General features: G+C 49.2%; 5 protein-coding genes and 2 non-coding genes across 12 annotated transcripts; 2 read left to right on the top strand and 5 right to left on the bottom strand.

Annotated features, from left to right (window-relative positions):
- Positions 1-685: 685 nt before the first annotated feature.
- Rps15 (ribosomal protein S15) lies at positions 686-3,709 on the bottom strand. The gene is made up of 4 exons (XM_045135071.1): positions 3,697-3,709; positions 3,293-3,378; positions 919-1,153; positions 686-830 (listed from the first exon to the last, which is right to left on the bottom strand). The coding sequence occupies exons 1-4, from the start codon at positions 3,697-3,699 to the stop codon at positions 717-719; spliced, it is 438 nt and encodes a 145-aa protein (XP_044991006.1). The 5' UTR covers positions 3,700-3,709; the 3' UTR covers positions 686-716.
- An 8,220-nt stretch (positions 3,710-11,929) lies between these two features.
- On the bottom strand, positions 11,930-35,035 carry Dazap1 (DAZ associated protein 1). Of its 3 annotated transcripts, none has more exons than XM_004654883.2 (12): positions 34,915-35,035; positions 25,174-25,214; positions 24,684-24,850; positions 24,438-24,503; positions 22,491-22,601; positions 21,751-21,799; positions 18,924-19,006; positions 16,921-17,074; positions 14,772-14,801; positions 14,497-14,637; positions 13,672-13,848; positions 11,930-12,793 (listed from the first exon to the last, which is right to left on the bottom strand). In XM_004654883.2, the coding sequence occupies exons 1-12, from the start codon at positions 34,941-34,943 to the stop codon at positions 12,621-12,623; spliced, it is 1,221 nt and encodes a 406-aa protein (XP_004654940.1). In that variant the 5' UTR covers positions 34,944-35,035; the 3' UTR covers positions 11,930-12,620. The 3 variants fall into 3 exon arrangements, with proteins under 3 accessions (XP_004654940.1, XP_004654942.1, XP_044990951.1); XM_004654885.2 differs by having other exon boundaries at positions 22,491-22,598; XM_045135016.1 differs by lacking the exons at positions 18,924-19,006; positions 24,684-24,850; positions 25,174-25,214; positions 34,915-35,035 and having other exon boundaries at positions 22,491-22,598; positions 24,438-24,470.
- Positions 35,036-53,646: 18,611 nt separating this feature from the next.
- Positions 53,647-56,683, top strand: Gamt (guanidinoacetate N-methyltransferase). Its single transcript, XM_004654882.2, has 6 exons — positions 53,647-53,977; positions 54,657-54,802; positions 54,903-54,966; positions 55,683-55,750; positions 55,867-55,977; positions 56,450-56,683. Exons 1-6 carry the CDS (start codon positions 53,797-53,799, stop codon positions 56,588-56,590), a joined length of 711 nt encoding a protein of 236 aa, XP_004654939.1. The 5' UTR covers positions 53,647-53,796; the 3' UTR covers positions 56,591-56,683.
- An 889-nt stretch (positions 56,684-57,572) lies between these two features.
- Positions 57,573-64,454, bottom strand: Ndufs7 (NADH:ubiquinone oxidoreductase core subunit S7). The gene is made up of 8 exons (XM_045135186.1): positions 64,125-64,454; positions 62,730-62,766; positions 62,108-62,176; positions 61,519-61,636; positions 59,697-59,876; positions 59,564-59,610; positions 58,332-58,420; positions 57,573-57,725 (listed from the first exon to the last, which is right to left on the bottom strand). Exons 1-8 carry the CDS (start codon positions 64,138-64,140, stop codon positions 57,628-57,630), a joined length of 654 nt encoding a protein of 217 aa, XP_044991121.1. The 5' UTR covers positions 64,141-64,454; the 3' UTR covers positions 57,573-57,627.
- Trnan-guu lies at positions 64,370-64,443 on the bottom strand. Its single transcript has one exon. It is a non-coding gene; the product is annotated as a tRNA-Asn (tRNA).
- A 110-nt stretch (positions 64,455-64,564) lies between the features above and the next one.
- Trnaf-gaa lies at positions 64,565-64,637 on the top strand. The gene has a single exon. It is a non-coding gene; the product is annotated as a tRNA-Phe (tRNA).
- Positions 64,638-69,281: 4,644 nt separating this feature from the next.
- Pwwp3a (PWWP domain containing 3A, DNA repair factor) lies at positions 69,282-103,766 on the bottom strand. Of its 4 annotated transcripts, none has more exons than XM_045135230.1 (14): positions 103,728-103,766; positions 101,686-101,812; positions 100,703-100,788; positions 99,427-99,497; positions 94,742-95,536; positions 93,653-93,748; positions 89,621-89,691; positions 87,311-87,387; positions 86,790-86,850; positions 83,359-83,434; positions 83,017-83,067; positions 81,823-82,259; positions 73,110-73,198; positions 69,282-69,759 (listed from the first exon to the last, which is right to left on the bottom strand). In XM_045135230.1, exons 2-14 carry the CDS (start codon positions 101,740-101,742, stop codon positions 69,702-69,704), a joined length of 2,025 nt encoding a protein of 674 aa, XP_044991165.1. In that variant the 5' UTR covers positions 101,743-101,812; positions 103,728-103,766; the 3' UTR covers positions 69,282-69,701. The 4 variants fall into 4 exon arrangements, with proteins under 4 accessions (XP_044991165.1, XP_044991167.1, XP_044991168.1 ...); XM_045135232.1 differs by lacking the exon at positions 103,728-103,766 and adding an exon at positions 103,641-103,661; XM_045135233.1 differs by lacking the exon at positions 103,728-103,766 and adding an exon at positions 103,520-103,540.
- Between the last annotated feature and the right edge of the window lie 4,294 nt (positions 103,767-108,060).

The raw sequence follows: 108,060 nt of genomic DNA, 5'->3' as shown, positions 1-108,060 counted from the left end.
AGTGGCATGGTGCAGGGCAGGGTTCCTAGTTTGGACACCACCTTTAGGCTGTCAGTACTCGGGGTCTACTTGCGGTTGCACTCTCAGCTTCCTGCCCCCCCCCCCCAATGTGCTCCTGAACACTAGCAGAAATGTTCCAGGCCAGAACAGGTGCCCCACATCAGAGTGGGTCCTGGGTCTCCTTAGAGCCCTGACTCCACAGGGGACCTGTGACTTCTGCAGTTCAGCTGTGTTAACACTGGTTACTCAGACAGTCCAGGCTGGCCTACGGGAACTCCGGGGCTCTAGCCATGTAGAGCCCAGACATGCCCATGAACCCTGCTACAGAGCCACCCACCCCCTCACACTTGCAGCTGAGGGGTATACTGTTTCATGTCAGAGATATTCCCTGCCTGGAAGTCGACAAAAACGAGACCCAACAATACACTTCCATCTCCTCCCCCAAAATCAAGACTGCTCCATTAATGCAGTGGGCCCTCCATGTGTCTCAGATCACCTGGTTCGGGTGGACAGCAAGGTCATTTCCTTTGACTGTCCCACTTGCACCTCATGAGGTCAGAGATCCCCTGCTCATCCACGGACCCACCCTCACTCCTTGGAGGCTGCGACCACAGACTGGCTTCTCTGAGGAGTTGGTGGCCCCTCCTTATAACCCCAGATGCCTAGAAGGATGGACACTCATGCCTTCAAACTAGAATTTAGGTTTATTGCCACAGCTACTTGAGGGGGATGAAACGGGAGGAGTGGGTGGCACCGATGCCCGGCCGGCCATGCTTCACTGGCTTGTAGGTGATGGAGAACTCGCCCAGGTAGTGGCCAATCATCTCGGGCTGTAGAGAGGGGGCAAAGAGTCAGGAGCTGGGGTCACATTCACTGGGGCTGGCTCCCCAGACCCCCATGCCCAGGCCTTTTACACACCTTGATCTCCACCTGGTTGAAGGTCTTGCCGTTGTACACACCCACCATGCTGCCCACCATCTCAGGCAGAATGATCATGTCACGCAGGTGTGTCTTCACCACTTCGGGCTTCTCCATGGGCGGTGCCTCCTTTTTGGCCTTGCGCAGGCGCTTGAGCAGAGAGTGCTGCTTCCTCCGCAGGCCGCGATTCAGCCGCCGCCGCTGCCTGGCGCTGTACAGCTGCATCAGCTGCTCACTAGGGAACAGGGGGTGGCCTGAGCCCTGGGAACCTGGCAGCATCTCCATGGGGCAGGCCTGTTTCCCACAGCTTTCCACAGGGCAAGGACTGACCTCTCAATTCAACAGTCACCATCCAGGGCTAGAGCTTGCCTGTGAAGCCTAAGGACCCAGAATTGAATCTCCCAGAACCCACAAGCCAGATGCCCATGGTGGGGGGCATGCATCTGGAGTTCATCTGAAGGGGAAGGCTGTGGTGCACACAGTCTCTCTCTCATAAGTAAAAAAAGGGCACTAGGGAGGCAGGGGTAGGAGGATCATCGTGAGTTCAAGGCCATCCTGAGACTATAGTGAATTCCAGGTCAGCCAGGGTTAGACACCCTACTTTGAAAAACAACAAGAGATTAAAAAAAAAGTACCACCCATGCTGGAGGGCCAATCCCCAGGGCTCACAGGCTGCCTAGCATGACTCACACCTTCAACCCCAGCAGAGCTAAGGCCAGTACCACAATAACCTCTGGACTCCACGGGCACACATTATCACATACATACACAAAAAGAACTAAGAATCATTGAAAGGGGAAGAGGGCTGAAAAGATGACTCAGTGGTTAAGGGCAACTGCCGACCCCTTAGTTGGATTCCTCAGTATACATGTAAAAACCAGATGCAAGATTGGAGAGATGGCTTAGTGGTTAAGCGCTTGCCTGTGAAGCCTAAGGACCCCAGTTCGAGGCTCGATTCCCCAGGACCCACGTTAGCCAGATGCACAAGGGGGCGCACGCATCTGGAGCTCGTTTGCAATGGCTGGAAACCCTGGCGCGCCCATTCTCTCTCTCTCTGCCTCCTTCTCCCTGCTGTTTTCAAAGAAATAAAACTAAAAAAATAAAATAAACCAAAAAAACCAGATGCACCAAATGGCGCACTTGTCTGGAGTATGTTTACAGTGGCTGGAGGCCCGGGCTTGCCCATTATCTATCTGTATCTTTCTTGGTCTGTCTCCCAGGCCTCTAACTCACAGCAACCCACCTACCTCTGCCTCCTGAGTGCTGGGAATGATAATAATAATAAACTTGGCTGGAGGGATGGCTTAGTGGTTAAGCCGTTTGCCTGCAATGCCAAAGGACCCACGTTAGTCAGATGTGTACGTGGGTGCAAACATCTCGAGTTCACTTGTAGTGGCTGGAGGCCCTGGGGCGTCCATTCTCCCCCCCCCCACCCGTCTTTCTCTGCCAAATAATAAATAAAAATATTTTTAGCCAGGCGTGGTGGAGCACGCCTTTAATCCCAGCACTCGGGAGGCAGAAGGATCTCCATGAGTTCGAGGCCACCCTGAGACTACATAGTGAATTGCAGGTCAGTCTGGACTAGAATGCAACCGTACTTTCAAAACACACACACACACACACACACACACACACACACATTTTATAATTAAAGCAACACTGGGAGCCAGGCGTGGCAGCGCACGTCTTTAATCCCAGCACTCCAGAGGCAGAGGTAGGAGGATCACCCTGAGTTCTGAGATTCCATAATGAATTCCAGGTCAGCCCAGGCTAGAATGCAATCCTACTTTGAAAAAGAAGACCAAAAAAAACACTGGGTTTGGGAGATGGCTCAGCAGTTAAAGGGACTCGTTGGCATAGACTCATTGGCAAAGCCTGCCGACCAGGGATCGATTCCACATTACCCACGTATAGCCAGGCCCAAAGCACAAGGCACTGGCAAGCAGAAAACAAATTCTCCCTAGAATGCACAGGGCTGAGTCCCACCAGATACCACACTGGTGCTAACTAGCAAGTATTCTCTACCGCCTACTCCCAACCCAGTGCATCAGCCAAGCAGCAGGCACCCAATCGTGCTCACTTGGAGGCCTAGGGCACGCCAGCCGTTCCACTATTTGGGAGACTGAGACATGAAGATTGAGAGTTCAAGGCCAGCCAGGGCCTGGCACACGCCTTTAATCCCAGAACTTCGGAGGCGAAGAAAAAAAAGAGGAAGGGGATGGGGCCCAGTGTGGCTTGCCCGAAATTCGAGGCCAGCCTGGTCTATGTCAGTGAGCAAATATGGTGCTGGTGGTCTGTGTACGCAAGTCTTGCCTACTAAACAGGATGCTGTGGGTTCGATGCCCAGCACTGGACGAATATCAAAGGCTCTTACTAGGACATGTCGAGGAGCTGGTCCAGGTCTACCCCACGGTAGGTGAACTTGCGAAAGGTCCTCTTCTTCTTCTGCTCCACTTCCGCCTGCAGAACGTGGACCGGGGTCACGGGAGCCGCCGCGCCTCCCGAGACCCGGCTCCCCAACTCGCGGGGAGGAATGTCCACTCCGGCCTGTCTCGGTGACGCGCGCGAGGGGCTCCGGCAAGTCGGGCGGAACACGGCGGGCCCGCGACCAACCGTGCCCCGCCACCCCAACTCCCACCAAGGCGTGCCATTTCCAGCCCCAGGAGAGCAGCGAGGGTCCCTTCACACGTGGTGACGTGGCCCAGTCCCGGGAGAATAGACGGAGAGCGGATGGAGACTGATAGAACTGCTGGAGGAGCGCAGAAACGGGATACTCACCATTTTGCCGGATCTTCGGAAAAGAAAGTACGTTCCGCGCCTGCGCAGTTATCCCAGAGCTCCTTCCGGCCACGCCCCTGGGGCCGCCCTCGTGCATCCGCCTTCTAGAGATGAGCGTGCGCCCCCTGCTGTACGGAGGACTGAGAGCAACCCGGGAGTGTCAAAAGAACAGGGTTCTCTTTTTTTTGGCGGGGGGGGCGGGTGTTGGTCCAGGTAGGGTTTCACTTTGGCCCAGGCTGACCTGGAATTCACTATGTAGTCTCAGGGTGGCCTCGAACTCACGGCGATCCTCCTACCTCTGCCTCCCGAGTGCTGGGATTAAAGACGTGCGCCACCTCGCCGGGCTTGTTTTGTTTTTAAAGCTCAGAAGCTATAACCTAAATTTATTTTAAGATTTAGTATATCTTAACGACAGCATTTCAAACAGGAAATAAAGAATGGATGACTTCTCTTCAGCTGAAATAGTTGCCTACACAACAGGAGAAAAAAGAGTCCTGCCACTAGAGTTAGGTAGGTTAAAGAATTAAATGTTAAACCGGGCGTGGTGGTGCACCCCTTTAATCCCAGTTTTCGGGAGGCAGAGGTTAGGAGGATCGCTGTGAGTGAGTTCGAGGCCACCCTGAGACTACATAGTGAATTCCAGATCAGCCTGGGCCAGAGTGAGACCCTACCTCGAAAAACCAAAAAAAAAAAAAAAAGAATTAAATGTTTAGCCTTTAATCCCAGCACTAGGGAGGCAGAAGTAGGAGGATCACCGTGAGTTCAAGGCCACCCTGAGAATACAGAGTGAATTCCAGGTCAGCCTGGGCTAGAGTGAGACCCTGCCTTGCAAAAACAAACAAAAAAAGAATTAAATGTTTAGCCTTTAATCCCAGCACTAGGGAGGCAGAAGTAGGAGGATCACCGTGAGTTCAAGGCCACCCTGAGAATACAGAGTGAATTCCAGGTCAGCCTGGGCTAGAGTGAGACCCTGCCTTGCAAAAACAAACAAAAAAAGAATTAAATGTTTAAACCAGGCATGGTGGTGCATACCTTTAATCCCAGCACTTGAGAGGCAGAGGTGGGGGTTGCAGAGAGTTAGAGGCCACCCTGAGACTACATAGGAAATTCCAGGTCAGCCTGAGCTAGAGTGAGCCCCTATCTCGGAAAACCAAAAAAAAAAAATAAATAAAATAAATAAATAAATATGAAATGCCGGGAATGATGGCACACACCCTTAACCCTAGCACTTGGGAGTCTGAGGTCGTTGGATAGCTGTAAGGTTGAGGCCACCCTGGGACTACATAGTGAATTCCAGGTCAGCCAGAGCTAGAGCAGACCCTACCTCAAAAAAAAAAAAAAAAAAAAAAAACTTTATGCCAGATTTGGTGGCACACACCTTTAATCCCAGCACTTGGGAGGCAGAGGCAGGAGGATCACTGTGAGTTCAAGGCTGGCTGAGACTACATAGTAAATTCCAGGACAGCCTGGGCTAAGCAAAACCCTACCACGAAAAAAAAACAAACAACTTTTTAAGTTGTGCCTTTCCCTTTGCTTTTTAAAAAATGTATTATTTAATTATAAATACATACACACACACACACACACACACACGAAAAAGAGGCAGAGAGAGAGAGAAAGAGGGAGGGAAAGATGGGCGTGCCAGGGCCTCCAGCCACTACAAACGAACAAACTCCAGATGGCATCTGTCTTACGTGGGACCTGGAGAATTGAACCTGGGTCCTTAGGCTTTGCAGGCAAACACCTTAACCGCTAAATCATTTCTGCAGCCCAGGTTCAGTCTCTCTAAAGAGAATTCTGTGGTGTCACTGCCTCCTCTGATGCCTGCAACCTGCTAGAGCTAAAGATTCCAACTGGCGACTCAGGTACCACCTGGAATTCAGAAATGAACTCTCTAACCTTGGACATTGTGGCTGTGAACTTAAATAAAGAAAAGTGAGCTTTGTTGGATCCTTCCCAGAAGAAACTCTGCAGAGATGTCATGAAAGAAGTCTTCAGCAACTTGGCCTGTATAGATTTCTCTGTGTCTGTATTTAAAAAAACAAGTATAGAGATCAAAGCATTGAAGATCAGAATGAAAGTCTAGAAGAAATCTAAGATGCATTGTGTCTCACTTTGGACATCAACCACATATCAATGAGGAATACAGACAGACAACACAGAAAGCCCTTGGCTTCCCTCACAAGTGTTCAAACAGAAATGGAACACACTAGAAAAAGACCCCCAAAGTACATGACACATTAAAAAGCCTTCAGCCATAAAAGTAAATAAATTTAATTTTTAAAAAGGGGGCTGGAGAGATGGCTTAACAATTGAGGCATTTGCCTGCAAAGCCAAAGGACCCCAGTTCGATTCCCCAGGACCCATTTAAGTCAGATGCACAAGGGGGCACATGTGTCTGGAGTTCGTTTGCAATGGTTAGAGGCTCTGATGTGCCCAATCTCTCTTTCTCTCTCTCTCTAATAAATAAAAATAAAATCTTCCCTGCAGCCACTGAAAACAACTCCAGATATATGTGCCACCTTGTGTATCTGGCTTACACAGGTACTGGGGAATTTAGCCTTGAACTGGTGTCTTTAAGCTTCACAGGCAAGTGCCTAACTGCTAAGCCATCTCTCCAGCCCAAATAAAATCTTTTTTTAAAAAGTCTTCAGCTTTCATTAGTTAATTAATTAGTGGGTTTTTTTGTTGTTCTTTTTTCGAAGTAGGGTCTCACTCTGGCCCAGGCTGACCTGTAATTCACTATGTAATCTCAGGGTGGCCTCAAACTCATGGTGATCCTCCTACCTCTGCCTACTGAGTGCTGGGATTAAGGGCATGCGCCACCATGTCCGGTTTATTAGTGGGGTTTTTTGTTTGTTTGTCTGTCTGTTTGTTTTTTCGATGTAGGGTCTCACTATAGCCCAGGCTGACCTTGAATTCACTATGTAGTCTCAGGGTGGCCTCAAGCTCTCGCTGATCCTCCTACCCCTGCCACCCTAGTGCTGGGATTACAGGCATGCACCACCACACCCAACTAATTAATTAATTTGTAAGCAGAGAAAAATAGAAGAGAGCCAGAGAAATAGAATGAGCATGCCAGGGCTTCCAGCCACTGCAAATGAACTCCAAATGCATGTACCACCTTGTACATCTGGCTTATGTGGGTACTGGAGGATGGAATTTGGGTCATTAGACTTTGCAACCAAGTGCCTTAGCTGCTGAGCCATCTCTCCAGCCCCCTTCAGCCTTTCCAGTTCCAGTAGAAGCCATAAAGAGGCTCATGGTTGCCGGGCGTGGTGGTGCACGCCTTTAATCCCAGCACTGGGGAGGCAAAGGAAGGAGGATCACCATGAGTTCATACTGGGAAAAAGCCCTATGAATGTAAGCAATGCACTAAGACCTTTCTTTGGAAAGATTTCAAAACCATGTGATAATTACAAATACTGGAAGTGGAAATTTCTTTAAGTGTAAGGTATGTGAGGAAGCATTACTATATCCCAGCTTGCTTAGAGTACATCAAATAAACCATACTGGAGAGAAGACCTATAAATGTGAGTAGTGTGATAAAAGCTTTCTCTGCTCCTTAGTCCTTTAAAAGACATGAAGCAATTCATCCTGGGAAAAAAAGCCCTATGAATGTGAACAATGTGGCAAAACCTTTTCTTCCATCAATGTTAAGAGTTCACCAGAAGAATGTGCATTCTGAAAGTGGACATTTGAAATGTAGAGTATGTGGGAAAACATTTCATTTCCTCTGTATGTTTAGGAGACATGAAAGGTCTCACACTGGAGAGGAGCCCCACAAGTGTCAGCAGTGTGGCAAGACCTTCAGTTTCCAGTTCCTTTCATAGACATGAACCAGGTCATAGTGAGAAAAAGCTCTATCATGTAAACAGTATGATAAAAATTTTAAATGGGGCTGGAGAGATGGCTTAGCGGTTAAGTGCTTGCTTGTGAAGCCTAAGGACCCTGCTTCAAGGCTTGATTCTCCAGGACCCACATAAGCCAAATGCACAAGGTGGCGCATGCATCTGGAGTTTATTTGCAGTGGCTGGAGACCCTGGCATGCCCTTTCTCCCTGTCTATCTCTCTATCTCTTTCTCTCTCTGTCTGTCGCTGTCAAATAAGTAAATTAATTAAATAAACAAAAAAATTTTAAAGGAACTCAGGATCATATATATATATTTCAAATGTCAAGGGCTGGAGAGATGGCTTAGTGGATAAGGCACTTGCCTATCAAGCCTAAGGATTCCCCAGCACATACGTAAACCAGATGCACAAGGTGGCACATGCGTCTGGAGTTCATTTGCAGTGGCTAGAGGCCCTGGTGTGCCCATTCTCTCTCTATCTCTGAATAGATAGATAGATAGATAGATAGATAGATAGATAGATAGATTTTTAAAAAAAGATTCCAATGTCCATGTTCCCTTCAAGATCATGGAAGAACTTATACAGGAGAGAGGCTGTACAAATGCAAACATTGCAGTAAAGCCTTCAATTATGTCAGACCAAGACACGAAAGAACTCGTACTAGAGAGAAGCTCTATGCATGTGAGCAGTTTGGAAAGGACTCCGTTGTTCCACTTCCCTTCAATACCATGGAAGATTTCATGCTAGAGAGAAGCCCTATGAATGTAAATACTGTGGTAAAGTCTTCTCTACCACTTATATTAAAAACATGAGCCGGGCATGGTGGCACATGCCTTTAATCCCAGCACAGAGCAGAGGTGGGAGAATTATCATGAGTTCATGGCCACCCTGAGTCTACAAAGTAAATTCCAGGTCAACCTGGGCTAGAGCAAGACCCTACTTTGAAAAAGAAAGAACGAACGAACTCACATGAAAGAATCACCACATCACTACACAATTAAAAAAAAAAAAATGTAGCCAGGTGTGGTGGCACACACCTTTAATCCCAGCACTCGGGAGGCAAAGGTAGAATTGCGAGTTCAAGGCCACCCTGAGACTCCATAGTGAATTCCATGTCAGCCTGGACTAGAGTGAGACCCTACCTTGAAAAACCAAAATAAATAAATAAATATAAATAAATAAAGGGCTGGAGTGATGGTTCAACAGTTAAGGTACTTGCCTATAAAGCCTAAACAACCCAATTTTGATTCCCTGGTCCCATGTAAAGCCAGATGCACAAGGTGGCACATGCATCTGTAGCTTGTTTACAATGGTTGGAGGCTCTGGCATGCCCATTCTATAGGTCTGTCTTCTATGTCTCTCTGCTTGCAAATACAGTACCTTTTCTAAATATAAAAGAACTTACACTGTAGTAAGACCCTATGGATACAAAAAGAAATGAAAACCCTGCACTACAAACACAAACAAACAAACAAAAAAAACCCACAAAGTCTTCTACAGTAAAAACAAAAAACATTTTTGTTTGGTTTTGTTTTGTTTTGAGACAGACATAGCCTAGCCTGAAACTCACTATTTAGCTGGGGATGAGAGCTTGAACTCAGACCTTCCTAACGTTACCTCCCAAATACTGGGTTGAGAGGCATTCATTCCCACACCTGGCTCCCAAAGAGGCCTTTTTAAATGTTTTTTTTTTTTTTTTAAATTTCTAGGTAGGGTCTTGCTTTAGCCTAGGTTGACCTGGAATTCTATATGTAGTCTCAAACTGGCCTCAAACTCATGATAATCATGGGATTAAAGGTGTGTGCCACCACACTCCACTAAATATTATTTACTTGCAAGCAGAAAGTCAGAGAAATACAGAGATGTACACACCAGCACCTCCAGCAGTTGCAACCTCCAGACGTATGTGCCACTGTGTAGCTGGCTTTATGTGGATACTGGGGAATTGAACCCGGGTCATCAGGCTTTGCAGGCAAGTGTCATAACAGCTAAGCAATCTCTCCAGTCACAAACTATTTTTACCTTTTGGAGACTGGATCTCCTTCTGTAGCCCAGGCTGGCCTCAAACTCACAATCCTCCTGCCTCAGGGTTGTATCATAACCACCAGCATGTGGCTATCTCAGGCATATGCTTTATAATCACATTAACAGCCAAGTACTTACGGAGGACCTACTGTGTGCAAGCAGGTGTGGGTTTGGGGATTTGAAGCCCACTGAGATTGGAAGACAAGAACAAGGGGTGTGGGCACTGTAGATGTCAGAGCTTAGATCAGGCAGGAATCAGGGTCATCGCTCTGCTGAAAAGAACCAGTCAGGCTTTAGGTACACAAAGCTCAATATAGTCACTAAGCAAGCACGTTGCTGGGTTCATGACACACATAAGTAATATGTGTTAGAATACTATAACTAGTCAGGCACGTTGCTGGGTTCATGACACACACAAGTAATATGTGTTAGAATACTATAACTAGTCAGGCGTGTCATGTCCCACCAACTGTGGAGACTGACACAGGACCACTGGAGTCCAGGAATTTGAAGCCAGCCTAGGCAACAGTGAGAAAGTACTCTTCCCTAAAGTGTGTGTGTATAGAGCAGGCTGGGTTGTGGCTCAGCAGGTAAAGAAGTTACCTAGCATGATGAAGGCCTGGCACCCCAGCACCCAATAAAGCTGGTGTGGTAGTACATGCTTGTCATCCTAGCACTAGTGAAGGTGGAGGCAAGAGGATGAGTTCAATGCTACTTTCAGCCTCAAAATTAGTTGAAGGCCAGCCTGAGCTACACAAGACCCTAAAACATTATATGCATGAGGCACTGAGTTCAATGTCAACCCTCCATGTGAAGGCAGACACCTGACCCTAGCACTTCAGCAACTGAGCCAGGACTTCAGTGTATGAAGTGTAGGCTACAGGAAATTCCTGGTCTGTGCCATGGATATGTGTTTGTGTATGTACACACATATGTACTTTTGTTCTTTTTATTATTTTACTTATGAATGAGAGAGAGAATGGGTGCACCAGGGCAAATGAACTCCAGATGCATGTACCACCATGTGCATGTGGCTTACATGGGTTTTGGAGATTTGAACCTGAGGCTTTATAGGCAAGCACCTTAACTGCTAAGCCATCTCTCCACCCTACACATTTTTTATTTTTTTCCACATAGGGTCACACTCTAGCCTAGGCTGAAGTGGTACTCACTGTGTAGTTCTGGGCGGGCCTCAATACTCCTACCTCATTTTCAGACTATATTAAAACACACAAATAATTACTTAAGCAAGGTGTGGTGTGTGCTACACACCTTTAATCCCAGCACTTGAGAAGCTGAAACAGGAGGATCACTAGAGTTTCAGGCCAGCCTGGGCTACAGTGACACCCTATCTGCCTCCACAATGATTAAAGAAGCTATAGGGACTGGAGAGATTGGCTTAGCAGTTAAGGTACTTGCCTGTGAAACCCAAGGAGCCAGGTTTGATTCTCCACGTCTCATGTAAGCCAGATGCACAAGGTGGCACATGCATCCGGAGTTCAGTTAGTGGCTAAAGGCCGTGACATGCCCATTCTCTCTCTCTCTAGCAAATAAATAAAAAAATAAGGCTATAAGTGGTACAGAGAACATGTCAATTTCAGGTGTCATTGTAGGCATCTGGGTGATAATGTTAGAGTCAGGGTGTCCCCCGAGGAGGAACCCAGGGCTGCACCAGGAGCAGTGCAAAGGCCCTGAGGTAGGAATAACCTGGGTGCTGCTCACATGAAAAAGCCAGTACCCTCAGTTCTGCCCCCACAGTGCCTCAGTTTCCCTGCTTGTAAGTCTGAGCTAAGGGTCCTCAGTACTCCTAGGACCTGGTTGTAGAAGTCAGCATACATGCACAAGAAAAACAAGAGATTCATTGGGATAAGCTGTGGGGTGCGCCACAGAACTGACCCAAGCTCTGATGTTCCCAGAGCCTATAGGCTGAGCCCTCTGCCCCACCTGGTCTGGAGGGAACCAGAGGGGACTATGCCCTCCCCAGCAGGTATGAAATCCCACAGGAGGGCTGATTAGACTGGAGAGAGCTGGCTCCCCCATATTCCTCAGTGGCATCAGGGCCCCAGGTGAGTCTACTTCCTTGGCTCACTCCAGGCCCATGAGCTGGGCTGGAGTTTCTGATACACCACTGGATTTTAGACCTGGCTTGGTGGTGTTTGTTAATTCTTGTGACACTTCTAAGCGCTGGCCCCAAATGCATCCTCATGCTAGTCCCAGAACCTATGGCTGTCATTTCAAAGCCTGATCATCTCCTGGAGTTTGAGGGCTCAGATTGTCCTACCCCACCCCATCCCCAGCGCCACCCTTACAGTCAAGGGAGCTAGAGAGCCGCAGACACACAGCAGACACCAAGTGGTCTAGTCCAAACGCACTTTATTCAAACCAGAGTCAAACTGGTCACCAGGACACGCCCCATGCCGCGTCCAAGGGGCTCCAGCAAGGCCACCCACCTGCCACCCATGATGTGAGCGCTGCCAGCACCCCGCGGCCATCAGGCAGGCTGGCCAAAGCAAGGAGTGAACACAAGAAAGCAAGCATTCAGGAGACTTCCGCGCGGGCTTGGGGCGTTCAGCCCACCCCACCCCAACAGAATGGAGCAGCTGCAGCCACACCACACCACGGAACCCTGCTTTAAATTAAAAAATAAGCCAGTATACATCGTAGAAAATTTCTCTTAAAAATCTCACAATTTGTAAATGTATATTTTTTCTTTAACATAAAAGTTTACAACATACGGTAAAACAAAAGGCTCAGGAAAATAATTTCAAAAAAAAAAAAAAAAGAAAAAGAAAAAAAGAAAAAGAAACCTGAAATTCTGAATTAAAGCTGAAGACATTTTTGTCAACCCTGTTGCTGAACCAGTGACTTGTTTTTTATTGTGCCGATGGGTTGGGTCAGAGAAAGAAATCTATTTGAAACCTCAGTCCAGCCGCCCCAGCCACGCCAGCCTACCCACCCCCCCCGCCCCCAAGGTCGAGTCGCTAGTTTCTGCCAGGTGTGTGATTGTCAGAGTTCCCGAGTCTCATCCTGTGCATGTCAGCAGGTGGCTAGCGGCGGTAGGGGTGGAAGCCCTGCACGTTGTGGTTCTGGCCGCGTCCAAAGCCGCTGCCACCGGCGGGAGGCCCCCCCGAGCCAGGCACTGAGGGCCCGCCGTACGATGGGGGCTGCTGGCTGGGGTCCGAGAAGCCCTGTCCAAAGCCACTCAAGTCCTGCCCGTAACCTGCCGGGAGAGAGTCCGCTCAACTATGCACACCAAGGTGGTTTCATGGCTCTGTAGGCCACAGGGCCACCAGACTTGGTGGGCACCTTGGTGTGACAGAAGGAAAAGCAGGCAGAGAGAGGCCTTGGCTGCAGCATACTACCCAGAAGAGAGCCAGCCTAGCAGGCAGTGGCCAGGGCTCAGGACAGCTGGGGTCAGGCAGTCTTGGAGCTGAGCAGCCTGAGGAAGAGTCTCAGCCCAACAGGTCCTCTGTCCCTACAGACCATACCACCTCGGGGCCTTGGAACTTTGGGAAAGGGGATGCCCTGACCAAACCCTCCACAGTCCCAAAGGTCATGTGCAGGAACTCTGTTCATGTATGAACATGTCAGAGAAGCCCAGTGTGGTGGCACATGCCTCTTACAGCTGACCTTCAGAGACTGCAGGAGCACTGAAGGAGCAGGCCAGGCAGCCTACAGTGACTCTGTCTAGCATGTACGAGGGTCTGGGCTGCAGCATGGGGAGAACTGTACTTCAGGGTGCACCTCAAAGCAACTGTCATCCTGGGGCCTTTCCTGAGGCCAGTGTCAGAGCTATTCCTAGGTTCCTGTGTCCCAGGCCACCTGGGTATTGTGACTCCCTCAGAGTCCCCTGGTCCTTCCAGACTTGCTAAAGCAGGTTAGCCACATCCCTGAGCCCACCTTGATGCTCTACTTAAGCCAGGGCCAGCCAGGCTCAAGCCTTCTCCAGGCCCGCAGGTGCAGAGGGGCTGCAGCAGGCAGGACCTACCCTGAGTGCGGCCTCATGACTAGACTCTGAAAAGACTGCTATGTGGGGAGCAGCAGTCCCAGCTGGGGCCCACAGAGCAGTGGGCAGCACTGAGGAGGACAGACACTTACCATACTGCCCATAGGGGAAGTCGGGCTGCGCCGTGGGGGGTTTGCTCATGTCAGGGGCGGCCTGAGATGGAGGTGGTGGGAAGGCCAGTGGTGCTGCCCCAGGAGTAGCTGGTGGAGGAGGAACCCCTGGAGGGGCAAACTGATCAGGCGGAGGGGGCGGAGGCCCATAGCCAAAACCTGTAGACAGGAGAGCAGGGCACGAGGCAGGGCTGGCACCAGCTACAGACTACAATCCAGCCTACAGTGCAGCCAAGGATTCCACCCACACCAGAGGAGAGGAGGGCTGTGGCTCAAAGCCTGGGGCCACCACCTGGCAGAGACCGCAGTAGCTGCTCACAACATAACCATAGAGTGCCAGATAGTAATTTAAGCACTGAGGAATTCCAGGGCAAAACATTAGAGGTGACAGGAAGACACCAGCATGGCTGGATGCACCTCAGAGTGAATGCTCGCTAGTACCCATCTCTCCAGCAGTACCAACTGTGAGGTGGGCAGCTCTAGGAAGGTCAGTCACTTGAGTAGGTGGCCTGGCCAGGCTGGTGAACCAGACCTAGGCTATCTGCTCTGGCATGGCCACAGGCTGTCTTGGGTTGCTGAGGCTGGATGGTGTAGCTTGCAACCCACCACGTGCTGAGCCAGCTAGGTCTCAAAGGGCCTACCGTGAAGACAAGACACCCATGCTGGTCTGGTGACAATGAGGGGACATGTCTTTCTCTTCAATTTCCAATGGAGCAGTAGAAAACCCTCAGCCACCCTGGGGACAACAGGACACAGCTTTACTCCCTAAGGAAGGCCAAATGACCACAGGTGTACCTGGAGACTTACTGAACTGTGGTGGGGCTCCATAGCCCTGTGGGAAGCCCTGAGGAGGGGGAAAGCCACCAGGTGGTGTGGACACAATATAAGAGGTGAAAGGTGGGGGTGGGGGCGGAGCTCCTCTGCCCGCAGGGGGTGGTCCATAGCCACCTGTAACAGAACATAGAGGGAGGGTAAGAGCAGGAGACACCCAGGTAGCCTTGCACATGAGGCACCCCTCCCCCACAGTTCGACGCTCTCTGCAGCCCTAGGGCTTGGACCTCATGCCCTTTCTCCACACTCACCAATTGCCTGTCCTGCGGGGACCCACATTCCTAGACGACAAAGGGAGAGAAGAGTGCTGGTTAACCCTCACTGTCAAAAGTATGGGGGCTGGAGTTACCCAGCAGACATGTACACACACCTCTGTACATGTCTATGGGGAGTTTCCAGACTGGAGTCACTAGGAGAAAAGACCCACTCTAACTGTAGGCAGCATCATTCCATGTCCTGGGACCCCACACTGAATGAAAATAAAAAGTAAAAAAGGGCTGGGAGTGATGGCGCATGCCTTTAATCCCAGCACTCTGGAGGCAGAGGTAGAAGAATTGTCATGAGTTTGAGGCTACCCTGAGACTAAATAGTGAATTCCAGGCCAACCTGGGCTAGAGTGAGACCCTACATTGAAAAAACAAAATAAACAAACAAATTTAATTTAATTTAATTTAAAAGGAGTGAGCTGAGGAGATGGCCCAGCACTTAGAGGCGCTTGTGAAACTGGGCCCAGGTCCAGTACTCACCCAAGCTGCCCATAAAACTGGTGCAAGTGCCACATTCACTTGAGTCTGCAAGAGAGCCCGACACAGCTACTCCCCATTTCTTAAAAACCTATCAATAGCCAGGCGTGGTGGGGAACGCCTTTTATCCCAGCTCTCAGGAAGCAGAGGTAGCAGGATTACCGTGAATTCAAGGCTATGTAGAGAATACGTAGGTCAGCCTGAGCTAGAGTGAGACCCTACCTCGAAAAACCAAAATAAATAAATAAATATAAATAAATAAATCTATCAGTAAAAGGAGACACTGGGGCAGGGGAGATGGCTTACTGGTTAAGACAGTGGCCTGCAAAGCCAAAGGATCCAGGTTCTATTACCCAAGACCCACATAAGCCAGATGCACAAGGTGGCACAGATGCCTGGAATTTGTTTGCAGCAGCTGAAGGTCCTGATGTGCCCATACACTCTCTCTCCCTATCTGCCTCTTTCTCTCTCAAATAAATACATAAAGTAAAAAAAATTATAAAAAGTCGGGCATGGTGGTGCACGCGTTTAATCCCAGCACTCGGGAGGCAGAGGTAGGAGGATCGCCGTGAGTTCGAGGCCACCCTGAGACTATGTAGTTAATTCCAGGTCAGCCTGAGCCAGAGCCAAACCCTACCCTGAAAAACCAAAAAATAAAAATAAAAATAAAAATAAAAAGGAGAAACTAAGTTGAGCACCAGCATTCATGTTTCCTGACTGGACTGGACTGAATGTGACCATCTGAACACCACTATGAAGGATGGCACCCTCATGAACTCTGAACTCAAATAAGCTCCTGCAGCTGGTTTTGCCAAGCAACAAACTTTGATATTAATAAGTTGTTCCCTCCCAGATTCTCTCGAGGCTCAGTGCCCAGGGACATAAGAGGCTGGACCTCAAGGAGGAAGTACCAGCAGCTTCCAGCAGGTACTGTGTGCCACATAGGCACAGGGAAGCAGTACAGGGCCAGCTGCAAAGAACAGTAGAACTGGCACCACTATGCTTGTTCAAGGGAGATGGTTTCCCTGGGAACAGTGGTGCAGACCTGCCACCCTCAGTACCCAGGAGGCTTAGGTAGAAGGCTCAAAAGTTCAAGGCCAGGCAGGGCTGAATAGCAAGACTGTCTTCAAAGGAAACTTACAAAACCAAGTGAGCAGTCTGCTTGGGGTGCTGCTTAGTGGTAAGCGCTGGTCCAGCATGTGCGAGGCCCTGAACTCAACCCCAAAACTAAGGGGGAAGCTTGCAGATTCCATCTAGCTTAACACAAGAATGCTGCAGAAAAATAGAGGAGCCACCTGCATACATACAAGATGGAGCCCTGACACTGTGAACCAGGCCCACATGGTCCCCAGACAGCCACTGCCTTGTCACGTGTTCAGTGTCATCCCCAGGGCCTAGGTAAGGGGCATGCACATAGTCCTATCATGCAGAGAAGGCTCTCAGCCAAATGTGCAACCAACATGGCCACACAGTGGGTGGCTGTGAGAAACTCCCACAGCTGATGGCTCAGCAGAACCACCATCTGCCCCTCCTGTGCCTCAGACAGACTCCTGGAACTTCCTTAGGGGTGGTAGGCCACAAGCCACAAGCATCTCTGAGACCTGGGCAATCTGGTCAAGTAACAAAGTAGTCAGTGAGTCCCCAGTCTGAGTCTTACCTTGAGGGCCGTACCCTTGTTGCCACGTGGGTGGGGGTTGGCCTGCCCAGCCATTGGCGGCGCTGGGGGTGACACGGCTGCCCCACTGGCTGGCTCCTGGCTGTCCAGATGCTTGGTTTTTGCTGTCCCGAGGCTCAGCCCGTTTAACCTCCACCTAGACAAACCGAGTGTGCTTTAGGAAGCAGCCACAGCCCATGCCCCTGCCCTTCAGACACACCCTTGGTGACTTACGACTACACTTAGCACCTTATGACTTAGAATAAGTACTTAACTATAAACCTTATTTAGGCCAGTAGGATTTTCTTAAAGAAATATTTTGCTCTGTAATCGTTTTGTATAAAAAATGTTTCTCAGGTACAACAGAAACAACAGACACCCTATGCCCCCCACTGCGAACAGCAGGGAAGCCAAGAATTCTCAGGAGACACAGCCATGAGGACACACTTAAGTGCACCCCAGTTAAGGTGGCAGCAGCCTCCTTCTATTCAGGGAGGGCCCAGCCCCGCAGCCCACCCACCCTTCGCATACCTGAGAAACACGCTGGCTTTATTTATTTAAAATGTCTAGTGGAAGATAAAGACTTACCTTCCCCAGGCTAAGGCTTAAAGAATGTCAATTAACTCAAAGGAATGTCAGAGGGAATGATGTGAAAATCTTACATTACATCTAACAGAAGGAACAGACATGCAGTAATAAAATGGACACTGGAATCAGTAAGCAATCTTCATACTGTGTTCAGAGCAAGCCACCTGGCCCGGACGCCCCGCAGAGGTACAGCCTTTGTGCTGGGAACACCAGGAACCAACTGGCGGTCAGCGGAGCTGGCAGGTCTGACCTACTTAGAGGCAGCCTGGCTCTGCATGCTTTCAACTGTGGGCAGACCAACAGCAAGGTGGCCCAGCCCTGGGCTCCAAGGTACTGACACAACAGAGGGTGGCCCACGCCGGGTGGCTGGGACGATATACTTTGCATTCGCAGCCCTGGGCTGGTTTTCCACTCAGAGAGCAGACAGGAAGGCCTGCCAGGAGGCCTAATGCCCCACCTGCCACCTGGTGGGGACAGAATCCCACTGGCTCAGGGCTCTGGGATAGTGGGAATGAGCAGCAGGTTTAAACACTGAATGAATGAGCCTGAGTGGCCCCTGGGGGCCAGACACAGTCCTGTTTACAAAGCAGCCTTGCGACTTCAGGACCCCTTCTTCCAGTGACCAGTGAAGGTCGGCAACAGGCAGACTAGCCTACTCCACTCCATGTCACCTCAGCCAGGTCACACAACTAGGGGCACCCAGGGGAAGCGTGTGGGGTGGGGGGGGGAAGGGTCACAGGACCTGGGCTTTGGCTGGCAGCCCCTGGCTGCATGCTGCTGCCAGCCCTGCAACCAGCTGTTAGTTTACACCAAGGCTGCAGAGAGGGAGCCCCAGACTCAGAACAGGGCTACTCCTGCCTGGAATGACCAGAGCATCCTGCTGGCATATGGGTTGCTACAGTTCTGCACTAGGGTGGGCTGTGAATGGAGACCCCGGCATAGGCAGCCACAGGAGTGGTGATGGGGCCTCAGAGGCAGCAACACAGTATGAAGACAGAACACCAGAGGTCACTTGACTGCGTGTGGTTAAGGTGCTACTGAGAGCATGTGGCTGGTCCCGGAGATTCACAGTAAGTGACCCGATTGAGAACCAATCCTTCATGATGTTTCAGTTCACTCAGTTCAAGGGAACCTCGCCTCTTGGAGGCCCCTGCTCAGCAGGCTCATTACAGGTCACCATTACACAAGGGGCTGGGCCACATCTGAAGGAGTGGTCGCTGAAACCAAGCCTGAAGCAAGCCGGGATCTCACTGGAGGCCATGCCCGCCCAGGCCACCTCCTCCCAGGGTCCCCCACCTGTCCCCGGCCGCCCACTGGGCCCGCAGGGGACTGCTGTGTTGGGTTCTGCTTTCCAGTGAAGCCCTGGTTGCCTAAGGCTTGGTTCGGTCTTAAGGTAAGATAAAACTACCACTACACACTTTTTTGCCCATGATGTCGTGAAAATGCATGTTGACAGCCTGGTCCACTGATTGCTCGTCCTCGAAAGTAATAAATCCAAAACCTAGCCAACGACGAAGAGTGAATCAAGGTAGCAGGGTGTGTGACACAAAACAGGGAGATGAACAGTATTAGGGCGGCCGCAGGATCGAGCTGGGTTTCAGGAAGGCCTGTGTGCGGGGCTCAGGACAGGAGACAGGGCCGCTCTCCCCAGGGAGCGGGTATGGGTGGTAAGCACAGTTCCCAAGAGCACCTGCAGTGGGTGGCTGTGGCCCAGGGAGGCCGTGGGTCCGCATGTGGGTGTGGGTCGGTGGCATGTGGGTGCAGGGGCTTTACTGAAACCCAGCTTCTCACCGGCAGCTTGCAGTTTGCTTTCGCAGCTAGTGCTGACAGCAGCCATCACTGTTCTAAGCGTTAACAATACAGTCATATGGTGGTGAGCGCCTCGCCAAGCTTACCCAACGCCGTTGGCTAAGCCCAAGGAGTCCTAGCAGGTCTACCAAACCTACGCTTACGCATATGCTACAGGTAAATATGGCTAACACAGAGATACAGGCCACAACGGGTCCAGCAGGTCAAATTCTGCTGTCAGCAGCAACAGCAAGAGGCACCGTGGCATCAAAAAAGAAAATTTTAAAGGAAAAAAAAAATTTAGCATTTCCCAAACACAAGAAAGTGGCAGTATAAACGAAGTTTGGTTGGTCTGGGGTGAGCACGGCCACCCGGCTAACAGGTCGTCCTGTCCTCTTCTATGGGCAGGAGTGACAGGGCCTATGGCCTCCCGCAGGCCCCGGCGCATGGGCCCAAAGAAGACCTCAGAAAGCAGAGGGTAAGGGAAGGAAAAGCTTGGGAGGTTAAGAAGGGACAGTGTGATGTGGGCTCCACCTCACACAGGACAGAGCACCTGGGAAAGGAGCAGCCAGGATGGCCCTGACAAGCTGATGAGACAGGATGCAGGGCTGCAGTCAGCAAGGGGCCAGGTAGGAAACCCCTCGTAGAGCCAGGGAGGGAAAGGATGAAGGCAGGAAGGAAAGGTGGCTGAGGAATGAGGGGAAGACAGAGGAGGAGGGATGGCCCAGGAGCCTGGCACCTCCTATTGGGAAGGGATAGCACAGGTGAGGACAGGAGAGGAGGGAGTGGAGCTATGAAGTGTGGAGAAGCCAGATGCTGAAGGGTGAGACCAGAGGGTAAAGAGTAGGGAAGGCATGGGTGGGGCAGGGTACAAAGGGACTGGGTGTCTGTGGCGGGGACAAGGAGGACAGAAAGGACTTGGATGGGAGGGCCCACTGTCTGAAGTCCCTGGGAGCAGGAAGAAGGAGAAGGGAGACAGAAACCAACAGATCCTGTAAGATTCAGAAAAGCTAAGAAGACAGAAGAGCACTGTCTGGGACCCACTGACCCACCCACTGCTGTCTTCAACCCACTGGGACACTTTCCAAGCCCCTGGGTGACACAGGCCCACATGCCAGCCCAATGCTCTCTGCCCAGCTCTGGCCACCCCTCCAGGGTGGGCACAGCAGGAGGGAGGCAGCGGCAGCTGTGCCAGCCACAAACGGGAGCCCTAGGAGCACCCTGAGTCCCTGAGAGCCACGCGAGGATCGCAAGGTCAAGGTCAAGATCAGAGGCGGTATTGGAACACAACATAGTGATGAACAACGTGTAAGAAAGTTGACATTCTCTCAAGCGGCGGGAGTGTCTGAAGCCACCGGCTGGCTGGGTCCAGGCACAGTGCAAGAGGCCGTGGGTCGTGGGGGAAGAGCCGGGGCGGGCTGTCTACACGCTCTGCTCTGTCTGTCAGAGGCGGCTGCGGGACAAACACACTGAAACTTCGTTTACACCCCACTGGAGCGAAGCCGCTCCCTCGTCTGACTGCGGGCGGGGCGGGCCTGTACCTGTGTGACTTAACTTAGCACCTGGAGAGAGATCTGAGAGACATCGTTAATCACACATCACAGAGGAAACAGCTTACTTAACGTTACTTACTCTACCACCAACACTAAGTACATCACTAAGCGTGTGCGGCTACGGTAAAGTTAACACTAAGACTTAACGGCTTAACCACACCGAGTGAGCAGTACGTCCTTGACCACGAGTGGAGGAGGGCAGAGCTCAAATGGCAAACTATGCTCCCACGTGGCGGGCACCGGCCACACCACGGGTGCTGCAGGGGACCTGGGGCCAACAGTGTGAGGGAGGGTCTGTGGTGGTGGGGCCTGTGGCAATGGAGACACTGCAGACCTTAGGCTGCCAGGGCTGCTAACACGTCCACTCCAAAGTGGCTGATAACAAATATGTGGGCAATGACAGCAGCAGCCACAAAAAGAGAAAAAAAGGTGGTGGGGGACAGAAATATGTGGGTGCTGTCACCCTGCTGCTAGACAGCACAGGCAGGAGAAATAGGAATGGTGCCAAGCCAAGCCAAGCCTGAGGCAGCAGCTCAGCCTGCCCCTGACCTCTAACTTAAAGAGAAATGAGAAAAAGTGTGAACGGGGCAACACAGGCCAGACCCAAGCAGGTATAATGGACAGCCATGGTCATGGAGGGGACTGGGTGACGGGCGAGAAGCCCAGGCTGAGGAACCCCACACTTGGGGAAGACACTGTAAAAGAGAAACCTTGTTGAGATTCACGTCAGGTGCAAAACAGTGTGGGACGTGTGAAGTGGAGCGTGTGGGAGAGGCTTGTGCTATAGGGTCTGTTTGCAGTCGCCCTTATGGCTGGTACTCCAGCCCCCTAGCCTATCTGGGGGCGAGATAGTTTGCCATCTGAGGGGAGGGCATGGGTCAGGACAAACAAGGTTAGCCCTTACCTCGAGGCCTCTGCTTCTCTGCATCATAGATCATGACCACTTCGGTGACCTGCAGGACAGGGTAGCATGAGGGCAGACCATAGACACAGGTGCCCAGGGCACCCATCACTCCAGACTCCTAACCCTTCCAAGAGGACAAAGGCATCATGGATCATTTGGTCTTAAAGTTTCAAGAGGTCTAAGACACCAGCCATGGACTATTGCTGCCAATGAGGGCAGATAATGCGGTGAGTGACCCTGGCCACCAAGTTAACAGATGATGAAGTCTGGGAGACCCCAAGGCAACAGAGGAGGAAGCCAGACTCAGACATGCCACACGACCTGTGTGGCTCCAAGGGAAGACCCCAGGATACCTAACAGACACGCACACCCCTGAGAAAGCACGATGCCAACATGCCTGATCACAACCCCCAGCCAATGTGTCAGAAGGATTCTGGCCCATTCCAGAAAAAAAGCCACCCTCCAAATGCAGGAGTCCAGCTAAGTGAGGACCTTCACAGTGGGCTGGGGAAGAAGGGTATGAACCCACACCCAGGCAGGCGGGGCTCCCAGGACCTGTCCAGGATGGGCATCTGAAATAAGGGCCAGGGAACCTCCTAACCTGCCAGACACAGCAAGCCTGGCTGGCTCCTCACTGCCCACACACCACAGGCTTACAGGTCCCCACACACAATAGGGTCTCAGTGGCCACAAGAAGGTGAGCTGTAGCTTTGGGAGTAGGCAGGCAGTCAGGAACTCACCACTCCAAATTTCTTGAAATATTCCCTGAGCTCTGTCTCGCCACAGTTGTGGGGAATTCCACCTACGAAGATCTTGTTTGATTTACTGCTGTCACTCCTGGGTCCTTTCTGCTGCCAAGGAAGAGAAAGGGTTAGTCACCCCATGATGGACCAACTAATTTGCAGGCACATACTTGCTTACAAAGCCTGCTGGCCTAGGTTCAATTCTCCAGGACCCACATAAACCCAGGAGCACAAAGTGGCAATGCACCTGGAGACCCTGGTGTACCCATTCTCTCCCCTTTCTCAAAAAGAAGAAGAAAAAGAAAAAAGACATTTTCTTGCTTTGTAGCTCAGGCTGGTCTCAAACTTGTGCCTCAGCCTCTTGAGTGCTGGGATGACAGGTGTGTGGCACCATACTCGCCCAGCTTCACTCTATGCATTGCTTTTATGAGTCGGTTCATGAGGGCTGACTACCCCAGGAACCCAGAAATCCCAGATACAAGCTGTGGTTCCAAAGTCTGTGAGCAGTGCAGTGCACTATGCCTTCCTCAGCTACTCTCAGATATGACATCCAGTCAAAGACAAGTTCTGCAAGCTTGCAGTAGGAAGACTGCCACAAGGTCAAGGTCAGTCTGAGTGAGATACAGTTTAGTGTTAGACCCTGTCTCAAAAAGGTAAAAATCAAACAAGGGCTGGGGTTGGTGGGTAGCACCTGTTTAGTATGCATAAGGCCCTCCTGCACAGCACCACATAAACCAGGTGTGGTATTACACATTTCTTACCCCATACTAGGGAGGTGGAGGCAGGAAGATCAGGAGTTCAAGGTCATCATCCTATGCTACATAGTGAGTTTGAGACCAACCTGGACTATATGAAACCCTGTTTCCAAACCTCCACACCATAAAGCAGAAAAGATTTAGGGAAGGTCATGGAAACAGCCAAACCAAACAAGGGCAGCTGGCCAAGAAGATGCAGAGCAGGGAATTTGGAGCCTGCGGGACCTTGGCCAACACCTGCCATTCAAGCCCAGTGGTACACAAGCCCATCCTGCCCTATGACACTGCGCACCTGCTCAACACTGCTTTGGCTTTCTTCTCAAGAGTCCACATTTCACACGGTCCCAGCCCTTGGGTTAAGAGATTAAACTTTTGAGCTGGGCATGACAGTGCACGCCTGTCACCATAGCACACTGAGGCAGGAGTAAGTTTCCAGGCAAGCCTGAGACTAGAATTTGTAGGTAATGTCTGTCACTGTGACAATGGCCTCCCAGTGTGTAGCTTGCTAAAGCCTCTGTACTGCTAAAAAGACAGACCCCACGGCAAACAGTCTCCAGTCTGAGCAGAGCCCTGATGCTTGGGTGGAACTACCCAGAGATCTGGGAGCCAGCCAGCAAGGGTCGGCAGGGAGGGAGATGTGAGCAGGGGGACACACAGGAAAGCTCAGGGATGAAGGCTCACTGCCCTCTTCCTTCACTGTTTCTCACCTTGGAAAATTTCCTAATAAAGTTGAAAAACAGCTAGGCAAGGGACTCATGCTAAATTCCAAGAACTGCCATGAATTTGAGGCCAGACTGAGCTCATCTCAAAGGAACCAACAAGCAAAGAGTTACCAAGTCCGCAGGCTCTGTCCACCAAAGTGCTATTGGCTCAGCCAGCTAGAGAGGATCCTCCTAAGGCCAGAGCCATCTCCTCTGCAGAGCTTGGGATATGGGGTATGGCATATGTGCCACCAGGAACCAGGGAGGAAATGCCAGCTCCTGGTCCTGCTTGCCCATGAAGACAGCTGGCCAGGTGACAGGGAAGCAGAGGACAGCAAGGACAACCCAAAACCTCCCACCCAGTAAGTGGCACAGATTACCTGCTTTTCCCAATGTGGACTTAGGACTTTGCTGGGCCTGGGCTGATGCCACACTGAACCCCCCCAGCCTCCCCTCACCCCGTGACCAAATACCCAGGCCAGCCTTACCCATCCTTCTTTGGGGCGTGTCCTCTCCGGTTGCATCCCACGAGGTGTGCATGGCTTCGGGTCAATCTGTGCAAGTTCAACAGCACTGTCAGTAGGAGATGCTCTCTCTAGAAAAACCCACTGCCCACCCAATGGCTCCCATTCACCCAGCAGGCACCCAAGGTTCAGGCCTTTAAAGCCCTCCACTTCAAACAGGCCCTCCTTTACCAGCCAGCTTCTGAGACATAGGCAAAAGACCAAACTTACATTCCGGCCGTCCAGGTTGTGGGGTCTGCTGGCCAGCACTGTCCCCACACAGTTTGGGTCTTTGAACTTGACAAACCCAAAACCGCGAGATTGGTTGGTGGTTTTGTCTTTCATGATGACACAGTCCACGACTTCTCCATACTGAGAAAAGTAGCTGCGCAGCGTCTCTGCTCAGACAGGACAGGAGCACACAAGAGAGCTCAGTGTGGCCTCAGCATGCATGCACACACACACATGCATGTGTATGTGTGCACACTAGCCTCACCTGAGCATCTCTGCACTGCATGGGATGCGTGAGGACAGGAGGGGGAAGTCTACATGACAGGCTGTCCTGTCCTTGTGAGCAAGAAGGGGCAGTGATTACCACAATGGCAGCAGTGACCAAGAAAAACAGGAGGGCAGGGCTGGAGGGGGTGCAGGCCACCCACTTGGGTCCAGAGCCTGCCTGCTCCTCTACCCCAGCTCCCAGCCCAAGGCAGGTGTCACATACCTTGGGTGGTACTCCAGTCCAGGCCACCCACAAAGAGCTTTCTGCAAGGAGAAGAGAGGTTCTTAGTCAAGCTGGCCCATCAGGGGAACCATACCCACCAAGCCAGACCCCAGGAGCAGGAACAGGTGTGGTGACAAGTTAATTCAGCCTCCCATTCCATGGTGTGACTCCACCTTGGCTAGTAGGAGAAATGACATCAGGGCCACACTACCCCATGACTGACAGGGGCCACACAGCCCAGCGGGTCTTTGCAAACACTAAGAGCCAGGAAAAGGAATGGGAAGCTGGGCCCTGAGGGACTGCCAGCAGAACTGGACACAGTCCCACTCAGCTCAAGGCAAACAGTCCTCACCACACCCAGCTGTCCTGCCCTGCATGGCTGGCTCAGGGCTGAGCCCCTAACCTACCCTCCACAGCAAGGGATGGGCAGGAGGCCAGGAGAGATGGCTCCATGCAGCCCTAAGTAGAAAAGCTGGAAACAGTATCTGAAGGAGGATAAATGGGTCCAATGCCCTCAGGCTAAGGAGCTATCTATCAGAGACCAAAGAGATCTGCCCACCTTCAGTCCCCTACATCACTCACTCGCAGCCAGGCATAGCACTCCAGCCTATAAGACCAAAGCATGCAGCCATGGCTGCTCACCAAACCTGAGTTAGTTACTTTGCTCCTCCCATGACCAGGTCTGTGCAGAAGTGCTGGCTTGACTTGCCTGCTCTGAAGTAGGGAAACTTGAATTTGGGTCACATCACACAATCTATCCATCAGGACAGGCTCCAGGTATGTGAGGGGCTGAGATCAGGCTGTTGGGCAGGACTTGTGTTTCCTGCATACCTTTACCCTCTGCTCCAGGCCAGGAAGCACTAAGGGCAGGCTGTAGCTTGGGACGGGCATGGTGACACCCAGTGAAACCCAAACAGTGCTAGCCCAGCTCCCTGAGAAGGCTAACCTGTGCCAGCAGAGCTTTGCAACCAAACAGAAGGTGGGTGTCCCTCTCTAAGAAGCTCAAACCGCAGGAACCGGTCAGACTAGTCCAAGGCTCACTGAAATTTCACAAACCAGACATTAAGAGGGAAAGTGCAGACACAGTGGCAACCACTGGGAAGATGGAGTCAGGAGGCTCCAGAATTAAGGCAGCCTCTGCTACATAGAGTTCCAGCCCAGCCTGGACTATATGAGACCTTGTCTCAAATACCCAAACCATCCATCTGTTCTAAGGACTACTTGGGGCTAGATGTGGTAGTGCACCTGCCACTCAAAGCATCCAGGAGTGTGAGTTCAAGGCCAGCCTAGGATACATAGAAGGACTGTCTCAAAAAGAAAAAAAAAGGGGGACTGGAGGGATGGCTTAGTAGTTAAGGTGCTTGCCTAAAATGCCTAAGGACCCAGGTTCGATTCCCCAGTACCCATGTAAGCCAGATGCACAAAGTGGCCCATGCATCTGGAATCCATCTGCAGTGGCTAGAGGCCCTGGAATGCCCCTTCTCTCTTTTTCCCCCTCCCCCATAAATAAATAACATAAAGGGCCTACAGAGATGGTTCAGTGGTTAAAAGCGCTTTCCTGCAAAGCCTGATGGTCCTGGTTCCCACATACAGATGTACAAAGTGGTGCATGTCTGGAGTTTGTTTGCACTGACAAGAGGTCCCTCTCTGCATGCAAATAAATAAAAATAGTGGAGATGGCTTAGTGCTTAAGGCACTTGCTGGCAAAGTCAAAGGACCCAGGTTCGATTCCCCAGTACCCACGTAAAGCCAGATGCACACAGTGGGACTATTTTGCTGGACAAGCACTGTGTAAATGTGTGCACAGGGCTGAAGCATGTGCTGGTGGGTTGCATAATGGAAAGGTGTGAGACCATGTACCACAAAGGAATGGCAGGTTAAGTTTGTTTTGACAGGCCTGTCACCTATGGAACCTAACAGAAGGTTCTCAAGGCTTCCACATCATTTGCTATGAGAGAAGCAAACCCCTTTATGGGGTTTATCCCCACTCCTTCCATGTAAGGTTCCAGGAACATTTTGACTTCCTTTGTGGTTGGGTCCAATCTGAGCTTGAGGGGCTGGGGTGGTCAGTCAAAACATGCAGCTCCCAGGCTGTCACCCTTTCAGGACTTAGGAGCACACACCAGATCCTTGGCAGGTTGTGATGCAGCCCTCAAGAGTCCAAGAGCCTATCTACTCAGACATGAGGCTGGGCATGACGGTATTACAGATAAAGAAACAGAAAAGGGTTGGCGAGATGGCTTAGCAGTTAAGGCATTTGCCTGCAAAACCAAAGGATCCCAGTTCGATTCTCCAGGACCCACACAAGCTACATGCATAAGGGGGTGCATGCATCTGAAGTTTGTTTGCAGTGGCTTGATGCCCTGGTGCACCCATATTCTCTCTCTCTTAAATAAATAAATATATTTTTTAAATGATTGGACTTCTATGTGAGTAGGAAGAAAACTTAGTAGCAGAGGTCAGTAAGCTAGAAAGAAGATATAAAGGAAATAGAAAGGGAGAGAGGGGGTAATCTAATAGGATGGTATTGTATATATGTATAGAAAGTAGATGAATAGATTAATGGGTGAAAAGGCCTACATGAGATCAGGGGAAGAGACTGAGTAAAGGAAAGGTGGAGGGAGGGCTAATCAAAACCTAAGAGGATATAAATAAGTCATATGGAAACCTACTTTTTTAGATAATGGAACACACAGGAGCCATAGATTGTTAATAGAAAAGTTTCAGTGCCAGGGATGGGATACCTTCCAGTGAGTTGTTGGCCAGGGAGGTCCCTGATGCCCCCAAAACATTACAGGCCATTGCCAAGGCCCTTGGTTTCCTACCAGGAATAGATGGTAAGACCCTATTGCTGAAAACTCCACATACTTGGGCTGCAAGGTCACTGTAAAATCCTGCTGGAGCTGAGCTGAAAACCTCCTCCATGTAGACCAGCTAACACAAAGCTAGAAAAAGACACACTGAATGCAGTTCAATAGGAGAGAAATCACCAGTGAAGATACTCAACAGTGGACACTGCAAGCCTTATATTTGGCCAGCCAGGCCAAATGAGCTAATGAGGCAATAACGGCACATCTGTTATGGGGGAAACCAACTGCCCTCTAATTTGACTAGAGGCCCACTCCATGGGAGGGAATACATCCCTGATACTGAAAACCTACAAGGGTAGTCATGAGCCCTAGGGTACAATATCTGCTGCGGTCTGGCTAAACGTATATACTATGCTCACCAAACTGCCCAGTAAGTACTTCTCTTAATGTTCATATCCATATATTAATGCTACTCTCACTTTTGGTTAGAGAACCTTCTCTTTTCAGATGGCAGTGACCTTGGGATGACTCAGAAGGCACCATGGTACTGAGAAGTGACAGGAGTGCTCAGCACTAAATATCTCAATCACACCTTCCAAGGTTCAGGGTCCATTGTGGAAGAGGTGGCAGAAAGGATGTAAGAACCAAAGAAAGGGTAGGACTCCTTACAATGTGTTCCTCCAGACACAAAATGGTCTGGATATCCATGACCTCAGTGTCTGACACTACCTACACAAGATCATCATAATAAGAGGAAAAGATGATGACATTAAAATAAGAGACTGATTGCAAGGGGGAGGGGATATGACTGAGAGTGGAGTTTCAAAAGGGAAAGTGGGGGAGTGAGGGAATTACCACAGGTTATTGTTTGTAATTATGGAAGTTGTCAATAAAAAAATAAAAATAAAAAAATTAACCCCCTCAAAAAAAAGAAACAGAATAGTGAAGCTGGAGAGAAGGCTTAGCGATTAAGACACTTGCCTACAAAGCCAAAGGGCCTTGGTTTGATTTCCCAGAACCCATATAAGCCATATGTATAAGGCAGTGCATACATCTGGACTTCATTTACAGTGGCATCAGGCTCTGGAGCATCCTTTCTCTCTCCCTCCCTCCCTTTTCCTTTCTCAAATAAATAAAATATTTATTTAAAAAAGAAGAAAGTAAAAAGAAAACAATGGCCAGACATCATGGCACATGCCTTTAATCCCAGCACTTGCAAGGCAGAAGTAGGAGAATCACTCTGAGTTCGAGGCCAACCTGAGACTACAGTGAATCCCAGGTCAGCCTGAGCTAGAGACCCTACCTGGACAAAGAAAAACCAACAACAAAACAGGCTGGGCTTGGTGGTGCACACCTTTAATCCCAGCACTCAGAAGGCAGAGAGGTAGGAGGATTGCCATGAGTTCGAGGCCAACCTGAGACTGCATAGTGAATTACAGGTCAGCCTGGGCTAGAATGGGACCCTACCACAAAAAAAAAAAAACAAAAAACCCACAGAACAGTTCTCAGGATCTGCCTGGCAGGCCTCACATGCGAGTGTCATCACTCTACCACAGCATCTCTCATGTGGAAGATAGGATGCCATCCTTGCCTAAAGGCTGACATCAGGTACCTCACTTGCTGAGACTGGAAGCCATAGTGAGTGCTTCCAGGCTTTGCTGCCTACTTAGGGCCTTGCAGACTCGAGAGCAGCCTTCAAAGGGCTCCTGGACAAGTGCCCACTGCTGGGACCTGCAGAGCAGCTAGAGTGGGTGTACAGGCTGCTAGGGTGCCAGGACCACCCACAGCCTCAAGCTCCACAGTGGCATGTCCCTCCTGGATCCAGCACACAGGGTGGAAAACAGCCGGGCCAATCCTAGCAGTTCAGGATGGGCTGAGGCCTCCCAAAAGGCTTGGGCCTGCATTTCTGGAAGGGAGACAGACAAGCCTGGGGTGGTCATGTCTCAAGCCTGACTCCTCACCTACAGGAACACAGAATGGGATACAGAGGTGGCCCACTGACCCATGATGACCTACTGCTGATTCCACTGGATCCTGGTACATATGTACTTATGGCACAGCCAAGGCTGCAATGACAGCATCTGGGGACAATCAAAAGGAACAGCAGAAGCCGGGCGTGGTGGCACACACCTTTAATCCCAGCACTTGAGAGACAGAGGTAGGAGGATAGCCGGGAGTTTGAGGCCACCCTGAGACTACATAGTGAATTCCAGGTCAGCCTGGGCTAGAGTGAGACCCTACCTCAAAAAACCAAAAACCAAACAAACAAAAAGGAACAGCAGTGCCACAGGCCTAGGCAGGAAGGCAGAGTGGGCATGACCCACTGCGGACAGCAGAGGGAGCTCATTCCTTCCCTCAGGTGACACTGAACAAGTCCCCTGGCCTTCTGAGACTTGGTCTCCATGACAAAATAAAGGATTAATATGTATACTGCTTAGCTCCTGGTGGTGGAGGGGAGTGCTGGGTGACCCTGGAAGCCCATTGGCGAGGGTCATGGTGCTTGTAGTCCATGACATGCCTTGGAGCAGTTTTTTTTACAGAAGTCAGACCGCACCTGCTGTGAAAGCCAGGAAAGAACACAGGCCCTGGGACAAGAAGCTGAGACCTGGCCATGACTTGCAAATGAGGAAGAGGTCATAGAAGAGCCAAGATATCACAGCGGTGTTCTCACTCCAGGCCATTCTGCCCTCAGAGGATACTGGCAAAGTCTGGGGACATTGTGGCTGCCACTGTGGGGGAATTCTAGAGTGGAGCAGAGGTTGGAAACACTGCTCAGCACCCTGCAGAATCCAGGACTTTCTGGTGCCCATGGAACCTTCATCTGTATTTCCCAGCTACTTACTCTGGGTTCTCAATGATCCCACTTCACTTTGGACAGCCCACAGTTCATAGCCCAGTGACGGCCCAGAAGGAAGGCTGCTGAGACGTGAGAGCTCCCTGCTGTCTCCTTGCTGGGTGGCTGGGACAGAGGTGTGGATCTTCTGGGTGGGACTAAGATGGTGCTTCCCACCTTAGAGAGTGGTCCAGTCTCCAGAACCCAAGAGCCCTTCCTTTTGAAGCCTTTGTAGGCCCAGGGCCTCCCTGATCCTCACCAGCAGTGCCCCTCTTCCCAGATGCTGCCAGGGCAGTGTAGTGTGCCCGCCACCTTCCAGAAGCTACCATGTACATCTCTCCTACAACCTTCTCCTGTTTCACTACAGCTGGAGAAGAGTGGTCTGGCCCTCCACTTTACTGCTGGAATGAACATCCATCCATCCATCCATCCATCATAGCATGGCATGAGTCCTCCGACACTCAGGGTATATTCCTAGGGCTAGCCGAGGGCGGGATGCTCAGAGTTTGGCCCATGTCTCTCCCACAAGGTGTAGGGAAACTTGTCCACCACTCTAGTGAGTGCAGCCATGAACAGCTTGCATTGGTGGTCCCATCTCAAGTTGGCTTAAAACCAGAATGCAGGTGCTAAGGAGATGGCTTGGAGCTAAAAGGTACTTGCTTGCAAAGCCTGCAGGTGCTCTGATTTGCCAGCCACTCATGTAAAGCCACGTGTTTGTAGCAGTAAAAGACCTTGTTGTACACGTGCAAATAGGTTAAAAACATTTTTTTAAAGAAGCCAGAATGCAGGAACTGAAGGAATGGCAATGGTTAAGGCACCTGCCTGTAAAATCTAACAACCCAAGTTTGGTTCCCCAGTACCCATATACAGCCAGATGCACAAAGTGGCACATGCACCTGGAGTTTGTTTGCAATGGATGGAGGCCCTGGTGTACATATTTTGTCTCTTCTCTCTGCTTGCAAACAAATAAATTTAAAAAGGGGGGAGGAGGGCTTGGCGATTAAGCACTTGCCTGTGAAGCCTAAGGACCCTGGTTCGAGGCTTGATTCCCCAGGATCCACGTTAGCCAGATGCACAAGGGGGCACATGCATCTGGAGTTCTTTTGCAGTGGAGGCCCTGGCATGTCCTTTCTCTCTCCCTCTCTCTATCTACCTCTTTCTCTCTCTGTCGCTCTCAAATAAATAAATAAAAATGAACAACAACCAAAAAAAAAAAATTAAGGAAAAAAAGCCTAAAAGCCGGGCATGATGGCACATGTCTTTAATGCCAGCACTCGGGAGGCAGAGGTAGGAGGATCGTTGAGTTTGAGGCCACCCTAAGACTACATAGTGAATTCCAGGTCAACCTGGGCTACAGTGAGACCCTACCTTGAAAAACAAGGGAGGCAGAGGTAGGAGGCTCACAATGAGTTTAAGGCCACCCTGAGACTACAGAGTGAATTTCCAGGTCAGCCTGAGCTAGAGTGAGACCCTACCTCAGAACATAAAGAAAGGAAGGAAGGAAGAATTTAAAAGGCTAGGCTTGGTGGTACACACCTATTCGGGAAGCTTTCCAGGTCAGCCTGGGCTAGAGTGGGAGCCTACCTTGAGAAACAAACAAACAAAAAACCAGGCTTAATGGTGCACATCTACTCGGGAGGCTGAGGTCAGGGCATCACTATGGTGAGTTCAAGGCCAGCCTGAGCTAGAGAGAGACCGGAGACCCTGCCTTAAAAAAAAAAAAAAAAAAAACTTTAAGGGTGTGGTGGCTCACACCTTTAATCCCAGCACTTGGGAGACAGAGGTAGGAGGATTGCTGAGTTCGAGGCCATCCTGAGATTATGCACTAAATTCCTGGTTAGCCTGAGCTACAGTAAAACCCTACCTCTAAATACCAAGTCACCATTTTAGAAGATGTGGCAGAAGACACAGCACAACTAAGCAAGGTCCCAGTAGTCCTGGCAGGGGATCCATAGACACCTCACTCCATGCCCTGATGGCCCATGTATGGGAGTCACTGTCAAGCTGACCAATTCAAGTGCCACATGACCCAAAGTAAGGGAAGAGCTGCAGAGACCCCATATAGGGAGGCTGGGACAGGTGCCAAGGCCTCTGGTCCTGGAACAGGAAGACCCCCAGGTAAAGTGCTTCCCTCCCACTAGAACCACTCAGTGAGTGGCCAAGGGCACTCCTGGAAGGAAACAAACAGCTTGGACAGGCTCTACAGGAGCCCACAGGGGACAGGACTGGTGAGCATACCATGGGACCCCATGCAGAGCTGTCCACATTGCCAGGCCATGATTACACAGCAACTTGGGGATACAACCTGCAGTCTGGGCTGCCTCCTGCAGCCTTGTTCCGGTCTCTCCACCCAGACCCACTTGGCCTGGTGGTGGGGGGAAACCTTAGCACCATTCTGGACATCAACACTTGAAGGGTGACATGGGAGTGTGGAGCCACAACGCCCCCAACCTGGGGGGTAAATGTTGAGCGGTAGAAAATTGAACCTAAAACCAGCCTGGCCACATGCACTGACCCAAGTTCCTGCCAATGCCTCCAGGATGCCATTCCGAGTACCCTAACCTCAAAGTAACTCAGAAAGCAACGATGGTACCAAGGGCAGCTGTTGGCACTATCCTGGCCTACAGGGTCTACCCAACACACACCCCTTCGGAGTCTCCTTGACTCTCAAGCTGTGGTTTCAGGTTTCACATCGCCCCAACATCCCTTTGAAGTCTCTCTGACCCCCAAGGCCCCACTTGTGGCCTCCTAGCACTGAACTATCCTTTGAAGGGTCTCCTCCCTGATCTCCTATCTTCCCTTTGGGGTCCCCAGACCTCTGAGGTTTCATCTGGGGCTACCCAGGAAATCCTTTGAGGACCTCTCTAAAACCCCAAGCTCCCCTTCAGAACTTCCCTACCTAGTGCTTGGGGTCTTCCAGATCTTCATGAAATCCCATCTGGAGTTCCTCACAAGGCTAAGTTATCCTTTGTGGAGGTGTCTTTGTGACCCCTGAGCTTGTCTGGGGTTTCCCTGACCTCCAAGGTCCCCTTTGGGGGGTCTCCAACATGTGAACTTATCCTTTACCTCTAGGGCTCCACTTTTGGATTTCCAGACTTCTGAACTATTTTGGGGGGTAGACCTGATCTCTGAGCATACGTTTAAGTTCTCTCAGCTCCCATAGCTATCGCTTAAGATCCTCCAGAGCTAAAAGGTCCCACTTGGAACCCTCTAGCAAGCCAAGTTACCCTTTGAAGGACAGCTGTGACCCCTCATTTGTGTTTGGGGTCTCCTTCATGTCCAACCTCTCATCAGGGTTCTCTGGTTCACGGAGGTAACATCTGAGGCCTGCCTGGTACCCGAGATCCCATGTGGAGTCCCAAAGCCCACTATCCTATCACTTAGGGTCCCCTGACCACCAAGGTCAAATATGGGGCTCCCTGAGCTCCCATTTGGTGGTCTTCCTAACTCCCAAGGTCCTTTTAAGGATCCCTCTGCTTCCCTAGTTGTCACGCGGAGTCTCCCAGACCTCTAAGGTTCCATTTGGGGTCACCTAGCTCCCTGAATTAGCCTTTGTTGGGGCTCTCCGTAATCTCCATGTCTGTGTTTGGGATCCTCAGACCTGCAAGGCCCCATCTAGAGTCCCCTACCTCACTCACTCAGCCATCCCTTGGGGCAGTCTCTGAAGCCTACAGGCTTGCACTTGGGGGTCCCTGGACCTCCAAGGACCTATTTGTTCACTAGGTGGCCAAACCATTCTTTGGGATCCCCCAATTCCTCAAGCTATCACGTGGGGTTCTCCCAGACCTCCAAGATCCTAGTTGGGTCCCCTAGGTGATCAAGCCGTCCTTGGGGGGGGGGTTCCTCCGTGATCTTCACACTTGAATTCGTGGGTCCCGGACCTCCGAGATTCCACCTGCCCCCCCCCCCCAAGCTCGCTGACCTATTCCCTGAGGCCTCTGTGAACCCTAGGCCCAACTCTGGGGTCCCCGAGCTCCCGTCGGAGGACTCCACGACCCCCGAGGTCCCCGTCAGGGTCCCCGAGCACGGCCCCGCGCCGGCGTGACCTTGCGGCCCGGGCGGCGTCCGCGCCAGGGACGGGACGGGCGCCCGGCTCACCCGATCTCGTCAGCGCCCGAATTGTTCATGGCGGCGGCCTCGGCGTCCCGGGCTCCCGGCTCGCTCCCGCCTCCGGAAGGTCGCCCGCTGTCGCCGTCCCCGCAGCTGCGGCCCGGATCTGCGCAACGGCGGCGGCGGCGGCGGCGGCTGCTCCTCCCCTCAGCACCAACGGTCACCGCGCGTCCCCGCGCCGCCGCGCCGCCGCCCTGCGCACGCCCGGGCGCGCTCCCGCACGGGGCCTCCGGGGGCGGAGCCAGGGGCGCGCCGCGCTTACGGACGGCGCGTGTGTCGGCGCAGTAGGCGCCACCGCGCGTCGCACTTTCCCCGGGTGACCGCCAGCGTGACCGTATGGATTTCTGGGAAATGGAGTCCGCCGCGGACAGCATAACTGAGGGAGCAAGGAGCCAGCCACGTGCGTGCGTGAGTGCGTGCGTGCGTGCGTGCGTGAGTACGGCAGGGTTCCTGCGACGGAGTCTGGGCCGCGGAGCGCGCACTTTCTCCTGAACTTCCAGCGTGATCGCAAGACCTTCTAGGAAATGTAGTCTACCGGAGCCCGCGCCACTGAAAGAGGAAGCTCGCAAGGCCAGCCACGTGCGTGCGTGCGCGCGCTCGCGTTCCGGCCCTCTGGGCCGTGCCAGGGAGCGCAGGCGCAATTACCGTTTCCCCTTTCTGGTGCATGGGACCCCTGCTGCACAAAGTGCACGCCTGTATCCCTCCGGGCTGTGCACAAGGAAAGGCACATGTTCACGACCCGTTTCCTTTTCTCCTCGTGTCGCCATGTCGCCATTTCAGAGAAGACAGTACCGAGAGGCCCAAGGTTACTCGAGCACCGCCCGGATGAAAGCGAAAGTTAACCAAGTTCAGGGGCTGCAGAAAAAATAGTATTGCCTTCCCCCAAGTATGAACCGCCAAATACTGCTGTAGCTATTTCCATTGTCACTTGCCAATGGCTGAAGACGTGGTTGTAACAACTTAGAGGGGTGCTGTATGCCCCTGCAGGGCACTAGATGGCCCGAGCCTATAGCACCACCCCCACCCATACCACAGTAAGTGATGCAGCCAGGCCGCGGTGGCACAGTTGTCATCCCAGCACTGCGATGGAGTACTAGGAGGTGAAGGCAGGAGAACCAGGAGTTCAAGGCCATCCTCAGTTACATAGTGTGAGGCCAGCTTGGGCTACATGAGACCCTGCCTCAATAAAACAAAACAGGCTGGAGAGATGGTTTAGTGGTTAAGGTGTTTGCTTGCCAAAGCCAAAGGATCCCGGTTCGGTTCTCCAGGACCCACATAAGCCAGATGCACAAGGGACACATGCATCTGGAGTTCATTTGTAGTGGCTGGAGGCCCAGGCTGCCCATTCTCTCTCCCTCTCTCTCTCTGTCTCTTTCTCTCCCTCCCTCCCTCTTACTCCCTCAAGTAAATTAAAAAAAAAAAAAAAAAAAAACAGGAGCCGGGCATGGTGGCACACACTTTTAATCCCAGCACTCAGGAGGCAGAAATAGGGTCGTTGTGAGTTCAAGGCCACCCTGAGACTACATAGTGAATTTCTGCTCAGCCCAGACTAGAGGGAAACCCTACCTTGAAACAAACAAACAGAGCCCTCGTGTGTGCGGTTTGTGTGGTATATACTGGAGGCCAATAACTCTCATTAGTTATTGATGGGAAACAAGCCTGCCACAGAATGTCCCCAGGTGACATCAAACAGGTGGCTCCCCGCTTCCCCAGGGACTATCCGGCATTATGAGACTGGAGACAGAGAGGCTGGCATTTCCTTCCAAGGCATGCAAGTTGTCCCAGCTCCACATCTATGGACCACAACCTGAAGGATCACAGGCCAATGTGTGATGGCACTCTCCTGTCATCCCAAAGCTCCAAAGGCTGAGGCAGGACAATCAGGAGTTTAAGGCCAATGTAGGCTACAGAACAAGACTGAAAAAGAGGAAAAAAATAAAAAAGCCAGGCATGGTGGCACACACCTTTAATCCCAGTACTCTTTGGGAGGCAGAGATAGGAGGATCATTGTGAGTTCGATGTCATCCTGAGGCTACATAGTGAATTCCAGGTAAGCCTGAGCTAGAGTGAGACCCTACCTTAAAAAAAAAAAGAAAAGAAAAAGGAAAGGAAAGAGAGAATTAATATGGTTTATTGTCTACAGTTATGGAAGTTGTCAACTTAAACAAACAAATTAAAAAAAAAACACTAAATGCATGCCTTTAATCCCAGCACTTGGAAGGCAGAGGTAGAAGGATCACCATGAGTTCAAAGCCATCCTGAGATTACATAGTCTAGGTCAGCCTAGACAGACCCTACCATAAAAAACTAAAAATATAAAACAAGACAGACCCTACCACAAAAAAAAAACCAAAAATATAAACAAAACAAAACCAACAAACCAGCTGGAGAGATGGCTTAGGAGTTAAAGGTGCTTTCATGTAAATTCTTATAGTCAGGTTCAATTCCCCAAGACATAAAGCCACATGATATATCTGAAATTCATTCTGGTGCACACACATCTCTCTTTCCTTTTCATCCACTCTCCTTTTCTTTTCTTTTCTTTTTTTTAATCCCAGCCTCTCAAGTGCTGGAATAAAAGGCTTGAGCCACCAAACAAAGCCAAACAGCTTTTATCCTAGATGGAAACCTATGCTTTTAGAATAATGGCACACACAGAAACCATAGGTTGCTACTAGAAAATTTTCACTGCTAGGAATGGGATACCTTCCAGTGAGCTGTAGCCAGGGAGGTCCCTGATGGCCCCAAAACATGTTAGGCCATTGCCAAGGCTCTTAGTTTCCCACCAGAACTAGATGGTAAGACCCTATTGCTGAAGACTCCACATGCTTTGGCTGCAAGTCACTCAGAAATCAAGCTGGAGGGCTGAAGAGATGGCTTAGCAGTTAAGCACTTGCCTGTGAAGCCTAAGGACACGGGTTCGAGGCTCAATTTCCCAGGACCCATGTTAGCCAGATGCACAAGGGGGTGCACGTGTGTGGAGTTCGTTTGCAGTGGCTGGAGGCCTTGGCATGCCCATTCTCTCTCTCTCTCTTTCTCTTTCTCTCTTCCCAGCCCCCCTTTCTCTGTCTGTCATTCTCAAATAAAAAGAAAAAAAAGAATTCAAGCTGGAGCAGAGCTGAAAACCTCCTCCCTGTGGGCTGGCTGGCAGAAAACTGGAAATAGCTACACTACATGCAGTCCTATGGGAGAGAGAAGTCATCAGTGGTGATCAGCAACCATGGACATTGCAAGCCTTAAGTTTGGCCAGGTAGGCCAAATGAGCCAACAGGTGGAATAGTGGCATGTCTGTTATGGGGGAAATTAAGGGCTCTCCAGTTGGATTGGAGGCTGGCTCCATGGGACAGAATATCTGCCTGGTACTAAAAACCTAGTCAAAAGCTTATGGTGGCTGGGCATGGTGGCACACACCTTTAATCCCATCACATGGGAGGCAGTGGTAGGAGGATTGCCATGAATTCAAGGCCACCCTGAGACTACAGAGTGAATTCCAGGTCAGCCTGGGCTACAGTGAGATTCTACTTAAAAAAAAAAAAAAAAAAAAGAAGAAGCTTATGGTTGGGGAGGTCATGAGCCCTAGGGGAGTAACAACTGCTGTTGTCTGGCTAAATGCTTATGTTGTGCTCACCAAACTACCCTGTATGCACTATCCTTAATGTTTATACCCATAGCCATACCATTCTACTCCCACTGTTTTTTTTTCTTTGGGTGGGTGGATTTCGAGGTAGGCTCTCACTCTGGTCCAGGCTGACCTGAAATTAACTATGTAGTCTCAGGGTGGCCTTGAACTCACAGTGATCCTCCCACTTCTGCCTCACAAGTGCTGGAATTAAAAGCATGCACCACCATGCCCAGCTATTACTTTAAAAAAAAATTATTTATTTATTTATTTGAGAGAGATAGAGAAAGAGAGAGATAATAGGCACACCAGGGCTCCCAGCCACTGCAAATAAATTCCAGATACACATACCACTTTGTGCATCTGGTTTACGTGGGTACTGGGGAATTGAGCCTAGAACTGGGGTCCTTAGGCTTCGCAGGCAAATGCTTAACCACTAAACAAGCTCTCCAGCCCCATATTTCTTTTTTTATTTTTTTTTCGAGGGAGGGTGCCACCACGCCTGGCTGTATTTTCACTTTTGGTTAGAGAAGCTTCTCTTTTCAGATGGTGGTGACCACTGGGATGACTCAAAAGACAGCATAGTGCTGAGACAAAGTGACAGAGGAGTATTCAGCACTGAGGCATCTCTTTCACACCTTCTGAGGTCCATTGTGGAAGAGGTAGTGAAAAAAATGTAAGAGGAAGCCACACCTTTAATCCCAGCACTCAGGAGGCAGAGGTAGAAGGATCGCCATGAGTTCGAGGCCACCCTGAGATTACATAGTGAGTTCCAGTAAAACCTGAGGACCCAGGTTCAATTCTCCAGGTCCCATGTAAAATCAGATGCACATGGTGCACATGTGTCTAGAGATTGTTTGCAATGGCTAGAGGTCTTGGCACATCCATTCTCACTCTCTCTGTGTTTCCAATAAATAAATAAATAAAAATAAACTAAACCAGGTGTGGTATCACATGCATTTAATCCCATCACTTGGGAGGTAGAGGTAGGAGGATTGTGGTGAGTTTGAGTTACCCTGAGATTACACAGTAAATTCCAGGTGAGCCTGGGCTAGAGTGAATCCCTACCTTGAAAAACTAGGAAAAAAAAAGTTTAAAAAGGGCTGGAGAGTCAGGCGGGGTGGCACATGCCTTTAATCACAGCACTTGGGAGGCAGAGATAGGAGGAACGCCATGAATTCAAGACCACCCTGAGATAACATAGTGAATTCCAGGTCAGCCTGGGCTATAGTGAGACCCTATCTTGGGGAAAAAAGGGGGGGGCTGGAGAAGCTGAACATAGTGGTACATGCCTTTAATCCCAGCATTTAGGAAGCAAGGTAGGAGGATTACCATGAGTTTCCAGGCCACCCTGAGAATACAGAGTGAATTCCAGGTCAGCCTAGGATAGAGTGAGACCCTACCTCGAAAAACGAAAGATAAATAAGTAAAAAGTGAGCTGGGCGTGGTGGCACACACCTTTAATTCCAGCACTTGGAAGGCAGAGGTAGGTGGATCACCATGAGTTCGAGGCCACCCTGAGACTACATAGTGAATTCCAGGTCTGCCTGGGCTAGAATAAGACCCTATCTCAAACCCCGCCCCCCCCCACCAAAAAAATAATAATAATTTAAAAAGGGCTGGAGAGCTGGGTGGGGTGGCACACACCTTTAATCCCAGCACTTGGAAGGCAGAGATAGGAGGATCACCATGAGTTCAAGGCCACCTTGAGACTACATAGTGAATTCTAGGTCAGCCTGGACCAGAGTGAGACCCTACCAATAATAAATAAAATAAAATAAATTTAATTTAAAAAATGTCATGGGATATTTTTTGTAATCATGGAAGTTGTTAATTAAAAAAATTTGAAGAAAAAAAAAAAATGTTAGGACCCATCCAGCTAGGTGTGGCCTTGTGGACAGGGCGGCAACTTTGGGATTACTTGAGTTCTTGTTTTCGGGTGGGGCGGGGACGTCTTCCCAGTGTACTCAGGTCTGTCCCCAGAAGCAGAAGTGGGGATGCTGCCGGTAGCTCTACCCATGACCCATCCCAAGCTCTTGTCCCTGCTCTGAGCCCTTAGGCGAGAGCCCCCACTGGGACTTCCCAAGGCAAGGAGACAGCGCGCGGAAGGTGGTGGCCGCTGGTCCTGAGGGGGCTGTCCCTCACGCACACTACAGTGTTCTGTTCTGTTCTGTCAGATTCTCTCTGTATTTGTATGTGGGTCCCAGGTCAGGATGGCAGGTAATGCCTTCCTCCCACCAGCTGTGCTAGGACCCTGGGCCTCAAACAAGTTCCAGGAGCATCCACTCATATATGGGCCAGCCTGAGGACCAGCCACATTGTCCCCCTGCTCTCTGGAGAAAGAAATGGGGTGTGTGGCCATGGTGGCCCACAGGGTCAGGACAGGCAGTATGGTGGGACAGCTACCTTCCTGACCACTGGCCTGTGTCGTCTCCCCTGGGTCCTCACACCAGGGTCTCATGTCTGTGCCACAGTGGGGCAAGGCCCACCAGGTGCCAGTTATTGTATTGCCCACCCAACAGCTATGTGACCATTACCTGCCCCAGGAGCCCAGGTCCCCACAGACCCTCTTACCACACAGAAGGAAGAGAACTTGGGGCTCTGCAGGTGGCCCAGGCGGGGCCCCTCAGTCCAGACCAGGCATCATGAGCCAGCCAAGTGTTAGCTCTTCTCAGGACCGTGTGCCAAGTATCCAGGCTGCCATGGCCATAGCCAAAACTCTGGAGGACAGTGTTTGGTTTGCCTGAGTGGCTGGCAGAGGGGCCTGTTCAGGGGAACCAGACAGGGCCCTCATGTCTGTGCCAATCGGTTTGGGACAGAGTCCCAGCCCTGCCATGTCCACTCTTGCCCTGCCACAGGTAGCCTGGCTATGGGGGTCCCTGCTCCATGGAGTTCTCCATGTGTGTCATGAGTGCCAAGCACCCTCCATCATCATGGGGGTGACCTGACCACCATTGTATATTACACAGCCCTGATTTCCACCTATTTAAGAGAACACTATGTGCTGTTTTTAAAACCTCTGGCCTTTGCATGTATGTGTGGTGGAGGGGAGAGTGGGTCGGGCACGCAGCCCCATGCCAACCTCCCACAGACCAGGAGGGACAGGTGCCAGGGTCTGTGTGGCAGATCAGGGCCCTCACCCCCCAATCCAGAGATTGAATTGAAATTGACTTTTCATATCTTTCTCCTGAAATGAATTCTGTTTTAAATCAGAATAAATTTTGTTCTTAAATGCTTAAAAAAAAAAAATGTTAGGGGCTAGAGAGATGGCTTAGTGGTTAAGGCACTTGCTGCTCTTAAAGTCAGATTCACATTGCTGGCAGAAAACACCTGACCAAGAGCAGCTTGTGGGGGGAAAGGTTTATTTTGGCTTACAGACTCAAGGGGAAGCTCCATGATGACAGGGGAAAACAATAACATGAACAGAGGGTAGACATCACCTCCTGGCCAACTTCTCCCATCCAAGTACTAACCAGGCCCACCCCTGCTTAGCTTCTGTAATCAGACAAGCTTGGGTGCGTTCAGGGTGGTATGGTTATAGACACCTCCTGGCCAACTTCTGATGGGCAACAGCAATAGGAAAGTATGCCAAACACTGGTAGAGGAAGCGGCCTTAACACACATAAGCCCACCCCCAACAATACACTGCTTCTAGGAGGCTTTGGATACCAAATTGCCATCAGCTAGGAACCTAAGCATTCAGAACACAAGTTTATGGGGAACACCTGACTCAGCACACCTGTGAAGCCTAAGAACCCATGATTGAATCTCCAGATCCCACACAAGCCAGACACACCAGGTGATGCAAGCATGCAAGGCTGCATATGCACACTAGGTGGCACAACACACCTGGAGTTCAATGACAGTGGCTGGAGGCCCTGGTGTGCCAATTCTTTCTCTCATTAAAAAAAAAAAAAAAGGCCAGTCTGTTGGGCTTGCCTCAAGATAAAAAAAAATAATAATAATAAAGTTAGGCTAGGCATAGTGGCATATGCCTTTAATTCCAACACTTGGGAGGCAGGGGTATGAGGATTTCTGTGAGTTCAAGGCCACCTTGAAACTACATAGTAAATTCCAGGTTAGCCTGGGGTACAGAGAGACCCTCCCTTAAACGCCCCCCCAAAAAGTTAAGGGGCTAGAGAGATAGCTTAGCGGTTAAAATGGTTGCCTGCAAAGCCTAAGGACCTGGGTTCAATTCCCCAGTACCCACATAAAGCCATGAACAAAGAAATACATGCACCCAGGTGCATTTGTAGCAGCTAGTGGCCCTAGCGTGCCAATTCATTCTCTCTCTCCTTGCAAGTAAATAAAACAAGCAAGGCAACAAATTTCTTTTTTTTTTTCTCAATTTTTATTCCCTTTTTTTAAATTTTTATTAACATTTTCCATGATTACAAAATATATCCCATGGTAATTCCCTCCCTCCCCACCCCAACACTTTCCCATTTGAAATTCCATTCTCCATCATATTACCTCCCCATTACAATCATTGTAATTACATATATACAATATCAACCTATTAAGTATCCTCCTCCCTTCCTTTCTCTTCCCTTTATGTCTCCTTTTCAACTTACTGGCCTCTGCTACTAAGTATTTTCATTCTCACGCAGAAGCCCAATCATCTGTAGCTAGGATCCCCATATGAGAGAGAACATGTGGCGCTTGGCTTTCTGGGCCTGGGTTACCTCACTTAGTATAATCCTTTCCAGGTCCATCCATTTTTCTGCAAATTTCATAACTTCATTTTTCTTTACCGCTGAGTAGAACTCCATTGTATAAATGTGCCACATCTTCATGATCCATTCATCAGTTGAGGGACATCTAGGGTGGTTCCATTTCCCGGCTATTATAAATTGAGCAGCAATAAACATGGTAGAGCACGTACTTCTAAGGAAATGAGATGAGTCCTTTGGATATATGCCTAGGAGCGCTATAGCTGGGTCATATGGTAGATCAATCTTTAGCTGTTTTAGGAACCTCCACACTGTTTTCCACAATGGCTGGACCAGATTGCATTCCCACCAGCAGTGCAGAAGGGTTTCTTTTTTTCCACATCCCCGCCAGCATTTATGATCATTTGTTTTCATGATGGTGGCCAATCTGACAGGAGTGAGATGGAATCTCAATGTAGTTTTTATCTGCATTTCCCTGATGACTAGTGACGTAGAACATTTTTTTAGATGCTTATATGCCATTCATGTTTCTTCCTTTGAGAATGCTCTATTTAGCTCCATAGCCCATTTTTTGATTGGCTTGTTTGATTCCTTATTATTTAACTTTTTGAGTTCTTTGTATATCCTAGATATTAATCCTCTATCAGATATATAGCTGGTGAAGATTTTTTCCCATTCTGTAGGTTGCCTCTTTGCTTTTTTCACTGTGTCCTTTGCAGTGCAAAATCTTTGTAATTTCATGAGGTCCCAGTGATTAATCTGTGGTTTTATTGCCTGAGCAATTGGGGTTGTATTCAGAAAGTCTTTGCCAAAACCAATATGTTGAAGGGTTTCCCCTACTTTTTCCTCTAGCAGTTTCAGAGTTGCAGGTCTGATGTTAAGGTCTTTAATCCATTTGGACTTAATTCTTGTGCATGGAGAGAGAGAAGAATCTATTTTCATCCTTCTGCAGATATATATCCAGTTTTCAAAACACCATTTGCTGAAGAGGCTGTCTCTTCTCCAGTGACTATTTTTGGCATTTTTATCGAATATTAGGTGGCTATAGCTACTTGGGCTTACATCTGGGTCCTCTATTCTGTTCCACTGATCTGCATGTCTGTTTTTGTGCCAGTACCATGCTGTTTTTGTTACTATGGCTCTGTAGTATAGGTTAAAATCAGGTATGGTGATACCACCAGCCTCATTTTTGTTGCTCAGTATTATTTTAGATATTCAAGGTTTTTTGTGATTCCAAATGAATTTTTGGATTGTTTTTTCTATTTCCATGAAGAAAGCCTTTGGAATTTTGATAGGGATATTTTTTTTTAATTTATTTGTTTATTTATTTATTTGAGAGCGAGAGACACAGAGAGAAAGACAGATAGAGGGAGAGAGAGAGAATGGGTGCGCCAGGGCTTCCAGCCTCTGCAAACGAACTCCAGACGCGTGCGCCCCCTTGTGCATCTGGCTAACGTGGGACCTGGGGAACCGAGCCTCGAACCGGGGTCCTTAGGCTTCACAGGCAAGCACTTAACCGCTAAGCCATCTCTCCAGCCCGGGATATTCTTTTTTAATTAGTTATTTTTTAACATTTAAAAAATATATTTTATTTTTGTTTATTTATTTGAGAGAGAGAGAGATACAGAAATAGGAAGGTAGACAGAGAGAATGGGCGCACCAGGGCTTCCAGCCACTGCAAACGAACTCCAGACGCATGTGCCCCCTTGTGCATCTGGCTAAAGTGGGTCTGGGGAATCGAGCCTCGAACTGTGGTCCTTAGGCTTCACAGGCAAGCGCTTAACTGCTAAACCATCTCTCCAGCCCTTAACTTATTTTTTATTAACACCTTCCATGATTGTAAACAATATCCCATGGTAATGCCCTCCCTCCCCCCACTTCCCCCTTTGAAACTCCATTCTCCATCATATCCCCTCCCCCTCTCAATCAGTCTCTCTTTTATTTTGATGTCATGATATTTTACATCCTATTATGATGGTCTTGTGTAAATATCCCATCCCTGGCACTGAAAATTTTCTAGCAACAATCTATGGCTCCCGAGTGTTCCATTGTCCAAAAAAGTAGGTTTCTATATCACTTATTTATATCCTCTTAGATTTTGATTAGCTCTCCCTCCGCCTTTCTTTTACTCAATCTCTTCCCCTGACCTCACTTTGCATAGCCCATTTTGTAATTGGCTTGTTTGATTTCTTATTATTTATTTTTTTGAGTTATTTGTACATCCTAGATATTTATCCTCTATTGGATGTATAGTTGGCAAAAACTTTTTTCCCATTCTGTAAGCTGCCTCTTTGCATTATTCACAGTGTCCTTGGCCGTACAAAATCTTTGTAATTTCATGAGGTTCCAGAGGTTAATCTGTGTTGTTTTTTTTTTAATCTGTGGTTTTATTGCCTGAGCAATTGGGGTTATATTCAGAAAGTCTTTGTCAAGACCAAAATGTTGAAGGATTTTCCTACTTTTTTCTTCAGCAGTTTCAGAGTTTCAGGTCTGATGTTAAGGTCTTTAATCCATTTGGACTTAATTCTTGTGCATGGAGAGAGAGAGAAGAATCTATTTTCATCCTTCTACAAATATATATCCAGTTTTCCCAACACCATTTGCTGAAGAGGCTATCTTTTCTCCAATGAGTATTTTTGGCATTTTTATCAATATCAGGTGGCTATAGCTACCCAGACTTAAAACTGGGTCCTCTATTCTGTTCCATTGATCTACATGTCTGCTTTTGTGCCAGTACCATGTTGTTTTTGTTACTATGGCTCTGTAGTATAGGTTAAACTCAAGTATGGTGATACCACCAGCTTTATTTTTGTTCCTCAGTGTTGTTTTAGATATTTGAGATTTTTTGTGATTCCAAATTAATTTTTGGATTGTTTTTTTCTATTTCCGTGAAGTGTGCCATTGGAATTTTGATGGGGATTGCATTAAATGTGTAGATTGCTTTTGATAAGATTGCCATTTTCACAATATTGATTCTTCCAATCCAGGAACAAGGAATGTTTTTCCATTTCCTAGTGTCTTCTGCAATTACTTGCTTGAGTGTTTTAACATTTTCATTGTAGAGATCCTTCACTTCCTTGGTTAGGTTTGTTCCAAGGTACTTTTTTTGATGCAGTTGTGAATGGGAGTGATTCTCTGATTTCATCCTCTGTATGGTTGTTGTTAGCATATAGGAAGGCTACTGATTTCTGTTTATTTATCTATTTATTTTTGTTTTTTAAAATTAATTAATTTATTTATTTTAGAGGTAGGGTGTCACTCTAGCTCAGGCTGACCTGGAATTCACTATGTGTTCTCAGGGTGGCCTCAAACTCACAGGTGATCCCCTACCTCTGCCTTCTGAGTGCTGGGATTAAAGGCGTGCGCCACCATGCCCAGCTTTGTGTATTTATTTTGTATCCTGCTATATGGCTATAGGTATTTATCAGCTCTAAGAGTTTGCTGGTAGAGTATTTAGGGTCCTTTATGTGTAGAATCATATCATCTGCAAACAATGATAACTTGATCTCTTCCTTTCCAATTTGTATGCCTTTTATGTGTGTCTTGTTACTGATTTTAGTGGAGAAGCTTCCAGTTTTTCCCCATTTAGTAATATGTTGGCTGTAGGCTTGTCATAAATAGCCTTTATTATATTGAGATATATTCCTTCTATTCCCAGTCTCTGTAGGACTTTTTTCATGAAAGGATGTTGGATTTTGTTACATGCTTTCTCTGCATCTAATGAGATGATCATGTGGTTTTTGTCCTTCAGTCCATTTATATAATGCATTACATTTATCGATTTGTGTATGTTGAATCACCACTGCATCTCTGGGATAAAGCCTACTTGGTTGGGGTGAATGATCTTTCTGATATGTTCTTGTATTCTGTTTGTCAATATTTTGTTGAGAATTTTTAAATATTTTTTGTTTATTTATTTACTTATTTGAGAGTGACGGAGAGAAAGGGGAGAGGGAGAAGTAGAATGGGCTCTGCAAACAAACTCTAGACATGTGCATCCCCTTGTGCATCTGCTAACATGGGTCCTGGGGAACCGAGCCTCGAACTGGGGTCCTTAGGCTTCACAGGCAAGTGCTTAACTGCTAAGCCATCTCGCCAGCCCTTGTTGAGAATTTTTGCATCTATGTTCATGAGGGAGATTAGTCTGTAATTTTCTTTTTTGTTTTTTTTTTTTTGTTCTATCGTTGCCTGGTTTTGTTATCAGGGTAATGCTGGCTTCATAGAAGGAGTTTGATAGGATTCCCTCTTTTTTATTTTATGGAAAAGTTTAAGAAGCAATGGTGTTTCTTCTCTGAAGTTCTGCTAAAATTCGCCAGTGAGTCCATCTGGGCCTGGACTTTAAAAGAAGTTTTAAAAATAAATATATTGGGCTGGAGATATGGCTTAACAGTTAAGGCGTTTGCCTACAAAGCCAAAGAATAAGAAATTGGAGCCAGGTGTGGTGGTGCAAGCCTTTAATCCTAACACTCAGAAGGCAGAGGTAGGAGTATTGCCATGAGTTCGAGGCCACCCTGAGAATACAGCGTGAATTCCAGGTCAGCCTGTGCTAGAGTGAGACCCTACTTCAAAAAACAAAAACAAAAACAAAAAAAGGAAAGAAATCGGGCTGGAAGGATTGCTCAGTGGTTAAGGTACATGCCTGCAAAGCCTACAAACCTAAGTTCAATTGCCCAGTACCCACATAAGCCAAATGCACAAGGTAGTTCATGCATCTGGAGTTTGTGTGCAGTGGCTGGAGACTGTGGTATGCCCATTTCCTCTTCTCTCCCCTGCCCCCCCCCCACCCCATGTGTATCTCTCTGCTTGCAAATAAATAAAATAGTTTTTGTTTGATTTTATTTTATTTTACTTTTTTGATTTTTCAAGATACAATCTCAGTGTAGCCCAGGCTGACCTGGAATTCACTACGTCATCTCAGGCTGGCCTCAAACTCACAGGGAGCCTCCCACCTCTGCCTCCCAAGGGCAGGGATTATAGGTGTGCACCAACACACCTGGCTTGTTGTTTTTTTGAGGTAGTGTCACATTCTAGCACAGGCTGACCTGGAATTCACTATGAAGTCTAAGGGTGTCCTTAAACTCATAGAGACCCTCCTACATCTGCCTTCCGAGTAATGGGACTAAAGGTATGTACCACCATGACCAGCTAAATGAAAAAAAAATTTTTTTTTTTTTTGTTTTCCGAGGTAGGGTCTAGCTTTAGCCCAGGCCGGCCTAGAATTCACTTGTAGTCTCAGGGTGGCCTCGAACTCACTGCAATCCTCCTACCTCTGCCTCCCAAATGCTGGCATTAAAGGTATGAGCCACCACACCCAGCTGAAATATTTTTGGGGGGTTTTCTTTTTCGGGTTTTTTTTTTTTTTTTGGTTTTTCGAGGTAGGGACTCACTCTGGCCTAGGCTGACCTGGAATTCATTATATAGCCTCAGGGTGGCTTTGAACTCACAGTGATCCTCCTACCTGTGCCTCCCGAGTGCCAGGATTACAAGTATGTGCCACCACGCCCAGCTTTGAAATATATATATATATATTTTTTGTTTGTTTGTTTGTTTGCTTGTTTTGTTTTTCGAGGTAGGGTCTCACTCTAGCCCAGGCTGACCTGGAATTCACTATGGAGTCTCAGGGTGGCCTCGAACTCACGGCAATCCGCCTACCTCTGCCTCCTGAGTGCTGGAATTAAAAGTGTGTGCCACCACGCCTGGCTTGAAATTTTTTTTTTTTTTTTTAAAGAAATTGGAGTCAGGCCAAATGAGCCAATGGGTACAATAGTGGCATTTCTATTATGGGGGAAAACAACTGCCTTCTAACTGGACTGGAGGCCTGCTCCACAGAAAGGAATACATGCCTGGTACTGAAAACCTAGTCAAAAGCCCATGATGGGGGAGGTCATGAACCCTAGGGGTATAACACCTGCTGGTATCTGGCTAAATGCACGTAGTATGCTCACCAAACTGCCCTGTAAGCACTTCTCTTAACATTCATACCCATATATTAATGCTAGTCTTAGTTTTGGTTAGAGAAGCTTCTCTTTTCAGATGGCAGTGACCTCTGGGATCACTCAAAAGACACCACATGGGCTGGAGAGATGGCTTAGCGGTTAAGCGCTTGCCTGTGAAGCCTAAGGACCCTGGTTCGAGGCTCGGTTCCCCAGGTCCCACGTTAGCCAGATGCACAAGGGGGCACACGCGTCTGGAGTTCGTTTGCAGAGGCTGGAAGCCCTGGCGCGCCCATTCTCTCTCTCTCCCTCTATCTGCCTTTCTCTCTGTGTCTGTTGCTCTCAAATAAATAAATAAATAAATAAATAAAAAGGCACCACAGTGCTGAGAAGTGACAGAAGAGTGTTCAGCACTGAAACATCTCTATCATAACTTCCAAGATTCCATTGCAGAAGAGATGGCAGAAAGAATGTAAGAGCCAAAGGAAAGGTAGGACTCCTTATAATGTACTCTCACAGACACAAAATGGCCTGGATATCCATGACCTTGCAGTGCCTGACACTACCTACACAAGACCATCATAATAGGAGGAAAAATATGATGACATCAAAAGAAGAGAAAGACTGATTAAGATCGAGAGGGGATATGATGGAGAGTGGAATTGTGAAGGAGAAAGTGTGGGGGAGAATCATCATCCTTTGTTGTCTATAATTATGAAAGTTGTCAATAATAAAAAAATTAATTAGAAAAATTGGGCTGGGCAGGGTGGAGCATGCCTTTAAACCCAGCACTTGAGAGGCAGAGGTAGGAGGATCGCTGTGAGTTTGAGGCCACCCTGAGACTACATAGTGAATTCCAGGTCAGCATGAGCTAGAGCAAGACCCTGCCTTGAAACAAACAAACAAACGATAAATAAATAAAAAGAAATTTGGAAACCTATTTTGGACAATGGAACACTCATAGATTGTCACTAGAAAAGTTTCAGTGCCAGGAATGGGATACCTTCCAGTGAGTTGTTGGCCAGGGAGGTCCCTGATGCCCCCAAAACATTACAGGCCATTGCTGAGGCCCTTGGTTTCCCATCACAAATAGATGGTAAGACCTTATTGCTGAAGACTCCACATACTTGGGCTGCAAGGCCAACTGAGAAATCCCGCTGGATCTGGGCTGATAACCTCCTCCATGTAGACCAGCTGACAGAAAGCTGGAAGAAGCCATTCTGCATGCAGTTTGATGGAAGAGAGAAAAATCACCAGTGAAGACACTCAAGAGTGGGCACTGCAAGCCTTATATTTTGCCAGCCAGGCCAAATGAGCCAATGGGTGCAATAGTGGCACATCTGTCATGGTGGAAACCAACTGCCCTCTAATTTGAGTGGAAGCCCACTCCATGTGAGGGAATACATCCCTGATACTGAAAACCTACAACATGGGTCATCATGAGGCCTAGGGCTGTAACATCTGCTGCTATCTGGCTAAATGTATGTACTATGCTCATCAAACTGCCCAGTAACCACTTTTTTTTGGGGGGGGGGTTTCGAGGTAAGATCTCACTCTGGTCCAGGCTGACCAGGAATTAACTGTCATCTCAGGGTGGCCTCGAACTCATGGCGATCCTCCTACCTCTGCCTCCCAAGTGCTGGGATTAACGGCGTGCGCCACCACGCCCAGCTATTTTTCTTAATATTCATGCCCATATGTTAATGATACTCTCACTTTTGGTAAAGAACCTTCTCTTTTCAGATGGCAGTGCCTTGTGATGGCTCAGAAGGCACCATGGTGCTGGAAAGAAGTGACAGAGGAGTGCTCAGCACTAAATATCTCTATCACACCTTCCAAGGCTCAGGGTCCATTGCAGAAGAGGTGGCAGAAAGAATGTTAGAGCCAAAGGAATGTGCAAACTCCAGATGCATGTGCCACCTTCTGCATTTGGCTTATGTGGGTCTTGGGGAATCAAGCCTGGGTCCTTTGGCTTTGCAAGTGCCTTAACTGCTAAACCATTCCTCCAGCCCCCGTTTTTTTTTTTTTTTTTTTTTTTTTTTTTGTTTTTTTTTTTTAAATTTTAGAGAAAGCAAGAGAGAGAGAAAGAGAGAGAGAAATTGGCATACCAAGGCCTCAGCCACTAAAATCAAATTCCAGATGCTTGCTCCACTTAGTGGGCATGTGTGACCTTGCTCTTGCCTTACCTTTGTACATCTGGCTTAGGTAGGATCTGGAGAGTTGAACATGGGTCTTTAGGCTTTGCAGGCAAGCGCCTTGACCACTAAGCCATCTCTCTAGATCCCTCCCCGCTTGAGCCACCACACCTGGCGCTTGTGCTATTTTTTTCTAAAAATTTTTCGAGGTAGGGTCTCACTCTAGCCCAGGTTGACCTGGAATTCACTATGGAGTCTCAGGGTGGCCTCGAACTCATGGCAATCCTCCTACCTCTACCTCCCGAGTGCTGGGATTAAAGGCGTGTACCACCATGCCCAGTTTGGTGCACGTCTTTAATCCAAGCACTCGGGAGGCAATGCTAGGAGAATCGCTGTGAGTTCAAGGCCAGCCTGGGAATACATAGTGAGTTCCAGGTCAACCTGGGCTAGAGTGAGACCCTACTTCGAAAAAATAAATAAATAAAGGCATGCACCACACCTTCAGAGTCTGTGCCACCTTTTGTTTATTTGAGAGAGGGAGAGAAAAAAGAAAGAAAGAAGAAAGAAAGAAAGGAAGAAAGAAAGAAAGAAAGAGGCAGAGAGAGAAAATGGGTGTGGCAGGGCCTCGAGCTATTGCAAACAAACTCCAAACACACGTGCTACCTTGTGCATCTGTCTGTCCCACATTTTTGCCCCAGCAAGAGGATGCTGCTTCAAGTGGGCCCCAACACACACACCGATTTTCTAGGGGTGATGTGGGGCATCACTTGTCCGCAATTGCTCTCATTAGGATCAGAACGTCCCAAGTGACTCACATGAGAACATCACAAGAGACGGGCAGCTCAGCATAGTTGCAAAAGTCTGTTAATCCATGCGTGATGGTGCATAACAGGAGTCCCAGCACTATGGAGGCTGAAGATTTCTGTGCCTGGGCTAGAGCTTAAGACTAGGGAGAAATGTAAAGTTCTTGCCCAAGTGGTGGTAAGAGGGTGCTCCACTACGCTCTGCTATGTCTCCTTTTGTTTTTTAAAATATTCTTTTTTTTAAAAATTTTAATTTATTTATTTGAGAGCAACAACAGAGAGAGAAAGAGGCAGACAGAGAGAGAATGGGCGAGCCAGGGCCTCCAGCCACTGCAAACGAACTCCAGACGCGTGCGCCCTCTTGTTCATCTGGCTAATGTGGTTCCTGGGGAATTGAGCCTCCAACCAGGGTCCTCAGGCTTCACAGACAAGTGCTTAATCACTAAGCAATCTCTCCAGCCCCTTTTTAAATATTTTATTCATTTATTTGATAGTGAGTATGGGCACACCAAGTCCTCTTACCACTGCAAACAAACTCCAGATGCACATGCCACTTAGTGTGTCTGGATTTAATTGTGTACTGGGGATTCGAACAAAGGTCTTTAAACACCAAACAATCTCCCCCAAAGAAAGAGAAAGAAGAATGAAAGAAAGGGGAAGAAAGAAAGAGAAGCCAAGCATGGTGGTGCACATCTTTAATCCCAGCACTTGGGAGGCAAAGGTAGGAGGATCTCTGTGAGTTCGAGGCCACCCTGAAACTTCATAGTGAATTCCAGGGCAGCCTGGGCTAGAGCGAAACTGTACCTCGAAAAACAAACAAACAAACAAAAAAAGATTGAGAGAGAGAGATGAAAGAAAGAGGAGAGAGAGAGGGGACAGGCTGGAGAGATGGCTCAGTGGTTGTCACTGTCTTGCCAAGACTAATGACTCCAGTTGGATTCCCCAGTACCCACATAAAGCTTGATGCACAATAGTACATGCGTCTGGAGCTCATTTACAGGGGCTGGAGACCCTGGCATGCCCATCCTCTCTCTCTCTTGTTTGCAAATAAATAAAATATTTAGAGTCCCCTATCCTCACTTTCCTGTTTTCTAGCGTCCTCAGTTTCCCCATCTGTAACCAATGTGACATATTTTTTAATGGTTTCAAATATTCAAGGTACTTTTCCAAGAGCATTCCTCAAAATCATCAGATTTCCACACCCAGAAAGGCGAGGATTGTGTGACGGCCACACAGGAGGAAACTGAGGCATGTAAGTGGCAAGGTAGGGATTTAAGGCCTCGGGAGCAAGGATGGCCTTTCTGGGCCACAAGGGGATGTTTATGTGCCTAACTTTGTGGTTCAGCTAGGAGCCAGCGCACTGCATGTGGGAAGTTGGGGGGAGGTTCCAAGCAGGACACGCCACGCCCCCATTGCCTGACCTCACCCCCATGAGTTCTGCGGGCTCAGGGCACAAGTCTCCAGCCACACTTCTATCAGGCTGTGGCCCTCCCCAGCAGTAGGCCACGCCCCATGGCCAAGACACGCCCCCAAAAGTTAAGCCCCGCCTAGGTCTCTGGCTCGGCCTCAGCCAGCAGGCCGCTCCCCCATCACTGGACGCTGTCCCGCCCCCGTCCTCAGGCTCCCACCCCACGTCTAGCAGAGGGCCAGGCTGTCCAGGCTGTGCCTTCCGTCCCGCCACGGAGCCCAGCACGGTCGGACGGCAGCATGAGCGCCCAGGCCGCCAGGCCGCTATTCGCACCGGGCGAGGACTGCAAGCCCGCATGGGGCGAGGCTCCCGCGGCCTACGACCCGTCGGACACGCATCTGAGCATCCTGGGCAAGCCGGTGATGGAGCGCTGGGAGACCCCCTACATGCACTCGCTGGCGGCCGCTGCCGCCTCCCGGGGTAAACTGAGGCAGGAACCCGCGCGCCTGGGAGGGGGGGGGCCCAGGGCTTAGAACTTCCTCTCTTAGGCCAGGTCGTCACAGGGCCCCACTCGGGGATCCGCTCCCAAGAGCTAAGAATAGCCCCTAAGAGCCTGAGAAGGCACACAGCTGTGCCTTGGGTGGCCCGGCCCTGTCCCCGGGTGCACCAGCCCCCATCTCTTGCTGCTAGGAGCCGGGCAGCTGGCTTCTTGGGCCTCGGCGTTCCCACTTAGGATTTGGGCCCGCGGTGGCAGGTGTAGAGGGGCTACAGGGTCCAGGGCTCCGTACCAGCCAGTCAGCCCTTGTCCCTGCAAACCCTAGGGTGCAAAAGGAAGGAGACAGAAATGCTACCCAGGGGAGATAAAGACCACTGACTGGTAAACAGTACAGGCCGAGCTCAAGGTCCAAGGCGCTGACCTCCCCCAATCTGGGCTGAAAGCAGAAGCTGCGCTGTGCCAGCCGCTTCCCACGCCGGCCACTCTGGATGGCCTCTGGCCAGGACCCACGCTCTGCTCTCAGGGCTGCTGTGTTATATCCACCCACAGGTGTCCTTGGGACCCGTGTGACTGTCAGCCTGGGCCCTGTCCCAGCACGCACATCAAACTCCCAAGCGCTCCTGGGTGGGTGGGGTGGTGATGCCAGCTTGCTCTGTCTCCCAGGGGGCCGCGTCCTGGAGGTGGGCTTTGGCATGGCCATCGCAGCCTCTCGGGTGCAGCAGGCGCCTATTGCTGAACACTGGATCATTGAATGCAACGAGGGCGTCTTCCAGCGGCTGCAGGACTGGGCCCCGCAGCAGCCACACAAGGTGCTTTGCAACTTGGGGTTGAGGCCTGCCACAGGGCGTGTGGCGGGGAAATCCTAGGAACTTAAGTGACCCTGTTTCTTTTGTCCCTCTCCTTCCCAAGGTTGTTCCCTTGAAAGGCCTGTGGGAGGAAGTGGCGCCCACACTGCCTGACAGTCACTTTGACGGTGAGGGAGCTCTGGGAGCTAGAGGGATGAATCCTTGGGGGGGGGGGGGGTTTCACATTGGACTCTGGCTCCTGTGCACTACCTTAGCCTGCCTTCGCACCACCACCCTCTCCCTCCTTGTGAATATCAGGATCTATATATTATTCTTTAAACTTTTTTTATTTTTGAGGGTGGGGGGAGAGAGAGAGAAAGAATGGGCACGCTAGGGCCTCCAACCACTACAAACTCCACACATATGTGCCACTTTGTGCATCCGGCTTATGTGGGTCCTGGAGAATTGAATTTGGGTCCTTTGGCTTTGCAGGTAAGTGCCTTAACTGCTAAGCCATCTCTCCAGCCCATATTATTGTTTAAAAATATTTATTTTTTATTAGAGAGAGAAAGGGAGAGAGAATGGGCACACCAGGGCCTCTAGCTACTGCAAATGAACTCCAGATGCATGCACCACCATGTGGTTCTAGCTTATGTGGGTTCTGAGGAATCGAACTTGGGGGTCCTTAGCCTTGAAGGCAAGTGCCTTAACCACTAAGCCATCTCTCCAGCCCCAGGATCTACATATTACTCTTATGTGCTATGGGGACAGAGCCTGGGTGGTGAGGACACACAAGGCCACATAAGGGCAGGGCATGGCAGGTTTGCCAATAATGGCTCTAGGGTGGGAGGGCCAGGTGAGGCTGTGGCCACTCTGACCACGAGGCATGTGTCCCTTCATGCAGGGATCCTGTATGACACATACCCACTGTCAGAAGAGACCTGGCATACACACCAGTTCAACTTCATCAAGGTGGGATGCTGTAAACAGTGGCTGTGTCCATGCTGGGTCCTGCTCATCTCCCCCATTGTCCCTCTAACTTGCTGGAGTGTGTTCCTGCATCCCTGACTTCAGACTCCTCTTCCCAGAAACATGCCTTCCGCCTGCTGAAACCTGGCGGCGTCCTCACCTACTGCAACCTCACGTCCTGGGGGGAACTCATGAAGTCCAAGTACTCAGACATCACCACCATGTTTGAGGTGAGACCACCTTCGAGCCCCAAAGCCTGGCAGTGACCTGGGGGTGGTTGCAGTTGGCCACTGGCCTAGGGAGAGCCCCTCCTTCCACAGGCCTGAGCTCTTGGGTGGGTTGGAAGATGCCATGGTTTACCATCCAAAAATCAGGAAAGACCCTCACTGTCCTCCTCCACCTGCCCATGGCCCCAGCTTCCTGAGGATGTGGCTGGACCCACTTACTACCCTCCTCCACCTGCTCCTGAGTAGCTGTAAAGAACCCTTCAAGCGTCTCTGGACAGTAGGGTGTTTTTCTTCCCCAAAGTTACAAATCAGCACCTACACACTTGTTTTCTGCCCTGGTTCTCCTGCTCAAGATAAGAACAGCCCACCTCGGGGCCCTTTCAGTGGGTCTGAGTGTCCTGGGATGCTAGGTGGGGGTTGCCCAGATTTACACTCACACCCACCCATGTCCCACGGTGCCTGGCCTCTTCTGCAGGAAACTCAAGTGCCAGCCCTGCAGGAGGCAGGCTTCCTCAGGGAGAACATCCGCACGGAGGTGATGGAGCTGGTACCTCCTGCTGACTGTCGCTACTATGCCTTTCCCCAGATGATCACACCCCTGGTCACCAAGCAGTGAGCCTGTACCCTCCTCAGTGCCTTCCTAACCCTCACTGTCCCCTCTGCCCCCACCCTGGATGTGGGGGTGAAATAAACTCTAAGAAACACCTGGCCTGGCGGGTGGGCAGTGAGTGCAGGGGGCAGCATCCAGCCATCCTCCCTGGGGCCCTACCCTCCCCCTGCCGGGCCTCAGAGCTTACTTTTGGGCCCAGTCCTCTGCCCTCTGCATACCCACGACCAGACCAGAACCCCACTCTCAGCCAGTCACACTCATCTATGTGCAGCAGGCCCCACCGAGCATCACCAGGGCAGGGGACAGCACCCAGGGAGCCCTCAGCTCTGCACACCCCACATGTGTGCAGTGGTCCGTACTGCAACTGGCAGCCTGTCCTGTCCTGTAGTTAAGTGGTACCTCAGGCTGCTGTCTTTGTCCCTAGTCAGTCCCAGGACTCCCGGCCCTTCATGCCCGAGTGCTTGCCTAGGATCCCCTCCCACCAGCTCCCCCAGCCCTCAGTCAGGTTCTGCACTCTGGGCCTGGAGCTGCCACCCAGCTCAGTCTTGTCCTATAAACTGCCCTCAGCCTGGGCCAGGCACCTGCTCCCCTGGGTCCTGGATGCACCCTGTCCCAGTCCTGACCAGTGGTTAACTGTGGGTCCCAAAGCCATCCCAACTGTGCAGTGAGCTCAAGTGAGGACCAATACTTGTGGCTTATGCAAATGGACGGCTATGTCTGTTCAATGAACACGTTTGATGAGTAGACTCTAGGCTGATGTTATGTGCAGCAGGGAACCATGGTCATGTCCCACACTACCATGAGTGTAGAGTCCCCAAGGCACAGCTGGCCAGGGATGCGGCCTCTGTGTCCTGAAGAGCAGTAGTCCCACCGTCCCCCTTGTCAGCAGTCAGCCTGAACCACTGGGGGAAGACTCAGTTACAGGCCCTCTCCAGAGGGTGAGCTGGTGCCAGCCTCATCTGCTGCCTAGCGCACTATGCACACAGGCTTTGGTTCAGGCATTTATTCAGTGTCGAGGGAGAGGAGGGGAAGGTATCGTCGGGCTACCTGCGGTACCAGATCTGCAGGCGCCTCTCCCGCTTGATCTTCCGCTGCAGCTGCAGGATGCCGTAGAGCAGTGCCTCGGCCGTGGGCGGACAGCCTGTGGGAACCAGCCTCAGTGGCCCACCCGCTCACCCATCCCTCAGAAGGGAATGCCAAAGGTCCCACACCTTCCTCCCCAAGTGGTCTGCAGCCCTCTGCACACAGGACACCCTGTGTGGCCTCAGTGACTGGCCTGGCTCTCAGGAGCCCCACCACTGGGGATACACGGGCACAGAGACTAGAGAGGCCAGACCACAGAGATGGGCAGGTGGCTTGGGCCAAGGAAGAGGAAGGCAGATGGGAAACCCTAGGCTATGGGGACCACATGACTGTTCTTCGAGCTCCCCAGCAAAGGGCCCAGCTGGGGGCATCAGGAAGTAGCCATGCTGGGTGAAGCACTGCAATCCTAGAGGGTCACAGCCCTTCCAGGATGGGTGGCGGGAAGCCATTCCCACTTAACATCGGTCAGACTGCACTGCTGGGGGCCAGGGCTGGCAGGGCGCCTGGAACAACCTTGGAGGCCAGACAACTATTGTCCAGCACACCCTAATCCAACATCAGCCCTTCTGGGGACCCTGGGGGGGGCTCACAGCCATAGAGGGAGTCAGCAGGAAGGGAGAGGATACCAGCTCAGAGTGCGTGTTCAGGGTGGTTGGGGACTCACCTGGCACATAGATGTCTACAGGCACGATGCGGTCACAGCCCCTCACCACAGAGTAGGAGTAGTGGTAGTACCCACCACCATTGGCACAGCTGGAGAAAGGGTGTGCCAAGGCACTCAGATGCCATGGCCACAGGTACCTAGTCCATTCCCCCACACCTCACCCTGACTCCCTCCTATCCCCAGCATAAGCACAAGTGAGCTGTTTTTCGAGGCAGGGTCTCACTGTAGCCCAGGCTGACCTGGAATTCACTCTGTATTCTCAGGGTGGCCTCAAACTCATAGAAATCCTCCTGCCTCTGCCTCCTGAGTGCTGGGGTTAAAAGCGTGCTCTACCATGCCCGGCTCCACCCCCATTTTCTGACGGGCTCTTGGTCTGGAGCCCAGCGCGGACTGTAACTTGCGATCCTACTGCCTCATTCCCCCATGTGCTGGGTTCACAGGTGTGCCAACCACACCTAGCGCCACAGAAAGCCCTCTGTACGGCAAAGCCTGCCCAAGAAGACACAGCGGGGACAGGACAGGGCGAGGGGAGGAGCGGGAGTCCTTGTCCAGGAGGACACAGTGGGGAAAGGATAGGGTGTGGGGAAGAGTGGGTGTTCCTTTCCAGGAGGACACAATGGGGACAGGACAGGGCACAGGGAGAAGTAGGTGTCTGCAGAACAACTGGGTTCTCATGGGACACATCTACAATTGAGTGAGGCTGGGGAGCCCACCCTGAGGAGGGAAGATGGTTCAGTGTAGCTGTAAGAACAGAAGTGACCCAAGTGTCTGGCAAGTAGGAGCTAGCTAAGGAAACTAGAATGTTCTGTAGTTGCTCAGAATCACAGGAATGAGACGGTGACACTCCACAGAGTGGAGGGTCCACTGAGGACATAGTGCTCAATGAGAGAACCAGACACAAAAGGCCAAACAGTACAGGACTCCAAGACAGGAAATGACCAGAACAGGCCAGTCCAGAGATGGGAGGTGGAACTATGAGTGCCAGGGGCTCGGGAGAAGATGGGTGACAGCTGTGGAAAGAGTTACATCTCTCAGACTGCAAGTAGAGCCACCAAGCTGCACATTTTCAAAGGGTGAACTTGACACACTCAGTTCACTGACTCAGCAGCCTGGGGTGATTGAAGGAGAGAAGTATGAAGGACATCCAGTGAGGACCATGTAGAGGAGGAGAGGGGAAGCAGAGGGGGTGGTGTGGGAGAGGGGTGGCACAATGATGGCAGCCATGCACTCACCTCCCCATGGACACCACGTAGCGGGGCTCCGGCATCTGGTCGTAGACCTGTAAGATGTGGGCCTGAGGTTTGAGGGCGGACAGTCCTCTGGGGCCGATGAGTAGGCAGCAGTGCCAGTGGGCATAAGGCCTACCTTGCGGAGCGCTGGGGCCATCTTGTTGGTGAGTGTGCCAGCCACAATCATCACATCTGCTTGGCGTGGGCTGGCACGGAAGACTACACCAAAGCGGTCCATGTCGTAACGAGGCGCCGCCATGTGCATCATCTCCACCGCACAGCAGGCCAGGCCGAAGGTCATGGGCCACAGGGAGCTCTGAGGGACAGCACCCATCAGACAGCACCAAGGCCATGGAGACTCACCCAGTCTCCCTCCCTCTGTGCAGGTGTGCACCTGCCAGTGATATCTGCAGGTCACATTCTGCAATCCCCAGCCCCACACGCATCTACTTGGGAGGACACAGGTCAGACCTGGGGTCCCTGATGGGCCTGCTTTGCTCTGAACCCCAGAAGTGGCCCCTGTGCCTAGCAGATGTGGGAGCCTGGGAGTGTCAGGGTCTGGGCTACAGTGGTCATGGGCCACCTCTCAGCCACAGGTGGAGAGGCACCTGCAGCTAGACAGACCATGGCTATGTTCCTACAAGGGGACATGGTCTTGGAAGCTCTGAGCTCTGGCATGGTGCTCAACAGAGCCCCAGGCAGGGTGCAGAAGAAAGGCAGATCAGGGTGTACCCCTCAATGGACAGTTGTTCGACATGAGATGTCCTGGGCACAGACACCAGATGTGTGTGCACAGGAGTGGCATGTGGAATGGACTGCAAAGGCTCATGGAGAGAGGCTGTGGGGCTTCCCAGGACTACAGGCTTCTCTAAGCACATTTCCATATGGTAAAAAAAAAAAAATAACTAAGCTAGGTAAGGTGGCTTACTCCTGTTATCCCAGCACTCAGAAGACTGAGGCAGGAGGCGGGGCTATAAAGTGAGTTCCAGGTTAGCCTATAGACCCTGCCTTGAAAAAACCCAACCAAACAAACAAACAAACAAAAACTCCAAACACAGCCGGGTGTGGTGACGCACGCCTTTAATCCCAGCACTGGGAGGCAGAGGTAGGAGGACTGCTGTGAGTTCAAGGCCACCCTGAGACTCCATAGTGAATTCCAGGTCAGCCTGGGCTAGAGTAAGACCCTACCTCTAAAAATCGAAAAACCAAGAAAAAAAAAAATCTAAATATAAGCAGGGTGTGGCGGCACACACCTTTAATTCCAACACTAGGGAAGCAGAGGTAGGAGAAATCACCATGAGTTTGAGGCCACCCCGAGACACCATAGTGAATTCCAGGTCGGCCTGAGCTAGAGTGAGACTCTACCTCAAACAAAATAAATAAATAAATAATCCCAAACACAAAACACCATGACTGGTAGTGCAGGTCTGTCATCCCACTCAAGAGATTGAGGCAAGAGGATCACAAGTTCCTGGCCAGCCTGAGTAACTTAGTGAGAAGCTGCCTCAAAACATACAGGGCTGAGCCGGACATGGTGGCACACATCTTTAATCCCAGCACTCAGGAGGCAGAGGTAGGAGGATCACCATGAGTTCGAGGCCACCTTGAGACTACATAATTCCAGGTCAGCCTGGGCCACCCTACCTCAAAAAAAAAAAAAAAAAAAAAAGAACATACAGGGCAGGAGATGTGGCTGTGGTGAATGCTTGCTCACCATGTGTGTGGCCCTGGGCTCCAGCTTCAGTGGCCAAAGTAAAGTATTTTTGCTTTAGAAAAGAGATGAACAGAGGCCAGAAGTAACTGGTAAGAGAGACAAGGGAGAGCAGCTAGGCCCTGGACTCATAGGAAGGGGTCCCCACGACAGTCCAGCCTGCTTGTGAACTTGGGCATGGCTGTATGCATAAGCCTGTATGTGTTCCCATAGGGTACAGCCGGGGGAGGCAGGTATGGACACTCACCCGGCGCGCCCAGTTTATGAGGTCATCCAGTTTGGTTACCACATACTCAGCACGGCTCGTGGGAAGGTTGCTGGCTTTAGGGACCACAGCTCCAGACTTGGACGGGGCAGGCTGGGGGCTGAGCAAAGGACACATGGGCAGGGTGAGCCAGGCCTGGGGGCAAGGCCAGAGAGGCTTCCCAGAGGGACAGAGATGTCACTGGTAGGCCCCAGGACAGTACCAGGTCAGCCCAAGGCCCACAAGGTAGGTGACCGCCCTGCAAAGTGAGATCAGAAGACAGGACCACAGGCAGGGGCAGGGTGGTGGCTAGGATGTGAAGCCCAGGAGGACACCAGCACAGGGTCACAAAGGTGAAGAGAGGGCCTGGAGGAATGGCTTAGAGGTTAAGGCATTTGCCTACAAAGCCAAAGGACCCAGGTTTGATTCCACAGGACCCACTTTAGCCAGATGCACAAGGGGGCGCACACATCTGGAGTTCATATGCAGTGGCTGGTGGCCCTGGCATGCCCATTCTCTCCCCCCTTCCCGTTTCTCTGTCTAATAAATAAATAAAAATAAAAAGTGGAGAGAGGACAAAAGGATGGCCTACCTGCTTGGGCCCACAGCAGCCATGCTTTGATGGATACCTCGCACCTGTACCATGGCGCCCACACCAGAGCTGTAGGAGAGGGACAAAAGTCAGTGCTGCCCATGGCCCCACTGTCTCTATGCCATGGAGTTGGCTTTCTGCCTCATTCTCTCACCAGGGTCACTAACCAAAGGCCTCACAGCTAAGTGACCACTGCCCACCCTATGGCAGCTTATACAAGTTCCCTGAGGGGCACACCCAAGTGACCAACAGCATGTACTGTGTCCAAGCAAGGATGGCTCTGGTACTATCTGCACTGAAACTCAGACCAGGCCCTCTGTGCCTAACCATAGAGATGGCGGGCAGATCCTGGGGGCAGCAGGCCTCACAGCCCTGCCCAGGTAGCAAGGTGGCTGGAATATGCAGCTCTCATAGCATTTTGCTGGGATGAACAGGGCATGACCCAAGGGTGTCAAGCTGGGCACACATGGTCCAAGCCCTGACTCTTCTGGCCTTTGACACCCTAGGCTGTCCCCAAGAACAGAGGAGAGGGCCCCAACTTGCTGGGTGACATCACCAAGCAGCCCTAACTTGGGCACTGCTAAAGGCTCTTTCTTGTAACATGAGGTGGCCAGGAACTCACCGTAGGCCCAGGACCCGGATGTAGAGCAGGCCGGGAGCTGCAGAGAGAAGAAGGGCTCTGAACCAGGGCAACACTGAGCCTAGTAGATCGGTCCACAGGCAGTCAGGGGCCAGGCCTCAGCCCAGCAGTCACAGCAAGCCTCACTCATAGTCAGTTCAGTCTCAAACTCTGCTATCAACCCAACTCCATGCCAAGGCCACCTTTACACTCACCTCTCTCTCTTCCCTCCATGTCCCCATCACTTCTGCCCCAGGTCCTTTGCTCTTGCTGTTCTGCATGGAACTGTCCACCCCATTATGTGGACTGCTGTCCTTCAAGCATAACCACCAAGGCCACCTTCCCCAGAGCAGCTGTGACCACTTGCAAGAGACCCATCTTGAGATGGGGCATGTTGACCTTTCCTCATAAGAAGAGCAGGTGGGCAGGGTCGCCAGACCCTCACCTGAGACTTCCAGCTGCTCCCAGCCGTCCCTCCTGGACAGCCAAATTTCTGTGATCTCAGGAGGGGCCAGAGTATAGTGTGTGGACAGCTAGTTGGAGAGAGGACTCCACCTATGTAGAGATAGGAGATCATCATCTATGCTGGGGTCTTTCCTGTGGTGCAGCTGCTTTGGGGTGGTCCACACTCCGATGAACCCTGGCCCATGCTTTCTTTAAGTCACCCACCCTCCCGTGAACCCCCCCGCCTGTGTTCTGTGTTGGCCAGCCCATTAAACTTGGCTCAGCAAGTTGGACTTGGGTGGAATCGCTATTTTTGTCTGATGTCCGTGCCTGTCTGGGGAGAACAGATGTTTGTTCGTGTGTCTTCCCCCCACCCCCAGGGGAAGTTCGCATAACACCCGTGTGTGCGCCAGGCAAGCCCTCTCAAGGGATGTGGCTCTCAGGACAGTGGGTTACACGGGCTCTTATCTATGTCGCATGCAGGGAGTCCGGGCCTAAACTGCACGAAACTCGATCTCAAAATGCCCAGGGCGTGGTGACATACGCCTTAAATCAAGAGGCAGAGATAGGAGGATCTCTGTGAGTTCGAGGCCAGCCTGAGACAACATAGTGACGTCCAGGACAGCCTAGGCTATAGCGAGACCCTACCTCGAAAAATCAGTAAAATAAAATAAAAACTAAAAAACCTCGTCAAGATAGCCTTCTTGAACCTGGGGATACCTCCAAGCCTCAGTTTCTCCAGCTATGACCTGTTGCAATAACCCGAGGCCGTTCATCGCAGGTTGCAGCCCAAGGGCACGTCGTCCCCAGACCCCACGAACACAGGCCCACGCCTCCAAACGACCTTCCGACGACCACGACAGGGTCTCCACACGCTCCGCAGCTCAGGTCCTGCAGCCCCAGGACCCAGCGACTCCATCCCGCAGCCCCTGACGTCCCCGCGGCCGCGCTCACCCGTCAGCGCCGCCATCTTGGCCTCGGCCTTCAGACAACCTCTGCGGTCCGTCGTCTTCGGCGCTCCGGGTTTGCGGGTCCGTCACGGCAAGCGGCTCGGCGCGCTGACTGAACCCAGGAGCCACACGTTCCGCGCATGGTTGCTTTTACGCTTCTCCAACGTTGGGAAAAGCACGTCCCTGCTAGAGTGGCAAAAGCAACATCGCCAGGTCGACCCGGGAGAACGTAATCAAAAGGTCAACGTGCGTCCCTGGGTGGGCTCGAACCACCAACCTTTCGGTTAACAGCCGAACGCGCTAACCGATTGCGCCACAGAGACAACACTACAGCGGCGCTCCTTGGTGCCGATCTAGAAGAAGTGCGCACGTGCAGAGCGCTGCGCCTGCGTGTAGCGGCAAGGCTGGGAGCACTGGTTGAGCTCGGGCGGCCACCTCCCCCCAGCCGAAATAGCTCAGTTGGGAGAGCGTTAGACTGAAGATCTAAAGGTCCCTGGTTCGATCCCGGGTTTCGGCAGACTTGTTTTTGCATTCCTTCTCTGCCAAGGGCCAATATTTTTAAGGACTTCGCTTTTGTCACTAGCCATTAGGCGCCCCCCCCCCTTTTTTTTTTTTTTTTTCTCTTTAAGGTACGGGGTTTATCTAGCTCAGGCTGACCTGGAATTCACTATTTAGTCTCAGGGTGGCCTCGAATTCATGGAGATCCTCCCACCTCTGCCTGAGTGCTGGGGTTGCCTGGCTTTTTAAAAAATAATGTTTATTTATTCATTTTTTTGATTTCTCGAGTTAGGGTCTCATTTTAGCAAGCTGACCTGGAATTCACTGTTTGGTCTCAGGGTGGCCTGGAACTCATAGAGATTTCTACCTCTATCTCTGCCTCCAGAGTGCTGGGATTAAAGGGGTACAACACCACGCCCTGCTATTTATTATTTTTTTCAATGGGCGCTCCAGGGCCTTTAGCCACTGCAAACGTACTCCAGACACATGTGCACTATGTGTAACTTAAATGGGTACTGGGGAATTGAACCTGGGTTCTTAGCATTCACAGGCAAGTGACTTAACCACTATCCCATCTCTCCAGCCGGCACGTGGGATTTCTTTCAAATTTTAAACTAAATTTAGTTTTGTTTTTTGTTTGAGTCAGGCAACCCTAGAACCCAGACCAGCCTCAGATTCTATTTCAACCTCTGAATGCTGGGATTATAAATAGGCTACAAATTAAAGTTTTAAACTTAAAACTACTTTTTTTTTTTTTTTTTTTTTTTTGGTTTTTCGAGGTAAGGTCTCACTCTGGCTCAGGCTGACCTGGAATTCACTCTGTAGTCTCAGGGTGACCTCGAACTCTCGGCGATCCTCCTACTTCTGCCTCCCGAGTGCTGGGATTAAAGGCGTGCACCACCACGCCCGGCAAAACTACATTTTTTAAAAAATTTATTTAGGAGCGATAGAGAGAAAGAGACAAATAGGTAGAGAGAGAATGGGTGCGCTAGGGCCTCCAGCCACTACAAACGAACTCCAGATGCGTGCACCCCCTTGTGCATCTAGTTTAAGTGGGTCCTGGGGAAATCAAGCCTCGAACCCAGATCCTTAGGCTTCACAGGTAAGTGCTTAACCACCAAGCCATCTCTCCAGCCCTAAAACTACAATTTTAAAAATCATTTCTAAAAAAGCTGGACATGGCAGATCACATTTTTAATATCCCAGCACTCAACAGGTTGTTGTAGGAGTGTCTGTGAGTTTGAAGCCAACCTGGGCTACAATGAATTTTTTTTTTTTTTTTCGAGGTAGGGTCTTGCTGTAGCCCAGGCGACCTGAAATTCACTATGTAGCCTCAGGGTGGCCTTGAACTCACAGCTATCCTTCTACCTCCGCCTCCCGAGTGCTGGGATTAAAGGTGTGTGCCACCACGCCCGGCCATTTTTTAAAAAATTTTTTAGTGATTAGTGAATCCCAGCACTTGTGAGGCAGAAGTAGGAGGATCACCACAAGTTCGAGGCCAGCAGTGAATTCCAGGTCAGCTTGGGCTAGAATGAGATCCTGTCTAGAACAAAGAACAAAGGAGGAAAAAAAAAAAAAAAGCTGACAGCAGTGTTCTGTGAGGAGCAAAGCACAGCCTGGCCCTGTTATTAGGAGACCCCAGGTCCTTGGGGATGAGAGGCACAGGATACCAGAGATCACAGACTGTCAGAGACAGGGATTGGACCTGGGCTGGGAGCTTTCAGAACTGACTGTGATATGCTAAAAACATATTTAAACATTTTTTTCAAGGTAAGATTTCAGTCCAGCACAGGCTGACCTGGAATTCACTCTGTAGTTTCACGGTGCCCTTGAACTCATGGCAATCCTCCTATCTCAGCCTCCCAAGTGCTGGTATTAAAGGCGTGTGCCACCACTTTCAGGATTCATTACAGGTGTTTTGTTTTGTTTTAGGACTTCACTTCAAGCTGACCTGGAACTTATCTGTAGTCCCTGACACTGGACTGGAACCCATGGTGATCCACACAAAATGTGCTTCATATTGTTTTTTGAGGTTAGAGTCTCCCTTTAGCCCAGGCTGACCTAGAATTCAATATGTAGTCTCAGGGTGGCCTTGAACTCCAGGTGATCTTTCTACTTCTGCCTCCTTAGTGCTGAGATTAAAGGTGTGCGCTACCACGCCTGGCATTCTTTTAAATATTTTATATATTTATTTGAGGGACAGAGACAGACAATGGGTGTGTACTAGGCCTCTAGCCACGCAAACAAACCCCAGACACACGTGCCACCTTATTGTTCATCTGGCTTATGTTGGGTACTGGGGAATCAAACCTGGGTCTTTAGGCTTTGCAGGCAAGCACCTTAACCACTGAGCCATCTTTCCAGTCCTTGTTATTTTGTATTTGTGTGTGTGAGAGAGAGGGAAAATTGGTGCCCCAGGGCCTCTAGCCCCTGCAGCTGAACTCCAGACTCATGCATGTGGCTTACATGGGATCTGGAAAGTTGAGACTTCACAGGCGCTAGCACCTTAACTGCCAAGCCCTCTCTCCAGCCCTATCACTTTGTATTTTATGATACCCAACGTGGCATTCGTGACTTTAAAAGTGGAGGAGCCAGGAGTGGTGGCTCACACCTGTGATCCCAGCATCCAGGAGGCTGAGGCAGGTGGGCTCCTGTGAGTTTGAGGCCATCTCGGCCTACATGGAGAACCCTGCCTCCAAGTGAGTTAGGATGTGGCTCAGTGGCAGGGTGAATGGTCAGCAGGGCTGATGGACAGAAGGATAGACTGGGTGGAGCATTAGGTAGATAGGGCTCAGGAAGCTACAGGCCTGAGGAAAATTTGAGAGGGAGCTCCTGAGTGTGATTCCTACATGGAGAGGGTAGGGGGCAGCAAACTCCAGGATGGCTGTAGGCCTGACAAGGTGGAGGAAGAACTGGAGGAGGAGCAGGTAGGGGTATTCAAGCTAAAGATGGGCTCCAAAGGCGGATGAGATTTTCTGAGCACATGGTATGGTGTTTGGGTGGAAGGCAGTCACTTATACTGAAACTTCAGCAGGGAGGGTAGTGTTTTGTGGTTTTTTTTGTTTGTTTGCTTTTTTTTTTAAATATTTATTAACATTTTCCATGATTATAAAATATATCCCATGGTAATTCCCTCCCTCCCCACCCCCACGTTTGTTTGCTTTTTTCACCCTATTGTGGGGCTGGAGCCAGTAAAACAGCCTTTGGGATCACAGACATTTGACATTTGGCTGTCATATCGGTTCAACGCTGTCCTGGTACGCTCCTGACATGCACCTTGCACAGCTCACGGAGACCGTGGTGGGCGGCACCAGCGTGGAAGAGCAGACACCCGGACAGAGGTCATGTCTGGACTCCTGATCCCTCCAGACCAGTCCGCTCATACCAGGGAGGCTTCAACCTGACCTTGACCTGCTCCGGGACTTTTCTTCCTGGGCAGGTAGCCACCCTGCCACCCAGTGGGGCATACTCCCCTCTCCCAGTGAAGGTTTTAAGTGCCCTAGCACCTCATGACAAGGTTGAAGCAGACCTTCAGAATACATGGGGGACATGAGGGTTGAGGATGGGGGCCAGGGGCCACCTACAGCCCTGCTAGCCCATGTGATCAGCCCTCCAAATCCATTCAGAGGAGTCAGGTGGTTTTAAGCCCTCCTGGCAGGACAGCGGCTGGGTCTCCACTTCTAGGAAGTGGCCTGACTCAGGTAGACTGTGTATAGGGGCTCAGGAAACGGGCTCAAAAAGGTGTGACTAGCAGAGGATGCACCCACAGAACACAGGACTGATTTGTGATGAGCCATCCCCATAGAGCAGGGACTGGGCTCTCCACACCCTCACATCACATGTCCAGCATGGGGTCACTTCTGTCCAAAGTCCAGCGAGGTTTCATGTGGTCCCTCCTGCTCAGATGGACTCCATGGCCCCAGGGTCAGACCAGCCACACTGCCTGGCCTGACCTCAAGCCTTGACTTCCTTCTCCCGAATCTGAGGAAAATCGAATCACACAGTAACCCCAGAAATCCAGTGTGGGGGAGTCAGACCACTTGGAGTGATGAACCAGAAGACAGCAGAGCCAGAACTTAGGTAACACACCCACTCGTGGTCAGATCTTTGGATAAGCACACGTGCTGTGGCTGTGGCTGTGACCGTGGCCCTGGCTGGAGTCCACGCAGGCCAGGCCGGTGTAGACACCCCTCTGGCTGTTACCTCATACAGCCTCAGTGCAGCTTGGCATGATAAACTCTCTGCTGTGACTATGTGTTGCAAGGTGTGGTCTCTAAGGACACATTGCCCAGTGTGAGGTGACCCTAGCCAGCACAGCCACTCTTAGCCTCACAGCCATGCACTGGGGCTGTCTCAGAGAGCCCCATGCAAGTAGGAAGCAGTCTTTGTCACGAATGATGGGTGGGGTGGTGGCCATGCTGGGATCTTGCCACCGCTGCCCATATACATGACTGACATCTGGGAAGCTCTGTCTGTGGTGACAACACAATAGGGGACAAGGCGGACATCATGGCACCTTGTGTGAGGCTGAGCTACCCAGTTCCCTGTGCAAATGATGGTACAGGGTCCTGCCTCCCACGGAGGTGGTTAATCTCCCCACCACAGAGGAGTGGCAGAGATTTCACAAATCACAGGAACAAAGACAAAGCAACGTGAGAGCAGATAATACCCATGGGTGCTCTGGGAGCCCTGTATTCGAATCAAACTGTCTTTCCAGAAGCTCCTGCTGAATGTTGGCATGAGTGATATGGCACACAGGTCACTGTATGCAGTGACAAGGAAGGGGGTGCAAACAAGGTTGTTCCTTTAAAAACCTTTCAAAAATAAAAATCCAACACACACACACATATACACGCACACATACATACACACCCTTTCCAAAAACATATTTTCTATAAGCTGCAGGTGGCTCTGGAGTTAATGAAATAGTTCTTTGGAACTCAGGACTGAAGACAAGGGCCAACCACAGCCTGGACCTCAGCTGCAACATTCCAGCAGGTAGTTTCTGTGTCAGGACTCCTAGGAGTGGTGGGCCATGCCGGCCTGGCAGGTGCTGTGGGGAGGAGGGCACTTCGGCAGCTTGTCACCACTGGCGCCGCTTCCTCTCCTCCAGGAGCTCACTGTCAAATATCTCCTTTTCCCTGTGGGACATACAAGATCCTGTCACTGTGGAACCATGTCTGGACCAAGGCAGTGACACAGGAGCTGCATCTTCTGGGACATTTTCAGTATGGAAAAGGAGGAATGTTCTGGAGATGGAAGTTGGGGACTGTGACCCAACGACATGACGATGCTAGGTGCTACTGAACTATGCATGGGAAAAGCAAAGAGGAAATTTTAGGTTGCATGTAGAATATTTTTTTAAAGATATTTTTAAAATTTTTATTTATTTGAGAGTGACAGAAAAAGAGGCAGAGAGAGAGAGACAGAATGGGTGTGGCAGGGCCTCCAGCCACAGCAAACGAATCCCAGATGCATGCGCCACCTTGTGCATCTGGCTAACGTGGGTCCTGGGGAATCGAGCCTTGAACCGGGGTCCTTAGGCTTCACAGGCAAGCACTTAATTGCTAAGCCATCTCTCCATACCTAGAGTATTTTTATATGTGCATGAGTGTGTGTGGAGGCCGGAGGACAACCTCAGGTGTCACCTTCATGAACACTAGCCACCTTTAAAAGATTTTTTTTTTGTTTAAATTTTTATTTATTTATTTAAGACAGAGATGGAAGCAGAAAAGGGAGAGAGAGGGGGAGAGAGAATGGGTGCACTAGGGCATACAACCACTGCAAACGAGCTGTAGACATATGCACCACCTTGTGCAGTTGGCTTACTTACGTGGGTTCTGGGGAATCGAACCTGGGTCCTTTGGCTTTGCAGGCAAGTGTCATACCCACTAAGTCATCTTTCCAGCCCACCCCTTTTTTGTTTTTTTTTGAGGTAGGGTCTCACTCTAGCTCAGGATGACCTGGAATTCACTATGGAGTCTCAGGGCGGCCTCAAACTCACGGCAATCCTCCTACCTCTGCCTCCCGAGTGCTGGGATTAATTAAAGGCATGCGCCACCACGCCCGGCCAACCCCCCTTTTATAAATTAAAACAATTTGGAGCCAGGAGTGGTGGTGCACGCCTTTAATCCCAGCACTCATGAGGCAAAGGTAGGAGGATTGCTGGGCTAGAGTGAGACCCTACTTCAAAAAACCAAAACCAAACAAACAAAATGGGGCTGAAGAGATGGCTCAAAGGTTTTAGGCACTTGCTTACAAAACCTAAAAACCCAGGTTCAACTCCGCAAACCCACATAAAGCCAGATGCACAGAGTAGTATATGCATCTGGAATTTGTCTGCAGTGGCAGAAGGCCCTGGCATGACCCTTCTTTGTCTGTCTCTTCGCCTGCAAATAAATAAAAACATTTTAGGGCTGTGGGGCTGGAGAGATGGCTTAGCCACTAATGCTTCTGCCTGTGAAGCCTAAGGACCCTGGTTTGATTCCACTTCAGTACCCATGTAAGCCAGATGCACAAAGTGGTGCATGCATCTGGAATTCATTTGCAGTGGCTACAGGCCCTGGCGTACCCATTCTCTCTCTGCTACTCTCTTACGTAAATGAAGGAAATGTTAAAAAAAAAAAAAACTTGCCAGCAAAGTCAAAAGACTCAGGTTGGATTCCCTAATACTCATGTAGAGCCAGATAACTAAGGTGGCAAATGCAGCTGGAGTTTGTGTGGCTGAAGGCCCTGGTGCGCTCTGTCTCTCTCTACCTACCTACCTGTTTCTCTCAGATAAATAAATTAATTAAAAAAATAAAGCTCATGGAAAATGTTAATAAAAATTAAAAAAATAAAATAAATAAATAAATAAAAATAAAGCTGCATGTGGTGGCACACACCTTTAATCCCAGCACTTGGGAGGCAGAAGTAGGATGATCACTGTGAGTTTGAGGCCACCCTGAGACTACATAGTGAATTCTATGTCAGCCTGGGATAGAGTCAGACCCTATCTCAAAAACGAAAAACAAAAAAATTAAAAAAAAAATTATTTGCGTATGTATGCACTCCTCTTGCCATTGTAGATGAACAGCAGGTTCTTGTGTCACTTTCTGTGCCCAGGTTATGTGCATGACTTGGGAAGTGAACCCAACCTGGCTAACTTTGCAAGCGGGTGCCTTTAAGTGGCTTGATGTGGGTACTGGGCAATCAAATCCAGGCTGTTAGGTTTTCCAAAGAAGTACCTTTAACAGCTGAGCCATCTCTCCAGCCTTATTTTTTTTTCTTTTTTTGTTAAATGTCTTCTTTATTATTTATCTGAGAGAGAGAGAATGGGCGGGTGTACCAGGGCCTCTAGCCACTGCAAATGAACTCCAGTTGCATGCTCTACCTTGTGTATTTGACATTACATGGGTACTGGGAAACAACCTGGGTCCTTTAGCTCTGCCGGCAAGCACCTTAACTGCTAAGCCACCTCTCTAGGCTCCTCATTTTATTTTTTGTTTTTTCGAGGAAGGGTCTTGCTCTAGCCCAGGCTTACCTGGAATTCACTTTGTAGTCTCAGGCTGACCTTGAATTCAGTGATCCTCCTACTTCTGCCTCCCAAGTGCTTGGATTAAAGGTATGCGCCGCCACATCTGGCTTATTTTATTTTTGAGACAAGGTTTTGTAGCCTGAGTTGGCCTGGAACCCACCATCCTACCTCAGCCTCCTCAATGCTGGGGTGACAAATAACATGCTACTATGCCTGGCTCAATGGTCACTTGTACCTGGGTACTGAGAATGAAAGGCTGGCTGCTGAGAACTAAGCTTCCGTTTTCAAAGAAAGCAAACAACATCGAGTCAAGTGTCCTCCATAGAGCTCTGCACACGTCTGGCCATGCCAGAGCTGCTGCCTCCACCTGGCTCCTCTGGGCAATGCCAGGCCCTGTGCTGAAACCCCACTGCCCTCCCTGGGATGAGGATGCCCACCAGGCCTTCGGGGCGCCATGCTGGGAGGTGACAAGCCTGGCGTGTGGCTCTAGACAGACTCTCCCTGTGACTGCAGCTGAGCCTTCAGCCTGTCACTGACCTACTGGCCTGGCTCACAGAGAGACCTGGCAGCATGCCCAGAGGCGGATTAGGGGCTCGGGGGCCAAAAGTCCCAGGGCAGCTGAATGCCACAGCAAAGAAGCATCTTCATCGCGGGCCTTGCTCCTGTCAGGAGGCCCAGCTTGCCTCTTAATCTTGCTCTTTCTCCAACAGCCACAGAGTCGGAGCAGATGGGCAAGGCCCCAAAACACACCCCGTAGTACAAGGAGATTATGAGGGGACTCAGGCCAAGCACGCGACCAGGCCCGTTGCAGGATACGGGCCTCCTAAGCCGATGCCTTTGGGCAGCAATTCAAGGGAGGCTCTGGGCCCACGTGGGTTCATTCACACATGTGTGGTGAAGGGCCCTGGGCAACTCTATCTGGATGGGAGGGAAACACCGAAGACATAGCAACAGAAAGGTCCCTGCAGAACTTACCGGTAGCTGAGTGTTGGGCCCCGGATGTACTTCTGCTCAGCTGTCTTATAGTCCACAGCATCCACTGCAGATATGGCACAGATGATGGCCTGCAAGGACGGTAAACTGTCACTCTAGCCATCTGAAGGCTGAGGCAAGATGGCTGCCATGAGTAACAAGCCAGCACGGGCTACTGAGATCCAGTCTCAAAAGAATAAAAAAGACATGCCAGGTATGGCAGTGCATGCCTTGAATCCCAGCACTCGGAGGCAGAGGTAGGAGGATCTCTGTGAGTTAGACGCCAGCCTGAGAATACACAGTGAATTCCAGATCAGCCTGGGCTAGAGTGAGACCTACCTTGAAAAATAAAAAAGAGAGACTAGTTGCAAAGAAGAAAATATTCAGTAGAGGGGGGAATTGGGGCAGGGGTAAGCGATTATGATCATGGTACATTATCTCTCTGACCCTATACTGTCTATATTTATAGACATTATCAATAAAAAGTTTTTTTTAATTAATTAATTTATTTATTTGAGAGCGACAGACACAGAGAGAAAGACAGATAGAGGGAGAGAGAGAGAATGGGCGCGCCAGGGCTTCCAGCCTCTGCAAACGAACTCCAGACACGTGCGCCCCCTTGTGCATCTGGCTAACGTGGGACCTGGGGAACCGAGCCTCGAACCGGGGTCCTTAGGCTTCACAGGCAAGTGCTTAACCGCTAAGCCATCTCTCCAGCCCAATAAAAAGTTTTTAACAATTTAGGCTTCTCAGCCACTCTGAGAAGATTCTTAGCAACTATGAGAAGATAACTGCTTCTCCCACTTCAACTCTGTGCCACCATGATGCCATGAGCTGTTGGAGTGAACTTCACTGTGAGAACATATGGCGTAAATGAACATCCCAGTGCTGTGACTCACTGACAGATTAGAGGGCGTTGCAGCAATGACGGCAGAAAAAGCGGAGGAGAATCAAGATCCATCAATATGACAAGCAAAAAGCTGACTGCCCACCAAGAGATGTGCTACTTCTAGCACATCTGCCAGATCCTGGGGGAACCTGCAGAGGAAGCCGCGACATGAGCACTTCTCTTACTGCTAGCCTAACAGCCAGCTCTATGGTGATGGTGACAGACACGGTGACCATTCAAAACCCATCAAAGCAGCAATTCAGAGGCAAGAACTCAACACTAAATCAGTCTGCCAACAGGCCTACTATGGCTCAGCGAACATTTCAGAAGAAGGGGGTGGGAAGACTGGAAGAGCCACAGAGTGGGCAGGAAAACTCTTAGGCATGGTTCCCACCACTGTACCACAGGGACTGACTGAGGTCTCCATGACTCCATAGTGAATACCATAACCCCACTGAGGAGGGCCCCAGGGAAATGGAAGCAGGGGTGAGGGGATCAAAGACTATAATCTGTTAATAATATATTTTATATAAATATATATATGATAATACATATATGATAATACTAAGTTTAAAATCAGAGATGAAAAGGTAACATCACAACAGATTCCAGAGGAATTCAAAAAATCATAGGAACATACTATAAAAGCATATATTCCAAAAAGTATGAAAATGTGAAAGAAATGGATGATTTCCTTGATTTATATGACCTATGTAAATTAAATCAAAATGAGATTAATCACTTAAATAGACCTATAACAAACATGGAGATCCGAACAGTTATCAATAATCTCCCAACTAAAAAAGCCCAGGTCCAGATAGATTCACTGCTGAATTTTACCAGACCTTTAAGGAAGAGCTAACACCATTGCTTCTTAAGCTTTTCCAGGAAATAGAAAAAGAAAGAATCCTACCAAACTCCTTCTATGAGGCCAGCATCACCCTGATACCAAAACCAGGCAAAGATAGAACAAAAAAAGAAAATTACAGGCCAATCTCCCTCATGAACATAGATGCAAAAATTCGCAACAAAATACTGGCAAACAAAATACAAGAATATATCAAAAAGATCATTCACCCTGACCAAGTAAGTAGGCTTTATCCCAGAGATGCAGGGATGGTTCAATATATGCAAATCTATAAATATAATACATTATATAAATGGGTTGAAGGACAAAAATCATATGATCATCTCATTAGACTCAGAGAAAGCATTTGATAAAATCCAACATCCCTTCATGATAAAAGTCCTACAAAGACTGGGAAAGAAGGAACATATCTCAATATAATAAAAGCTATTTATGACAAGCCTACAGCCAACATATTACTAAATGGAGAAAAGCTTGTAGCTTTTCCACTAAAATCAGGAACAAGACAAGGGTGTCCACTGTCCCCACTTTTATTTAATATAGTTCTAGAAGTCTTAGCCATAGCAATAAGGCAAGACACACACATAAAAGGGATACAAATTGGAAAGGAAGGGATCAAGTTACCATTATTTGCAGATGACATGATTCTATACATAAAGGACCCTAAAGACTCTACTAGCAAACTGTTAGACTGATCAAAACCTACAGCCATGTAGCAGGACACAAAATAAATACACAGAAATCAGCAGCCTTCATATATGCTAACAACAAACACACAGAGGATGAAATCAGAGAATCACTCCCATTCACAACTGCATCAAAATAAAATAAAATAAAATAAAATAAAATAAAATAATAAAATAAAGTACCTTGAAATAAACCTAACCAAGGAAGTAAAGAATCTCTACAATGACAACTTTAAAACTCTCAAGCGAGAAATTGCAGAAGACACTAGAAAGTGGAGAAACATCCCTTGTTCCTGGATTGGAAGAATCAATATTGTGAAAATTGCAATCTTAACAAAAGCAATCTACACATTTAATGCAATCCCTATCAAAATTCCAAAGGCATTCTTCATGGAAATAGAAAAAAAAATCCAAAAATTCATTTAGAATCACAAAAAACTTTGAATATCTAAAGTAATACTGAGCAACAAAAATAAGGCTGGTGGTACCTGATTTTAACCTATACTACAGAGCTATAGTAACAAAAACAGCGTGGTACTGGCATAAAAACAGACATGTAGATCAGTGGAACAGAATAGAGGACCCAGATGTAAGCCCAGGTAGTTATAGCCACCTGATATTCGAAAAAACGCCAAAAATACTCATTGGAGAAAAGACAGCCTCTTCAGCAAATGGTGTTGGGAAAACTGTATATATATCTTCAGAAGGATGAAAATAGATTATTCTCTCTCGCCATGCACAAGAATTAAGTCCAAATGGATTAAAGACCTTAACATCAGACCTGAAACTCTGAAACTGCTAGAGGTAAAAGTAGGTGAAACCCTTCAACATATTGGTCTTAGCAAAGACTTTCTGAATACAACCCCAATTGCTCAGGCAATAAAACCACAAATCACTGGGACCTCATGAAATTACAAAGATTTTGCACTGCAAAGGACACAGTGAAAAAAACAAAGAGACAACCTACAGAATGGGAAAAAATCTTCGCCAGCTATATATCTGATAGAGGATTAATATCTAGGATATACAAAGAACTCAAAAAGTTAAATAATAAGGAATCAAACAAGCCAATCAAAAAATGGGCTATGGAGCTAAACAGAGCGTTCTCAAAGGAAGAAATACGAATGGCATGTAAGCATCTAAAAAGATGTTCTATGTCACTAGTCATCAGGGAAATTCAGATTAAAACTACATTGAGATTCCATCTCACTCCTGTCAGACTGGCAACCATAGTGAAAACAAATGATCATAAATGCTGGCGGGGATGTGGAAAAAAAGGAACCCTTCTACACTGCTGGTGGGAATGCAATCTGGTCCAGCCATTGTGGAAATCATTGTGAAGATTCCTAAAACAGCTAAAGATTGATCTACCATAAGACCCAGCTATAGCGCTCCTAGGCATATATCCTAAGGACTCATCTCATTTCCTTAGAAGTACATGCTCAACCATGTTTATTGCAGCTCAATTTATAATAGCTGGGAAATGGAACCAGCCTGGATGTCCCTCAACTGATGAGTGGATAATGAAGATGTGGCACATTTATACAATGGAGTTCTACTCAGCGGTAAAGAAAAATGAAGTTATGAAATTTGCAGAAAAATGGATGGATCTGGAAAGGATTATACTAAGTGAGGTAACCCAGGCCCAGAAAGCCAAGCGCCACATGTTCTCCCTCATATGTGGATCCTAGCTACAGATGGGGAGGTAATATGATGGAGAATGGAATTTCAAAGGGGAAAGTGGAGGGGAGGGAGGGTATTACCATGGGATTTTTTTAATAATCATGGAAAATGTTAATAAAAATTAAAATAAATATAAATTTAAAAAAACTAAAAATAAAAAAAAATAGAAAAGCCGGGTGTGGTAGTATACGCCTTTAATCCCAGCAGAGGTAGGAGGTTTGCCAAGAGTTCAAGGCCACCATGAGACTATATAGTGAATTCCAGGTCAGCCTGGGCTACAGTGAGACCTTGCCTCAAGAAACCAAAAAATAAAAATAAAATAAATAGAAAATGTCATCTTGGGCTAGAGTAAGACCCTACCTTGAAAAACAAAACAACAAAAAACTAAAATATTAGATGTTACTAGTTTCTAATTGACTATACTAATTAAAAATATATACAGACTTGGGATGACTCAGAAGGCATTATGGTGCTGGAAAGAAGTGACAGGAGTGCTCAGCACTGGAATATCTCTTATCACATCTTCCAAGGCTAAGGGTGTATTGCAGAAGATGTGGTAGAAAGAATGTAAGAGCCAAAGGAAGGATAGGACTCCTTACAACGTGCTCCCCCAGACACAAAATGGCCTGAATAGCCATGACCTCACAGTACCTGACACTACCTGCACAAGACCATCATAATAGGAGGAAAAGATCATGACATCAAAATAAAAGAGAGATTGATTGAGAGGGGGAGGGGATATGATGGAGAATGGAATTTCAAAGGGGAAAGTCAGGGGAGGGAGGATATTATCATGGGACATTTTTTATAATCATGGAAGTTGTTAATAAAAACAATTGGAAAACAGAGAGACTAGGGAAGCATTCAGATACTTGGTTAGATTTTTTTCCTTTTTTTGGTGTGTGGTATTAAGGATTAAATCTAGTCTCTCACACATGCTAGGCCAGCATTCTACCACTATACCATATCCCCTTCTTACTTTTTGTTTTGAGACAGGATCTCACTAAATTGTACAAGATTGTCCTTAAATTTATAATCTTCCTGCCTCAGACTCCAAAGTAGCTGGGGTTATGGGTCTGTACTACCAGGCCAAATTTAGCTTAATTTCTTCTTCTTCTTTTATTTTTTTAGCTTTATTTCTTTTTTTAAATTTTCACAATTTTTATTAACATATTCCATAATTATAAGAAATATCCCATGGTAATACCTCCCCCCACCTGTACTTTCCCCTTTGAAGTTCCATTCTCCATCATATTACCTCCCCATCTCAATCATTGTAATTACATATATAGAATACCAACCTATTAAGTACCCTCCTCCCTTCCTTTCTCTTCCCTTTATGTCTCCTTTTTAACTTACTGGCCTCTGCTACTAAGTATTTTCCTTCTCACGCAGAAGCCCAATCATCTGTAGCTAGGATTCACATATGAGGGAGAACATGTGGCGCTTGGCTTTCTGGGCCTGGGTTACCTCACTTAGTATAATCCTTTCCAGATCCATCCATTTTCTGCAAATTTCCTAACTTCGTTTTTCTTTACCGCTGAGTAGAACTCCATTGTATAAATGTGCCACATCTTCATTATCCACTCATCAGTTGAGGGACATCCAGGCTGGTTCCATTTCCCAGCTATTGTAAATTGAGCTGCAATAAACATGGTTGAGCACGTACTTCTAAGGAAATGATGTGAGTCCTTAGGATATATGCCTAGGAGTGCTATAGCTGGGTCATATGGTAGATCAATTTTTAGCTGTTTTAGGAATCTTCACAATGATTTCCACAATGGCTGGACCAGATTGCATTCCCACCAGCAATGTAGAAGGGTTTCTTTTTTTCCACATCCCCGCCAGCATTTATGATCATTTGTTTTCACTATGGTTGCCAGTCTGACAGGAGTGAGATGGAATCTCAATGTAGTTTTAATCTGAATTTCCCTGATGACTAGTGACATAGAACATCTTTTTAGATGCTTATATGCCATTCGTATTTCTTCCTTTGAGAATGCTCTGTTTAGCTCCATAGCCCATTTTTTCATTGGCTTGTTTGATTCCTTATTATTTAACTTTTTGAGTTCTTTGTATATCCTAGATATTAATCCTCTATCAGATATATAGCTGGCGAAGATTTTTTCCCATTCTGTAGGTTGTCTCTTTGCTTTTTTCACTGTGTCCTTTGCAGTGCAAAATTTTTGTAATTTCATGAGGTCCCAGTGATTAATCTGTGGTTTTATTGCCTGAGCAATTGGGGTTGTATTCAGAAAGTCTTTGCTAAGACCAATATGTTGAAGGGTTTCCCCTACTTTTTCCTCTACCTTTATTTCTTAAAAAAAGAAAAAATATGTCAGGCATGGTGGCACAAACCTTTAACCTCAGCACCTGGGAGGGAGATGTTAAGAGGATTGCTGTGAGTTCAAGGCCATCCTGAGACTACAGAGTGAATGCCAGGTCAGCCTAGGGTAGAGTGAAACTCTACCTGGAAAAACCAAAAAAACAACAAAAACAAAACAAAACAAAAAAAAAACCCACATATGGAATGCAATCTAGTCCAGCCATTGTGGAAATCAGGGTGGAGGTTCCTAAAACAGCTAAAGATTGATCTACCATATGACCCAGCTATAGCACTCCTAGACATATATCCTAAGGACTCATCTCATTTCCTTAGAAGTACGTGGTCAACCATGTTTATTGCAGCTCAATTTATAATAGCTGAGAAATGGAACCAGCCTGGATGTACCTCAACTGATGAGTGGATAATGAAGATATGGCAAATTTATACAATGGAGGTTCTACTCAGCGGTAAAGAAAAACGAAGTTATGAAATTTGCAGAAAATGGATGGATCTGGAAAGAATTATACTAGGGTAACCCAGGCCCAGAAAGCCAAGCGCCACATGTTCTCCCTCATATGTGGATCCTAGCTACAGATGATTGGGCTTCTGCGTGAGAAGGAAAATACTTAGTATCAGAGGCCAGTAAGTTAAAAAGGAGATATAAAGGGAAGAGGTTGGTATTGTATATATGTAAGTAGAATGATTGAGATGGGGAGGGGATATGATGGAGAATGGAATTTCAAAGGGGAAAGTGGGGGGGGGGGTATTACCATGCGATATATTTGTTTTGTTTTTTGAGGTAGGGTCTCACTCTAGCCCAGGCTGACCTGGAATTCACTATGGAGCCTCAGGGTGGCCTCAAACTCACAGTGATCCTCCTACCTCTGCCTTCCGAGTTCTGGGATGAAAGGCATGTGCCACCACGCCCGGCGGGATATTTTTTTATAATCATGGAAAATGTTAATAAAAATTGAGAAAAAAAATATATAAAAATTTTAAAAAACCCACATACTATTCTCTACTCAATTTCAATTACATGCAAATAGAACACCGTAGCTACAAACTGAAATAAAGATTTCTTTTTATACATTTCTAAAAATAAAAAAATATGATCGCATTGTCTTTTTTTTTTTGCTGAAAAGCAATTAGAATTTTCATAAGCAGTATATGTTACCTTAAGTCAATTTGGAGACTATTAACAATGTATTACTTTCCCCTTGTTTTGGCATTAAGTTCTTTTTTTGGGGGGGGGGTTTCGAGGTAGGGTCTCACTCTAGTCCAGGTTGACCTGGACTTCACTCTGTATTCTCAGGGTGACCTAAACTCACAGCAGTCCTCCTACCTCTGCCTCCCGAGTGCTGGGATTAAAGGCGTGCACCACCACACCTGCCAGGTGTTAAATTCTTTTTAACCATGTCTCTGTTTTGTACTTTTCAATTGTATCATCAAATATGCTTATTATTCTTGATGATGTTACAAACGGAATGAATTTCCTAATGCATTTTTGCTTTTCTCATTGTTAAGAAACATACTGTAGGGCTGTAGAGATGGCTTAGCGGTTAAGCGCTTGCCTGTGAAGCCTAAGGACCCCAGTTTGAGGCTTGGTTTCCCCGGACCCACGTTAGCCAGATGCACAAGGGGGCACACGCGTCTGGAGTTTGTTTGCAGTGGCTGGAAGCCCTGGTGTACCCATTCTCTCTCTCTCTGCCTCTTTCTCTGTCACTCTCAAATAAATAAAAAATAAAGAAAGAAATATGCTGTATTTCTTCTTTGATTTGAGTACTGAGCATTAAACTCATTTATCAGTTTTAATCATTATTTGATTAATCATCAAAATTTTCTATATATTATACAAGATTATGTCATCTATGAATAAAGACAACATGGCTTCCTACCAAAAAAAAAAAAGTTAAACAAGTTGAGCATGGTGGCGCATGCCTTTGATCCCAGCACTCGGGAGGCAGAGGTAAGAGGATCGCATGAGCTCAAGGCCACCCTGAAACTACATAGTGAATTCCAGGTCAGCCTGGGCTAGAGTAAGACCCTAACCTGGAAAAAACTAAACCAAAAAACCTCCCCAAAACAATAAAAAAAACTCCCAAACCCTATGGCACTGGAAACAGGCATGGAGTCTAACATGCTCATTTTTCCATCCATATGAATCTGTGGCTTAGTTGCCTATGGTTACATGATTTGGGGCCAGTGAGTCTCTGCAGGGGACCCTAATGGCAGCTTGAGGTCCAGCCCCCCTTCCTCACACCCACCTCAGGCAGCAGCACGTCCAGGATGAAGCGAATGTGGTCCCCGCCTCCACGCACCAGCATGTCGCTGTCCATGTCACGACACACACCCTGCAGGTACCTCACCACTGCGTCCAGCTGCTCCTCGTCCTCCAGGTACGTCTCCACGCAGGTCACATACTGGCCAGAGCTCAGGAAGGTCTTCAGCCACCGGGACGGCTTGCGGCTCCTCAGGATGGCACGTAGGTGGCTCTCTGCACCCTTGGCCTTCACAATGTACTCCACCAGCTTCTGGTTGGCTCGGTCCCGTGCAGCCCGGGAGCGGTCTGGGAGCATCTTCCGGCAGGGTGGCTGTCGCCCTGGGGGGTTGTCCCTTGCAGGCTCTTCAGGGTCCACGTTGCCCAGCTGGGGAAACCTGGTCCCCAGTGCATCCTGCTGGATGGACTTCCGGACAGGATAACCTGAGAGAGGAATGGACACTGTAGGCCTTGCCGGAACCCTGTTAATAGTGCTGCTCCCTACACTCCACTGCAGAGGGACCTCTGCATTCCTTGCAAAGAGCAGGGAGTGAATCCAGGTCCTCACATGCTAGGTCAGGGTTCTCCCACTGAGCCATACCCCCAGCCTCATTTTACTCCCCCCCACCCCCCAGGTAGGGTCTCATTTTCTCACTCTAGCTCAGACTGACCTGGAATTCACTATGTAGTCTCAGGCTAGCCTCGAACTCCCAGTGATCCTTCTATCACTGCCTCCCGAGTACTGTGATTAAAGGCATGCACCACCACACCTGGCTTCCTTTTACTTCTGAGACAAGCTCTCATCTGGCTGGCCCTCAATTTGCATACCATGCCTTTCTCCCTACCCAGGCCTTGAGCCCCCCATGATCCCTCTGTGCTTTAAAGTCCAGGACAGCTGTGGGCCATGCCGAGTGTCATCCCAGTGTGACAACATGATCAGCATGCCTTAATTCACACTAGACACATGGCAATCCACCCCAACAGAGACCATGCCTATGTTGCCTGTGGGGTGCAGGCTCCCAGAGCAGACAGGCAGGGACAGTCCCAAGTCTTGACAAGCCCCATGTGGGGGTGGGTCACACAGCTCTGCTCTGGACTCAGCTGGCACCTTGGGTGAACACACCAGCCCACAGAGACCTGGAGATGAACTATGTCAAGGGCTAAAGGCAGACCCCACAGGGAAGGACATGCTCCCACTTACTTATATCGGCAGCATAATACTCCAGGAAAGAGCCAGCAAAGGAACCACAGCCTATAAAGGGACAGGAGAGAGCACTGTGCTCAGATGCCACCAGGCCCTGCAAGACACAAGTGTGTCTGCTGACCCAGAAAAAGAGTCGTCAGGTGGTTGGGGCACGCGTCACTGGCACTGTGAGCTCCCGATGGCAGACAGCACAGAGGGAGAGCAGCCTCTTGTCAGTGAGCTGTCCCTGATTCCACCTTCCACAGGGACTGGGCTGTCATGGACCAGAAGCACATGAGCCTCAGTCCCTGTCTGTACCTCATACAGTGTCCCTCCAACATCTCAGGGTGCAGCCCATACCTAGCCGCACACGGTAGTCTGTGATGAGAGAGACGCACCAGCCGATGGCCTGCGCAAAGTCCTCCTTGGCTTTGTCCTGTAAAACCCAACAGGGGGTGTCAGTGTGGCCCTGAGCCTCAGTTTCTCCATATGCTTGGGCCTGGCAGTTTACTGGGGGCACATGCAGGGCGGTACTCAGGAGCCCATAGTAGAACAACGGTCTCAGATCAGCCTGAACTAAACTGGATCAACACTGGATGGTTGTTTCTGGTCTCTTTTTTTTTTTTTTTTGTTTTTTTGAGGTAGGGTTTCACTCTAGCCCAGGATGACCTAGAATTCACTATGTAGTCTCAGGGTGGCCTTGAACTCATGGCAATCCTACCTCTGCTCCCTAGTGCTGGGATTGAAGGCATGCACCACCACGCCCAGCTTTTCTGGTCTTTTTTTTTTTTTTTTAATTATTTATTTATTTGAGAGCGACAGACACAGAGAGAAAGGCAGATAGAGGGAGAAGAGAGAATGGGCGCGCCAGGGCTTCCAGCCTCTTCAAACGAACTCCAGACGCGTGCGCCCCCTTGTGCATCTGGCTAACGTGGGACCTGGGGAACCGAGCCTCGAACCGGGGTCCTTAGGCTTCACAGGCAAGCGCTTAACCGCTAAGCCATCTCTCCAGCCCTTTTCTGGTCTTTTTGAGACAGGCATGTAACTCTGGGTGGCCTCAAATTTACTATGTAGCTAAGGATGACCTTGAACTCATGATCCTCCTGCCTCTACCTCTGAACTACTGAGATGATATGCTTGTGCCACTATGCTCAGCCAGATGGACATTTGAAAAGCTATGAAGCAATTGTCTAGAGAGGCCCACATGCTCGAGGGTGCCAAGGTGCCAACATGCCCACCAAGTAAGATGTGATCCCCTTGATAGCGAGGGAAATTGGCTGCCAGCACCATGACTTCCCCAGGGACTCTACCAGCTCACTAGAAAATAAGGACACCAGCAGGGTGCCCTGGGCCACTGTGGGACCGCTGGTCCATAATGTTGTGGCATAGTTAGGAGGCTACAATCCCACTGGGGACACAAAGGCATGGAGGATGACAACAGCCACTATCTGTGACCTGTGTCACAAGACACAGGGTCTTGCTCCAGCTAGTCCCGGCTGACCTGAAATTCACTATGTAGTCTCAGACTAGCCTTGAACTCATGTTGATCCTCCTATCTCTGCCTCCCAAGTGCTGGGATTCAAGGCATGTTCCACTATGCCCGGCCTGTGCCACTTCCCTAATAGTTTTTTGTTTGTTTGTTCTTCAAGGTAGGGTCTCTCCCTCTAGCCCAGGCTGACCTGGAATTCACTATGTAATCTCAGGGTGGCCTTGATGTCATAGTGATCCTCCTGCCTTGGACTCCCAGGTGCTGGGATTAAAGGCGTGCGCCACCATGCCCAGCTTTGTTGACTTTTTTTAAATTAAATGTTTTTAATTTTATTTTAACTTTAATAATTTTATTTATTTGCAGCAGAGAGAGAAAGAATGGGCACACAAAGGCCTCTAGCTGCTGCAAACAAACTCCAGATGCATGCACCACCTAGCACATCTGGCTTCATGTAGGTACTGGGGAATGGAATTCAGGTTGTCAGACTTTACAGTCAAGTGCCTTAGCCACTGAGCCATCTCTCCAGCCCTGTTTGGCTTTTTGGTGGTGGTTGTTTGGGTTTTTTTCTTTTCTTTGAGATAGGGTTTTGCTCTAGCCCAGGAGGCAGACCTAGAGTTCACTGGGTAGCCTCCACAGTGCTACGGTTACGGGAGTATATGCTTTAACAGCTCTTTCAGAATCACTGCTCAGCAAAAACAAAAAACAAAAAAAAGCTCGGTGTGGGAGGAATGCGGTGAGTTCAAAGCCAGTGTGGGACTAGAGTGAGTTCCAAGAGAGCCTGGGCTAGAGTGAGACTATGTCAGAAACAAACAAAAAAAAAAATTAAGAAAGAAAGAAAAGATTAAGAGGAGGGCTGTAGGCAGGGCTTGGTGAGGGTATGCCTGTGTGCCAGATGCCCACGACCTGGCTTCCATCTGCAGGACTATGAAAGTCAAATAATAATAAAAAAAAAGCAGTGCCACAAGTGTGGTAACTGACACCTAAGATCTCAGTTACCTGGGCAAACAGAAGGATCCTGAGTTCATGGTAATAGCATGTCTCAAAAACAAACAAACAAAAAACAGGCGTGGTGGCGCACATCTTTAATCCCAGCACTTGGGAGGCAGAGATAGGAGGATCGCCGTGAGTTTGAGGCCACCCTGAGAATACAGAGTGAATTCCAGGTCAGCCTGGGCTAGAATGAGACCCTTACCTCAAAAAAAAAAAAAAAAAAAAAAAAAAGAAGAAGAAGAAGCTGGAAGCTGGGGAGTAGTGGCACACACCTTTGATTACTTTGAGCTCAAGGCCAGCCTGGGCTAAAGAATGAGTTACAGGTCAGTCAGGGCTAGAATGGGACCCTGCCTCAATAAAAAATAGAGGGGGGACTGGAGAGATGGCTTAGCGGTTAAGGCACTTGCCTGTGAAGCCCAAGGACCCAGGTTCGATTCTCCAGGTCCCACATAAGCCAGATGCACAAGGTGGTTCATGTGTCTGGAGTTTATTTGCAGAGGCCCTGGAGCACCCATTCTTTCTCTCACAAGCAAATAAATAAAATTAAAAAGAGAGGAAGAAAGGAAGGCAGGCAGGCATGCAGGCATGGAGTCCAGCCAGAAGAGACCTGATGTCCACAGGCTCCTGGGAGCTGGAAGTCCTCGCCAGTCAGCAAGGTGCCCTTGGCAGCTAGCTACCACCCCACTCAAAGCCAAGCAGTGACACCAAAAAATGGCCGATGATGATCATGGATGAATCAAGGCAGTGATATTCATGAACCCAAGACACCTGCATGGAGTGCCACCCACTGACACCTGTGCTGGCTTCTGGCTTTGAGGTGACAGAACAAAGGCTTTGTTCCCAAAGCTACAAGTTGTTGATTTTTGAGACTAGCCTGGTGATCTTGCCTCAGGATTACCGGCTTGCACACAATGTCCTGCGCAAGCACCACAACAAAATCTTTTCCTGGGAAAACTCTGGGTAGTGGTGGGGCCAGAGGCCAACTGTTTCCTGACTGTGTCGATGGCAGGCTCACTCCTGACATCTAAGGGCGGGCCTGCTGTACTGAGGCTCACCGCAGCTTCAGGACTCACAGCCAAGTGCTCCAAATCACTTGTGTTCAGGCCTCTCTGTCATGGCCTCTCGTCAGTGGGGACATAACAGGGTTGCTTCCCAGGGTGGCTGAGGACTCCATGCAGGGACACAAAACAGCTGGTAGCCTTGATCCACCCTCCCCCATCATCTGCATGAGCCCAGAAGAGCCATTCTCTGACGGCCATCCACCCACATGGGGGCACTAAGCCTACTCAAGGAAGCAGAGTGAGTCACCTACCAGCAGTGTGTGCTTGTCCTGACAGTCGAAGTGCTTCAGCCTGCGCAGGGACACGGTGATCCTGGACAGGACGGATGGAGGTATGCTTGGGTCTCTGCTCAGACCCCAAAGTTCCCTTCCCGCAAAACGAAGTCAGCGTGGAGGTGCGGGGTGCCCACTTTTGTGACCTCCCAATCAGCCATCTGAGATACAGAAGTACCCAGGCCTGACACTTAGCTCGCCTCTCTCTGAAGGGGCTGCCGATGGCTATGAGCAAGCTGTCCGCCCAAGTGAGATCAGGTAGGGAACATCAACTGGATGGCACGACCCAGTTAAAGCAGGTGGGCCACCTTTGTAACCAAACTTTGCTATGGAGTATGGGACCCGGGATGCCCTTTGGGCCACCTTGTACAGCCAGTGAATAAAATTTTGTCCCTAGTTCTGGTGACCAATAGCAAAACCCAGGCTCTGAGCTTATGCTGTATCCCCAAGTGCTATCATTGTCAGTGGGTCACTGGAAGAAGCCAGAGTGGTGGCCTTACCCACGGCCTTTGGGGTTCATGTTCCCTTCAATGAAGAGCACGCTGGCTTTCTTATCTCTGCGCCGGACGCTTTTGACCTGTCCGTGGACAAGAGAGAACACAGTGTGAGAAGCGTTGGACACAGGACACTTCCTCTACCTTCTTAAGAGGCCCTCCGGGGGGGGGGGGCTGCGATGTCCTGGTGTGGAGGACAAGCCGGGCCTCCTCTGTCTATGAAGCAGTGTCACAGGCTATCCGAGATCTCTCTACAAAGAGGGATGTCACAGACTATCTCCAATGTCTAAGAAGGGCGTCACAGGCTATCTAGGCTCTCTCCAATGTCTATGAGGGGTGTCACAGGGTCTCATGGAATCAGGATGCTCTGGAACTCCTGACCCTACCACCTCAGCTTCCCAAGTACCAGGAAGCCATGTCTGCACCATCATACCAGACGAGATTGACCTGAAATTCACTATGTAGTCTCAGGGTGGCCATGAACTCCTACCCCTGCCTCCCAAGCTGGAATTAAAGGTGTGCACCACCATGCCCAGCTCTTTTCTAATTTTTTAAAAATTATTTTGTTGGGCTGGAGAGATGGCTTAGCAGTTAAGGCACATGCCTGTGAAGCCTAAGGACCCAGGTTCAATTCTTCAGGTCCCACATAAGCCAGATGCACAATGGTAGCACATGTGTCTGGAGTTTGTTTGCAGTGGCTAGATGCTCTGACGTGCCCATTCTCTCTCTTTCGCTAATAAATAAATTTTTAAAAAATAAAAAAATTATTTTATTTGAGAGACAGAGAAAAAAGGCATATATATATATATATATATATATATATATATATATATATATATATATATATATATATAAAAAAGAGTGGGGGAATGGGTATGCCAGGATTTCAGCCACTACAAACAAATTCCAGACACATATGCCACCTTGTGCATTCTGGCTTACATGGGTCCTGAGAAACTGAACCTGGGCCCTTTGGCTTTGCAAACAAGTGCCTTAACCACTAAGCTATCTGTCCAGCCCCATCTTCACCTTTGATAAAAATTAACTGGGTCCAGGATGTGACTCAGTGGTAAGCACTAAGTACAAAACACGAGACCCTGGGTTTTATCACCAGCACTGACAAAACTACAATGATAAACAGGTCACACCATGCTTGTAATACCAGCACTGGGGAGACTGGGGCAGGAAATCACCATGATTATGAGGCCTGGGCTACAGTGAGACCCTGCCTCAAAAAAAAAAAAAAAAAAAAAAAAAAGGCTGGAGAGATGGTTCAGGGTCAAGGCGCTTATCTGTGAAGCCTAAGGACTCAGGCTTGATTTCCCAGAATCCACATAAGGCAGAGGCACAAAGTGGCGCATGTGTCTAGAGTTTGTTTGCAGTGGCAAGAGGCCCTGGCATGCCCATTCCCTCTTTTCTAATAAATAATTAACTAAAACCAATATTAAGGGCTGGAGAGATGGCTCAGTGGTTAAGGCACTTGCCTGTGAAGTCTAAGGACCCAGGTTCAATTCCCAGTACCACGTAAAGCCAGATGCACAAGATGGCACGTGCTCTGGAGGTCATTTGCAGTGGCTAGGAGGCTCTGACATACCAGTTTCTCTATCTGCCTCTGCCCTTTTCTCTCTCTCAAGTGGATAATGTATCTATAATATATATAACACATGTATTTTTTTAAAAGGCCTAATCTACAGAAGCTCCTACAGAAGGAGAGGTATAGACAACTCACAGTCAAGGTCCTAGCCACAGCCAGGTAACTGGAGCACTATGTGGGACCTCACCAGAATGGCAGCTACCTCTTTTTGCTGTTGTTTTGTTTTGAAACACGGAGTCACATTAGCCTAGGCTGGCCTGGAACTCATGGTGATCCTACCTCAGCCTCCCATGTGCCATGAGTCACCATGCCTAGCTTTTTTTGGGGGGTCTGTGAAGCAAGGTCTCGCTCTGGAGCCCAGGCTGGCTACAAACTTGCAATCCTCCTGCTTCAGCCTACCAAACATGGGACAGCAGGCTCACATGGTTTGATCGGTTGGCCTGCTCTCAAGATCCTCTCTGTATGCAGAGCATGAATGGGGGAGGCTGGAAGAGCACAGGGCTCAAGGTGAGCCAGTTTCTATGTTGGCTGCCTACAGATTAGACACAGACCTTCCCATGAATGGTGCCACAATAACCAATCTTGCTGCTGGATCAATCTGTTCCCCCTTATCTACCTCATGCTCCCACCCTACATTTTCCATGAAGCCATCTGCCCAGCCACGGTACCAAGAGCAGAGGACTAAGGACTCGGTGCTCACAACAGGTGAAGGGCATGCTTACCACCGCAGGCCAGAAGGGGTACTTTTGGTATTTCAGCCAGACCAGCATTCCTACTTCAAATGATCGTGGTTCTAGGATTTAAAAAGACAGAAAGACAAGTCAAGTCAAAACTGAATCAGGAGCCAGGTGTGATGGCACACGCCTTTAATCCCAGTACTCGGGAGGCAGAGGTAGGAGGATCACCATGAGTTTGAGGCCACCCTGAGACTACACAGTGAATTCCAGGTCAGCCTGGGCTAGAGTGGGACTACCTTAAAACACCCCCCACAAAAAAAAAAAAAAACTGAATCAGGCCAGGTATGATGGCACACGCCTTCAATCCCAGCTGAGTCAGGTCAGGTTGGGATAGAGTGAGACCCTGCATTAAAAATAAAAAAAAATTTAAAAAAAAAAAAGCCAGGTGTAGTGGTACATGCCTTTAACCTTTAATCCCAGCACTTGGGAGGCAGAGGTAGGAGGATTGCTGTGAGTTTGAGGCCACCTTGAAAGTACATAGTGAATTCCAGGCCAGCCTGGGCTAGAGTAATACCCTACCTTGAAAAATTGAAAATCCCCCCCAAAATGAAAAAAAAAAAAAAAAAAGCAAAAAACAAAACAAAAACAGGGCTTATCAGTTAAGGTACATGCCTGCAAAGCCAAAGGACACAGGTACCATTCCCCAGGACTCAACTAAGCTAGATGTACAAGGCGGCACATGTGTCTGGAATTCATTTGCAGTGGCTGGAGGCCATGAGGTGCCATTTCTTTCTATCTGCTTTCCCTCTCAAATAAAATAATAATAAAAATATTTTAAACACAAAAATAAACAACAAAAATAAAGCTAAAACAAACAACAACCAAACCCCTGTATTTTTAAACAGCAAGTGTTTTAGCTTAAGAAAAAACAATTATGAGGCTGGAGAGATGGCTTGGCAATTAAGGTGCTTGCCTGCAAAGCCTAAGGACCTGCATTCAATTCCTCGATATCCACATAAAGCCAGATGCACAAGGTGGAGACTCAGTGGGTAGAGTGCTCATCACCTCGTGCAAAGCCCTTGGCTCTGACCCTAGCACCACGTAACGGGGATGTGATGGTGCACTGGAGTTTTGTTTGCGGTGGCTGAGGCCCTAGTGTGCCCATTCTCTATTTTTTCTCTGCTTGTAAATTAAAGAAAGAAAGAAAGAAAAGAAAAGACAATTATATGGCTTCTACCTCCTTATAACGATTTACCCAGATAATCCAGACAAAGCAATAGGACTCATGTCACTTGAAACCAAACCAAACACCAGCGTGGGGCAATGACAGTGGTACCGGGACCGGGGCTTCTTGGTGTCAGTTTTCCTGTGGCAATGGAATGAGTTGTCATGACGCTGGATAGGGTACTGTCCTGAGTCTATCATTTCCCTAAACTTACAATCAGTCCTGAATAAAAACATGAATGTAAGCAAGCATGGCCCAGCCGGGATGCAGCTCAGTGGTTGCGTGTGCTTAGCCCACAGAGGGCCCTGGCGCAGCTCAACATTAAACCCACATGCTAAAATGGGCAGCATAGCTAGGCAAGGTGGTGCACGCCTTTAATCCCAATACTCAGGAAGCAGAGAGATATGGGGATCGTCACGAGTTTGAGGCCACCCTGTGACTATATAGTGGATTCAAGGTCAACCTGGATTACAGTAAAAACCTACCTCGAAAAGCCAAAAGCACAAAAACAAAAACGCCAGGTATGGTGGCACACGCCTTTAATCCCAGCATTCTGGAGGCAGAGGTAGGAAGATCGCCGTAAGTTTGAGGCCACCCTGACACTATATAGTGAACTCCAGGTCAGCTTGAGCTAGAGTGAGACTCTACCTAGGGAAACCTTAAAAAAAAAAAAAGAAAAAGAAAAAGGGCAGCATGGAACAAGCCAAGCCACTCACAAGGCAGAGCAGCTCCACTCCAGACACCTGCCAGAGAAACTGAGCTGCTTCCTCGGCCTCCTGAATGCTGGGATTAAAGGATGTGCCACCATGCTGATCTTTCTTTCCTTCATTTTTTTTTTTTCTTTCATTTTCGAGGTAGAGTCTCACTCTAGCCCAGGGTGACCTGGAATTCACTATGTAGTCTAGGGGTAGCATTGAATGCATGGCAATCCTCCTACCTCTGCCTCCAAAGTGCTGCGCCACCATGCAGGGCTTTTTTTTTTCTTTTTTATTTTTCCTTTTTATTTTTCTTTTATTTTCTTTTTTTTTTTTTTTTTTTTTTTTTTTGAGGTAAGATCTCACTGTACCCCATGCTGATGTGGAACTCAACTCTGTAGTCTCAGGTTGGCCTAAAACTTATGGCGATCCTCTTACCTCTGCCTCTGAGTGCTAGGATTAAAGGCGTGTGCCACCATGCCTGGCTCCGGCACGATGTTTTAAAATATTTTATTTTATTTTATTTTAAATACTTTACTTATTAGAGAGAGAGAGAAAGAGAAAGAATGGGCACATCAAGGCTTCTAGCCACTGCAAACAAACTCCAGATGTATGTACCACCTTGTGCATCTGGCTTATGTGGGTACTGGAAAACTGAACCTGGGTCCTTAGGCTTCGCAAGCGAGTGCCGCAACTACCAAGTCATCTCTCCAGCCCTTCTGCACCACTTATTTGTGTCTGGCTTACAGGACTGGTTGAACTGGCTGGCAGGCTTTGCAAGGGTCTTTGACCGGTGAGCCATCTTCTCAGTCCCTCTTCTTTGGTTTTGCTTTTGTTTTTGTTTTACGAGGTAAAGTCTCACTCTAGCTCAAGCTGACCTGGAATTCGCTCTGTAGTCTCAGTGTGACCTCGAACTCATGGTGTTCCTCCTACCTCTGCCTCCCAAGTGCTGGGATTTAAGGCGTGTGCCACCATGCCCATCCCCCTCTTCTTTTTTAATTTATTTATTTATATGAGTGAAAGTGATTGAGTATGGACGTGCTAGGGGGCTCTTGCTGTTGAAAACAAACTACAGATGCATTCACCACTTTGTTCATCTCCAGCTCCTCTTTCCTTCCTGCCTTTCTTCCCCTTTTCCCATTTTATTTTATTTTTTTTTGGGGGGGGTGCTTTTCTAGGCAGGGTCTCACTCTAGCCCAGACTGACCTGGAATTCGCTATGTAGGCTCTGGCTGAACCTACAACTCATAGCGATCCTTCTACCTCTGCCTCCCAAGTGTTGGGATTAAAGGGGTGTGTCACCTCTTCCTTTTTTTGAGGGGGGGTGGTTTTTCAAAGTAAGTTCTTGTTGCTCTAGCCCCAGCTGACCTGGACTTCACTATGTCCTCTTAGTATGGCCTTTACCTCTCTCCCTCTTGGGTGCTGGGATTAAAGGTGTGTATGAGTTCCATGTCAGCCTAGGCTAGAGGGAGACCCTACCTCAAAAAAGCAAAAAATAAAATAAGTGGTGCAAATGTCTAGCGTCCATTTGTAGCAGTGAGAGGCCTTAGTGTGTGTGTGTGAGCACGCATACACATGAGCACACATGCACACAAAGAAAGAATGAAAGAAAAGAAAACAAAGACTACATAGCCCAAACAAGGGGAGAGCTGGAAGCAGCCAGCGGCCAGTGTCTTCTCTGAATCTTGGAGGAACATCACCATCTGGCAAAATAGCTGGGGGCAGTCCCCCCTCCCCAGCCTGTCTGAACCCTTTTAGCAACACCGAGACTATACATTCATTTCAGAAGCCATGGGCTGGCTGTGCATTAACACAGGACTGGGGATAAGCAGGGGGTCTCAAAAGTCAACTTCTTGTCACTTCTCTGGGTCCCTAATGGCTAAATCCTGATGGACCTTTGGGGGGATGGACACACTGCCCCTTGAACAGGTACGTGTCCCATGCCTCTAACAAAGGTAGCCACAAAACAGCAGTGTGTGGCCATGCCAACGGAGGGCGACAGAGCCCACATCTTTCTCAGTATTAGGACAAGGGCTGCCAGGACTGTGGTGTCCTCTGCCCTTCATGTGAGGTGCACTTCCATGGCACCTATCGGTCTCTGGTGAGTCAGAGGAAAATTAAATAGTGTCAGGGCTGCATGGCCTCATGGCTGTCTTACCGTGGTACCAAAGGATTCTGGGCGGCTCTTCCTCCTCTTCCTCCTCCAGGGAGCGGATGGGGCTGAACTTTGGGGACTCTGCTGAAGACGGAGGACCTGCCAAGAACAAGGCCAGATGGTCACTGCCTGCCTGTCACAACTCTGTGACAGGGACATACAGCATTGAAGTGCACAACTCAGCAAAAGGACAGCTTTCTTTCCCTTGCTGTTGGGGACAAACACAGGGTCCAGCACAGCCCCGGAGTGAGCATGACTCATCAGCAAGATGCACTTCCATGATGGTGGTGGGCAGTGCGCACAGTAAGGAACCACACTGACCCCAACGAACGGTGGGCAAGTGCTGCTTGGAAGCCCCAGGACCCCCCTAAGGAGTGTCTTCCTTCACAGCCTGACATACCCAGACACCCTGCACCACAGGGTGAGGACCAACAAAGCCAGGGACAATCCTCTTTTTCCCCAGAATAGGCACAGGACATCAGCTGCTGGTGCAGCCCACCACTGAGCAGGAAGGTCACACGGCAGACCCATGTGTCACTTGTCTCCAACAAAGCCACTTCCAACTCCTACTATGTTACGGTTAGGCGTTCTGAATCCCATTTCCAAAGTAAGTGGGCGGCACAATGATACCTGGGAGAAGCTGCTCATGTGTGGACATGAACACACACAGACCTAAATGTGACCCAGGCATAGTCCTGAGGTGCAGCCTCCTGGTCCTGTCTGCAGGTCCTGCCTCACTGGGGATAAGCTGTGAGTTCTGCAGTGGTTACAAAGCAAAAGGGAGCCTTGGCGGTGCAGATGTGGCGGCACCGTGCATCATCAACAATCAACCCCATGCTCTGTCACAGACTCCAGCTCCACTCCACCAGCTCACAAGCAAACACGTACACTCAGGGGAAGTGAAGCGATTACAACTCAGGGAGGCAATGGAGGGATGAGACTTCCATTGGCCACCTACACTGGGCCTGGTACAGGAGCAGGGATGAGAAGGTGCCAGCCACCTTCACTGGGCCGGGTCTCAGGAGCTGGTTGCAGGCCCACCCCACCCCACCACAAAGACCCTCCCCAGCTGGAGTGCCACGCCACAGTTACCTTCCTCTGGCCTGTCAGAAGGGCGTAGGGGAGGCGGGCTGGGACTATTCACAGCGCTGGGCAGTGTCCTCTGCTCCCTGGTCCCCTGCCTGGGGGACAGCACTGTCCCCACAGCTGTGATCCCCAGGGTACTCAGGCCTCCATCCACACGTGGTCGCTTCACTGGGCGTCCCTTGGCTGGCTCGGGGGCTGGGTGTAGCATGTGGCTGCCAGCCGGTAACGGCATGCAAGGCTCACAGCCTTTGACGTTGGCACAGGATCTGTCCTCCCAGGCTTGGGAGGGCATGGGCAAGGCTGTGCAGCTTCCAGCTGGCCTGTCACTCTCTGATCTGCTCTCTCCCTGGGAGAGGACAGACCCAGTCTGGTCCTGGCAAGGTTTCTCTCCCGAACCACTCTGCCTCTTAGTGGCCAGGGTGTCATTTTTGTGGCTGTTCGGTGACCCACCACCATCCTGAGAACCATCTAAGGTGAGTGGGACAGACAAGGCTCTTGAGTTTCCGCTCCTCCTCAGGCCCTGCGTGGGGTCCACTTTGCATTCAGGGTCCTTTTCACACAAGGACGACTCCAGCAGGCTCTGTGGTGTGTGCGTGTGTTCCTCCTGTCTCTGAGGTCTAGGCCCAGCCACCTTGGCTTCAGGGAGGAAGGATGGAGAAGGAGCATTGGGGTGCTGACAGGCTGTCTCCCTGCTTGGCTTCTCTCCCTCATCGTTGTTCTCGTTCAAGACATCCAGAGCTACTCGCAGTGAGCGTCGGTAGGTCAGCTCCTCCAGCGGTGTGGCGGGGACCTGCTGCGAGGCTACAGGGTGAAGACAGAGTACATGTCACATTCAGGAGCCAGGGCATAACATCCAAGGCCTGCCCAACTGTGCTGGCTGGCACCTGTCCCTAACTGAACTAGGGACAGACCCGACACTGCTTTGCTTCATGTCTCCAAGAAGGGACCGAGCTAGGAGACAGCTGTGCACTCATTCAGGACTGCGATAAGAGAAAAGAAACCACAGATCCACTGACCTCAACCCGATTGGCTAAAAAGATAAAGTCGTCCAAGTTCTGCACAATAGTGTGTGTGAAATGTATTCAACGTTTTTCAAATCCCCTCTCCGCCTTCCGATTTCCAATTCAATCAGGGTCGATCTCAACTCCATAAGGGGGTCTTGGGGAGGGGAGATGGGAAGGGCCAGCAGCGGGTGAAAAAGACTCATTGTGAGCTGGAAGATTCCCCCCACCTTTTTCAAAAGGGCAACCAGAAAGGCTTCAGCAGCACAGGCTCCAGCCCCGCACTGTGGGTTATTTATTCATTCCGACACACAGACACGGGCGACTCATTGAACAAGATGGTGGAGGCAATATCACACTCAGAGGCACAAGGCCACCACCACCACGGCGACATGGGGTCCGTTTTAGTATTAAAGGCACCCACAAGCACGCAGCTTCCCCAACTCGTTGAAACCAGCCAGTGCCAGGGAGACCCTCAGAGGACAGTGACCAGCAGGGACCCTGCCATGAACAATAGCAACTTCTAGAAGCTGCAGGAAGCTAGGGTGAAGGGGCATGGGCCAGTCCCTACCAGTGGGACAAACACTCTGCTCAGAGGGGAACGGAGCCAAATGACACTCGGCTTTGCTGAAGGCCAAGGCCAACGGTAAGTGCATGGTACTGGGGGGTGGTTGTGATGGCAGGCTCCGCACAATCCCTCTTGCCCACAGAAGGCAGAGTGGAGGTGCCTAGCTGAGTCCCCAGGCTTTGGGAGTTGAGTCATGCCGCCCCGCCTGCCTCCTCCGCACTTGGGTAGCACCTGCCGGCCCTAGTGCAAAGGTGGCCACAAGCATCCCTGATCCTCTGGGTTCGGGTCTGAATTTTGTTTTTTCAATTAGGCTGTATTTTTCCCCTAAATCAACTGGTGATTTTTTTAAAATAAAATATTTATTTATTTGAGAGAGAGGTAGAGAATGGGTGAGCATTTAGCCACTGCAAACGAACTGCAAATGTTTGCACCCCCTTGTGCATCTGGCTTATGTGGGTCCTGGGGAATTGAACCTGGGTCCTTTGGCTTTGCAGGCAAATGCCATCTCTCCAACCTTAATTTGTTTATTTTTGAGAGTTGGAGATAACAGTATCACTATAGCACAGGCTAGCTTGGAACATAAGATCCCCCTGCCTTCCTCAGCCTTCCAAATACTGAGACCACGCCACACCCAACCCCTTCTACCGCCATCTTATTCTTGATACTGGGTTCAAGGTCACTTCAACTTTTGCACACGTGACCTCCAGTGCTTTGTTAGACCACTTTGCTCTTGGGAGGGGGTGGGGGTTGTCTTTTCCTGACTGCTTTACCCACAGCCAGGCTAAGATGGGGCTCTAACCTAACAGAGCTGGCTTCAACCTGTAGTATGAGAAGCAATCAGTGCTTGAGATAGATTCCAGTAAGCAAAGCATTTGCCATGTAAGCATGAAGACTGAGTTCAGATCCCAGGACTAATGTTGGTGTGGTTGGGCATAACTGTAATCCTAGCCACAGGGGAGGTGAAGACATGAGGGTCCCTGGGGCTCACTGGCCAGCTTGTCTAGCCTAATTGATTAGCTCCAGGCCAAGGAGCTAAGGTAGAAAAAAATAAATCAGATGTAGAGCAATTGAGGAGGATAGCCATTCTGACCTCTAGTCTCCACGTATGTGCGCGCGCGCACGCACACACACACACACACACACACACACACACAAAACACACGCAGACCAGGCAAATAAGTGCGCGCGCACACACACACACACACACACACCACACATTCCAGCTAAATGCTAGGTATGTGTTGTACACCTGTAATCCTTACTGAAGAAGCTGAGGCAGGAGTTCCAGGCCAGCCTGAGCTGCATAGTGAAACTTTGTCTCAAAAGCCAAGCAACAAACATAAAAAACTCAATAAGACTAGAAGTTTCTATCCCAGCTATCCACCCACAGCAATTCACATACCCCCTCAACCCACAAAAAAAAGAAAGAAAAAGAAAAAAAATAGAACTGGTTCTGGGGGAAATTTCTGGAAAGGCTTAAGAAAGCAGATACAAGCTGGGCATGGTGGCACATGCTTGTTATCCCAGCACTCAGAAGGTAGAGGGAGGAAAACCAGAAGTTTAAGGCCAGTCTCAACAACATAGTGAGTTTAAGGCCAGCCTGGGCTACATAAGACCCAGTCTAAAAAAAGGGGGGTTGCCTGGAAAGATGGCTTAGCAATTAAGGCACTTGCCAGCAAAGCCAAAGGACCCAGGTTTCATTTCCTCAGTACCCACATAAGCCAGATGTACAAGGTGGTACGTGTGTCTGGAGTTTTTATGCAGCAGCTGAAGGCCCTGGTGTGCTCATTCTCTCTCTCTCTATCTGCCTCTATCTATCTCTCAAATAAATAAATTTAAAAAATTTTTTAATTAAAAAAAGGACCAAAGCTAGGCATGGTGGTGCACACCTTTAATCCAAGTACCTGGGAGGCAGAGGTAGGAGGATCATCATGAGTTCAAGGCCACCCTGAAACTACATAGTAAACTCCAGGTCAGCCTGGGTTAGAGAGAGATCCTACCTCAAAAAAACTACAAAAAATAAAAATAAAATAAAATAAAAATAGGACCAGAAAGATGGCTCAATGGTTAAAGGGGCTTGCTTGCAAAGTGGCACATGCATCTGGAGTGGCCCTGATGTACCCATTCTTCCTCCCTTCCTCCTCTTTTTTCTCCCTGTGCTTACAAATAAATAATAAATAAAATTTTAAAAACTGCTGGGGGGGGGTACAAGCCTTTAATCCCAGCACTTGGGAGGCAGAGGGAGGAAGATCGCAGTGAGTTTGAAACCAGCTTGAGACTATATAGTAGATTCCAGGTCAGCCTGGGCTAGAGTGAGGCCCTACCTCGAAAAACAAAAACAAAACAAAACAAAAATTTAAAAAGGAAAATAAATGGGGGCCAGGCATGGTGACACATGCCTTTAATCCCAGCACTTGGGAGACTGAGGTACGATAGCTGTTAGTTTAAGGCCAACCTGAGACTAAAATAAGAATTCCAGGTTAGCATGGGCTAGAGCGAGACCCTACCTCAAAAGAAAAAGAAAAAAAAGGGCTGGAGAGATGGCTTAGCGGTTAAGCGCTTGCCTGTGAAGCCTAAGGACCCCGGTTCGAGGCTTGACTCCCCAGGACCCACGTTAGCCAGATGCACAAGGGGGCACACCCGTCTGGAGTTTGTTTGCAGTGGCTGGAGGCCCTGGCGTGCCCATTCTCTCTCTCTCTTTCTCTGCCTCTTTCCCGCTGTCGCTCTCAAATAAATAAATAAAAATTAAAAAAATTAAAAAAAAAAAAAAAGCTAAAGAGGTGGCTCAGCGGCTTGCCTGCAAAGGCTAATGGCCTGGGTTCTAGTCCCCAGCACCCACATAAAGCCAGATGTACAGAGCGGCAGCGCATGCATCTGGAGTTCTAGCAGTGGCTAGAAGCCCTGGTGCACCCATTCTCTCATTCTTTCTCTTTTCCTCCTCTCTCTCTCTGATTGCAAATAAATAAAAATATTTAAAAGAAAAAAAAAAGCAAATCCATTTTTTCTTCTTTGTTATTGTTTCCCACGTGACAATGGATGAGTCTTCTCCAAGCCACCCAACCCAGTTCTAGTGAACTCTGTCCCCCAACAAAGCCTGGTGGTGGCCTGACTGCAGCCCTTACCCAACAAGGCAGCGATATTCTCGATGTGTGACTTCTGTAGGGCCTCCACAGCCGAGCTCTTCACCTGGATTCTGGGAACACAGACCACATTATGTGCCACAGGCCAAGGTCACTAAGACACTTTTCAACCCACCCATCTGTCTTCAGATGATAAAAAGACTCAGGACTCTGCCCCTCAATCTCCTGGTGGCACCAAGTCAGTGCGTGAGGGAGGCAGCCAGGACCTGGTGGGTGTGGCGTGTTTTATTTTTAATTTTTTTTCTTCTTTTAAGACACAAAAGGTTGGTGGGAGTTAAGAATAAAAATAAATTCAAAGCTGGGCATGGTGGCGCATGCCTTTAATCCCAGCGCTCAGGAGGCACAGGTAGGAGGATCACTGTGAGTTCTAGGCCACCCTGAGACTACAGAGTGAGTTTCAGGTCAGCCTGAGCTAGAGTGAGGCCCTACCTCGAAAAACCAAAATAAATTAATTAATTAATTAAATTAAAAATTAAAAAATGAATTCAAATTGTGACTTTCATGAGGAAATCGGACTTTCAATGGCAGAGTCCCCTTTGTTGAGGTTTCAGAATAGAAGGTAATGTCACCAGAGTTGTTTACAGCCCAGCAGGCGCGTTTTACTTGAAAAGGAAGCGCTTCCCTTTTAAACTCAAGTATTCAATTACCTTCCCAGCCGCAGGGAGAGTGGGAGCTGGGCCTTGTGGCTCTCAGGATGGTGGTAGGAAGGAACAGGGTGGGGAACCCCCACTACAAGTGTCCAGGGGGCTCTTTAGAGGTGGGAATTGTCACGTCCAGCCAAGGCCACCCTCCCACACCATCATCCTTCCAGAAGACCCACAAGGGGTCACCGGGTACAAGACAATAGCATCCTACCCCCACAGTCGCGGATGTGCGGCTCAACAATAACGCTGTGACAGGTTTGAAAGCCCAATGTCACAAAATCACAGGGCCTGCATACAGCATTTGGAAAAGACACAAGAGATCCTCAGAGGGAGGGTTTGGATCCCGGGAATAATTCTTATTTATCTACCTTTCAGACCATCTCCTGTGGATCTCAGTGTCCTGTTTAAGACATTCAACTTGAAACTAGTGTAAAATAAAATCAGTGTCCTCACAAGGCCATTAGCAGCCCCATGGTAAAACACCGTAACTCCAGCCAATATGCCTTTAATAGAGGAGTTCTTTTTTTTTTTTTTTTTTTTTTTGAGAGGCAAAGTGTTAAAAAAAACCTCAGACAGAAAGAGAAAAATAGTATTTAAAAAACATAACACTTAACTTTTCCTCTAGGGAGAGGATTTGAACATCTAGAAAGAATTCCTTTTTTCTTTTATTTTTCGTTGAAGTCTCGGTTCTGGCCAAAACCTACGTTTAAAAAGAAACAAAAAAAAGAAAGAAAGAAAAGAAAAATTCTTATTATAGAGGCAAAATACAAGACGCAGTGTGCGAATACAAATTACCAAGGACTTCTCGAGGTAAGGTGTGTGAACACCGGATGGAATAGACCCTCGGGGGTGGGGAAGATCATTCAGTGGGTAGAGTGCTTGCCTTGCAAGTGTGAAAACCAAAATTCGGGTCCCCACCACCCAGGTAAAAGCTAAGTGTGGTAGCTCATGCCTGTAATTTCAGTGCTCGGAAGGTGGAGTCAGGAGCCTGGGGGCTCCCTGGTGACTACTGTAGGTTCAGTGAGAGTCCCAGTTTCAAAGAGATAAGACAGTGTTCCCAAGGACAAGGTCCTCTGACCTCCACATGCATTCACACTCATATAGACAAACATACAGAAGCCAAAAAAGAGAGTGAGTGAGAGAGACAGACAGAGAGGGAGGGAGTGTGTGTGCAATTAATTCCCTTTGATTGAGGCAGGGAAATAGGAAGCACAGGAGGCCTAGAGGCCATTCCAGGCTAGGATCCTCAGTACTCGCCTCCAGCGTTTTCTGCTAACTTGCTGGGTGACGTGCCCAAGCACCACCGGTATCTCAGGGTTTCTAGCCTTACATGCCTTTGTATTGCTGGCGGTGAGTATTTTTTCTCTTTCTTAGTGTGAAATCAAGAATGACTCTCCCAGAAGCAGGACCTTGTAAGCACTCGACCAAAACCCAATTTAGCCAAGGACCCAGAATCTGTGCCAACAGATCCAGGCGCCAATCGCTCAGGTTCAATTATTTCGCCCGAGTTGCTCCAAGGAGCTGAGCCTGATAGAGATTTTACTTGTCACCCGAAAGTCATTTCTAATTCCTGAAATTACAGAAGAGTGGCTGTCACCTTCGCGGGCCATAATCGCTCTTCCCATCTGCAGAGAACGTACTTGGCATCTGTCATGACGTGGACTCATGTGGCAAGAAGTGAGGGTTTGGCACAAAGGGCTTCAAGATGTGATGCCCGAGTTGTCCTGCAACAAAATTCGCACAGTGCTTCATTTAAGGCCATTGCTTGTCCCAAGCTCAAGCAGACAGGACCCCAAGTGGCCTCCAGGAGTTAGTTCCATCCTGAAACCTCCCACCAAGAGGCTCAGACAAAAAGCCCACGGACAAAAAACACAGAGCCAGGGACCAGGGGAGGTGCTTACATTGCTTCTCTTGAATATAGGTCCCGCCCAAGTTTCCATCCAGACTACCCTCATATCGAAATTATTTTCGTTTTGAGACAGGGTCTCACTGTAGCCCAGGTTGACCTGGAATTCAGTCGGTAGTCTCAAGGTGGTTTTAAACTCAAGTCGATCCTCCTACCTCTGCCTCACAAGTGCTCGGATTAAAGGCGTGCACCACCACAACTGGCTTCTAGGCCAGATCTATCTTTGTTTTGGATTTTCGAGGTAGGCTCTCACTCTAGCCCAGGCTGACTTGGAATTCACTATGTAGTCTCAGTCTCAAGCCTCGAACTCACAGCGATCCTCCTACCTCTGCCTCCCGAGTGCTGGACCCGGCCAGATTTTTTAAAAATACTTAAGAGGCAGGCAGATAGAGACCAGGTCCTCTAACCACTGCAAACAAACTCCAGATGCATGTGCCACCTTGTGCATGGGGCTTTATGTGGAATCAAATCTGAATCCTTTAGCTTTTTATTTTTATTTTTTTTATTTTTAAAACACTCCAGAATAGGGGCTGAGGAGATGGCTCAGCAGTTAAAAACACTTGCTTGCAAAGTCTGCCGGCCCTAAGGTTTGATTCCCCAGTACCCACATAAATCCAGATGCACAAAGTGATAAATGTGTCTGGAGTTCATCTGCATAAGCAAGAGGCCCTTGTGTGACCGTTCTTTCTCCCTCAAATAAATAAATACACATTTGAAAAAAAAAAAAAACACTCTGTTGGAGATGGCTTAGCAGTGAAAGGCACTTGCCTGCGAAGCCAAAGGACCCAGGTTCGATTTCCCAGGACCCACGTAAGCCAGATGCAGAAGAGGGTCCACCCATCTGAAGTTCATTTGCAGTGGCTAGAGGCCCTGGCATGCTCATCCCTCGCCCCCCCAACCCCCGTGCCTATGTCTCTATGTCTTTCTCTCAAACTGTGAGCTACAATAAATCTTTCCTCTTAGCAAAAAAACACCACTTCAGAATCAATTATTTTGGAGCTCGGTGCCTCCCTCCAACTTCGATAGGAGGCATCTAATCCATCAAAGATTCCAACTGGCCCCACTGTGGGACTGAACCACTGACACAATGGACAACCAGACTCCCAGGCTGCCACGACCCTAGATAGACGGGGACAGCTGCAAACATTCACCATACCCCTGGCAGAGGCCACCTTGGCTAGGGACAGAAATGGAACAAGCAGAGATGGGGGTTTCGATAGAAGACAGGCTGCAGACAGCAGGAGGGGGCTCAGTAGGAACAGAAGTGGGTTTATATCCACAAGAGGGGGTTCTCAGAAGCAGGAGGGGTTTCAGGCCTCAGAGGAAGGGGATGGTCAGCTGCAGAAGTCGGGGTTCAGGCAGTAAACACGGGCTTTGCAGAAGGAATACGGGCCCAGGACACAGAGGGAGATGGGGAAGCAAAGACTAGGGTTTGAACAGGAAACACAGGCTTCGGGCTGCAGAAGTTGGGGGGTATCATGAAGCAAATGTGGGGTCCAGGCTGCAGAGAGAGCAGACAGCAAACCCAGGGCGCAGGCTGCATGATCGGACCAACTCCGGCCTGGCCTTCCTCCCCAGGCCCCGCCAGGCCGCGCCGCCTCACTCCCCGGCGGACCTATGGGCTTCAGACCGGGCTCACCGCGCACCTCGGCCCGCCCAGCGCGGCCCCAACCCCAGCGCACAGGCCGCAGCCCAACGGACCCGCCCGACAACCGCCCGCCGCCCGCGCTCACCATCCGCTGCGCCGCTCCCCGCGGGCTGGGGGTGGGGCCAGCCTCGCAGGGACGCCAAGGCCCGCCCCTCAGCGCCCAGCCAATGGGGCACGCCGGCGGCTTCTCATAGGCCGCGCCCAGACAGCTCAGGCCACGCCCACCCCGGCCGGCCCGCCAGGCTGCCGACTTCAACGCGTGCGCAGAGTCCCCTGGGCCTCGGGCGCCTGCGTTTGCTGGCGGTACTTGGTTTTCTGTCCAGTCAGACCCCAGATTTTTTTTTTCCTGAGAGACCCAGTGGGAAGATGGACGCCTCACCGAAGCGTTTTCGTTCGCTGACAGGAATGTCTTCCAGAACCTTCTGGAACTTTCTAGAACCTTCCAGATCTAGCTGACCTGATTTCTACTGTGGAGACGGGTTCTCGAGAGTTCATCCCACATGGGGGCACGGCGTCAAGTCCAGGGGCAAAGTTGGGGTGTGGGGCAGGTTCTCAGGTGTCCCCAGCCTCAGTGGGCCTTTAGGACAGCCGTTCAATTTAAAATTGAATGTTTCTTTTTTCTTTTCCTTTTTTTTTTGTTTCTCCAGGTAGGGTCTCACTCTAGCTCAGGATGACCTGGTACTCACTATGGAGTCTCAGGGTGGCCTCAAACTCATGGCAATCCTACCTCTGCCTCCCAAGTGCTGGGATTAAAGGCGTGCGCTATCATGCCCGGCTCGATGGGTCTTTTTATAACCATTGTCCAGGTTGAAGCAATGCAGAAAGACTTGAACATGGTGGCGCAAGCTTTTAATCCAAGACCTCAGGAGGCAGAGTTAAAAGCCAGCCTGAGACTACAGAGTGAATTCCAGGTCAGCGTGGGTTAGAGCAAGACCCTACCTGGAGAAGCCAAAAAACAACAAAAAAAGATTTGAACTAGCTGATAAAGGTGGGCTGCATCCCTAGTCCTGGCTAGTCAGTCAAGAGTGACAGGCAGAGAGGCTCCATGGAGCCTGGCTAGTTGGGCTTGCCACTCACTCCTCCCAATAATGGATTCTCTTGACATGGCTGCCATGTAGTGTCCAGGTAAGTTGTCCCAGGGTTGTCTTCCTCCATTCTTTCTGGCAAGGCTGACTTTACTCCTTGCTGGCTTGGGGACAGAGCTAAAACAGAAACTGGAAACTTGTTGGGTGTGGTGGCATTCGCCTTTAATCCTAGAACCCTGGAGGCTTAGGTCAGAGGATCACTGTGAGTTCAAGGTCATACTGGTCTACAATGAGACTGCCTCAAAGAGAAAAGACAAAGGGGCTAGAGACATGGCTCAGCTATTGAGGCGCTTGCCTGCAAGATCTAACTGGAGTTTCACTTCACCAGAACAAATGTAAAACCAGATCTATAAACTGGCATGCGTCTGGAGTTCTTTGTACCAGCTAGAAATCCTGACTACTGATCCTGTGTGTCCCTCCGTTCCTCCTCCTCTCTCCTTCCCTCCTCCTCCACCTTCCTTCTTTTTCCTTCTCTCTCTCTCTCTCTCTCTCTCTCTCTCTGGGGCATGGTGGTAGATGCCTTTAATCCCAGCGCTCAGGAGACAGAGGGAAGATCACCGTGAGTTCAAGGCCACCCTGAGATTACATACATAGTGAATTCCAGATCAGCCTGAGTTAGAGGGAGACCCTACCTTAAAACCTCTCCCCCCCCCCATAAAAGGAGGAAAAAATAGTGGGAACTAGATGTTCCCACTGAGAACCATACTTCTGCTGCAGGGAGCCAGTTAACCAGCCATCACAGCCATCCATTAACCCAGGAGTCAGGTAACCTGTATATCTGTTCCCTCATTTGCTAGTCAACTCATTCATCTGTTAGCCAACTCCCCTTAACCATTACATGCATCATTTAACCTGTTCACTGTTCACCAATGCATCCACAGTTCATCAGACAACCAATTCATTCATATAGTATTCAGTTCACCCAGTAACCATTCTCCAGTTAACCTGGTCATCTGTAGAGAGCTCACCAATTAAATTGTTCATCTGTTAGCGTATTTACCAGTTAACCTTTCTCCACTCAGGAGTTAAGTCGTTCATCCGGTAAAGCAGTTCTTCCATGAACTCATTAGTTAACCTGGTCATCAGTTATAACCAGTGAACCCATTTGTCCTGACTCGGGTGATTTCCTTAGTGTGAGTGTTTCTCACATAACCCACTCATCTTAACTTGCTCATCAGGTGACATCTTTCATCAGCTTAGATGACCAGACCTGCCTATGCCATGCATGAGGTAATCCAACATTGACTTCCTTTGCGGACCCATTTCTTGTCTCTCTATTATTTCTTTCTTTTTCTTTCTTTCTTTTTTTTTTTTTTTTTTTTTTTTAGGTAGGGTCTCACTCTAGCCAAGGCTGACCTGTAATTCACTATGTAGTCTCAGGGTGGCCTAGAACTCACAGCGATCCTCCTACCTCTGCGTCTTGAGTGCTGGGATTAAAGGTATGTACCACATGCCCGGCACTTGTCTTTTAAACTGGAATCTCTTTTGAGAAGCAATGACACCAAGTGACCAACCTCCCATGTGCAGGGCTGGCCACCTGCACAGAGCTGTAATTGACATCTGTAAAACTGGGTGGGGACACAGGACCTGTGCAGATGGGCAAAGTGGTTTGGTGTTAACAAGGTGAGGGGACAGCCCAGGCTCCTGGTGCAATCCCCTTATGGCCTCATTAGGGCCTTGGATAGCAGAGCCAGGGCACAGGTGGTCTCCACTCAGGCAGTTTTGGTATTCTAGTTCACTCATTGGGGGTAAGACTGTTACCTCTCACTTCACATTGTCTGTCAAACACCTTGCCTGCATTTGGACACTCAGAAACTGTTATTTCCACCATCAGAGATCTACCTGGTGGGTAGAATTAGGCGATCCCCAAGGTGTGTGAGCAGGGAAGATTGGTCCTGGAGCTGATCAGCGTCACATTAGTGATCGACGGTATATACTTGCTGCCTAAAATACAAGGGGAGAGAGAGATATTTGCCAATCTCTAGTTACAAGAGATATGGAGCTATTGACAGTGACAAGGTTTTAAAGCCTTACCTTAGCAGAATGGGCTTCTTTCTTCCAGGGCCTTGGGCTGCCTTAGACATCATCCCTTGGCGCAACAGGATCGTGATGGCTCAATATACATCCACATTTGTTCTTTAGTTATTTTGTGGGGGACTGGCGAGGTGGCTTAGCGGGTAAAACACTTGTCACACACAAGCATGAGAATATGAGTTCAGATCAGTAGCAAGCGTGCACGCGTGCACACACACACACACAAAGCCAGGCATGGTGGTGGGTCCCTATAACCTTAGCTTTGGGGAGGTAGAGACAGGAGGATCTCTAGGGTTCACTGTCCCTTGTCTCCAGAAAGGTGGTGGAACCTGAGGATGATACCCAAGGTTGTCCTCTGATCTTCAGAGACTTGCAGACACATGCATGTGCACACACACACACACCCCAGTAAGTGAATGGTTGTGGTCAGCTGGTTTGCCTTGGTGAGCAAAATAACAGAGAGGATCTGGGCTCACTGGGGAAGACTTTGAATCCCAGCTGCTGTTCCAGCACTTGTTTGACAGTAATAGAAATATAAACATGAACTTACTGAATGCCAGGGGCTCACAGGGCTGGTGGGACTACCCCATGGCTGACTCTGTAGCTTTCAGAATTGTGAGGAAATAAATTTCTTTCTTCCTTTCAGTTTTTATTGGGGTTTTGTTGCTTCTGCATGTGTCTGTGTGTGTCATGTGTGCATATGATGCATGGAAGATGACCTTGGATGACATCCTTCTCAGGAATGACATCCACCTTTTTTTTTTCTTCTTTTGTTTTTTCCAGGTAGGGTCTCCCGCTAGCCCAAGGCTGACCTGGAATTCACTATGTAGTCTCGGGGTGGTCTCAAAGTCACAGCAATCCTCCTACCTTGGCCTCCCAAGTGCTGGGATTAAAGGTGTGTGCCACCACACCTGGCCCCTCATCCACCTTTTTTGAGTCAGGTCTCACAGAACCTGGAACTCACCAGTTAGGCTAGATTGGCTGGCTACTGAGCTGCAGGGATCTTCCTGGTGCCACATCCTTAGCACTGGGATTACAGGTGTCTATCACATGCCTGGCTATTATATAGGGGTTTTATTGTTGTTGTCATCGACGTTTTTAGTTTTTTCAAGATAAGGTCTTGCAGGCTGGAGAGGTGGCTTAATGGTTAAGGCGTATGCCTATGAAGCCTAAGGACCCAAGTTCAATTCTCCAGGTGCCATGTAAGCCAGATGCACATGGTGGCACATGCATCTGGAGTTTGTGCGCAGTGGCTAGAGGCCCTGGTGTGCCCATTCTTTCTCTCCCTCTATCTCTAAT

Source organism: Jaculus jaculus, chromosome 15, assembly GCF_020740685.1.
Source record: "Jaculus jaculus isolate mJacJac1 chromosome 15, mJacJac1.mat.Y.cur, whole genome shotgun sequence".
NCBI classification, from domain to species: domain Eukaryota; kingdom Metazoa; phylum Chordata; class Mammalia; order Rodentia; family Dipodidae; genus Jaculus; species Jaculus jaculus.
The sequence above is the reverse complement of the archived record's forward strand: the minus strand, read 5'-3'. Positions and strand labels throughout refer to the sequence as shown.

Excerpts from the sequence above, each read along its gene's own strand:
- Pwwp3a (XM_045135230.1), bottom strand. The coding sequence starts at position 101,742 with ATGACAGATGCCAAGTACGTTCTCTGCAGATGGGAAGAGCGATTATGG. Across the intron at positions 87,388-89,620 it reads ACCCCTTCTGGCCTGCGGTG|GTCAAAAGCGTCCGGCGCAG; the intron begins GTAAGCATGCCC and ends GTCCACGGACAG. Across the intron at positions 82,260-83,016 it reads GTATTATGCTGCCGATATAA|GTTATCCTGTCCGGAAGTCC; the intron begins GTAAGTGGGAGC and ends TTCCTCTCTCAG.
- Gamt (XM_004654882.2), top strand. The coding sequence starts at position 53,797 with ATGAGCGCCCAGGCCGCCAGGCCGCTATTCGCACCGGGCGAGGACTGC. Across the intron at positions 53,978-54,656 it reads GGCCGCTGCCGCCTCCCGGG|GGGGCCGCGTCCTGGAGGTG; the intron begins GTAAACTGAGGC and ends TCTGTCTCCCAG. Across the intron at positions 54,967-55,682 it reads GCCTGACAGTCACTTTGACG|GGATCCTGTATGACACATAC; the intron begins GTGAGGGAGCTC and ends CCCTTCATGCAG.
- Rps15 (XM_045135071.1), bottom strand. Across the intron at positions 1,154-3,292 it reads CAGCTCCTCGACATGTCCTA|TGAGCAGCTGATGCAGCTGT; the intron begins GTAAGAGCCTTT and ends CCTGTTCCCTAG. Across the intron at positions 831-918 it reads TCAACCAGGTGGAGATCAAG|CCCGAGATGATTGGCCACTA; the intron begins GTGTGTAAAAGG and ends CCCTCTCTACAG.
- Dazap1 (XM_004654883.2), bottom strand. The coding sequence starts at position 34,943 with ATGAACAATTCGGGCGCTGACGAGATCGG. Across the intron at positions 14,802-16,920 it reads ACAAGGGTACGGCCCTCAAG|GAATGTGGGTCCCCGCAGGA; the intron begins GTAAGACTCAGA and ends TTTGTCGTCTAG. Across the intron at positions 12,794-13,671 it reads CTTCCCCTATGGGCAGTATG|GTTACGGGCAGGACTTGAGT; the intron begins GTAAGTGTCTGT and ends CTCTCCCGGCAG.
- Ndufs7 (XM_045135186.1), bottom strand. Across the intron at positions 59,877-61,518 it reads TCATAAACTGGGCGCGCCGG|AGCTCCCTGTGGCCCATGAC; the intron begins GTGAGTGTCCAT and ends GCTGTCCCTCAG. Across the intron at positions 57,726-58,331 it reads TGTAGACATCTATGTGCCAG|GCTGTCCGCCCACGGCCGAG; the intron begins GTGAGTCCCCAA and ends TGGTTCCCACAG.